The sequence below is a fragment of the Hyperolius riggenbachi genome, chromosome 6, assembly GCF_040937935.1.
Source record: "Hyperolius riggenbachi isolate aHypRig1 chromosome 6, aHypRig1.pri, whole genome shotgun sequence".
Lineage (NCBI taxonomy): Eukaryota > Metazoa > Chordata > Amphibia > Anura > Hyperoliidae > Hyperolius > Hyperolius riggenbachi.
The window spans coordinates 380,049,086-380,193,264 of NC_090651.1; the positions used below are offsets into that span (position 1 = coordinate 380,049,086).

Genomic DNA, 144,179 nt, shown 5'->3' on the forward strand with positions numbered 1-144,179 from the left:
CTCTCTGAGGGACAGTTAAAGTGAACCCTAATTGTCCTAAAAAAACAAAAAATTTCACTTACCTGGGGCCCTCGCCGGTTCTCTACGATTTCTGTTCCCCCACTGCGGGTTAGTTACATTTTAGGCTAACTGAGTCGGCCCCTGTCCACCCGTCTCCTTGTTTGTATTCCCGTCAAGCGGTTTCCCTTACTGCGCAGGAAGCGCTTGACGACGGGAACTCTCAGTTGCCCAAAAACGAAACTAACCCGCGGCGGGGGAACGGAGGATCGCGGAGGACTGGCGAGGGCACAGGACGGCTGCAGGGGAAGCTTTAGGTAAGAGAAACTTTTTTTTTAGGACAGTTAAGGTTCACTTTAAGTGACAAGACAATATACTCCATGCAGTGCTGCGGAAATATGTACTTACCTCAGTGGAGGGAAAATCCAGAGGCTCTCCATCCCCTCCCACCTGGCCGTTCCAGTGCTGGGCTTGTTCAAGAGGTGTGTGCGGCCATTCTACCATCTGTGAATGGGCAAGGCTGCTCTGGGGACATGCAGGACACCTCCCGCCTGTGCAGTAACGTGGAGCGGCTCTTGCCCTGCCTTTTCTGCCAAGCACGAGTGGCTCTGTGTCACTGCGCAGGTATCAGGCACCCGGTGCCTGCGCAGTGCGGCCGCTGTCGTTCTTGTATGGGAGCATGGCTGTGAACTCTTAGAGGGTCCTAGAGAGAAGTGGTTGTCAGAAGGAGAACATCGGAAGCCTGTGGCGGATTCAGAGGCAGCCCCATACTTAGGTAAGTATCTGATTTTTTTAAGATCATAGATGAAATTTGAGTTATCACACTTTAAAGACGATCATCTCTTTTCGGCACTGTTAGGAACTATGCCCTTGTTCACCTGCTGGTGGCAGCAAATTTATGATTTTCTCGGTTGTTTCACCAACCACCAGCAGGTGTCTCTGCTGTTTTTTGATGTTCCTGGCCTCGCCTTTGGGTGGCACATATAGCCACTTGCCACCACCCTTCTGCCATTTGTGCAATCAGTTGCAGGTGGCCATAGGATGTATAATGACTGCTCTGGCTTTCAGCAGTGCCCTTGCCCCGCCCCTGAGGAGCTACCTGGCCTCTCCTATCTCTTGCCTTATGTGACCTTTCCATGAATTCCTGCTGGTTACCATATCTGTAATATCTGGACTTGGCTTGTGTGACTATGATTCTTCTCTGCAGATTTGGTCCTGCTTTACTTGTGTATATATACCGTGTATATCACTGTATATAATTTCATTAGATAACTAGGTTGGGGTGTTTGAGGGTTTATGATTAGGGTGTTTTGGGATATTGGTCTGCATTGCTGTGGTTACATCACTGGTGCACTTATAATAAATGTGTGTGAAAAGTTTGTGCAGATCTGTCTTGTGTTCCTTTGCCACTCGGTTGTTCACTAACCAAATAGTTTCATAACAGTCACTCATCAGATGCCTGCTTATTGCATTCTTATAGTAGTGATTCCAGCTTCAAATTTTTGGAGGTCAGTAAGCGGGAATGATGGCTGGCTGGTGGGGCCCATTTGTGTGATCAGAATCGATGTTTGTACTCAGCTCATAGAATTAAAGGATACCCAAACTGAAATGTGACATAATGAGATAGACATGTGTATGTACAGTGCCTGGCACACATATACCTATGCTGTGTTCCTTTTTTTATTTTCTCTGCCTGAAAGAGTTAAATATCAGGTATGTAAGTGGCTAACTCAGTCCTGACTCAGACAGGAAGTGACTACAGTGTGACCCTCACTGATAAGAAATTCCAACTATAAAACACTTTCCTGGCAGAAAATGGCTTCTGATAGCAAGAAAGAGGTAAAAAAGGGAATTTCTTATCAGTGAGGGTCACACTGTAGTCACTTCCTGTCTGAGTGAGGACTGAGTCAGCCACTTACATACCTGATATTTAACTCTTTCAGGCAGAGAAATAAAAAAGGAACACAGCATAGTTATTTGTGTGCCAGGCACTGCACATACACATGTCTATCTCATTATGTCACATGGCACTTTGGGAATCCTTTAAGGCTAACTAGTTCACTAGTGTAGACTAGAGTTTGTACTTTGGAGACAGGAAGTTTTATTTTTTCGATTCAAAACTTTCTGGCTGTAAAATACAAGCTCTAGTTTATTGACTAATTTAAAAGGGAAACAGTAAGCTTTCAGCTTGTAAGCCTTCTGGAGACTCTATTTCTGTTGACTGACAATGTTAGAACATACAGTCAGAAGGAGGTAGAGAGATTTTTTTTTCGAAATATAAGTGTCATCCAGATACATTTATTACCAGGGATCTTGCAAGGATTGTGAGGTATTTATGACAAATAGATAAGACCCTTCGCTTACTTAATGCCAACATAAACTCAGACTGACATGGAGAGTTTTTTCAGACCCTATCCTGTTCACTGTACACTAATGGAGCCTGGAAACAGTTAACTGTATGTTACTGAGTCCCCCAACCCTCGTGCCCCCCCCCCCCCCTGAGTCCCCCCACTCAGGGGGGCACAGTGCTTTTGGGGGAGGGGGGGCAGTGCCCCAGTGTAGCCCCACCCATGCATTCTCAAGAATTCCCTTTGTACCCCAGTTTTCTGCTACCATTGAATCCAAATTCCCATTATACTACGTAGTGTTATGGTTTCTAAGTGTAGTTGGCGTTGCTTTGTAGCTCCAGGGTGCTGAGTTTGGTTCCCACCAAGGACTCTGTAGGCATATTGTTATGATGGGCTCACTCACATTTCCTCCAGGTGTGCCGGTATTGTTCTCACGCCATACAACATACTTGTAGGTTAGCTGGCATTGGACCAAATTGCCCCTAGTGTGTCTCCAAAAAGTGACACAACAGATCAGAGAGGTGCTGTAGAATTAAATAAGGTGGAGATGAAAAAGGAGAACAGGTGTAAAATTATTTTGTAGGAACTTCAAGATCTGAATGTATTGAAATGTATTGAATATGATACCAAGGTGTCAGAGTAACTAGCTGAGCCATGAAGAGACATAATCAAGAGTACTGTTGAAAAGGGCATAGGTAATAGCTGATACAGTGGTACAATATCAGTAAAAAAAATTACTTATATTCTACTACTTAATTCATATAGTAAAATAACGGTTATATTTACAGATAATATTTTACTATGACTTATCCTAAGCCTACTCTCACACAGAGGCCTTCCTACTGCTGCCTAACCCTAGACCCCCCCTGGTGGTGCCTAACCCTAACCACCCCCCTGGTGGTGCCTAACCCTAGACCCCCCTGGTGGTGCCTAACCCTAGACCTCCCCTGGTGGTGCCTAACCCTAGACCTCCCCTGGTGGTGCCTAACCCTAGACCTCCCCTGGTGGTGCCTAACCCTAGACCTCCCCTGGTGGTGCCTAACCCTAGACCTCCCCTGGTGGTGCCTAACCCTAGACCTCCCCTGGTGGTGCCTAACCCTAGACCCCCCTGGTGGTGCCTAACCCTAGACCCCCCTGGTGGTGCCTAACCCTAGACCTCCCCTGGTGGTGTCTAAATCTAAATCTCCCCAGTAGTGCCTAACTCTAAGATTACCCCTGGTGGTGCCTAACCCTAGACCTCCCCTGGTGGTGTCTAAATCTAAGACCTCCCCAGTAGTGCCTAGCCCTAAGACCTCCCCTAGTGGCAGTTGGTACTGTCTATTTTTCATTTTCATGTCTGCCAGAAGTAAAGATGCTGACCTGCAGAGTCACTGAGGATCAAACAAAATCAACAAATGACATGGTGATCAATCATTTCTTCATCTATCTTTTATTGTTTAACTTCTCACTTTACAATATCTTAATTTATTTTTTGTCCCCTACTAGTACCTCCTCTCTAAAGAAACTCTGAAACCTCCCAAAAATGAGGTTTTTACTTTAAAAACCTCTTTAACCTCCTTGCCGGTCTAAAAAATCCGGCAAGGAGGCAGCGCCGCACTTTTTTTTTTTTTTTTTTAAATCATGTAGCGAGCCAAGGGCTCGCTACATGATAGCCGCTGAGCGGCGGCATCCCCCTACCTACTCCGATCGCCTTCGGCGATCAGAGTATGCAAGAAATCCCGTTGAGAACGGGATTTCTTGCAGGGCTTCCCCGGTCGCCATGGCGACCGGGCGGGATGACGTCACCGACGTCATGGACGTCGTGACACCAGAGGGAACCCCGATCCGCCCCTTAGCGCTGCCTGGCACTGATTGGCCAGGCTGCGCAGGGGTCTGGGGCGGGGGGGGGGCGGCTCGGCGCGGCGGGTAGCGGCGAATCGGCGGCGAGCGGTGGCGATCGCAAGTTACAAGCAGCTAGCAAAGTGCTAGCTGCTTGTAACAAAAAAAAAATTATGCAAATCGGCCCAGCGGGGCCTGAGAAATCCTCCTGCGCAGGTTACCCCGAACTGTGTTCGGGATAACCGGCAAGGAGGTTAACATAATTGCCCCACCTAAATTTGCTGTGATGACTTCCTGGTTTAGCACATAATCATGACCAGCAAATCAGAGCCTTAAAAAATCTGTCAGCTGAACAGACTGATCACATGCTTCTCCGTGAGTTCTCCTAGGCAGGGACACCCCTAGCTGGTAGAGTACGTTACCATCAACTCCACCACCACTTTACCACCAACGCTAGTTCTCCTAGGGAGGGCCATCTCCACTCGGTTCCAATCACATGCTTGGTACTATGTGTGATTGGGATCCAAGTGACTTTGGCCTCAATTCACTAAACTTATCTCCTGTCTTTAATAACTCTTCTAGAGTTGTTACCATGGTGATAAGGCATGTAGTATTCAGGAAACATTTTACCTCAGGCAAGCCTAAAGTTAACTCTTCTGTCTTTAAATTAACTCTCCAATCCTTAAAATAACTCCAGAGTTAAAGACAAGCTGTTAATTAGCTGCATGTGGAAATAACTACAGAGGAGGTAAATTAACTACAGGAGAGGTAACTTAAGGAATGAAGAGGTAAGATAACTCTCTCACGTGTGGAGGTAAGTTTTCTCTTGCCTTATTATCTCTAGCATGATCTTAGTGAATTGAGGCCTATGTCAGCATTACAGCGAACCCCCCCCCCCCTCCCCGGTGGTGGAAGAGGGGTAATGGAAGAGTCTCTTTTATCATCCCTTTTCCACCACCGGGTGGCGCTGCAATGCTGACATGGTCTCCTGGATCCCAATCACATGTCATATCATGTGATCAGATGCAATCCCAAAAGACCTGCTGGAAGTTCAGAGGTACCGGTGGAGGAAGAGAAAAAGCTGTCCCAGAGGTAAGGTAACTATAACTGCTCCCTCCCATGCACTTGTTTGGCTGCACTAGGCAGACAGAGGATGTCAGTGCACAAGCATCTTCACACAAAGCATCTCATTTAAAGCTGCCATTGGGTTAAAAGCATTAATATCAAGGAGTGTTTGAAAACAGGGGTGTAACAACAAGGGCTGCAGCCCCTGCACCCGCGGGAAGGGGGGCGCTCAAAGGCCCTTTTGGGGGGCAGGAGGGGTTGCAGTATGAGGGGAAAGCGTGGCCACACATCGGCGGGGAGGGGGACAGTCCCCCCTCTCCCTCACCTTAGGCTCTCCCCTCCAGCATCAATCAGTGGCAGCAGACGTCGGGCAGGAAGGAACACATATCTTCCTGCGCTCCACCACCGGACCTTCCTCTAGCTGACACCACTTCCTGTCTATACAGGAAGACACTTAAAGATCGGACCTCCGCGGTGAATGGAGGTACGTGTTCCTGCCGCCACCTGCTGTCACTAATTGATGATGGAAGAGAGTGCTGAGGGGAGAGCCCAAGGTGAGGGAGGGGCATTGTCCCCCCTCCCCGCCGATGCTGAGGGGAGAGCCCAAGGTGAGGGCTCCCCCCTCCCAGCCGATGTGTGGCCAAGCTCTCCCCTCATGCTGCAATCCCTCCTGCCCCCTAAAATGGCCCTGTGCCGGGTGTGGGGTTGGCTCATCCAAATTTCTGAGGGGGGGGGGGGGCATAATTTCTAGTTACGCCCGTTTGAAAAGCATTAATACACAATTATAGAGTACTCTTTTTTTAAATATGTGTGCTTCATGGGGTACTTGAGACAGAATTCCCCACACTGGCTGGTTGTTGGCCAATGTATTAAAGTGGAATATAACCCAGAATTTCTTCTTTGCTCTAAAAGATTATTTACAGCATATAATATACTAACACAATGTTTTGTTTTTTTTTAGTAAAACCGCATTTAAAGGGAACCAGAGAGGAAGCATAGCATAAAAATTGACAAAGATGTTATACATACCTGGGGCTTCCTCCAGCTCCATAAGCCTGGATCGCTCCCACGCCGCTGTCCTCCGCTGCCTCTATCGCCGGTACCGGGCCCCTTCACTTCCTCCGGACGCGACCAGTTGTACGCATGCGCAGGGTCTCCCTCCGGCTTTGTACGTATGCGCCTGTGCAATACGGAGGGAGCGCACTGCGCTTGCGTCGACTGGCTCGACTGGCTGAAAGTACGGGACCCGATACCGGCGGACAGAGGCAGCGGAGAAAGGCGGCGTGGGAGCAATCCAGGCTTATGGAGCTGGAGGAAACCCCATGTATGTATAAATCTATTTCTTTTTCAGCTCTGGTTCTCTTTAAAGGGTTACATCACAGGACTGACTTTTTCTTCTGCAGGGGCTGCTGCATCCGAACTGGTGATTAGCTTATCTTTTGCATACATTCTTTACTTGATACAATTAAGTAAACATTCTCTGGCTGTGCAGAAACTTATGCTAATGAGTCCTGGAGTGAAACACAGGTCAGAAATCATTACTGGGCGCATTTACAACAGAATTACAACAGTTATGAATAAAATGCACCAGCAGCTTTCAAAGTAAATAAACTGAACTTTGGGAAGTTATAATTTATAAATGAATAATAATACTTGTGCACAAAAGCAAATATGATAATTGTATGGGTTATAAAAAGTAGAAAAACAAATTTTTGTTGAATATTTTGTCAGAGTTTTAAACCGCTTTAATGAAACATTTTTACTACTATAAACCGCTTTAATGAAATAGGTATGCTATAATCCATATCACCTACTAATTTTACAAAGCCATATACTCCATCAATAGTTTATAGTTTTGTAACGATTGGTGTCAGCTAAACAGATTTTCTGATTATTGGTGATCTGCAGTATCACCAATAATACAGATGTTATACCTGATTATGTGGTGATCTGCAGAATCACCAATAATACAAGTATAGCAAGACACACAGGAAGCTGGTATGAAGGTAGGTGTTTGGTGCAACAGTAATGGCGTAATGAAAGTCTCCCGAGGAGCGGGTGACTTTTAAGACAATACTGCAACCAAGGATCACCTGAGAAGCAGGTGACCCTGGCTGAGCTATGTCTGAAGCACAATCGATGAATAGATACTACACAGAAGTAACAGGGTTAATCTCCTGAGGAGTAGGTGATTAACACAGTACTGCAGCCGATGGACACCTGAGGTGCAGGTGTAACAAACTATGCTGCTCAAGAGCTTCAACTGAGGAGCAGGTGTAAGCTACAGATCCCTCACCAGTGGCTATGCCCACTGGTGAGGATAGAGAGGTCAGACAAGCCGAGTAGGTAACAACCGGACAGATAAAGTACAAAGACAGGAGACTGATTCAGTGTCAATATCAGGCAGGGTCGGCAACTTGAATCAGATAGGCAGAAGTACAATAACGTAGAGCAAAGGATAGTCATGAATAGCCAAAGTCATACACAGATAATAAATACAATGATAATAATATCCTAATCTTAGGTGTGAAGTCCTTGGTTTCAACACCTGGGATCTAGTCTAAGGTCTGAGCGCTAACACGTAAGTATTCACGACAGCAGACAACTTGCAACTAACCAGCAAGTCTTATATATAGTCAGAGCGCTGCACAGCGCCGTCCCAAACACTCAGCCAATCCGGAGTCCAGCTGGAGTCAGCTTATCTGCCTGATCAGCTGACTCCCCTTCTACTCGCATAAAGGTCCTGTCTCCTGACGCGCGCGCGTAGCCCTCCACCTGTGTGCAAACGAAGGACCAGGCATATCACCATCATGAAGCCGCCGGCTGATACGCGGATACCGCCGCCATGCCGCCTGTCTTAGCGGCGGCGTCTCCGCTATCTATTACAAGTTTATAGTTATTCATCAAGGGCACCTCCACCAGTGCCTCCAAGACTAGCTGATACCCTTCGGGGCATTGATTATTAAAGACTAAAGATGGCAGCCTCCATATTCTTCTCCCTTCTCTCAGACTGAAACAAGCATCATGTTCAGAACCTGTTTATACACATATCACATGGAATGGGCAATCGAGATTGAGTGTGTGTACTTGGCTTCAGACATGACCAGATTTGCTTGCTAATCTTGAACCACTTCCATATTTTATAAAATTTGAGGTATTACTGAATTTATCCACTCTTGTGGTCCCACAAGAATGACTAATGACTAAGAATGACTAATCCATACGATATAGGACTCTTCCCAGGATTTTAACAGCTAGATGATGTCACAGCTTCTTAGGGGCGTGGCCGATGGGATTCTGGTTGGAATTGGCAAACCTACAAAATAGCAGTTTATTCTTCATCAACACATTCATTCATTTATTTGATGCATAGGGATGATTTAAACAGTCTCTCGAGTGGCAGATTGTAATAGAACCGCATAAAACAGAAATCTTTGGTTAAACTGAACCATCGAGCTGAAGCACTCATTTTCACTTCAAAGACCACCATTGCGAAAAATTGTACAATTTGTAATGCATGTGTTCGCATACATATGAGATGTATATTTGTCCCAGAGTAAAAGGAACTATAAATTACTTTTTCCCTATGTCCCTGTGACTTACAATAGGTATCAAACATTTTCGACAGATCTGACAGGTTATTTACTAGTCCATGTCCTCATGGGGGAGTCCTAAGAGTTCCTTTATCTTTAAAATGACAGTGACTCATTCCAACTGACAGAATAGTGTGCGCGCGATAATAAGACAGCTTGCCAGCATCTTTTCTTCTTACCTTACGCAGTAGTTCCTTTCCATTGAGTACTTTTATAAAGAATGAAACGAAAAGCTTTGAATACCACATGAGGCGATGGACTAGTCCAATACCTGTCAGAGTTTAAATTTTAGCAACTTATGATAAGTGACAACCACATAACACCCCCCCCCCCCCCCCCCCCGAAATATTAATTTTACTCAGACAGACGTACATTTTATTCGTATGCATACACATGATTTTAAGTTTTACCCTTTTTAGCGACAATGGTCCTTTAATAGCCGAAAATAAGCTGGTGGGGATCACATAGTTGGTACGGATAAGCATAGGAAGGCAATAGGAAGAAAAAGAAATGAGGAATATCGACGTAGAATGTCACTGCCATCTGTACAGGTGTAATCAGAGACCACTTTGTATGTTAGGAAATCACTCTTGAAACTTCGGTCTTCACACATTTCTGCACTGGCACATCCTCGGACGGCTACGGTGTACCCGGGTCCTCCTGCAGAGACAATTAAGAAGGCAAAATCAGTTCTAATACTTAGTATGTCCTCACTAGTAGAGAAGGTCAATGAGATACAAAGACCTATATGCAATTAACTTTTTCTCTTGAGATTTCTCCTAGGTAATACTTTCAAACTTGTCAATAAAATAATGCCCTTTAAGCCCTAACCAGCAAAAAAAAAAAAAACCCTCCAAATAATTTTGAAGTCCTTTTAACCAGCTTTTTGGTACATTTTCCATTTATTCTTAATCAAGGATGAAAAGATATCCACTACGGGAAAGCTCAAGAGAAAAGGTTATTCACCAAAGAATTCCGTCTTGCACGTAAAATTTGTGCAACCTGTACGCAGTTTTTCCTGTTGTTTTCTATGTGGAGAAATAAAAACATCTCAAAGAGAACAAAAGTTTTCATTTTTACTACTAATGTGAAAGTAGACCTTTTTTTTATACAAGGTCACACAACCCATTACCATAAAAATACAGATGTTTGTAAACAGATGGCTATGGAGGCTTATGAATAGAAAATGGTCGGCGAAAGTAAAAAATTAGGAACTGTGGGAAACCACTAACCAAGAACCAATAGATATTCAGTTAAAGGACAAATGTAATGTCCTAAACCAAAAAGTTAGATACTCAGCTAAGAGGAGGGAAATTGGGGTGGATAAGGGAAACCTTGAAGAAAAAAACTCAGAGACACAAGGAGCCCAGAATGTGTAGTATGTTCCAAGGGGATGGAGATCAAGTCATGTATTTTGTGGACTATAAGTGGAAAAATAAGTTACTGTATTTTATAGTCCAAATGCAGGGAGTTCCACAAACACCTGCCAATACGAACCTCCAACCCGCCGCAATGTCGGGGACTCCCTGTACTATGCTAATGCAGAGGAGGACACAGGGGGACAAACAGAGGACACAGGGGGACATAAAGGGGCGTAGAGGAGGACACAAGGGGTACACAAATGAGGACAGAGGAGGACACATGGAGGATACAAGGCGGAAAGAGGAGGACACAGGGAGACACAAGAGGTACAGAGGGGGCATGAGGTACAGAGGGGGCATAATCCACAAGATGCCCCTTCACCATGGATGCACCAGGTTTGTGTATAATTTTTTCCCATGGTTTTTGTCCTCTATACTTAGGTGCGTATGGTCAGGAGCGTCTTATAGTCCGAAAAATACGGTAAGTAGGAAATGTGGTACTCACAAGATTGGGTTGCATGGCAAGCAACCACTAATTGCGCTTGTGAAAGATAACCGCCTCCAAATGGGAACAGGTTATAGGGAACTCTCTGCAGAAAAAGGCCTGGAGCCCCAGGGGGTGGTGTCCCCTTCTGGAGGGTGGTGGAAAGACATACGGTGGAGAGGTTCCCAAGTTTATAAAATAATTACAAAATTAAAAACAAAAATGAGGTGGCTTACCTCATACACGACACCACTTACAGTACAGTAAGAAAATAGTTTATTTAGCACAAGGTAACACGTTTTGTGAGATCCAACTAACTTCATCAGGCCAATAACTGTGTCGGGTGAATATAATCATCTAGCATCGGGTGCCTCTGAGAGAAGGCTCTGGAGCCCTTAGGACCTTTCCATTCCTCATTCCACCGGCGGGCCAGTTCAGATCTCCCGCTGGCTGTATCTTTGAGTCTCCTCAGACGTACTTGGGTCTTCAAGTACTAACAAAGACGATTGGCTCCGTACCGTGCAGTCACAACTGAGCCAATCGTCTTCGGAAGTACTCCAAGGAGATTCTTCAACATTAAAGACGTAGGGTGGAATGGGGGGGGCAGGCAGTGGAATACGGGGATGCAGAGAGGAACTGGAAGGTTCCAAGGGATCCACAGAATTTCCTCCTCTTAAAGGGACTCTGAGCACTGCAGAAACTATGGAAAGATGCATATCATTTTAAAGATCTCTTTCTCCTCTTTGTAATGATATATAAACCGCCGCCCTACGCCTTTTACTTTTCGCTATTTTCACGATTGAAATTGCCTCGGCAGCAATTTCAATCGCGAAAATAGAGAAAACTAAAAGGTGTAGGGTGACGATTTAGGTGTCGCCAGAAAGAGGAGAAAGAGAGCTTTAAAATGATATCCATATTTCCATAGTTACTTTGTATTACACAGGGCGACTTTTTCCTAAAGTCAGCAGCTGCATTCTGCTGAATGGAGCTGCTGACACTGGGGAAAGTGTCGTCCTGTGTAATACAATATAACTATGGAATGATGGATATCATTTTAAAGCTCTCTTTCTCCTCTTTCTGGCGACACCTAAATCGTCACCCTACACCTTTTAGTTTTCTCTATTTTCGCGATTGAAACCGCGGCCGCGGCAATTTCAATCGCAAAAATAGTGAAAACTAAAAGGCGTAGGGCGGCGGTTTATATATAATTGGAAAGAGGAGAAAGAGAGATTTAAAATGATATGCATCTTTCCATAGTTTCTGCACTGCTCAGAGTCCCTTTAAGTATCTAACTTTTTTTTTTAGGGTATTACAGTTGTTAAGGAAGTAGGGATGGATTGGCCACACACTCCGAACAGAATGAAATAAGATCCCAAGAATGGAATCCACAGGGATCAAGAATAAGGGAATGGCCTGGAAAAACATAGAGAAGATCAGAGGAAGAGGCAATTAGAAAGATGGGAAAAACCTTGAATGAGTTCAAGAGAATAGGCAAAAATTGATCTGAATGGAGAGTCTTCGCTGTATGCAGTTTGGATTTGGACCAATCAAATCCTGTCAATTTGGATTGGACATATTCCATGCTGCATACAACGTGCATAAGATAGAGAGTAGAAACGTTTTAAAGGGTAACACGCACCATGCTGCAACCGAGCAGCACAGGGCCTAGTGGTTAGCGGTCTTGCCTTGCAGTGCTGGCTCCTCAGTTTGAATCCCAGCCTGGGCACTATCTGCACAGAGTTTGTATGTTCTCCCCATGTCTGCGTGGGTTTTCTTCGGGCACAATGGTTTCCTCCCACATCCCAAAAATGTACAAATAAGTTGATTGGCTTCCCCCTAAATAGGCCCTAGAGTAGGATACATACACTACATAATATGTACATACACATATGATTATGGTATGACTCTGAGGAACAGTTAACTGACAAAACAATATAGTCTGTATAGAGTTGCGGCAGATTGCGGTGCTATATAAATAATAAAATGTGGAAAACTAGATGTAGAAAACAGAAAAAGAAGAAGCAGAAAAAAATAGATAAACAAGACCCAGAGAAAGGATGGTAAAGAAAGGTAAGTAAAGCAGCTAATGATCTCGGAACTAGGCTTGCTGTTTGGCTTCAGGTAACTCTTAATTTTGATCAAACATCGACCATTTGGACCAGAGCAAACAAAGCTTCCAGACTTGTCAGTTTGCTGTCTGAGAACCTCATTGCATTGTGGGAAATAACAGCTTTTTCCAACTGCCAAGCAAGCAACATCTCCCTGTGTGCATATACTTCGGACAGCGGTGGGGGACGGGTGAGCGGGAAGCGTCGGATTGCGATTTGCCAGGGTTTAGCGGCCGCGGCCTAGCGCCCGTTTATTAACTGGCGGGCCTTTTTACCAGTTGCCATATAAAAGGGGATTGTGGGTTGGGCCAGCATCTGTTTTCGAGGCAGATCATGTTAGTGTAGATAGTGTACTGCTGTTGGCAATTGTATTAGACATACATTTGGCTTTTAGGTGATAGGAAGCAGTCTAAGTTGAGATTAGATATTACATTTCTCAGAGCAGTGTAGTGCTGGTTAGGGATTAGATTGGCTCACAGTGATCACGTGTACCGGCTCCTAACCGTCTCACAGGGCTCTGTTGTCATAGTAACGGCAGAGCGAGGGGCCTGGAGAGTGGCGGGATCGGCAGTAGCGCCACTACCGCGCGGCACGGTAATTACAATCAATACCCTGTCAGGAATATGCAGCCATAGATGGCGTAGATTTCAATTACCGTGGTCTAGAAGCGGTTAAGACAAGGCAGCATGAGATTCCCCCTTCTCATGCATTTTTTACACCTTATTCCCAATCAGTATTCCCTAGGGAATTGGAGCCCAAGAACATGGAACACTGTGACATGAGCGATACCAACCGACAGGTTCTATAAGAAGGGTGGACTCTACAAACAGGGGGTGGTGAAGCTTTCCCTCCTTTCACAGAACACCCTTGTATGGACAAGGGACTCCTCCCCACTCTCAGTGCTCTGGAAGAGGTGGGGTTAGGTTGGTAGGCCCAGGAGGTAAAAGGTAAATGTTAAATATATATATTTTTCACCATGTGTGCCTTTTATCTCCTTTTAATGCTTCTACCCAGTGGACCCACATCTGGAGGTCCCCTTGTCATATGAGTGGGCTTCAGGATTCACCTATAAGGCACTCCTGAGCCTCCCCACCGCATGTAGGGGGTAGCTACCCACACCTCCTCCAGGATATAAGGATAAGTATCATAGTGTCCATAACCTTAACCAAGGGAGTTCTGCAAACAGCTTGTTTGCGTCCCCTGCGTAGAGTACACCTCCAGTTATATGGACCAGGTTTGTTTATATTACTCAAGAGGTCAAACCCCACGTTTATGACCCTTGAATTCCCTTGGGAATACCATTCTGTCTGCGGAACATGGGGCCAAACATGTTAGGGAAAGGGGACCCCCTGCTGTTGTTTTCATCTCGATATTAAAGATTAAAGCCACCGTCCACATAAAAAAAAATGAAGTGTAACGCCCCCATAAGGACTTTTAACCCCTTTTCCCCCATGCAGGATGGTATTCCCTAGGGAATTGAAAACCCACGTGGGTCTGGCTCCTACCCTGAGCAATACTAACCCCCATAGTAAATCAGACTCGGAGATACTCTGCGGGGAGGGGGGGCAGCAAAGACTTCTGCCTCAGATAACCCTTGTCCAAGGTTATGAACAAGCTGCTCAACCCCATCTGTGGTGTCCAGGAAGAAGAAATCGTCTTATGGTGGAATCTGGAAGCCCCTTTTAATATCGACCACGGGTAACATGAGTATAGGGATAGCAGCATCATTACCCTCTACCTATTCTCACCAAAGGATAAAAGCACATACGCGTACTGGCACCATTAGCAAATAACATTTCATATCAAGTGTACTTTATAAAAGTTGAGGAGAGCACCGAGTTCTTCGTAGGTGACGTCATATGATGTCAGAAGGGGCCGTATCTTGCTAGTGGCTGGAGGTCAGAGACTGCGCACACAATTAAAAAAAGCACCCCCTACACTGAGCGCCCACTCGTACAATCTCACGTCACACATTCCCAGCATTCACAAAGCCACATAGAACTGCTCTGTCCCTCAGTGCCCTGTACCTGGCTGCTGGCACTACAGGGTTCCCCACCCTCCACTGCCCTGCTCTATCGCTAAGTTCACCATAACTGGGTGCGCGCAGTCAGATGAACCTGACGACAGTACAGGATGGTGGCCGAGAGAATGCAAGCATGCTTCCATATTAATAGATTGTAAGAGTGGGCGTGTCTGTTTCGCCATTGTTGGGGAGGCGGATCCTGTAGGATTTGGAGCAAACCATGAACATGTCTGTAAAAGATCTTAAATAGCTTGGAGCCCATGATCCTTTACTCCTTCTCTGCAGCCAATCAGAGTGCACAGCGTTCTGCCATACCCCCATCGTCGTTATCCTTGATGACATCCATCCATATCTTGCGCCCCTCTTCTCCAGGGCTACACCCATTGGTGTCTCCTTATGCCTCTTTCTCTCCCCATCACCGTGTTAAAAGAGAGGTTACTGCAAATAACTCCTCCCATTTGCAACATATGTAAAGTATCTTCCCCACACCTCCTGTTCCCTTATCCCATTAGCAGCTTCAATAGAGTTATCTCGTTGGAGTTCAGTGTGCTGCTTTTGACCTCCTTCGGCAGAATGCGTTGTGCTGTAAATTCTTGGAATGCTTTGATCTCTCTCTACTAGCAGAAAATACAGAAACTGAAAGCAGAAGTCCTCTGTTATTGTCTCAAACTGCCCCCTAGTGACACGTGGCCATAAATACACATTACAGCAGTACTAATCAGAAGCAAAGGAAATGTAACAAATATGGAATTAAAAAATGTTCTAAAATAAATTGGCCTGGAGCATTTGCAAGCCTCTAAATAAATTGGCTGCCAAATGTTTGGTGTCTAATCTTATCAGTTCTATGTAATATGAGGGACTACCTAAAGTCTATTCACTCAGTTTATCCTTCTACTACACAGATTTGGTAAGATTGGACAAAAAAGATCGTAACATTAGTTGGCACCATTAGAAGTATTTTGCAGAGCACCTAATTAGGTCACAGTGAACCAAAACGACTAGGGTTTTGTAGGGGGCCAAAAAGGAACCTAAAAGCCCATTTACTAAAAGAAAGCATAACTAGAGGGCAGATCCCCTACGATCGCAGAGGGACCCAGAGCTGTAGGGGGCCCCATTCCCCAACTACTAACCTCCCCTTAAACCAGAACAGGGACTATACTTGATGTGATTCTGATGGCCACACTTGTTTGACGATCCTTGCGATTTGACTTCTACTGCTCCTACTGCATTTGACTTCTGTGCAAGTTTTCCGGAGATTAGAACACAAACAAGAATTTTGTCCCCATTGTCCACTTCTGTCAAAGTGAATTAAGGCAGTTTTGACTGTTTCCTAACAGCTGGATCCAAAGACTATAACTTCATACACATACACTGGACATTATCTTGGTGGAGATCTAGCACATCTGGCCAAGGCTGTTCTTATTTCTGAGTCAAAAAAAAAAATAAGTACCTGGCACTAAAATATTAAATTATACTTCTGTTTAAGTTACTTCTTATCTTCTTAGTAATGTTATTTGACATTAATATATGTTTTTAACAGACAATGTCAGGACCGTTTTTTGGTATAGGCTAAACAGGCAGATGCCTGGGGTGATAACTGCAGAAGGGGGCACCAATTAGATAGTCATAGCAAACTGGCACACTGTACTTGTATGGGATTCTTACAACCAACTGCCAGTTCATTATGAAAGGGATGAATGGTAATTCTAACATCTAAATGGGCACTGCTTTCAATTGATTTCTAGGACAATATTTGAACCTGTAAAGACCCAGGCCTTACATTAACAGTGTAATGTTTATAAAGTGGATACACATCCTTCATAACCATTATGTGAAGGGGTTTTATATGAGTTAATTGAGATGTATGTAGCCTGGTAATATCTGCATATCTTTTACAAATATACTGTATTTTGAGAAACAACATTATTTCTATGTAAACTATCGATTTCTTATTGGTGGTCAAAAAAAACCTCCACCAATTGAGAAACTAAAGCTGCCTTGCCTGGGGCACCAAAATGGCCTGAAATAGCCCTGGGTGATGTCCAAAACTGCTTTGGTACAACAACAAAAGAAGCTATGAATCAGGATGATACCATTTATTGTCTAACTTCGAAGCAAAGGAGTAAGCTTTCGGCTATGAAGCTTTCTTCAGACATTATTCCTGTATACTGACATAATTTAGAACACACAGCTTATATCGTCACACTCAGTCTGTGGTATGTGATGTTTAAGTAAACAAGCGGTCTTATCTATTTGTCCTAAGTTAGTTAGCATCCCTGTGAGACCCTCCTAAAGTTGTAATTAAGGCATCTAATGACATGTATTTATGTTTACAGAACAATGTATCTCCTTTTAATGTCCAGTTTTTATATAAGCTGTGTGTTCTAAAAAAAATTGTCAGTATACAGGAATCAGTCTGATAAAGGCTTCATAGCCAAAAGCTTACTGCTTTTCTTCTAAGTTAGCCAATAAATGGTTTCATCCTGATTCAAAACGTCCTTCTTTTACTGATGGCTAAAACGGTACAATACTACATTGGTACAAGAGAGACCGCTCCTTAAAGAGGAACTCCAGTGAAAATAATGTAATAAAAAAGTGCTTCATTTTTACAATAATTATGTATAAATGATTTAGTCAGTGTTTGCTCATTGTAAGATCTTTCCTCTCCCAGATTCACATTCTGACCTTTATTACATGGTGACGTTTTTACTGTGGGCAGGTTATGTAGCTGCTCCTAGCTGTTTTGGCTGTTAGAGACAGCTGTAAACAGCTAATTCCTGTCTGTGAGTCTTGTTACATTGTAACAAACTGCCAAAAGTACCGCGGTCCCAGAACTTCTTGTGGGAGGGGTTTCAGCACAAAATCAGTCATACAGCGCCCCCTGATGGTCTGTTTGTGAAAAGCAATATATTTCTCATGTAAAAGGGGTATCAGCTACTGATTGGGATAAAGTTCAATTCTAGGTTGGAGTTTCTCTTTAAAAGTTAGGGTTACTCACAGGATTTCCTAGCTAGATGATTTTGCAGCTTCTGATGAAAATGTCTGCTGGCATTCTGGAAGGCATTGGCAAACCTACAAACCGGCAGTCTATTTCTTCATTGGTTCATTCATTTATTTGAGTCTCTTGAGTGACAGATTGGCGTCATTGTGAGAGTATTAATGCATGAAACAGAAATCCCTCTGAAAATTGAACCGCTGAGTATTCATGTTCATTGAACAGCCAATAGGTAGTCTTTACAGCTCAACTAGCAGGTGTGAATAAGCAAAAGAAGGAGACCTGAAGTAGCAGAACTGAGGAACCCCGGTGCCAAACATCACTACCATCAGTACATGTGAAATTTGAGAGCAGTCTGTATGACAGAAAGTTTCTTTTGAAATCGCGAGCTTTACACATTTCTTTAGTGGCACAACCGCGAACAGCCACCATGTAGTTGTATCTTCCTGCAGAGAAAATTTAAAAGGCAACATCAGTTCAAATTACTTAGCAAGATACAAGCTGTCCTCATAGTACTGTAGACATATAGGTGAGGAAGGAACCAGTGGCGTAACAATGGGGGCGGCAGCCCCTTCACCTGCCGGGGTGGCGGGACGCCTCTAGGTGAGGGCAGGAGGGGTCGCAGCATGAGGAGAGAGCATGGCCACACATCGGCGGGCCCCACCTTGGGCTCTCTCCACAGCGCACCCCATTAGCATCTATCAGCAGCAGCAGGAACACATACCCTCATGCGTTCCACACGCTGGAGCTTCCTCTCTCTAAGTGTCTCATGCTACTTCCTGTTTAAACAGGAAGTAGCTTGAGGCACTTAGAGATCGGACATCCGCGGTGGATGGAGGTATGTGTTCCTGCTGCCGCCTGCTGCCACTGTTTGATGCTGGAGGGGGAGCGTTGAGGGGAGAGCCCGAGGTGAGGGAGGGGGTGTCCCCCTTCCCCGCCGATGTGTGGCCATGCTCTCCCCTCATGCTGTGACCCCTCCTGCCCCCCAAAATGGCCCTTAGCAGGTCCTGGGGGGGTGTCATCCAAATTTTTGCAGAGGTGATTTCTAGTTACGTCCCTGGAAGGAGCTATGTTCTTAGTGAAGACCAGGCCAGAGGTGAAGAACTATCTTCATTGACCTTTGGCCAGGAAAAATAAAATACACTTAAGGGGAACCAAGCACCACTTTTGTCTCCTGATTTCTAAAAGCTATAGGAGCTGCCATGTTCCCCCCCCTCCCCTTCTAGCTTCTAGTTGCCCACTATTTATCCAGGGGAGGTGTGAAGATAGCACCTTTGACCTCTCTAAACTCTAAACTCTTTGAAGCACAGTGTCCAACCTACCCCCTCCCCCCCGAAGATCAAAAGCTTTTTGTTTGTGCTCTACTAATGGGTGCAATAAAATTATTACTATAGTACTTACTAGCTGGACGCCCGGCGTTGCCCGGGTATGTATTTGGCTAGTGTTGGCTCTGCCCACTTTTCCTAACCCTAACACACAATTACTTAATGACCAAGTATGTGAGCTTTGCGGTCTTTGGCATCAATATCTTGCATTGAGATTAAACAAATCTGATTGGCTGTTTGTGGCTCCACCCCTTTGTCTGAATTTGAACCCCAGTCACCCAATGACCAACTGTACCAGGTTTAAGGCTTGTGCCATTAACAGTGCAAGAATGGTAGCAATTACATATTCCCCTTGAAAATCAATAGATGAATTTTGATTGGCTTTTGTAGGCTCCACCCACTTCTCTGAATATTAATCCCAGTCACGCAGTGACCAATTGTGCAAAGTTTGAGAACCCTGCTATTAACAGTGTAAGAATGGCTGCAGTTTACATTTGCGCAATGAAATTTGTATTTTTCTCCACCCACTTATTTCCTAACATTGTTCAGGTATGTATTTGGCTGGTGTTGGCTCCGCCTACTATTTCTAACCCTAACACACACTTACTCAATAACCAAGTTTGTGAGCTTTGTGGTCTTTGGCATCAATAATGTGCATTGAGATTAATCTGATTGGATGTGGCTCCACCCCTTTTCTGAATTTGAACCCCAATCACCCAATGGCCAACTGTACCAGGTACAGGTGATTAACAGTGCAAGAATGGCAACAATTAAATATTCCCCTTAAAAATCAATAGGTGGATTTTGATTGGCTTTTATAGGCTCCACCCACTTTTCTGAATATTAATCTCAGTCACCCAGTGACCAACTGTGCAAAGTTTGAGAACCCTACCATTAACAGTGTAAGAATGGCTGCAGTTTACATTTGCGCAATGAAATTTGTATTTTTCTCCACCCACTTATTTCCTAACATTGTTCAGGTATGTATTTGGCTGGTGTTGGCTCCGCCTACTATTTCTAACCCTAACACACAATTACTCAATAACCAAGTGTGTGAGCTTTGCGGTCTTTGGCATCAATATTTTGCATTGAGATTAAACAAATCTGATTGGCTGTTTGTGGCTCCACCCCTTTGTCTGAATTTGAACCCCAGTCACCCAATGACCAACTGTACCAGGTTTAAGGCTTGTGCCATTAACAGTGCAAGAATGGTAGCAATTACATATTCCCCTTGAAAATCAATAGGTGCATTTTGATTGGCTTTTGTAGGCTCCACCCACTTCTCTGAATATTAATCCCAGTCACCCAGTGACCAATTGTGCAAAGTTTGAGAACCCTACCATTAAAAGTGTAAGAATTGCTGCAGTTTACATTTTCTCAGTGAAATTTGCATTTGTCTCTGCCTACTGATGACCCGGCTTTGCCCAATTATGTATTTTGCAGGTGCTGGCTGCGCCCACTTTTCCTAACCCTAACACACAATTAATCAATTACTCAATGACCAAGTTTGTGAGCTTTGCGGTCTTTGGCATCAATAACCTGCATTAAAATAAAACAAATCATATTGGCTGTTTGTGGCTCCACCCCCTTTTATAAATTTAAACCCCAGTCACCCAATGATCAACTGTACCAGGTTTGAGGCTTGTGGCATTAACAGTGCAAGAATGGCAGCAATGAAATATTCCCCTGAAAAATCAAAAGGTAATTTTTGATTTCCTTTTGTAGGCTCCACCCAATTTTCTTAATATTAACCCCAGTCACCCAGTAACCAACTGTGCAAAGTTTGAGAACCTTGCCATTAACAGTGTAAGAATGGCTGCTGTTTACATTTTCCCAGTAAAATTTGTATTTGTCTCCGCCCACTTATGACCCGGCATTGCCCGCTTATGTATTTGGCTGGTGTTGGCTGTGCCCACTTTTCTAACCCTAACGCACAATTAATCAAATACTCAATTACCAAGTTTGTGAGCTTTGCGGTGTTTGGCATCAATAATTTGCATTGGAATGAAACAAATCTAATTGGCTGTTTGTGGCTCCACCCCCTTTCTGAAATTGAACTCCAGTCACCCAATGATCAACTGTACCAGGTTTGAGGCTTGTGCCATTAACAGTGCAAGAATGGCAGCAATGTAAATATTCCCTTTAAAATCAATAGGTTAATTTTGATTGGATTTTATAGACTCCACCCACTTTTCTGAATATTAACCCCAGTCACCCAGTAACCAACTGTGCAAAGTTTGAGAACCCTACCATTAACAGTGTAAGAATGGCTGCTGTTTACATTTTCCCAGTAAAATTTGTATTTGTCTCCGCCCACTTATGACCCGACGTTGCCCGCTTATGTATTTGGCTGGTGTTGGCTGTGCCTACTTTTCTAACCCTAACACCCGATTAATAAATCACCAAGTTTGTGATCTTTGCGGTGTTTGGCCTCAATAATTTGCATTGGAATGAAACAAATTGAATTGGCTGTTTGTGGCTCCACCCCTTTCTGAAATTGAACCCTAGTCACCCAGTGATCAACTGTACCAGGTTTGAGGCTTGTGCCATTAACAGTGCAAGAATGGCAGCAATGTAAATATTCCCCTTGAAAATCAATAGGTTTATTTTGATAGGCTTTTGTAGGCTCCACCCACTTCCCTGAATATTAATCTCAGTCACCCAGTGACCAACTGTGCAAAGTTTGAGAACCCTGCCATTAACAGTGTAAGAATGGCTGCAGTTTACATTTTCCAGTAAAATTTGTATTTGTCTCCGCCCACTTATGACCCGACGTTGCCCGCTTATGTATTTGGCTGGTGTTGGCTGTGCCTACTTTTCTAACCCTAACACCCGATTACTAAATCACCAAGTTTGTGATCTTTGCGGTGTTTGGCATCAATAATTTGCATTGGAATGAAACAAATTGAATTGGCTGTTTGTGGCTCCACCCCTTTCTGAAATTGAACCCTAGTCACCCAGTGATCAACTGTACCAGGTTTGAGGCTTGTGCCATTAACAGTGCAAGAATGGCAGCAATGTAAATATTCCCCTTGAAAATCAATAGGTTTATTTTAATAGGCTTTTGTAGGCTCCACCCACTTCCCTGAATATTAATCTCAGTCACCCAGTGACCAACTGTGCAAAGTTTGAGAACCCTGCCATTAACAGTGTAAGAATGGCTGCAGTTTACATTTTCCAGTAAAATTTGTATTTGTCTCCGCCCCCTTTTTGGTTATGGGAATAAAAAGTATCCTATACTTTATTCCAGGTAATGTACTATGTGTGTGCCAAATTTCATTCAAATCTGTTCAGCCATTTTTGCGTGATCGAGTAACAAACATCCAAACATCCAAACATCAGAACTTTCCCATGTATTATATTAGTAGGATTTGCCTGAATCTTCTGCGGTCCGGCACACCTTTAAAGTAGGAGAACGTAGGCTAATAAATCCCTATGCTAAACTTTTAAATGTAAAAAGAATGGTATTTTTTTTAATTAATGAGCCACATTGTTGGCATGCATGTGTAATGTGCTATTGAGATGCCTTGCCCCTGGGTGCTAAAAAGGGTGCTTGGTTCACTTTAAATCAGTATAAAAGTGGGAGGTACTGGTGGACTTGCCTCCCAATGGATGATACGAGTTGTCAAATTCAAGCAAACAAAAACTTTATTGGAAAATCCACGTTGTGCAATACGTTTCACAGCTAAAACCTGCTTCCTCAGTCCCTTTCTCACGGTCCCTTTGTGTAGGCTACAGAGAGGCCTTATGCCAGGCATGTCCAAACGTTTTAGGCCAAGGACCAGATCACCATTAATAATTTATTTATTTATTGTATTTATAAAGCGCCAACATATTACGCCATTACACCATTCTTAAAAGTACTAGGGAGCCAAACTAGCGAAATTGAACATAATCTTTGCTGATTGCTGATAGGTACCCTATGCCTGTGACATTTTGTCAGATAAACCCATACACCATGTGCAGTTAGCACAGTCACTACTGCTAACGGGTAGCTGTTACTGGTGCTGATCCCTGCATACGCACTGCAGCTACGGCCTGCAGACCGCATGGAATTAACAACTGTAGAGACTTTCAGGGGGCCACCAGAAATTCCTCGGTGGGCCGCATGTGGCCCCCGAGCCGGACTTTAGACATGCCCGCCTTATGCAAAGGGACCACAAGACAGTGACTCCAATATTGCCTGAGGAAGCGGATTTTACTTGTGGAATGCGTTGCACCAAGTGGAGTTTTACGGCAATAAAGTTTTTGTTTGCTTGAATATGAGGACTTGCATCATCATCAGGGAAGTAAGTCCACCACTACCTCCCACTTTTAAACTGATTTTAGTGTATTTTATTCTTCCAGGAAACCCTGTTTCATAAAGTCCTGCAATTTTTGTCCACCCTTGGTTGGGGAAGGGGGGGGGGGGGGGGGGGAGGGTGTTACTCCCTATTTCTATATTTTACAGAGAGAAACTTCTCAATACGAGAGGGGTTGGGTTTATTCTCCCCATTTATTTATTGAAGCTCATCGGCCAATATATCATTACACACTATACTATAGTTGGCTGTCGGGTTTTCCCTTTTACCTCAGGGAACTCAGGTGTAAGTTTAGATGCAATACTGAAGTAGAACAACGTGATCTCAGCATTCATAACTCCTTTTGTCCAAATAAACTTTTAACCTAAAGCAATTATTAGAGTGAGAGTAGAAACTGCAAATACAATCGAACATACAGAAGAAAATTAACAAAAAGAAAGAGAAAAGGCAAATATAGAAAAAAAAGGGAAGATAATGGGAAAGAAAAGAAAGCACATGAAGAAGGAAGGAAAATAAGACACAAACACAGGATGGAAAAGATAGAAAGGAAACTTCTCACGAGCTGCACCTCTGCTTTGGAACACAGCTTGTCTCCATACTGCATAGAGCCTGGAAATCTTCAAGTGCACCCTTAAAAGACACTTCTTCAGATAAGTTTATAATTTCTCATAGCCAAATGTTAGGGCTACTGACTTATCTGGTAGTCCCTTCATCCCCACGCCACTATGGACAGGGTCTTCCCCCTAGTGTTTTCTGTCTTAAAATAAACATGTATTGGTGATGTTTCAAACCACACATTCAATATGTATGTATTTTGTACTCGTATTGCTGGATAGGGATGGCCAAACATTGCGAACGCATTTGCAAATTTTACTGTGATCCCACAGTTTTCCTTAAAGGGACACTATCGATTAACACATTTTTCCAATTGAGATAGGAAATGTTTGGGAAGTGCTGCTAAGTACTGGTGAATACATTTGAATCCTTATCTCTTTGTTTACTGTTACCTAATTCCTTTCACACTTTTTTGATGGCAGTCTGCTCTAATCTGACGGCAGACTCAGCCATGAGGGGTAATTCCCTCAGGGTGCATCTGTTAACCTTGTGTGTGCAGAGAGCTCAGTCAGAGACAGGCAGAGTTTTCTCTCACAGAGAGCAGAGGAAATGTATCTCTTGTGCAACATAAACATTTGCAATTGTGTGTGTGAAACCTGATACCTGACAGGCTTTTGTTTTCATATAACTCTGCTTCAATATTACACTGTTCTTATCATGACAGACTGCAGAGAGTCACCTCTGCAAATGAGACATTCCAAATGTAGCTAAAATCTACACACAATGAATTACAGCTTTTGCCTCTGATATTTAACATGAAAATTAGGAAAATGTTTACACAGCTACTTGCACATTATTTGTACATTGTCATTTTAGAACACTTGAGGCTTGATTCACAAAGCGGTGCTAACAGTTAGCACCCTGGTGAAAAGCCCCTTATCACGCCTAAACTCAGTTCAGGCGTGATAAGTTTAGGCATGATAAGTTTAGGCGTGATAAGTTTAAACACCAACTGGGTTAGCACCGCAGTGCACAGCTGATCAAAAGTTGTGCGCTAGCAAAGAGTTTAATGGCGCTGCTGTGCGCGCGGGAATTTGCACGCAATCTACACTTATCTAAACTTATCACACCTAAACTTATCACACCTAAACTTATCACGCCTAAACTGGCTTTTCACCAGCATGGTGCAATGGTTATCACGCCTAAAGTCTCTAACTGGGTTAGCACCGCTTTGTGAATCGAGCCCTTGGGGCTTGATTCAGAAAAGGGTGCTAAGTGTTAGCACACCAGTGAAAAGCCACTTTGCGTGTGCTAACATGCTTTGCACGTGCTAAGTAGTTAGCACATGCAAACTACTTAGCACCGTAGTTAGCACATGTAAACTACTTAGCACATGTCAACTACTTAGCACCCTAGTTTAGAAAAAAAAAATTGGTGTTTATTCAACAAAGAAAAGGAACATATGACAGAATATTCAGTGTAGCAGTGCGCCTAATAACTTTTCCAACAGTAGCTTCAGCATCTATTATCACTGTGGAAGATGAGAGGTATTGTTAACAATAATATAATGATCGTCACATAATATATAGAGCTCAGATTGAATTTAAATTTCCAAATATTCTATCTTTTACAATATCATAATTAGCAAGACCAGGGGTATCTAACCATGGAGCTTAGCACCCTAGTTAGCACGGTGCTAAGTAGTAGTTTGCATGTCCTAACTACGGTGCTAAGTAGTTTGCATGTGCTAACTACGGTGCTAAGTAGTTTGCATGTGCTAACTACGGTGCTAAGTTTGCATGTGCTAACTATGGTGCTAAGTAGTTTGTATGTGCTAACTACAAGTCTTTAGGTGTGCTAACTGGGTTAGCACCGTTTACTGAATCGAGCCCTTAGTTTGATAGTGTTCCTTTAAAGGGACCCTGAGCGCAACATAAAAATAAATTTGGACTCACCTGGGGCTTCCTCCAGCCACCCATAGGTCCCCCTGCGTCCTCCTGGTCCCATCCGTGGTTCTGGTCCCAGCTCAATGAATTTGGCGACTTTGGCTGAAGTCGCCTGTATGTGCCCCTGCCGTGTCATCACGCCGCCTGGCATAAGAGTCTTAGTCTTATAGAAGTGCGCATGTGCAGGACTCTTAGGCCGGCTGGCACGGTGGCGCTCTGCGTGCACAGCAGAGGCTTGCATGGGTGACATCAGCCGAAGTCGCCAGCTTACTGGAGCCGGGATAAGGACCACAGAAGGGACCAGGAGGGTGCCGGGGGACCACGCAGGCTATGGGGGCTGGAGGAAGCCCCGGGTAAGTCCAAATTTCATTTTTGATGTTGACCCTTTAACATAGCCTCTAAATTTGGTGATTCTAACATGTATGGGGGCTTTGTAATTAACCGCTAAAGCTGGCGGCCGTATAATTTGCGGTAAGGAAGATAAAGAAATGATGGAAGGGATAGAGGAAATAAGAAAAATGAGAAGAGAGTGTCACGGAAGAGCAGTGAGAAAAGAGAACGCAATCGCAATCGGTTTGCTGCACCAATTGTTGTTGCATTGCCAAATCTAGATTGTATGTCTGTGGATACCAGGCAGTCAAGCCTGGGGGTCTCTGGTGCAAATATAGGTGTTAGAGTTCTTTTCATGAAAGCCAAGTGTGCTGTCTGATAAAGCCTGTGTGGTTAATTAATTTGATCAAAGGAGTCCCTTTCCTGCCAGTGACACCAGGTGTAAAAGCTCTCCCAGCAGCAAGCAAATGGCAAGTGTTACTGCCTTTTGAAGAGACAGGATAAACTCAGCATGAGATAAGACTGTGTGACTATGTTAGAAGCACAGAGTAGATGAATGCTGTTTATGATTTTTTGCCTCTTTACGGAATCTAGTACCTTGGATAATTATGAGAGTTGTATCATTGGGTTTGTAGTGTCTTGCTGAATCTTTTGATACCAGTTTTGAGGGGTAAGGGGTACTCTACAACCAAGTTATTAAACTTCTCAGGAACTGGACCCTCTACACTAATCAAGTCTGATGTCATAGGAATTGTCATCATCTGAGGAATATTAATCTGTTATCAGCACAAATGTGGCATTTATCAGTTTTGAATTTACAGCATTTTACAAATTTAAACCTAAATCTCTCTCCGAGGGAATGAACTGTGATTGGTTTGTAATTCAGAGGGGGCAGGCGTTGCCACACCCCAAACCAGCTTCATCAAAAGCACATTGCCAGCAGGTGGACCTCAGTCCTCCCCTGTGTACCATCACCTGATCAAGTCAGCCAGAGGACCATGTGGCTGGTGGCCATTTTCCTGAACTGAAACAAAGGACATTTTCCATGTGCTCAGATTTTCCCAGGAAGGACATATTTCCACAAACTTAAGTATTTTATTCCCTTTTCATTTTTTCATACTGCGTTATTATTTGTCTCTATAATTGTTGTTCTAATGATTTTCTGTATATATTAATTATTTATGTTGCATTTTTAATAAACAATGCTAACGTCATTTATTTGTTTGGCTACACCTATTATTCAGCAACACAAAACTGAACCCTGGCTTCTGAAGAGTCGCTACGATTGTTGATAGCTAGATAAAATAGAGTGTGTTTAACCGTTTTCTATTTGCAGGTCTAGACTCAGCCAGTCAGTGGGCTCCTCTGTCCCATGGTAACTGAGGTGGTGGCAGTTATACCCTGAAAAAGTGTGTAATTTGTATTACCGTAACTCACAGGCTCCCTTCTAGTCTGTCTGCTGGCAAAATTCCAGCGGTTTCTGCGCACCGATTGCGACCACAGATTGCATGGTCTGTGTGCTGAAACCGATTGGAAGGCATTGTGTGGTCCGGCCACTAGGAGGCTTGTGACAGAGAGGAGCATCGAGTGGCTCCAGGCAAACTCGCATTGCATGTCTGAAATCCGCTAAATATATAGGCTAGGAACAACCCCACCTCCCCCTCAAAATAGATAAATAAATACAAATCACATTCATCAATCCTGTAGAGGAATTTAGATCTATTAGACCTCATATCATATGTATCCCATAAGAGCAACATCCTTGGTCTCAGATGTAGGAGATGAGATCTCTGTTTCCATCTATGGCGGTGGGCGAAGCAGCAGACGGTTCCCATATTGATATCATGTTTATGGACAGTGTTGCTTGCGAATTTTCGCCAAAGTCATTTTCTCATAGAAAATTTTTGCAAAAAATACATTGGGCTCTATTCACAAAACTTCTCATAAATTAGTTATTTGTTTGATAAAAATAACCTTTCAGCACATTTACAAGCAAAATAATCACTCAAAGCAAGTTGTTCCTGATTAACTTCATTTCAATATTACTTTTTTTGCTTAAAGGGAACCAGAGAGGAACTTTAATAAAAAAAATAGAACAAGCTTTTATACATACCTGGGGCTTCCTCCAGCCCCATACGCACAGATCGCTCCCACGCCATCGTCCTCCGCTTCCTGTATCAGCGGTACCGGGTCCCGTCACTACGGGTGGACGTTACCAATAGTCCGCATCACAGGGGTTCCCTCAATACCCTTACGCATGCGGCTGCGCAGTAGGCAGCCTCATGCGTACGTATATGGAGGGAGCCCCGTGTGATGCGGACAATTGGCCGCGTCTGCCGGCCGACTGGCCAACTCACGGCAATGACGGGACCCGGTACCGGTGGATCCAGGCAGCAGAGGACGGTGGCGTGGGAGCGATCCGCGCGTATGGGGCTGGAGGAAGCCCCAGGTATGTATAAAAGCTTCCCCCCAACGTCTATGGTTCCCTTTAACGGACTACTGTAGGAGGGGTCAGGTGAAAATGAGTTGAACTTACCCAGGGCTTCTAATGGTCCCCTGCAGACATCCTGTGCCCGCGCAACCACTCACCGATGCTCCGGTCCACGCCTCCGGTTCACTTCCAGAATTTCCGACTTAAAAGTCTGAAAACCACTGTGCAGCTGCGCACTCCCTCCCGCTGACGTCACCAGGAGTGTATTGCGCAGGCACAGTGCGCTCCTGGTGACGTCAGCGGGAGCGAGGACATGGCCGTGCGGGAATAGTGGTTTTCTGACTTTAAAGTCAGAAATTCCAGAAGTGAACCGGAGGCGGGGCCGGAGCATCGGTGAGTGGCTGCGCCAACACAGGATGTCTGCGGGGGACCATTAGAAGCCCCGGGTAAGTTCAACTCATTTTCCCCCGACCCCCCTACAGTATCCCTTTAATTATAGATTTTTGCTCTTTGGGAGCTTAAAGTGTACCACAGATGACATTTGACATGATGGAATAGACTTGTGTATATACAGTGGCAAGCATACAGACACTTATGTTGTGCTCCTTTTCTTTTTTCCCTGCCTGAAAGAGTTTATAATTAGCTATGGAACTGATAGTTTTCTCCAGTCAGGACTCAGTCGGCTCACTGATAACAAATTACAGCTATAAAACACTTTCCTAAGCAGATACCTGGGCTTTGTACTGTGAGAGGAATAGATAAAAAGGTCAATAGTTCATGTATTTTCACTTTGGGAGTCTTGAGACACTGCAATTGAGCAGAGACTATAAAATATTATTGTGGCTTTGTAAATGTTTATACATGAAATAAAACCTTGTTATATCTAAAAGAGTCATTTTTAGGAGTAGGACAGATCCAGTTGTTTATCTTATCAGTTTATTTTCATCTCTGGTTCACTTTAAAAATGGTACCATAGATAAGGTGAAAGCAGAGAAAAACAGATGGAAAAGCTTTGGGAATCATGCCCACACTGTGTGTTCGCAATATGGCAAAAATTTGTGAATACGGAAAAAACCCTTTATTTTTACAGCCAAATGGGTAAAAATCATTATTTACAGCGAAAATGTTTATTTAGCACAAAAATTCACGAAAAATGTGGAAAATAAAATCACAAACTTTGTAAAAAAAATAATTTACAATGTAATTTTCTCTCAAAAGTTGAATTTAACATTATTTTCACGAAAATGAATGCAAAAAGAATATTGACATTTTCGCTGATTACTGGTGATAGATACAAAGGTTCAGTCTAGATCAGGGGTATGGCTATGGAGCCAGATGTGGCTCTTTTGATGTAATATTTGTCTCACAGACAAATCAGTAGCGGTTTATTCACATAGCTACACTGCTCAAGCAGCACAGCTTAGGGTGGCAGCGCAAGAAAACATTTCAATGTAAACACACTACTGCTGTAGCGTTCACTACTAGCTTATTTACACTCCCCCCCAAAACGAACAGTTGCTCCAATGGTCCCACTCTGGACCCTATCAGGTCCAGTGACTTTGTAGAACGAGATCCTACGGCAGCCTATTGGGCCACAGTGCGGTGATCTCGTCCTACAAAGTGAATTAACCCCCAATCAGCTAGCTAATTGTACAAACTGTTAGTCGGTATTTCTCTTGTCTGGCAGGGACATGAGTCCACATGCGCACTGTCCCAGTTTGAAGCATAGTGTATGGCTCTCATGGAATTACATTTTAAAATACAGTGGTGTGAAAAACTATTTGCCCCCTTCCTGATTTCTTATTCTTTTGCATGTTTGTCACACTTAAATGTTTCTGCTCATCATAAACCGTTAACCATTAGTTAAAGATAACATAACTGAACACAAAATGCAGTTTTAAATGATGGTTTTTATTATTTAGTGAGGAAAAAAACTCAAAACCTACATGGCCCTGTGTGAAAAAGAAATTGCCCCCTGAACCTAATAACTGGTTGGGCCACCCTTAGCAGCAATAACTGCAATCAAGCGTTTGCGATAACTTGCAACAAGTCTTTTACAGCGCTCTGGAGAAATTTTGGCCCACTCATCTTTGCAGAATTGTTGTAATTCAGCTTTATTTGAGGGTTTTCTAGCATGAACTGCCTTTTTAAGGTCATGCCACAACATCTCAATAGGATTCAGGTCAGGGCTTTGACTAGGCCACTCCAAAGTCTTCATTTTGTTTTTCTTCAGCCATTCAGAGGTGGATTTGCTGGTGTCTTTTGGGTCATTGTCCTGCTGCAGCACCCAAGATCGCTTCAGCTTGAGTTGACGAAGAGATGGCCGGACATTCTCCTTCAGGATTTTTTGGTAGACAGTAGAATTCATGGTTCCATCTATCACAGCAAGCCTTCCAGGTCCTGAAGCAGCAAAACAACCCCAGACCATCACACTACCACCACCAGATTTTACTGTTGGTATGATGTTCTTTTGCTGAAATGCTGTGTTACTTCTACGCCAGACGTAACGGGACACGCACCATCCAAAAAGTTTAACTTTTGTCTCGTCGGTCCACAAGGTATTTTCCCACAAGTCTTGGCAATCATTGAGATGTTTTTTTAGCAAAATTGAGACGAGCCTTAATGTTCTTTTTGCTTAAAAGTGGTTTGCGCCTTGGATATCTGCCATGCAGGCCGTTTTTGCCCAGTCTCTTTCTTATGGTGGAGTTGTGAACACTGACCTTAATTGAGGCAAGTGAGGCCTGCAGTTCTTTAGATGTTGTCCTGGGGTCTTTTGTGGCCTCTCGGATGAGTTTTCTCTGCGCTCTTGGGGTAATTTTGGTCGGCCGGCCACTCCTGGGAAGGTTCATCACTGTTCCGTGTTTTTGCCATTTGTGGATAATTGCTCTCACTGTGGTTCGCTGGAGTCCCAAAGCTTTAGAAATGGCTTTATAACCTTTACCAGACTGATAGATCTCAATTACAGTACTTTTGTTCTCATTTGGTACTGAATTTCTTTGGATCTTGGCACGATGTCTAGCTTTTGAGGTGCTTTTGGTCTACTTCTCTGTGTCAGATATCTCCTATTTAAGTGATTTCTTGATTGAAACAGGTGTGGCAGTAATCAGGCCTGGGGGTGACTACAGAAATTGAACTCAGGTGTGATAAACCACAGTTAAGTTATTTTTTAACAAGGGGTGCAATCACTTTTTCACACAGGGCCATGTAGGTTTGGAGGTTTTTTTCTCACTAAATAATAAAAATCATCATTTAAAACTGCATTTTGTGTTCAATTATGTTATCTTTGACTAATAGTTAACGGTTTTTGATGAGCAGAAACATTTAAGTGTGACAAACATGCAAAAGAATAAGAAATCAGGAAGGGGGCAAATAGTTTTTCACACCACTATATGTGGCGTTTTTTGGCTCTCTCAGCCAAAAAGGTTCCTGACCTCTGCTCTAGATGGTACAAACCTGAGGGAAAAAAAAAGAGTTCCCAGCTTCCCATTGGCTGCCTCCTCTGCTCCTACAATCATAAGAGATGGAGGGGCGGCCCAGTAGCTTTTCTAAATAAAGAGTACCTGTTAGTGTTGTAAAGCGATGTATGCATTTCCTCTCCTCTCCCGTGCACTCCACGAAGAGGTTGCAGTCGCAGGATTTGGTGGTGGCGTAACAAGATTTACACGTCACGTTGTTTCCTTTAAACTTCACATCCTTAGCGGCAGGCTTGTCTGGCGCAACTACGACAAACGAGAGACAAAAATGAGGGTTAAACTCTGAGAATCGCTGAATCAGAATGTTAAAATCAGGGGTACAACTTCAAATCATGCTCCCCCCCCCCCCCCAGTAAAACTTTCATGATGCCCACCAACTGTCCTTCTGCTGCCTACCAGTGCCCATCGTGCCAGGCCTCCCCATGTGCCCATTCCTCTTCATTTGCTTACCTTGCTAAAGAAGAGTAGTGGTGCTCAGATACCCACCCAATCACGAATTCGAGTAAATTCGGCAAGGCAGAATCGAAATCCGGATAGGCCGTGATCGTGATCCGGGTTTGAATCGGATCTACTTGGATTTTAGCCGTGATTACATGTAGAATCCGTGATTACGGCCGTAATCACGGATTTGACTTTAATGTTAATAGCAAAGCCAGGGCCGGATTTAGGCCAAGGCCACCTAGGCCATGGCCTAGGGCACCACAGGAGCAAGGGCACCAACGCAGCAGGCTAATGCTAATGCAAATGCTGCGATGCAGGGAGATCAGGTGAGCGCCTGACCGCGGTACTCTGCTGCTAGCCCCCTGTGCAGCAGCCATCTTGCTCTCTGTGCACGTTTGCATTGTGGCCGGTGACTATGGACTTTTGCAGCTCTTTGGAGATGGAAAGTAAGAGGAAGCTTCTGCACTGGACATGAGTGTAGAAATGAGTGACACTGATGGCTGCTGCGGTGTGAAGGCGAGCTGGCTACCTATACTGAAAGGGGGGATGGAAAAGGAGGGATTAAGGGAGTCATCTGGCTACCTGTACTAGAGGGAAGGGGGAGGGGTCATCAGGCTACCTATACTGGAGAGATGGGGGAGGGGTTATTAGGCTACCTATAGCGTAGGGGGGCAGCTGGTGACAGTGGTCTTGGGCAGTAAAGAGTACAAATCTGGCCCTAAACAAAGCCTCCATACATGCTACAATCACCAAAACTGCATGGATTATAAAGGAGGCCAGTGGCTACAACTTACATTTTTGGCCACCCATGTCAGCTGATCTCTCTCTCTCAACTGATCCTTAAACAAGATTAATGCCTGCGTGTGATTGGCTGTTGTGTGCATGTGGCTGGCCACTGATTGGATGCTGTCAGTATTTAAACCTTGCTGTGACAGTTGCATGTTGCCCGTGATAGCTCTAGCTTGCTGGTTGCTGGGTGCTCTGTACTGCGCTGTCTTGTTGTATTGGATTACCTGGATTTTGACTTCTGCCTGTTGTTCTTTCTTGCCTGCTGCCTGAACCGACCTCTTGCCTGGATTATCGTTACGACTGTTTGCTGCCTGGTTTGACCTCGGAAACGTTTTTGACCTCTCTTTGCCTAGCCCTCCTGTACTGCAATATCTCTGATCACCCGTGTATGACCCTGGACTGTTACTGGACTTTGCTACTCTGAATCCTTGTTTGGTCTGGAAGTTTATTCGCTCACCCTGCATTCAGCTCCAATACCTTGCAAACTAAAGGCCTGGGTGTAACCGAAGTCGGGTAGGTGTTGCCCCCTCGCCGCCCGTTCAAGCAGGGACATAGGGTGAAGCGTGTGGAGGTAGATTGGGGCATTGGAGGTGATTTATGGGTGGATATTCCTACAGGCCTGACAGTACAAGTCCTGTGCAGCCAGCCAATCACTATGCAGCTTCCGCCTCATGTCATACGGCAGTGACAGAAGCTTCATGGGGGCCCACAAGCTGCTGCCCCCCAATGGCGGGGATCATGGTGGCAATTGTTGCACCTGTGGTGTGTACTCACCATTAGGGCTGGTTCACATTGGGCGCGTAACCATGTTTGCATCTGCAATCGCGATTTGGCAGCCCAAATCTTGCAATTTGCCGCGCTTCAGCGTGATTTGCGCTTGTGATTCCCGTTCAATAGAGTGAGAATAACAGAGCACTCGTCCCCGAAACGCTGCATGCAGTGCATTTGCGATTAATCAAAATCGCAACCGCTGTGGTGTGAGTGTATCCATAGGGATGCATTGTAGCAGCGCTTTGCTGATTGCTGGCGATCAGCAAAGTGCAGAAGAATCACCCCGGTGTGAACCAGACCTTAGACATCTCCCACAGAGCCGGGACAAGGTCCACCAGCAACCAAGGCTGGGACACCAAAGTGCGCCCCTCCATCCCTCCCACCCCAGCCGTCACAAACTGATTGCTATGAGACTAAGAGGTGCCCCCCAGGACCCCCAACCCCCTTAATCTCTAGTTATCTGGCTTGCAATCACTGCAGTGTATCCCCTTTTCTTATTTCTCTCTGCTTCAAACACAATAGGGTAATGAAAGCTGAGTGAGTTGTGCGCCCCCTCCTACACTGCGCCCTGAGGCTGGAGCCTCTCTTGCCTCTGCCTCGGCCCGGCCCTGATCTCCCATATCCCGCCCTGTGCATACTCAAAGGATTACTTACTGGTAGGAATGGGCGGAGTGCAGTTAGTGCTGTTACAGCATGTTGAATTGCTCTTGACTGTACCCTTATGAAAGCGGACAGCGCTGGGTTTGTATTTGTCACAGGTTCCGCACAGTCTCATAAACACTGTTGTTTCCTTCACACCTACCAAAAACAAAAGTCAATTTACAGTAAATAATTATGATCAGGAATCAGGAATAGAGCAGTGGGTATCATCCAAATAGTGAAATTGGCATTGTCTACTGCAAGATAAAAAAAGTAGGTCGTGTGTAACCTCCAAACAACATAATTAGGCATTGTATATTATTATTATTGATTTACTAGTAAAAAAAAGCCCGCCCATTAACTACTCTAAGTCCGCTCCACGCCAGTGGGCATGGCCACGGCGGCAGCCCTAGGACCGCTTAACGCCAATTGGCGTCAAGTCCTGGGGCTGCAGTTTGCAGGAGATCGCGCGCAGGCTGCGCGCGCATCTCCTGCTCGGGGGGCAGAGCTCCACCCCGCCTTCAGTCTCTGAGCGGCGATCGCCACTCGGGAGACTGTTAGACAGCAAAACCGTCGTCTAATTACATATACAACGCTGCGATGAGCAGCAGCGCTGCACTGGGGACAGCCGTATGACACGGTTGTCCCCCTGGGGGACAAGAGAGCGATCGGCTCTCATAGGGTGATCAGACCCCACCAACAGAGAGCTCTGTTGGTGGGGGGAAAGGGTGGGGGAATCAGTTGTGTGCTGTGTTGTGCGGCCCTGCAGCTTGGTCTTAAAGCTGCAGTGGCCATATTAGTAAACATTGGCCTGGTCTTTAGGGGGGTTTACCACTGTGGTCCTCAAGTGGTTAAGAAATGGGCGCTAGGCTAGGCTGACCAAGAATTGAACTTCATCCCAATCATTAGCTGATACCCCCTTTTACATGAGAAATATTTACCTTTTCTCAAACGGATCATCAGGGGGCGCTGTATGGCTGATATTGTGGTGAAATCCCTCCCACAAGAAACTCTGAGGACCATGGTACTCCTGGCAGTTTCCTGTCTGTGAACATTGTTGCATTGTGGGAAATAGCTGTTTACAGCTGTTTCCAACTGCCAAAAAAGCATGCAGCAGCTACATCACCTGCCAGCAGTAAAAAGTGGAGGGATTTAAAAGATTTTACAATGGGCAAACACTGACTAAATCATTTATACATAATTATTGTAAAAATGAAGCACTTTTTTTATTACATTATTTTCACTGGAGTTCCTCTTTAAAGAGATACTCCAACCAAGAATTGAACTTTATCCCAATCAGTAGCTGATACCCACTTTTACATGAGAAATATATTCCTTTTCACAAACAGACCATCAGGGGGCGCTCTATGACTGATTTTGTGCTGAAACCCCTCCCACAAGAAGCTCTGGGACCGCGGTACTTTTGGCAGTTTGTTACAATGTAACAAGGCTCACAGACAGGAAATAGCTGTTTCCAGCTGTCTCTAACAGCCAAAACAGCTAGGAGCAGCTACATAACCTGCCCACAGTAACAATGTCACCATGTAACAAATGTCAGAATGTAAATCAGGGATGTAAAAGATTTTACAATGGGCAAACACTGACTAAATCATTTATACATAATTATTGTAAAAATGAAGCACTTTCTTTATTACATTATTTTCACTGGAGTTCCTCTTTAAAGAGAAACTCCGACCAAGAATTGAACTTTATCCCAATCAGTAGCTGATATCCCCTTTTACATGACAAATCTATTGCATTTCACAAACAGACCACCAGGGGGCGCTGTATGACTGATTTTGTGATGAAACCCCTCCCACAAGAGGCTCTGGTACCGCGGTACTCTGGGCAAACTGCCACAATGTAACAATGTTCACAGACAGGAAATGGCTGTTTACAGCTGTCTCTAACAGCCAAAACAGCTAGGAGCAGCTTACATAACCTGCCCACAGTAAAAATGTCACCATGTGATAAATGTCAGAATGTAAATCTGGAAGAGGAAAGATTTTACAATGAGCAAACACTGACTAAATCATTTATACATAATTATTGTAAAAATGAAGCACTTTTTTTTATTACATTATTTTCACTGGAGTTCCTCTTTAAAGTATATGCACACATGGAGATTGCTTGGCTTGACTTGGCTTGCTTGGATTGGCTTGCTAGGCAGTTGGAAAAAGCTGTTATTTCCCACAATGCAACGAGGTGCACAGACAGCAAACTGTCAGGTCTGGAAGCACGGACACACACACACACAGGGACAGGATGCAGAGACACAGGGGTTTTATGATATAGGATAAAGCACCAACATTTGCCGTGGCGCTGCACAGAGAAAGAAACAAACATGGGGTAAATAATAATACAGACAATGGTATACACAAAATAGAGACATTAGTACCAGGGGCGTAGCTAGAAATGACTGGGCCCCATAGCAAAAAAAAATTATGGCTCCCCTCCCCCCCCCCGACCTTCCAACCCCACGGACCTCGGACCTCCCACCCAAACATTTTGTGGGGAAATCTGATTTCCCCACAAAACGCAACCAGATTGTCGGCAGATTTCCCCACAAAATGCAACCAGATTGTCGGCAGATTTCCCCACAAAATGCAACCAGATTGTCGGCAGATTTCCCCACAAAATGCAACCAGATTGTCTACAGATTTCCACACAATATGCAACCAGATTGTCGGCAGATTTCCACACAATATGCAACCAGATTGTCGGCAGATTTCCCCACAAAATGCAACCAGATTGTTGGCAGATTTCCACACAATATGCAACCAGATTGTCGGCAGATTTCCCCACAAAATGCAACCAGCTTGTTGGCAGATTTCCCCACAAATTGCAACCAGATTGTGGGCAGATTTCCCAACAAAATGCAACCAGATTGGCGGCAGATTTCCCCACAAATTGCAACCAAATTAGCAGCAGATTTCCCCCCCCCCCCCAAAAAATGCAACCAAATTGGCAGCAGATTTTCCAAAATAATGCAACCAGATTGTCTGCAGATTTTCCCACAAATTGCAACCAAATTGTCGGCAGATTTCCCCACAAATTGCAACCAGATTGGCGGCAGATTTCCCAAAAAAATGCAACCAGATTGGCAGCAGATTTTCCAAAAAATGCAACCAGATTGGTGGCAGATTTCCCCACAAATTGCAACCAGATTGTCGGCAGATTTTCCCACAAAATGCAACCAGATTGTCTGCAGATTTCCCCATAAAATGCAATCAGATTAACACCAGCCTCTGTTGCCCCATGGTGTACCTCCAGGACCCCCCTGCGCGCCGCTATACCCTCCGCAGTGCTGGCGACACGCAGCGTGTCACCAGCACAATGTTTACCTAAGCGCTGTCTGTCAGCGCCGCTCCCCGGCCTCCTCCGTATCGGCGCTACCCGCCCGTGTCCCTTCCCTCCCGCTGATTGGAGTGAAGTGACGCGGGCGGGTAGCGCCGATACAGAGGAGTCGGGGGAGCGCTGCTAACAGACAGGCAGAGGTAAAAATTGAGCTGGCGACACGCTGCGTGTCGCCAGCACTGCGGAGGGTATAGCGGCGCGCAGGGAGGTCCTGGAGGCACACCATGGGGCAACAGAGGCTGGTGTTAGTGTGCACAACCAGCCTCTGTGCCTCACTAACATAATTAAATCCCACCTCGGGTTCTCTTGAACTATGGAAAAGATTTATGAGCTATTTTTGTGACTTGCTGTACTGCCATTTGTGGAGGTCTATTATTTGAGTTTTCAAATGGTTTTCTGATTGATTATTGAGTATTCAATAAACATTTTTGTAACTATACAGCAGTGTATTGTATCATTCTTTTCTTTAACCACTTGAGCTCCAGAGGTTTACCCCCCCCCCCCCCCCCCCAGTGACCAGGCCATTTTTTACAATTCCGCACTCCTCAACTTTAACAGTTTATTGCTCGGTCATACAACTTAGCACTCCATTGAATTTGACCCCCTTTTCTTCTCACTAATAGACAAAAAATTTTTAAAAACTGTAATTTTCTATTTTTTTACATTTTGGCTAGAGGGGCCTGACGCCTGCTATTTATCATATTCCCAAATTTCTGATTTGGGCGCCCAATAGCCGATAATTGCATTAGCGCCTCTCGGGTGCCCAAATCGTCCGTTAGCTGCTGGTGCCCCAATTCCCTGCTTCCCAACAGACTTCCCTAGTAGTTTACAATGATTGTATGTATGAATTAATCCAGAAACATTTTTGGTAGCTCCATTATTTCAGTACTAAGAGGTACAGATTAGGACGGCTTATTTGCTGCATAAAAAACAACAAATGATTAAATCCATGTAAATGTATTGCTGCTTGCAGAACTTCCTCCCCCTGCACAGATGATCCGGGCAGGAAAGGTTTATTATAATTAGAAGTAATTACAGCACAGGAAGCTCAGCAGAAACATTAGCAGGTTGGTGTTAATTGCTCAGAAGAAGGGAAGATTAGGAGGTCTGGCTGCTTCAAGGTGATTAGAACAAAAAAAAACTACTTCCTGCTGAGAATAAGCTGGTTAAAATATCACAAATCAAAGGCAGTTAAAAGCATACCTAGAGGTAAATAGTTCTCTATATTATTTTTCCTACTAAAAATCTATAAAGGAAGTATAAATATTTATTTAATTTGTGAATAAATGTAAGCATTTTTTTATTTATTTTATATAACCGCTCTCCCGCCCTCCCCCCCGCCAGCCAATCAGCGTCATAGGCCTTAGCCTGCGTAATTTTCATGTAATTTTGTGCCGACTTTGGCAGTGAATAGCACAGCCCCCATACAAGGTAGTGACACCAAATTGCTACATGTGTTAAGGAGAATAGTGGGTACAAGTCAAAAAAAGAATTTTCCAAAAAGACCTTGTAGTTTTTGAGAAAATTGATTTTAAAAATGCAAAGAAAAAGTGTTTTTTAAACTAAAAATAACATTCCCCAGTTTCCCTGTCTTTTATGTAGTACAATTCCCGCACAAAGGAAGTTGCAGGGCATGCTGGGTTTTCTTGTTTTCTTCCTTACTTTCCTCCCCTTTCCACTCATACATAGCTAATGCAGCCTGACTGGCTGAAGCCTGTTTTCCCCTCCACACCTCCGCTCCTCTCTGATTGGCCAATATTTCTCATGCTGAGACAATGCACTATCTATTGCAGAGCTGGGTGGGAGTGTCTGAAGACTGGGAGGAGGGTGGGCAATGCATATACAATCAGGCAGAGGAGAGTAAGAGAGGAAATGACATCAGGATTAGCTTCAAGATAGACACAGTTAACATGGAGAAACCATTTTTTACTATAGAAAAATCACTAAAATCGAAATGTGGACAGTGCAATGCATATGTTATGTAAGTAGAGCAAGTATTTATCTACTTATAAATGTGTTTTTTTCTGAGATAGTATGACTGACAGATCCTCTTTAAAGGACAACTGAAGTGAGAAGAATATGGAGGCTGCCATATTCAGAGGCGGTGCTAGTTTTTTCCTTGCCTGAGGCAAACTTGGGAGGATGGAGGTGGGATGACTCTACTTGGAAGACACCGCCTAATGCAAGTCATTCAGGCGGCGTCATGGATGCCATATTTATTTTCTTTTAAACAATACCAGTTGCCTGGCAGCACTGCTGGTCTCTTTGGCTGCAGTAGTTTCTGAATCACACCAGAAACAAGCATGCAGCTAATCTTGTCAGATCTGACAATATTGTCAGAAACACCTGATCTGCTGCATGCTTGTTCAGGGGATATGGCTAAAAGTATTAGAGGCAGAGGATCAGCAGGGCTGCCAGGCAACTGGTATTGCTTAGGAAATTAATATGACAGACTCCATATCCCTCTCACTTCAGTTGTCCTTTAAGGCCAGAAACCCACTGGGAGCGCTTTGTAAGCGTGAGTGATTTGAAAAAGCTCTTGGTAATGCAATGCTATGGGGGATTTTTATAAAATCACATCACTCAAGTGGGATCACACCCATAGCATTACATTAGCTAGAGCTTTTCAAATCACAAAGCGCTCAGAAAAGCTCTCCTAGTGGGTTTCTAGCCTAAGGCCAAGTACAGGTGACACAAGGAGTTAGGGCTAGTTCACACTTAATTTAAAAACGTATCCGTAGCTACGTTTTTTGTCCCGGACGAAAAACGTAGCCACGGATACCAATGTTAAAAATAGGAACAGCACACACTCAAGTTAAAAACGTATCCGCGTGCGATCCGCGGAATACGTTTTTAAACCCGGAACGCTGAGTCCGGACTTGCAGCATTTTTCACGGACCCGTATACACGTACGGGTAGTGAAAATCAATGGGGAAACGGGCCTCCCTCTTCACTGACATTTTGGGACACTGGAAACGGATCAGTTTCCAGTGTCCCATGGTGAAGGAGGGGGCCGCCATGCTGAAGGGGGTAGCAGCCAGGACGGGGGGCTGCGGGCAAAGCGGCGGCCAGGGGGGGTCACATCCACCCCCCCCTTGCTCACCTGGGTGCCCCCCTCCCCGCTCCCCCTCCAGCTCGCATATAATGTAATAATTTGTACCTAATGAAGTTCGGCGAGCCGGGCACTTCCGCCCACACCGCTCGCCGTCACTTCCTGCGATGCCGCCCACTGAAATACAGAGGGCGACATTGCAGGAAGTGACGGCGAGCGGTGTGGGCGGAAGTGCCCGGCTCGCCGAACTTCATTAGGTACAAATTATTACATTATATGCGAGCTGGAGGGGGAGCGGGGACGGGGGGCACCCAGGTGAGCAAGGGGGGGGGGATGTGGCCCCCCTGGCCGCCGCTTTGCCCGCAGCCCCCCGTCCTGGCTGCTACCCCCTCTAGCAAAAAAAAAAAACAAAAAACGCAAGCGGATCCAAAACGTGTGCTGCAAAAAAGGCAGCACGGATCCGTTTGCGTTCCGGGTTTTGAAAATCGGAGCCCGGACCGCGGATGCGTCCCGCACCCGGAGCTAGTGTGGCCCAGGCCTTAATCAGGTAGGGGTTAAAAGTTAAAGAGGATCTGCATCCTGAAATACAAAATCCTGAAATGAAAAAAGTGTGTTTTCCCCCCCTGTGGTTAAAGAGGATCTCCATCTTGAAATACAAAATCCTGCATGGCTGGTGAAATGAAAAGTTATATTTACCTGCGGAGTCTTGTCCCACAAAGCTGCCCCGAAGACCCCCGCATCACTCCACTTCTGGTGCCAGGCCCCGCCTCCCCTCTCTCCTTTGAGAAAAAACCGCAAGCCATTTACTGCATTACATTTCCGGGCTTTTTTTCTCGGAGCAGAGAGGGGAGGCGGGGCCTGGCACCAGAAGTGGAGTGATGCGGGGTCTTCGGGCGGCTTCGTGGGACAAGACTCAGCAGGTAAATATAACTATTATGTAATGTGACATTGTCACTCTAACATTTTTAAACTTTTGAGCAACCAGTAGGCATATTATTTACCCGGCATCAGCCAATCCCCATCAGACCTGGAACCCACTAGAGCGATTTGTTGAGCGTTTAAGGAACGATTCAAAACACTAGCGATTTCCCTAAACGCTCCGCTAATGTTAATGGATGGGCCAAATTCCACTGGAGCGATTGCGATGAGCTAAATTTCTATTGCAGGACATGCAGCATTTTGGTGGCGTTAGCGTTTCTGCAAAGTAAAGTATATAAACGCTGGTGTAATCGCTCATGATACCGGACGATTTTGCTAGTGTTTTTAAATTACGACACACTATAAAAAAAATTAATTGAAAGGACCAATCAGAATTAAAAACGCTAATAGCTACACAATCGCTGGCAAAACGCTTACACTTTTTAAAATCGCCAGAAAACTCTCATGAAATCGCTCCTTAAAAAACGATTGCGATAGCGAGTTGCGCTTTGTAGTGGGTTCCAGGCCTCAGTGCTGTATAATCAAGACTCTGCTTGTTCTAGGCATAAACATATCAGCCCAGCAGCCAAGAATGTATGTTTGTTTTTCTTTATATAGTTGGTGGCCTCCACATGCCTCTCTACAGGGTTCAAGTGCTGATCCAGGGAGTGCTATAAATCATGTGTGGGAATAAGTATGCCCAGAGCAAACACAAAGCAAAGCAGCGCATCATATGCAGTAATAGACAGTGAGGCTGGAGCAGAGGGAAAGCAGACAGATGCAGAACAGAACAAGGCAGGGTTTATGTAAACAGCACATCACACAACAGGGAAAGTGCAACAGCTGGCTGAATACAAGGCAATGTGGGATGGGTGTAGCTATGTGCAGCCCAATGAGGAACAGGTGCTGCCTCAACACACAAACATAACCACAGGCCAGGAATCAGGAAATCAAGTGAGCCACCTGCTGGTAGCCAGCGGAACTTCATGTAACACAATAATTGCAGTAAATTATTATTATTATTTAGTACTTATATAGCACCAACATCTTCCGCAGCGCTTTACAGAGTATATATAGGCTTGTCACTAACTGTCCCTCAGAGGGACTCACAATCTAGTCCCAACCATAGTCTTATGTCTATATTGGCGTAGTGGTGGCGTAGTGGGCAGCACGGCGGCGTAGTGGTTAGCTCTCTCGCCTTGCAGCGCTGGGTCCCTGGTTCGGATCCCAGCCAGGGCACTATCTGCAAAGAGTTTGTATGTTCTCTCCGTGTCTGCGTGGGTTTCCTCCGGGCACTCCGGTTTCCTCCCACATACCAAAAACACACAGATAAGTTAATTGGCTACCTCTAAAAATTGGCCCTAGACTACAGTACTTACACTACATAATATAGACATATGGCAATGGTTGGGATTAGATTGTGAGCTCCTTTGAGGGACAGTTAGTGACAAGATATATATATATATATATATATATATATATATATATATATACACTGTACAGCGCTGCGTAATATGTCAGCGCTATATAAATACTAAATAATAATATATTATGTAGTGTATGTATCATAGTCTAGGGCCAATTTTTGGGGAAGCCAAATCATTTATCTGTATGTTTTTGGGATGTGGGAGGAAACCAGAGTGCCCGGAGGAAACCCACACAGACACGGGGAGAACATACAAACTCCTTGCAGATGTTGACCTGGCTGGGAATCAAACCAGGGATCCAGCGCTGCAAGGCGAGAGCGCCAACCACTATGCCACCGTGCTGTCAGCTATAGTATGTATATTATTATTATTATTTAGTATTTATATTATTATTATTATTTAGTATTTATATAGCACCAACATCTTCCGCAGTGCTGTACAAAGTATATATTGTCTTGTCACATAACTGTACCTCAGAGGAGCTCACAATCTAATCCCTACCATAGTCCTATGTCTATGTATATATCATGTAGTGTATGTATCGTCTTTTTTGGGGGAAGCCAATTAACTTATCTGTATGTTTTTGGGATGTGGGAGGAAACCGGAGTGCCCGGGGGAAACCCACACAGACACAGGGAGATCATACAAACTCCTTGCAGATGTTGACCTGGCTGGGAATCAAACCAGGGACCCAGCGCTGCAAGGCGAGAGCGCTAACCACTACACCACCTTGCTGTCAGCTATAGTATTTATATTATTGTTATTTAGTATTTGTATTATTATTATTTAGTATTTATATTTCTATTGATATTTAGTATTTATATTATTATTATTATTTTGTATTTATATAGCACCAACATCTTCCGCAGTGCTGTACAGAGTATATATTGTCACAATCTAGTCCCTTACCATAGTCCTATGTCTATGTATGTATCGTGTAGTGAATGTATCATAGTCTAGGGCCAATTTGGGAGAAAGCCAATTAACGTATCCATATGTTTTTGGGATGTGGGAGGAAACTGGAGTGCCCGGAGTAAACCCACACAGACATAGCACCAACATCTTCTGCAGGGCTGTACAGAGTATATTGTCTTGATACTTAAAGAGGAACTGTAGTGAAAATAACATAATGAATACAATTTCTTATTGTTTACAATATTAATTTATAGATTTATTGAGTCAGGGTTTGCCCATTGTAAAGTCTTTCCTCTCCCTGATTTACATTCTGAAATGTATCACTGGTGGTGACATCTTTACTCCTGTCAGGACAGGTGATCTGTTCTGAATGTTCATTACCGAGATTTCTATGCACAGAGGGAGATGCTGCTCGCTTGGCAGTGGGAAAAAGTTGTTATTTCCCATAATGCAATGAGGTTCACAGCCAGGAAACTGTCAGGATCCCTCCCACCCCAGCCGTCACACACTGATTGCTATTACACTAAGAGGCCCCTCCTCCATCCCTCCCACCCCAGCCGTCACACACGGATTGCTATTACACTAAGAGGCCCCTCCCCATCCCTCCCACCCCAGCCGTCACACACTAATTGCTATTACACTAAGAGGCCCCTCCCATCCCTCCCACCCCAGCCGTCACACACGGATTGCTATTACACTAAGAGGCCCCTCCCCATCCCTCCCACCCCAGCCGTCACACACTGATTGCTATTACACTAAGAGGCCCCTCCTCCATCCCTCCCACCCCAGCCGTCACACACTGATTGCTATTACACTAAGAGGCCCCTCCCCATCCCTCCCACCCCAGCCTTCACACACTGATTGATATTAGACTAAGAGGTTCCCCAGGGCCCTCAACACCTTAATCTCCAGTTATCTGGCTTGCAGTCACTGCCATGTATCCTCTTTTCTGATTTCTCTCTGCTTTACACACAATAGGGGAATGATAGCTGAGCGAGTTGTGCGCTCCCTCCTACACTGCGCCCTGAGGCTGGACCCTCTCTCACCTAGGCCTCGGCCCGGTCCTGTGTGTGCCCCTCCAACACTGTGCCCTGAGGCTGGAGCCTCTCTCTCTTCTGCCTCGGCCCCGCCCTGCACCCCCTCCTACACTGTGCCCTGAGGCTGGAGCCTCTCTTGCCTCTGCCTCGCCCCCTCTTAACCTGCGCCCTGAGGCTGGAGCTTCTCTCGCCTCGGCCTCAAAATTTCGTGTTTCCTTAATTACGGACGCGAATTTTGCCGCTACGACACAAATTCGTAATTTCATAATTGCCATACAAAACGTAATTCGCAATTCCGTAAGCAAAATTTCGGTTTTGTAATTTTGCGTTTCATCGCAAATTCGTGTTTAATGCGAAATTTAGTCATTTAATGTTTTCTATAGAAACAAAGTTATTTTAGTTACGAAAATGGACGTAATTTTGTTTCTAATAGTAATTATGCACATTTAGGTAATGTCTAAACTCAGGAAAGTCACTCACTGATTGCAATCACTGATTGCAATTACTGATAATGCAAAGGCCCCTGCACATGCCGTCGCTTTAAATCTATCAGGAAGCTTCCTTTGAAGCCACTTCTAAGACAGGTACTCTTTGCCAAGATGCACTTAGCGGTCATGCTGAGACACTTGGCTGTTGGCCTTGCAATATCTGATGATGCAAAGATACCTGCAAGTGCTGTTGCTTTAAATATATCAGGAGCCTCAGGACTAGAACACAATTTTGAGAAAGGTCGAATTTGCGTGTTAAACATGAAATTCTGATTTGTTTGTGTTACGTAAACGATCGTAATTACGAAATTCCCCATAAACACGAAATTTTGCGTAATTTTGTGAAATGCGTGAAATTTCGATTACGGCCATAATCGTAATTTCCAAATTATAGAAAATTTCGCAAATTTTTGCATAATTGTAATTGGGTCATTACGCTCATCACTAGGATTAAACAACATGAACAAATTAATTCTCACTTTGCAATGTATTTTTTCCCCTCTACCAGAGCCGACTCTAGACTTTTTGCTGCCTGAGGCCAACTTGTGAGGGTGCCCCCCTCCCCCATTTGGAATGATCACTCAGCACCCAACTATTTACCCTGCTTCATTTAATGTTCTCACATGACATGCTGCAGCTCAACACAATATCACACTGGCTGGCTGTGAGTCTGTGACAAATACACTGCTCCCCCTCAGCCACTCCATTCCTCCTCACCCTCAGCCACTCCATTCCTCCTCACCCTCAGCCACTCCGTTCCTCCTCACCCTCAGCCACTCCGTTCCTCCTCACCCTCAGCCACTCCGTTCCTCCTCACCCTCAGCCACTCCGTTCCTCCTCACCCTCAGCCACTCCGTTCCTCCTCACCCTCAGCCACTCCGTTCCTCCTCACCCTCAGCCACTCCGTTCCTCCTCACCCTCAGCCACTCCGTTCCTCCTCACCCTCAGCCACTCCATTCCTCCTCACCCTCAGCCACTCCATTCCTCCTCACCCTCAGCCACTCAATTCCTCCTCACCCTCAGCCACTCCATTCCTCCTCACCCTCAGCCACTCCATTCCTCCTCACCCTCAGCCACTCCATTCCTCCTCACCCTCAGCCACTCCATTCCTCCTCACCCTCAGCCACTCCATTCCTCCACACCCTCAGCCACTCCATTCCTCCACACCCTCAGCCACTCCATTCCTCCTCACCCTCAGCCACTCCATTCCTCCACACCCTCAGCCACTCCATTCCTCCACACCCTCAGCCACTCCATTCCTCCTCAGGAAGGTACACAAAGTACAAACATGCTGCCCCTGTAATCTCTGCGCCTGATGCAAATGTTTCACCTTGCTTCATGAGAGAACCGGCCCTGCCCTCTACTATCTTACGATAAAGTTCCACTTTAAGGCTCAGAACAAAACACTAACATACAGTGGGGTAAGTAGATAGGCCCACATCCCACCTTCTCTCAGTGCCCAGTCACCTCAAGCAATACTACAGGACACAGCAGTTGGGGAGTGGTAGAGCAGGCTGTACACAAGACCCTGCTGAACACTGAATAGGGACTGTCTACAAATTTTGTGTCTGCAAAACATTGTATTATTCCTTATCAGTGTCTGAGCAGATGCAGTCATTAGAACAACTGTGCAAAGAGCAAAACATTTTTTCTCTCCGTGCCCTTAGTTGTCAGTCTCTCAGAACTGGGTTCCCTGTGGCTTCTTGGCCCCTGGCGGCTGCATCCCTTGCAGGGCCTATTGTTACGCCCCTGCTAACATATGACATGCAAAGACTTTGCCCTATGGGTACATAAAACATCTATAACTTTTATTATCAAAACCAAATGGTAAAAATGAGTAGTTCATGTGAATGAACAGACTCACTGGGAAGGTCTAACAAATAAGACTGCCAACACACACCTGCAGGGATCTTAGCTTATCCCCCTCCACTCAAAGTGACATATAAAGTGGGGTGTAGCTATCCCGCAGTTGTAATTGGTATACTTCACAGTATAAAAATGTATGTGGAGCTTGAAGAGTTACCCCGCCTACGTACAAAAAGGGTGCCCGGACAAAAAGGGCGCGGGGTGTAAACTCTAAATAATAATTAATCATTAATAGGGTTTATAAAAATATTGTGCTATATTTCGTTTACAAATAATGTTTAACAAAATTATAAATCATTAAATAATGTTTATGAAATCGGCAATTGTGAAAACGTTAATCTTCCCTGTTTCTAAAGTTAAACTTATAATTACGTTTATTAAAAAAACAATAATATATATGTTTAATTGCTATAATTCTATATTATTGTGAATAACCTTCATTTACGGTTTGTTCTTATAATAAAATCTGAAAATATTCTTTATAACGATGATATAAATATAACTACGTTCGTAATAAGTGTTGTAAAACATTAGTAATTATTACTAAAATTTTACTAAAACTATACCTAAGCCTACTCTTACACAGAACCCTCCCTGTACCTATCCCTAACCCCTAGACCCCCTGGTGGTGCCTAAACCTAAGACCCCCCTGTTGGTGCCTAAACCTAAGACCCCCCTGTTGGTGCCTAAACCTAAGACCCCCCTGTTGGTGCCTAAACCTAAGACCCCCACCTAAGACCCCCCTGTTGGTGCCTAAACCTAAGACCCCCCTGTTGGTGCCTAAACCTAAGACCCCCCTGTTGGTGCCTAAACCTAAGACCCCCCTCTTGGTGCCTAAACCTAAGCCCCCCCTGGGGGTGCCTAAACCTAAGACCCCCATGGTGGTGCCTAAACCTAAGACCCCCCTTTATTATGTGGATAATAATGTTTTACTAATTGTGGATGCAAAAAATATTTTGCAATTTACGTTACATACTGATCGCTTTATTTTGTGAATAATAATGTTTTACAAACAGTAAGGGATAAAACTTTAAATAATGTTTTAATTAGTTAAATAAGATAAATATGTTTAGTATTTTTATAAACGTTATTCGGCACGGGTGCATTTTAGAAACGTAAATCACCACAAGCACACTTATAAATCATTAAAAATCTCCTGGCGCCGTTTGTAAACGTTATTTATGTCCTGCGCCCTTTTTTCCTGCTCGGCGCCCATTAAACGCTATTTATTATGAGAGTGAATGGCGGCGCCCTTTTTGTCCACTAGCGGCTTGCGCCCTTTTTTCCCGCTTCCAGTCACCCCAGCTGATATATCTGTCGCTGTAGCTGTACTCAAGGTCACACAAGATCACCCCATACAAGTATTGCTTAATGGGAGGAATAACATAGTGACACAGAAGGTGCACGGTGCTGTACATGAACTTTGACATGGTCATGTTTCACCATAATGCTTCATCAGAAAGTGCTATACAAATATTGACAAGTGTGTTTGATACTATTTCCCTGGTACCTTTCATTCGGTAGTGTTTGTAACATGTGACATGCAAAGCCCTTCCATAAGACACAGGCTATACCAGGCATGGCAAACTTGGTCCTCCAGCTGTTAAGGAACTACAAATCCCACGATGCATTTGCCTTGATGAGTCATGACTGTGGCTGTCAGACTCCTGCAATGCATTCTGGGATTTGTAGTTTCTTAACAGCTGGAGGGCCACGTTTGCCCATGGCTGGGCTAGAGTCTTATTGTAGAGTTTCATTGTAGAGTCCCCCTTCATAGTCCTTCCTGTCATGGTCTGTCCCATTATGTAGTTCGGCCTGCTTATAGTCCAGTCCATTATAGCCTTATACCGTCCTCTTTGCTGTGTACTGTATAATATAAGGCACCTCCAGTATAATGCTCCCATTTATTTCACCCTCCATTATAGTTCCCCCTGCTGTAATGTACTGTCCTCTATTACACTGCCCTATGTTATAGTTCTCTATTGTATATGCACACAATATTATTGCCAGTTACCATATTTTTCGGCATGTAAGACACACCTTTTCTCCCCCCCAAAAAATGGGGAGAAAAAGTCCCTGCATCTTATATGGCAAATACAGGGAGTCCTCGACATACGAATGCCCGCTGATACAAACTGCCGTGACATCGGGAACTCCCTGCAGTGCCCCTGTGTGTCTCCCGCTCCTCCATGTTCCTCCTGCACCCCCTCCGTGTGTCCTCCTTTGCCTCTGTGTATAATTAGCAGAATCGGCAGCGTGGCTCACCTGATCCAGCAGAACTAGCGGTGATCGCAGACCTCTCCTCTCCTTAAAGGATACCCGAACTGACATGTGACATGATGAGATAGACATGTGTATGTACAGTACCTAGCACACAAATAACTATGCTGTGTTCCTTTTTTTCTTTCTCTGCCTGAAAGAGTTAAATATCAGGTATGTAAGTGGCTGACTCAGTCCTGACTCAGACAGGAAGTGACTACAGTGTGACCCTCACTGATAAGAAATTCCCCTTTTTATCTCTTTCTTGCTCTCAAAAGACATTTTCTGCTAGGAAAGTGTTTTATAGTTGGAATTTCTTATCAGTGAGGTGCACCGCCACTTGAACACTGGGTGAGAATATTTGTCCAGTTTGCCTTTAGCAGCGCCTATATGGATGAGAATACTCGTCCAGATAGGCTTAAAGAGACACTGAAGCAAAAAAAAAAAATATGATATAATGAATTGGTTGTGTACTATGAATAATTACTAGAAGATTAGCAGCAAAGAAAATATTCTCATACTTTTATTTTCAGGTATATAGTGTTTTTTCTAACATTGCACCATTCTATAATATGTGCAGATTACACAACACTCAGCATTCAAAATGATTCTTTCAGAGCAGTCTGTGAAGTAATGACCTCTTCTCTAGCTGAGGAAAAGTAAACAGTCCAGGAACAGTTGAGATAATAAGTCAGATAACAGCCCTCCCCACGACTAACTTAGTCGGAGAGCTTAATGGCTTGTTTGCATAAAGATAACAACTGGGGTTTCTCAACTCTTCCTGTACTGGAAACAATTAGACTGATGTATCTGATCTTAACCACTTTACCCCCGCGCGTACGGATTTCTCCGCCCCTTTTTCCATCCTTTCACCCCCAGGGACGGAGAAATCCGTACTCTGCGCACTCCCGCCGCTGTCCGCGCTCCCGCTCGTAAACACGCCGCCCGCCGCTAGTAAACACGCCGCCGCCCGCTCGCCCAGAGATCAACGAACGGGAAAATCCATTCCCGTTCGTTGATCTCAGCCCCGCAATGATCTGCTGCCGCTCGGCTGAGCAGCGCGATCATTGTGAAAAAATAACAAAGTCCCAGCCTCTTTCTACTTCCTGCAAGCGTCCGGAAGGACGCTTGCAGGTCGCATGAAACAAATTTGTAATGTTGCCATCATGTGGCCAAATAGTAAAACTACACCCTAACCATTTTTTACACACAAATAAACTTGTTTTACACAAAAAATTAACTCCTTACCTCCCACACTCCCCAATTTTTTTTTTTGTAATTAAAAAAAAATAAATTACAATTTAAAAAAAATATACATAAATAGTTAACTTAGGGACTGCACTTTTTAAATATTTATGTCAAGAGGGTATAACACTGTTACTTTATAAACTATGGGCTTGTAATTAGGGATGGACGCAAAACTGAAAAAAATGCACCTTTATTTCCAACTAAAATATTGGCGGCAAACACTGTGATAGGGACATAATTTAAACGGTTTTATAACCGGGATAAATAGGCATATACATTTAATGGGTTTTAATTACAGTAGCATGCATTATTTAAAAACTATAAAGGCCGAAAACTGAAAAATAATAAATTTTTTCCCACATTTTTTCCTATTTTCCCATTAAAACACATTTAGAATAAAATAATTCTTGGCATAATGTCCCACCTAAAGAAAGCCTAATTGGTGGCGAAAAAAACAAGATATAGTTCATTTCATTGCGATAAGTAATGATAAAGTTATAGACCAATGAATGGAAGGAGCGCTGAAAGGTGAAAATTGCTCTGGTGGTCAGGGGGTAAAACCCCTCAGTTGGGAAGTGGTTAATGTTTTATTTCTTAGCTGTGCTACACATACAAATCATAATATCATCATTTTTTTTTTCGCTTCAGTGTCTCTTTAAGGGGTTAGTATTTATAGTATATGTTTCCCCTGGTTTTTGCCCTCGAAACCTAGGTGAATCTTATATTCTGAAGCATCAATTATGCCGAAAAATATGGTATACCGTCCTCCATGCTAGTGCCCTCCATTACTGAGTCCTATGATAGTGCTCTCCCTGTTATAGTGTCCTCTATTACAGTGTCCTCTGGTATGGTTCTCTTCATTATATTACCAACATTATATTGCAAGACATTGAGATGCCCCTGCAAACCACTGAATTCAGATATTCCAAACCACTTCCATAGCCAGAGGTGTATTATTGTTAGGAATCAGAATGTATCCGGCCTGCAGAGGCGCTCACATGCTGTCCGTTCCCGCTGTCCTCTGTTACACGGAGAGCAGGCAGCAGTATTGCTGTCCCCTAGTGACAGCTCTAGGTATTGCAGTAAGAATCCCGGTTCTCACTAGGCTAATTATGATCCCGGTGAGCTTGTTGGCATGCAGCCAATTTCCCTTGGTGAGTTTATTCCTAAAGATTAATTCCCCATCAGTCAGTGTTGACAGTAAAGCTGAGTGGAGGGGAGATTGTGGTGGAGAGGTTTGTTTTTCGGTTGTTGGGTTTGGCCCTTCAGTTGCAGTGAAAAAAACTCTGCATGCTTCAGAATACTAAGACATTTTGGCCAATTTCATGCTCCCAGCTTTCCGGGAACCATTTGGGGATTTTCTGTTGCAAAAAGCAAAGTCCGTAAAGACATAGTGTAATGATCTGCACACCAAACAAAAGAGACGGCACACCACTGGCTGCAATAAACTTTGCTGTATTGGAACAAGTGTACACTACATGTTACGGATATTATATCCTTCCTCAGGTGTAGATTGAGGTCCAATGGACCCTTTAACAGTGTTCTCTAGGCATCCAGCGTGTTTGGTCAGTGTAATGATCTGCTCTGCTGTCTGCACATGCAGACAGCTTTTTGACCATTTTTTAGGTCTGAGTGCTGCAGGTCCCTGGAAAAGAGACCTGTCTTCACTCTGCAAGTTGCAGAGTTGCTGTTCTGGTGAGGAATTTGCATCCACTTGTCATGCAAATTGCTTAGCTGCTTCCTTTGATGGCTCGCAGTATAAATACCATTTCCTCCCAGAATTCCCTGCTGGTCATGAAGGTTTGTTCCTGCTACTTACCTGGAGTCTCAGCCCTTTGCTTATTGTTTGCTAATATTGCTATCTTAGAGTAGTTCCTTGGGAGTGCACTAGCATTCCTTCTAGCTTAGTGAGGTCCTATTATCTGTATGCCTTGTTCTGTCTTTCTATCGCGATTGTTTGTCTGTTTGGATCGCATTCACCCTAGCGTTAGAGGCGGTGGATCTTTCTGTATTCTTTTGTTAGTCAGGGTTTGCGCGTTTTGTCTCTGTTGTGCTTTTCGTGCGGAGACCGCGCCATTAAGGTGTTTTGTCGCTGTTGCGCTTCTCGTGCGGCGACTGCGTTTAGCGAGTGCATTTGTTATTTTTCTTGGCGTTCTGATTGTTGGTTTGCTGTGTCTTTCTTACTACACCTATGCTCTGTCTTTACTCAGTCTTGTGTCGCTATTAGCAATCGCCATTCCTGCGATTGTTTTCCCACTTGGTCTTCGCTGGTGTGTGTTCACCGTCCCCGGGTGGCGACTAGATTGGTGGACATACATACATTCTGTCTCTGTGTTCACTCTCTCTCACTAGGGGCTATCTTGCCCTGTATTGCTTCCCCTCGTACAATTCCTATCTGGCATCTGTGGCAGTGCAGAGGGTTTAATCCTCTGCACTCCACAGCTCCATCTGCCGGTGGGAATTCCCCTCTACAGGTGCATTTGCACCAAAGCTGGGTTCTGTTATTCAGACGCTTGTGGAGGATTTCCGCAGTGTCAGCGCACATCTTGTGCGCTGACCACGATGATGATTCCGCAATCGTTACACATAGACATGTGAATTTGGTGTGGAGGAACTTTAATGGCTTCAACAGGTAAACTGGAAGGAGGAAGTAACGGAGTCCTGTGAAATGGAACGTGACTGGCAAGCCAATGAACTCCTCCTGACCCTGTCCACTTGTTCGGTGCTGAACAGGGGCAGTCCTGAGTATTTGGGTGTTTCGAATTGGCTCTGCCAAAATGGAACACAACACTAATTATAAGCTCTCCAGTGATAGTGCTGTCAGTTAGTGATGAGCACATATTTCACATAATCATAATTTAACCTCATAATTCACAAATGCGAAATTTTGGGTAAAATTGTAATTAATTTAATTTGTAAATGTAACCGGGGATCGTAATTTCACAATTTTGCGCCATTTTCATGTAATTCGTGCAGACTTTAGTGGTTAATGCTGTCATTGCCAAAATTGCTATGTATGTTAAGGGGAATAGTGGGAACAAGGCAAAGATAATAATTTTGTAAAAAATGCAAAAGAAAAATGTTTTTTAAACCAAAATGTTTCTGAGTTTAAAAAACATTTTTCCTTTGCATTTTTACAATCGATCTTCTCAAAAAATACAAGGTCTTTTAAAAAAAAAAAAAATCTGCCTTATTTACACCCTTCTTAACAATTTTGGTGAAGATAGCATGTATGTGGGCTTTGCTACTAACCTCTAAAGTCGACACTAAATTACGCAAAAAATACACAATATTACAAATGGATTACATGAAAAGTGTCCAAATCGAAATTACATATGGCCGTAATTGTGAAAACGTATGCTAAATTTTGCATAATCGCAATTAGCAGATTAAGATCATAGCTACTGTGCATTCATTGTAGTGCATTCATTGATCTCCGGTACAGAACTGTTCTCTGTCCAGCCATCGCTATTTACTGTAAGGTCAGAAGTAGGAAGAGAGGAGCTTAATCACTTACCTATTGTGGTCTTCTCAAAGTAAGAAATACAGGCATCTTCCTTAGAGTTGCACTTACTTAGCGTTGGCTTACAGTTCTTGTGGGTGGTGTTCGCACATTGCGCACACTCCAAGGGTTCTTCTGTAAAAAAGAACAAATTACTTTTTATAAAAAATTTAACACAAACAAACAAAAAAACCTGTGAAATTTATAGCAAACTTTATTGTGAAACCTTTAACAAGTGACATTTTATGTTGTTGCTAAAAATATCAATTACCATATATACTCGCATATAAGCCGACCCACGTATAAGCCGAGGTACCCACTTTATCCTCAGTAACCAAGAAAAAGTGATTGACTCGCGTATAAGCCCCCTCCCCAGTATAGCTTTTTCCACAGTAGCCATATGTGCCCCCAGTACAAGTCAGCCCCCTCCCCATAGACAGATGGGCCCCAAGGATGGTATAGCTGTGTCTCAAGATGTCACTAGATGGTGTCATAGATAGACAGTGATTGCTACACAGTAAGAACACTCGGATCATTGCACCCCTGACACGTTGCTTGCACGCTCCGCTCCACAAGCCAGGGCACACAGGTAGTCCTGAGCAGTGCACTCTGCACACCATGTTGCAGGGGATAAGAGGCACGGACACAGCTGGAAAGAGCAGGTTCACTAGTGCACAATCCTTATGGTCCTCTGCCAGTAACAAAACCTGCTCCACCATCCATTCTTCTCCACTGACTCACATATAAGCTATATAAGCTAAGGCGGTAACTTTTCAGCACATTTTTGTACTGAAAAATTAGGCTTATACGCAAGTATATACAGTACTCAAAGAAAGATATTTTGAAGACATCTATTAGTTTCCAAAACTGAAAAAGCTGTATTTGCAACATTGGCAACAGTAGTGCATGGAGTGCAGACTTCCCACAGATCACCATCTTCCTGAATCAGGAGTTAGCTCACAGAACGGAAAGTCTTGTTACTAGGGATGGTTGAAAATGCTGATTTTGGATTCTGCGGAAATTCCAAATTCCGCAATTGTCGATTCTCGTTACCACAGTACAACAATGGTAATGTGATTTCCAATTTTCAGAATTTTCACGGTAAAACGGAAATATTATAGTATTGGACCAATCAGAGAATGCAATTGATTTTCCGTTTTCTGTTTTACCGCGAACATTCATAAAATCGAAAAACACTTGGTAGTATTGAACCAATCAGAGAATGTGGTAATTTACCGTAAAAATTGAACATTTCAATTTTTCGTTTTACCTAGAAAATTCAGAAAATCGGAAATACTGGGTAGTATTGGACCAGTCAGATAATGCGGTAATTTACCACAAAAATGTGAAAAACTCAAAAATTTCTCCTGATTGGTTGAATGCTTCCAAGGGCTGTAATTGGTCTAACATTACTGAGTTATGGTTAATCAGATCTCTGTGGAAATCCAATTTCCAATTCCATTTTTTGGTAGGAAAGCAGATTTTCGATCAGAAAATTTGAAATTTCTGTTCCGGCGGAAATTTCCAGCCCATCCCGACTTATTACGTATTTTGTACACTGGCACAAAGCCAGGTAGGTAAGGTGATATAATTTAAGAGAGAAGCTAGTGCACAGGTGTCAAATAGAGTTGGGCCGAACCTCCGATTTTAGGTTCGCGAACCGGGTTTGCAAAATTCCGCGGAACGTTCGGTTCGCGGAAAAGTTCGCGAACCGCAATAGACTTCAATGGGGAGGCGAACTTTGGAAAAAAAAAATTCTGCTGGCCACAAAAGTGATGGAAAAGATGTTTCAAGGCGTCTAACACCTGGAGGGGGGCATGGCGGAGTGGGATACACGCCAAAAGTCCCCGGGAAAAATCTGGATTTGACGCAAAGCAGCGTTTTAAGGGCAGAAATCACATTGAATGCTAAATGACAGGCCTAAAGTGCTTTCAAACATCTTGCATGTGTATACATCAATCAGGTAGTGTAATTAAGGTACTGCTTCACACTGACACACCAAACTCACCGTGTAACGCACCGCAAACAGCTGTTTGTGTAGTGACGGCCGTGCTGGACTGGTGCGCACCATGGCGAGAGTGCAGTGGCGGGTTTACAGAACAGGTATGCAGTGGCAGGTTCACTGAACACAACAGGTATGCAGTGGCAGGTTCACTGAACAGGTATACAGTGGCGGGTCCACTGAACAGAACAGGTATGCAGTGGTGGGTTCACAGAACAGGTATGCAGTGGCGGGTTCACAGAACAGGTATGCAGTGGCAGGTTCACTGAACACAACAGGTATGCAGTGGCGGGTTCACTGAACAGGTATACAGTGACGGGTCCACTGAACAGAACAGGTATGCAGTGGCGGGTTCACTGAACACAACAGGTATGCAGTGGTGGGTTCACTGAACAGGTATGCAGTGGTGGGTTCACAGAACAGGTATGCAGTGGTGGGTTCACAGAACAGGTATGCAGTGGCAGCCTGGCAGGTTCACTGAACAGGTATTCAGTGGTGGGTTCACTGAACAGGTATGCAGTGGTGGGTTCAATGAACAGGTATGCAGTGGCAGGTTCACTGAACACAACAGGTATGCAGTGGCGGGTTCACTGAACAGGTATACAGTGGCGGGTCCACTGAACAGAACAGGTATGCAGTGGCGGGTTCACTGAACACAACAGGTATGCAGTGGTGGGTTCACTGAACAGGTATGCAGTGGTGGGTTCACTGAACAGGTATGCAGTGGTGGGTTCACAGAACAGGTATGCAGTGGTGGGTTCACAGAACAGGTATGCAGTGGCAGCCTGGCAGGTTCACTGAACAGGTATGCAGTGGTGGGTTCACTGAACAGGTATGCAGTGGTTGGTTCAATGAACAGGTATGCAGTGGTGGGTTCACAGTACAGGTATGCAGTGGTGGGTTCACAGAACAGGTATGCAGTGGCGGGTTCACTGAACACAACAGGTATGCAGTGGTGGGTTCACTGAACAGGTATGCAGTGGTGGGTTCACAGAACAGGTATGCTGTGGTGGGTTCACAGAACAGGTATGCAGTGGCAGGTTCACTGAACACAACAGGTATGCAGTGGCGGGTTCACTGAACAGGTATATAGTGGCGGGTCCACTGAACAGAACAGGTATGCAGTGGCGGGTTCACTGAACACAACAGGTATGCAGTGGTGGGTTCACTGAACAGGTATGCAGTGGTGGGTTCACTGAACAGGTATGCAGTGGTGGGTTCACAGAACAGGTATGCAGTGGTGGGTTCACAGAACAGGTATGCAGTGGCAGCCTGGCAGGTTCACTGAACAGGTATGCAGTGGTGGGTTCACTGAACAGGTATGCAGTGGTTGGTTCAATGAACAGGTATGCAGTGGTGGGTTCACAGTACAGGTATGCAGTGGTGGGTTCACAGAACAGGTATGCAGCCAGGAACAAGCTAAGCCTAACTAATCTCTCCCTATGAGAAACAGTCTGCAGCAGCTCGCCCTACTCTCACTAATGCAGGCACACGAGTGACCGTAATGGCCGCCGCTGCCTGCCTTATATAAGGGGGGTGGGGCTCCTAATTGGCTACACTGGGCCTGCTGACTGTGATGTAGAGGGTCAAAGTTGACCCTCCATGGTGCATTATGGGGCAAACCGAACTTTCGCAAACGTTCGCCTGCGGGACGCGAACGCGAACCACGGAAGTTCGCATTGGAACCGTTCGCAGGCGAACCATTCGGCCCAACTCTAGTGTCAAACTCCAGTTCTCGAGAGCTATCCATGCCGGGGTTTAGGATGGGCCAAGCATAAACTTAATGAACCGCACCTTTCCAGATTCAGTCCCATCAATTAATTTGAGTTGTGCCAGAAGTGTGGCCCTTGAGGACTGGAGGTCACCATTCTTCTCCAACATTCCTCTCCTAGTTGTTCAGTTCTTTAAAGTCAATGGAAATCGGGAATGGTAAGAAAACCCAGATACTTATCTAAGGAGAGGGAGAGATCTGGGTCCCATAGCGCCTTCCCGCTCCTCTCTCGGTTCCCGTTCCAGCGCTGCTTCCCCCGTAGCAGTATTATACCAATTCGGAGAAATACTACTCTAATCTCCCGCCGAAGGAGGCTTTGGAAGTCTTCGGGAGCCCGAGTGCTCCAAAAGATGGGCCGCTCCAGACTGTGCACGTGCAGGCGCCCTCTCTCGCTCTCTCCTGCGTGCGTAGTATGGAGCTGCCTGTCTTCAGGAGGACTTGGCTCCCGAAGATGTCCGAAGTCCCCCGGGGCAGAGGATTCAAATGCAGGAGCTGCTGCCTTAACAAGGGAACTGGAAGAGGGAAGGCTCTCATATCGCTCCTTAGAGATGGCTTGACCCTCCGATTTTCAGTTCACGAATCGCAAACGCAAACTTCCGCAAAAGTTTGCGAACTTCGTGACCCACAACAGACGTTAATGGGCAGGCACACCGGGTGTGCCCAAAACTTCGTGACCCGCAATAGACGTTAATGGGCAGGCACACCGGGTGTGCCCAAAACTTCGTGACCCGCAATAGACGTTAATGGGCAGGCACACCGGGTGCGCCCAAAACTTAAGGCACACCGGTGCAACATTTTAGGCTCACTTGGTGCAATGGTTTAGTCACACCCGGTGCAACGTTTTGTACGCACCGCGCATCGCTAAACTTTGTGTGCGATCAATAAAAGCTTTGGGCATTCTAACTGAGTTAGCACCCTTTTGTGAATCAACTCCATTGGCTTCTTCCGCTCAAAGATTTAATTAACGGACACCAGGCTGCTGTGGGCAGAAGAGCAGGAACCGCTGGTATAATACAGTGTGCAGTCACACAGATGCAGTGAAAGGTATGGGAATCAGGGTTCGATTCCGGTCTGGAGTGGGAGCCTGAGAAACGGCTACCACCACCACATATCCAAGGAAGGCAGCAGGCACGGCACGCAAGTCCTGACTCAGGGAGGTAGTGACAAAAAATAACAATACAGGAGGACTCTTTCGAGGCCCTGCTGTATAATGATGAGACAAATTGTGATGATTTGCTCAGCTGCCTGTGCAGGCAGCCAGCCTTTTGACCATTGTGTAGGTTTGCATGCTGCAGGACTCTGGAAAGAAGAGCTTCTGTCAGTTTTGCAGCTTGTGCTTGCAGAGGAATTTGCATACGTTGTCATGCAAATTGCCTGGCCACATTCATTGGAGGCGTGTACTATAAGTACTATGTCTTTCCCACAATGCTTCGCTGTTCATAAGGATTTTGTCCTGTGTAACACTCCTGCCGGGAGTGTCAGCCATGCTCTTTGTTTGAAGATCAGCTTAGAGTAATTCCTGAATCTGCGCTAGGCAGGTTTTCCCTAGTGCAGTTAGGATTGTTTATCTGTTTGTTTGTTCTTTTGCCATTGTCCTGTCCCAACGGTGGTCGACAGGAAATGGTTCTGATCTTTGTTCTTTGAGTATAGCTGGTGCAGCGGTTGCTACCAGCTATCTCTTCTGTTCTGTCTCCTGGGATCGCGCTTGCCACTTTTCGCTAGCGCTGGGGATCCTTCTGTTCTGTCTCCTGGGATCGCGCTAGCCACTTTTCGCTAGCGCTGGGGATCCTTCTGTTCTGTCTCCTGGGATCGCGCTAGCCACTTTTCGCTAGCGCTGGGGATCCTTCTGTTCTGTGTCCTGGGATCGCGCTAGCCACTTTTCGCTAGCGCTGGGGATCCTTCTGTTCTGTCTCCTGGGATCGCGCTAGCCACTTTTCGCTAGCGCTGGGGATCCTATCTCTCGCTTGTCCCTGTTTTCGTGTGTCTGTCTTGTCTGCTACGCTTGCTGGAGGCTCGGTGAGGTAACCGTTAAGCAAGCGTACGCGTCCTCTGTTTCATGTTTGTCTGTCAATGGTTAGTTAGGCGTGCTTGTCTCTATTGTGCTTATCACGTGGAGACCGCGCATAACCACGTGCACTGTTGCGAATGAGTGCGGTGTCCGCGGTTAGCTAGCGTTTGTTATTTTCCTTGTTATTCTCATTGTATTATTTGCTGTGCCTTTGCTAACCTCGTATTCTGTTCTGATCTGCCTTGTGTCACGTCTGGCGATCGCACCTCTCGCGATCGCGTTCCTATTTCATATCTGCTGTTTTGTGTGCGCGGTCGCAGGGTGGCGACTAGATTGGCGCACACACATACAATCTGTCCCTTTGCTCGTTCTCATTCGCAATTGCCTCTCTTGCGATTGCGTTCTGCGTTTCGTACAAATTCCTGTCTGGCATTTGTGGAGGTGCAGAGGATTGGTTCCTCTGCACTCCCCAGCGCCATCTGCCGACAGGAATTTTCCCTCTACGGGTGCGTAGCACCTTTTGCTGGGTGCCTGCAAATATACGCTTGTGGAGGATTTCCGCCGTATCAGCGCACGCGTTGTGCGCTGATCACGGAGAAAGTTCCACAATCGTTACAGTATGAACAGCCCAACCCAAAACCCCAGTGTAGACGGAAATTCCGATTTGTACGATTTTGTCGAGTTTGGGTCCTGTGTCTTTAAGAGCTTTAAAAGGCTTAATTCAGAGACCAAGGCAGAATTTCTTTCTGAATGTGTGAGGTTTTGCCTGAATCCCACCTTTCAGATTTCTGATCCGTCCACGTCGGCTCTTCTGTTTGCCTATGTGCTCTTAAAAGACGATTTGTTCACCTGGGCGTATAATCTGTTAAAAATCAATTCTTGGAATGGTAATCTGTATCAGTTGCTTGCAGTGATATTCTCTCACTGGTTTAAACTGCCTGGCTTACCACCTGCTCTGATTGAGTGTGTAGCTGCTGATAAGTCAGCTGATCTTTCCCTTCCATGCAAAACTTTTCAGTATGACAATCAGTTCAATGTGTCTGTTGCCACTTCAGGTTTTAAACAGCAGACATGCAAAGTGGCTAAAAAGAGAAAAACTAAAAAACGCAAGCATCGGAATAAAACACTCCCCATTGATGTTTGTAATGATGTTGTTCCGTCTCCGGCTTTTTTGCCCCAATCCAAAGCTCATGTGGATCCTGCTATAGGTAGGATCGCACACTATATTAAAGCAGTTAAGAAATCTGTTCTTGTTCCTGAACTCCACCCCTATGGAGATTATTTGGATACTGGCCTGTTTGAACCCCCATTTGCTTCCTGGGATATTGGGGCCTTGCTGGAAGAATTCAGTTTTGATTGGAAAGCCTTTTGCGATTTTTACATCGCAAAAAGCGAAGATGTCTCGAATGCTTGTCTCGATTCTATGTACCTTCTGTTGATTCAGATGAATGTGACAAGGATGATGTGGATTTGGTGATCTATGTATGGCAAACGATTTTGGATGAGTTGCACACACGCCAACCAATTGATTCCAATAAAGAGACATCGTTGTCGGATGATTGTTCCTGCCTTTCTGGGGTAAAGCATGTGAGTCTTGACTTTGTGCAATCTGAAATGAATGAGTGTGCCGCTGTGGTTGATTCCTGTGCGAATCCTGAAGGATTCGCTCCTGACAGTGTGCAGTTTGAATCTGTGCGATCTGATGCCTGTTTCTCGGATGTTCCTGCAGATTGTGATCGGCATGAGTCTGCCGGTTTCCTCAAGGATGTGTGGGATCCTTTGTCATTTAGAAACAGATCTTTGAGATCTTCCGTCTGTGACCCTGCTATGGGGAAAATTTCTCGACTATGCAGCGTCAAAAGTAAAATTATTATGCCTAATAAAGTTTATCCTGTTGATGTCGCCATTTCTTCTGCAAATGAGTCTCTGTCTCACCCTGTTCTCACCTGTGAGGGCCCGTTGCCTGGGGACAGTTGCTCCAGCGTTTCGGTCCTGGATGCCTTACAGTCTGCTCCGCAGATCGCGGAGGTTTGCGCTATAGAAGCGTCAGTTTCACAACCTAAAGTGATTTTTGATTCGCAAGTTTTGCGTCCTGGCTCCTCGGATTTGACATTGTTAGCTGAATCTAAGAGTGAGACAGCGCTTCGGTTTTGCGAATCTGATGCTGAACCTTCTTTGCCTTATTCAGAGACGCTTTCTCTGAACCTGCCCTGTACCATGAATAACAAGATGATGTCCAATCACACTGACATTTGTGAGTCCCTTTCTTGCTCTGAGGGAAGTGCTGATTCTGCACCCTGTACTCTGGATGAGTCAATGTGGCCTTGCTTAGAATCCCATGCAGTGTCCCTAGAGGCTCGTCTAGGTATTGCCACTATACTCACCTGTTTTTCTGCAGTTTTGGAGTTACAAGCTAGTTTGACTGCTACGCAGAATTCTGGGTGCAACGAGAATAAAGTTAGGGAGTCAGCGTGTGTTCCAGTAAATATACCTGTACATTCCCCTCATGATGATGAGATCCAGTCTCAGGTTATGGTGGAACCATTCCTGGGACATCTGCCCTGTCCACAAAATAAAGTTCCAGTTTTGCCCTGTAACATGGATAGTACAGAATCCTTCTTAGAAAACTTGAAAAATGATGTTCCTGAGGTCTTGTTTGATGTTCTGGAGGTCTCCGAGTTCCTCCCAAAGGGTGCAGAACTTGTAGGAGACGTCTCCTGCCCCCCAAGTCCTTCTGAGGTGTTACCCTCTTCCGTAGGCATTGCTGCCTTGCTGGCTACCTTTTCAGCTCTGGTGGAGCTTCAGTCATGTGTAGTCAATGATGATATTGCAGTCACAAAAATTTCCGAATTTGAATCCAAGTCTTCTTTTGAAAGTCCAGTGCTTGAGACCATTGCTCGTGATGATTCTCTGCCCAGTCCTGGTTTTGGTTTCCTCGTGTCGGACTCTGAGGTTGGCAGTTCCCCAGCATGTCCTGAGGTTTCTCCTGTGCTGGTGTACCCCAATGTGCTCTGTGACCCAGAAAGCCAAAGTGTGCCTCGGTTACCAGCATACTCAGATGCTTCCTCGGTGGAGACATGTTCTGATTTAGCCTGCCTGCTTGCATGCCCAGAAGTGGTCCCTGAAAGTCTTGATCTTGATGGGGGTCCTCGTTATTCTGAATCCGGAATTGTCATTGGTTCCATGGGGGTTCTTGGTAATTCTCCATGTGAGCCTGGTGATTGTTCTGCCCTCTTGGGATCTCTGTGGAGCTTCAAAAGGTTCTGGGAGATTCCGGGAGAAATTTTGCTTGGTCCCCTGGATAAGATCAACGGTGGCTTTTGTGTTGTAAGGGACACTTCGAACAGGTATTGTGGCAGGTTTGGTATTTTCGGACGCTCCTTGGAAGGTGGTGGGTATTGTCTGGAGGGTGTCGATGGCTTCTTCTCTGGCGTTCACAGTCCTGATGGGTGTTATACTGAGACTGGTAGTACTGATGGGCATGTTTCGGTGGCTTCTGTTTCCGATGAGGTCGGTTTCGGGTGGACTGACTCTGGAATTGGACCTTGTCGGGCTGCCCCGACCTTCATGAGTCTTCAGTTTGAGTCTGTTGCTAATAGCAGTTTTGAGGGTCGTCTGGAATTCGACCCTGGAGGGGGGGGGGTACTGTGATGATTTGCTCAGCTGCCTGTGCAGGCAGGTAGCCTTTTGACCATTGTGTAGGTTTGCATGCTGCAGGACTCTGGAAAGAAGAGCTTCTGTCAGTTTTGCAGCTTGTGCTTGCTGAGGAATTTGCATACGTTGTCATGCAAATTGCCTGGCCACATTCATTGGAGGCCTGTACTATAAGTACTATGTCTTTCCCACAATGTGGTAACAAGAGAAAAATAGAGAACCGGGCACCAGCCAGCCAGGAAATTGTATTTAACCATGTGTTTTGCCAATTTGTGTGCTATTGTTGCCTCTGAAGAAGCAGTTCTATCAGTGAAACGGCTGTCAGGCTTTTGCAATAATCTGTCAGGAACCTTGGGGATGTAATAAAGGTGTTGTGTGCAGCAATTCCTGCTGGCTGGTGCCCGGTTCTCTATTTTTCTCTTGTTACCACATTATATGCTGAGTGATCCGGAGGCACAGCTTCTAACTCCTGCTACCCCCTTGGATCTGCCCACCAGGGTATCTAGTGCCACTCTACGTATCTACTCTCTATTGTGTCATTGCTGAAACTTCTGGGCTGAGCACAGATGCAGGATCCAGGCGGAAGCGGTGAGTCTGTACAAGGACCGTCTGGAAGTGTGACTGGACCTGTGGCTACCGCAGTACAAGCCGGACACTGTGATTGGCAGACCTTCCTGACAGATACTGCCAAGGGCTCAGAATCAAGTAAAGCCCTTGGGGTAAGAGTGGCGGAACAAAGACTTAACCGTCTATCTGAAAAGGAATTGCAACTATTCTGGACTGTTGCGACATTAAAAAGATACGAGGATAAACAGATTGCTGCAAGAGGTTTCCGTAAATATAGCGAAGCGATCGAGTATGGGGATGATCCTGAATTTATGAAGACATGGAGGGCACAGCAGGTGGATAATGCTCTTAAGTTGCAGAAAATTGTCTTGGAACGAAGTGAGGTGGAATACAATAAGATCTCACAGGAATTGGATGATTGTAAGAGGGAACTAACTCAGTTGACATCAGGAACTGTGTATAACGAAATCATTGCAAAGGTGGATAAACGTTTGGGACCACTTCAGGACAACATTAAGGAACGGAAACTCCGTAAATTCCGACGTGACGAGGAGGATTTTAAAAGGGGACGAATCTTTGAGTGGGGACAATCGGGAGGCCCAACAGGTAGAAATCAACCAGGATCTAGACCCAAGCGACAAAGAAGGAAGTCCGGTGGGTACTGGACCACAGATTCCGGATCGGATTCCAGTCCTGAGAAACCAAGGGAGACACCAACTAAGCCGATTATACAACAAGCATGTGCAGGAGTCCCTTTAGACACAAGACCAGGCGGGGAAGGAGGAAACCCTGCAGGACCCCCGCAAAAGAGGGTGAGATGGCGTCAGGGGACTTCTGGTCGAAAATTCTGGAGGAAGAAGTAACTACTTCTTCCATGGGTGAGAATGACCTTCAGATTATTAATATCTCAGGGGTTAATCTCCCCGATGGCTGTGACTCTCTTTTAAAGAAGGGTCTTAACTTCTCTGTGAGCTGTGAGTTTGACAAATTCCAATTTGAAGTGGATTAGTATAAAGCAATTAGAAGGCTTAACATTTCTACCTTCCATTTCAAAGGAAGCCCCAAGGTGACCCTACCATTAGGGAGTCCTAATGATTTGGGTGTTTTTTTTACCCAGTACTGGGATAGACCTACAGGTATTTACAGACCTGTTGTCACTCCTACAGGAAAATGAGAAAACATTGATGGAGAGTGAAATGGATTCTGCCGCTGAAGAAGCGAGATTACCTTTCATTCCCTGTAGGTCCACCAGGGATTTCCCCCCTACCCCTGGGTCAGATATAGACATGTTTGATAAAGTTGCCCAGGTTGACCTTAAAGCCTTGATTTATCCTAAGCAGGGATGCTCGGATGTGCCTCATCCACGAATTCGGAAATCCGCGTGGTTGCAAAAAAAAATCCGCATTCGGCCCCGCCGCATGCGGATTTTCGTCCGCGTCCACGCAACCACGCGGATTTTCTGCCGTGAATGGTGGATTCCCGCCCGGAGGCGGATTTTCTTTTAACGTTAATAACAAAGCCCCCATACATGCTACAATCCCCCAAATTGCATGGATTATCGAGGTGATAAGGGGCAACATAACTTCAACATAAACAATTCCCAAAAACTTTTTTTTCTAGAGAAAATGGATTTTAAAGTGAAATCAACACTTTAAATGGGGCTATTAATTGGTAATAAGTGGTTTTAAAAAGGGATATACGCTTAAGCAGTCAAAGAGGTGAAGGCGAGTTCCAATGGCACTTGGCGGCGAAGGTACCGCTGGAGGAGGATGAGTGGCTGACGCCAAAAAGGCCCCAGAGAGGTTTTTGTAAATTTTTTTTTTTTTGCAGCAATTAGCAATGACATCGCAGCAGAGTTGTCAGTGGACACGGGCAGTGTGAACGCAGAGTGCAGTGGTGGTAGCGACTGAGTCAGGAGAAGGACTATGCGGGCGGTCAGTTCAGCAGCACAGAAGGACCATGGCAACATACTGGTAGTAGTAGTAGCAGCACAGCGTCATAGTGCTGGCCAAAAAAATGAAATGCACCCGGTGACCCGGGCAGTGTGAACGCAGACAGAGTACATTGGTGGAAGCGACTGAGTCAGGAGGAGGAGGACAATGCGGGCGGTCAGATCAGCAGCAGCAGCAGCACAGAGGGACCATGGCAACATACTGGTGGTAGTAGTAGCAGCACAGTGTCATAGTGCTGGCCAAAAAATTAAATGCACCCGGTGACCCGGGCCGTGATAACGCAGACAGAGTGCATTGGTGGTACCGTGGTAGCGACTGAGTCAGGAGGAGGAGGAGGACAAAGCGGGCGTTCAGTTCAGCAGCAGCAGCAGCAGCAGCAGCACAGAAGGACCATGGCAACATACTGGTGCAGGGGAGGACTGGGACCTTTTGGCCTGGGGGGAAAACACAAACTAGAGGCCCGTTTTCACGGCAGCCCAGCCCAAATGACATCACACACGTGTCCCACGAGCTATATGCCGGTAGTCACGTGGGAAATACAGCAAGGACACTCGAGGGACAGTGTGACAGCTAAAGTATAAATGCACTGGCATCGGGGGCACATAATACATTTTGAGTTACAATGGTTGAGGTTTCTATCTCTTACACAAACCCTGCAAGCAGCCCTTCTGGAGTCTAGGGACTGTCTGCAAGCAGCCCTTCTGAAGTCTAGGGACTGTCAAACTTTTCAACCTAGACAATATCTTATGTAGCTGTGCACATGCAGTTATCAATGGTGAGAGACCAGACAGATTTTTTCCCACGGACCCTGCAGGCAAACCTCTGCTCTGTATCATGCTGTGTATATTTACTAGCTTGCCCGCCCTGCAATTGCTCTGTAATTGGGCGTTTATTTCCCTCATTCAGCCTAGTGTTTCACATTGCCTTGTACAAAAACCTGAATTTACCAGGCACAGTGCCAGCCCTAAATCATTAAATGAGAGGCAGCCTGGGGGGAAATCTCCCTCCTTCCCCCCTGGCCAGTCCTCCCCTGTACTGGTGGTAGTAGTAGCAGCACAGCGTCATAGTGCTGGCCAAAAAATTTAATGCACCCGGTGACCCGGGCAGTGTGAACGCAGAGTGCAGCAGCAGGAAGCGACTGAGTCAGGAGGAGGAGGACAATGCGGGCGGTCAGTTCAGCAGCAGCAGCACAGAAGGACCATGCCAACATACTGGTGGTAGTAGTAGCAGTAGCAGCACAGCGTCATAGTGCTGGCCAAAAAATTAAATGCACCCGGTGACCCGGGCAGTGATAACGCAGACAGAGTACATTGGTGGTACCGTGGTAGCGACTGAGTCAGGAGGAGGAGGAGGACAAAGCGGGCGTTCAGTTCAGCAGCAGCAGCAGCAGCAGCAGCACAGAAGGACCATGGCAACATACTGGTGCTAGTAGTAGCAGCACAGCGTCATAGTGCTGGCCAAAAAATTAAATGCACCCGGTGACCCGGGCAGTGATAACGCAGACAGAGTACATTGGTGGTACCGTGGTAGCGACTGAGTCAGGAGGAGGAGGAGGACAAAGCGGGCGTTCAGTTCGGCAGCACAGAAGGACCATGGCAACGTACTGGTGGTAGTAGTAGTAGCACAGCGTCATAGTGCTGGCCAAAAAATTAAATGCACCCGGTGACCCGGGCAGTGATAACGCAGACAGAGTACATTGGTGGTACCGTGGTAGCGACTGAGTCAGGAGGAGGACAAAGCGGGCGTTCAGTTCAGCAGCAGCAGCACAGAAGGACCATGGCAACATACTGGTGGTAGTAGTAGTAGCACAGCGTCATAGTGCTGGCCAAAAAATTAAATGCACCCAGTGACCCGGGCAGTGTGAACGCAGAGTGTAGTAGCGACTGAGTCAGGAGGACAAAGCGGGCGGTCAGTTCAGCAGCTCAGAAGGAGGACCATGGCAACTTACTGGTAGTAGTACCATAACACCAAAAAATTAACCAAGGTAGGCACTAGGCAGGTAGTAACTGTCTTTATTAAGGCAGGCATAGTTAACAACAGCACATGCAGCAGCCACTTCATGTCCCCCTGTGTCCGACAATAGGGGCCAGGAACTCACCTTCCACCCAAGCCTGGTTGATTTTCAGGAAGGTGAGTTTGTTCACAGAGGCGTGGGAGAGCCGAGAGCGCTTCTCTGTGACCACGCCACCGGCCGCACTAAAGCATCTCTCTGAGAGGACACTGGAAGGAGGGCAGGATAGGAGTTCCAGGGCGTACTGGGAAAGCTCGCTCCAGATGTCCAGTCTCTTGACCCAGTACTCCAAGGGGTCCACGGGGCTGTCGGTGTCATTGAGCCCGCTGGATGACCCCATATAGTCAGACACCATGGTGGTCAGTCGTTGCTTGTGCTGGTTGGTGGTGGATGCTGTGGCGGGCACCTCTGTTCTGGGCTGCTGCACTGCATACAGGCTCTTGCTTAGGCTCTTCAGGTCTCCGGGGCGCCAGTTGCTGCTGCTGCTGCTGGTGGTTGTTGTTGTGCTGCTAGTGGCAATGGCAGGCACCTCTTGCTGGCTTGGCAGAGCAGTTACAGTTGGGGTGGAAGGCTGGGGGAATGCTTCCAGTAGTCTGCGCACAAGGGCCTCCTTCAACTCCCTTGTGCGTTGCTCGGTGGTGGATGGCGTCATTAAGTCTCCCAGCTTCCCCTTCAGACGGGGATCAAGCATCAAGGTAATCCAGATGTCCTCCCTTGAACGCATCTGGATCACCCGGGGGTCCCTGCGAAGGCAGCGCAACATGTGCACAGCCATGGGAAACAAGTGGGCCCTGCCAGCAAGATCTTCCTCATCCTCGCCATTGTCCCATAATGCATGCCTGTCCTCTTCCTGTGCCATGTCGTTGTCCTCCTCAAACCGCCATCCACGTACAACGCCTGCTGCACTCTGCTCCTCCTCCTCCTCCTCATTCAGGTTAGGGACCTCCAACTCTTCCACTACCTGCTGTGAGCCCTCCTCTGAGCTGGACTGTGCTGCCATCTGCTCCTGTTCTTCCAACTGCCTCAGGGCTTCATCCCCACGCTCAATTAAATTGTCCATTGCCTGCTCCAGTAGACAAACCAAGGGCACCCACTGGCACACAGAGGCCCGGTCCTCACTGACCATCTTGGTTGCCTCCAGGAAGGGACTCAGCACCAGGCATACTTGCTGCATCAGTGTCCACTGAGTGGCAGTAATCATGGGGACTTGCTGGTTGCTGGGGACACTTGGGTCTAGCATGTAGGCCCTAAGAGCCAGCCTGTGCTGACACAGCCGCTCCAACATGGCCAGAGTCGAATTCCAGCGAACTGGCATGTCGATGATCATCCGGTGTTGTGGCCTTCCATACTGCTGCTGTAAGGTGGACAAGAGTGCAGAGGCAGTGGCTGACAGGCGGAAAAAGCGTACCACCGCCCGGGCATCCTGCAGCAGCTCGCTCATCCCCTGGTAGGTGCGCAAGAAGCGCTGCACCACAAGATTGAGCACGTGGGCCAAGCAGGGGATGTGCTGGAGGTTTCCCTGCTGCACTGCTGCCACCAGGTTGGCCCCGTTATCGGCTGCCACATACCCCACTTCCAGGCCTCTAGGGGTCAGCCACCTCCGCTCCTGCTTCCTGAGGGCGGCCAGGACGTTGGTGGCCGTAAGCCTCTCCTTCCCCAGGGTCACCAATTTTAAAAGGGCTTGGCAGTGCCGAGGCTTGGCGCTGCTGCTGCCGAGGTGGGCTTGCTTTCCGGGTGCAGAGGGAGTGTCGTGACAGGACCCTTCTGCATCCCCCCTGATCCCGCGTGGTGGCACCACTAGCTGGGCTGATGCGCTCTTGTCCTCCCTCCCTTCCATCAGTGTCACCCAGTGGGCCGTAAAGGACAGGTAGCGACCTGTCCCAAATCTGCTACTCCACGAGTCCATGGTCACATGGACCCGCTTGCCCACAGAGTAGTCCAGGGAACGGGCCACGTTTTCCACCGCAAACTTGTGGAGTGCTGGGATCGCGCTCCTGCTGAAATAGTGGCGACTGGGGACTTGCCACTCGGGGATGCCAAATTGGAGCAGCGTCCGCATGGCGCTCCCCTCCTGCACCAGGGAGTAGGGAAGCAGCTGTGATGCCATGGCCCGGGCCAGCAAGCCATTTAGTTTGCGCATCCGCCTGTGGCTTAGAGGCAGAGGCTTGGTCAGACCCTGAAAGGTGTCGCTCAGCAGGGTCTGACGACGCTGGGATGCAGGGGAGACAGAGGAGAGAGACGAACACTGGCTGCCAGCCTCAATGTCTGTGTCCTGAGTAGCCGAGGTGGAAGAGCGCTTGCGTGCTACTACTGCTGCTGCTGTGGGGGATTCACGACCCTGAGGGAGGGATGATGCTGCTGCGCTGGTGGGCCTTCTGCTCTCAGGAACCCCTGCCAGCAGTGCCTGCTTCCTCTTAAAGTCCGCATACTCGCGGCAGTGGCGGCTTCTCAGGTGGCCCTGGAGGGATGAGGTACCCATCTTGCTCAGACTTTTCCCACGGCTCAATCTTTTGCTGCATAACCTGCACACAGCATACCTTTTGTCATCAGTACATTCCTCAAAGCAATCCCACACTGGTGACTTTAATTTACTGCGGCCCCCACTAGCAGAGGGTGCAGCGGAACAATGTGTGGTAGTAGTTGCCGGGGGTTGCATGGTGGTGGTGCCGGCTGAAGCAGTGTCCTGTCTACTTCCTCCACGCCCACTGCTGCCGATGCCCCTGCCCCTGCCTGACATATGGCGATATCCTTGCCTAGGCCGAGGTGACTCGTCATCCTGCTCTGCCTCTGACCATTCTTCCACGGACTCAGCAGGCTGCACATAGTTAGGGTCCACAACGTCGTCATCATCAGCAGCATCTTCATAATCCAGCTCTTCCTCTGACTCCCCTGCCTCCTCTTCTGTCCCTACATCCCCAGACACAGACCTCTCTTCTTCATCACCAGAACTCAACAACGCTTGTGATTGTGGCCCGATCTCAATCTCTGCCACATCAGTCCCCAGTAAGTCCTGAGCTTCTTGCATCAGCAGGTTCCCAGAAGCCGGACTGAGGGACAGAACGCTGTCATCCTGGGAGGGCTGCTGACCAGTGGGTGCTGGGGTGGATGTCACAACAAGCGTGGGACGTTGGCTGCTGCTGCTGCTGCTGCTTGGAGTGGTGCTCACAGTAGAGGTCTGGGAGGAAGTCATGATGTCCATGAGTACGTCAGGTTCCATTTGCTCAACCACCACACGGGGACCAGAAACTTTAAAATATTTGGACAATGGCGTCCGCTGACTCGGCCCAGGCTTTGCTGCCCCCCTTTCTGCTGCATCACGACCACGTACAGCTGGGCGTCCTCTCCCTGGACGTGGAGCAGTCCCAGAAGTGGCTGAGGCAAACCCTGCCAGACATGTTGCTAGTAATGAATCACTGGATGCAGTGGGCACAGTACAAGGTCACTGAAGGATGCACCAGGCACAGTACAACGGCACTGAATGATGCAGTGGGCACAGTACAAGGTCACTGAAGGATGCAGTGGGCACAGCAGTGGGCACTGGAATTACCCCTAGGTCACTGAAGGATGCAGTGGGCACAGTACAAGGTCACTGAAGGATGCAGTGGGCACAGCAGTGGGCACTGGATATACAACTAGGTCACTGAAGGATGCAGTGGGCACAGTACAAGGTCACTGAAGGATGCAGTGGGCACAGCAGTGGGCACTGGATATACAACTAGGTCACTGAAGGATGCAGTGGGCACAGTACAAGGTCACTGAAGGATGCAGTGGGCACAGTACAAGGTCACTGAAGGATGCAGTGGGCACAGTACAAGGTCACTGAAGGATGCAGTGGGCACAGTACAAGGTCACTGAAGGATGCAGTGGGCACAACAGTGGGCACTGGATATACAACTAGGTCACTGAAGGATGCAGTGGGCACAGTACAAGGTCACTGAAGGATGCAGTGGGCACAGTACAAGGTCACTGAAGGATGCAGTGGGCACAGCAGTGGGCACTGGATATACAACTAGGTCACTGAAGGATGCAGTGGGCACAGTACAAGGTCACTGAAGGATGCAGTGGGCACAGCAGTGGGCACTGGATATACAACTAGGTCACTGAAGGATGCAGTGGGCACAGTACAAGGTCACTGAAGGATGCAGTGGGCACAGTACAAGGTCACTGAAGGATGCAGTGGGCACAGTACAAGGTCACTGAAGGATGCAGTGGGCACAGCAGTGGGCACTGGATATACAACTAGGTCACTGAAGGATGCAGTAAGCACAGTACAAGGTCACTGAAGGATGCAGTGGGCACAGCAGTGGGCACTGGATATACACCTAGGTCACTGAAGGATGCAGTGGGCACAGTACAAGGTCACTGAAGGATGCAGTGGGCACAGCAGTGGGCACTGGATATACACCTAGGTCACTGAAGGATGCAGTGGGCACAGTACAAGGTCACTGAAGGATGCAGTGGGCACAGCAGTGGGCACTGGATATACAACTAGGTCACTGAAGGATGCAGTGGGCACAGTACAAGGTCACTTAAGGATGCAGTGGGCACAGCAGTGGGCACTGGATATACAACTAGGTCACTGAAGGATGCAGTGGGCACACAAGGATGTCACACTGTGTAATGAGATGCTCATATGCCAGCGAGCGAGCAGTGGGCACTGGGCACGGCACAAGGTCACTGACAGAATGAATGAACAGCGCTGGCAGAGAGTGGCGGCGCCAGCGGTGTGACTGGCTGCCTGCAAATAGTACAAGTGTATAACTGTCACTGGAATATGCAAGTGAACACTGCAGCTGCACTAACCTGCCTGCCTGCACTACACACAGATAATCCCCACTCCCACTACACTGACTACACTGCAGCACTGAACCTGCCTGCACTACACACAGTTAAATAATCACTAGACTCCCACACTCCCACTACACTACACTGACTACAACTAACTACAGCAATCACTCACTGACTAGCTAACTGTGTACAGTATAAGAGCAGTGTTAGCAAAAAAAAACGCTTTGTTTTTAACACAATAAATGCACTTGCTCAAACAACAATGGCCTGGAGATAATCCTCTCAGCACCACAGTCTAGCAAGGACAGAGCTTTTCCATCATGGCCGCCGCTTTATATTCAGGAGGGGAGGGCATAGCTCCCCTCCTGTGAATGGTTGCTAGGGCCTGGCTGGTGCACTCTGATTGGCCTGCAATGTGTCACTTCCGCATAGTTTGACGCATTTCCGCAAACCACGACTTCAGCGCCGGGTTTCACGAGCGTAAATGCGGATTTCTGTCTGCATTCACGCGTAGCCGAAGCAGATTTTCGTGGTTGAAAATCTATTCACGGATTTTCGTGTCCGAGGCGGAATGCGTCAAAATGGTCGTGAATCCACGCGTAAGCGTGATCACGACCTGGCGGTGAGCACCACTGATCCTAAGGTGACACAGAATCTGACCAACAAAGAGATGGCAGCCTTGAAATGGCTGAGCCAGAATAATGAAATTGTTCTGAAAAAAGCAGATAAAGGTGGCAACTTGGTGGTAATGTCAAGGGAGGGGTACCTACGGGAGGCTTTGAGACAACTTGAGGGAGTGGAGGGGTTCTATGAAAAGTTACGGGGAGACCCTACGCAGCAATACAAAAAGCAATTGACCACCCTCTTGAGAAAGGGGGTGGAAGCTGGCTGGTTAACCCGTAAACTGGGTGAGGGCCTCCACCCTGACTTCCCTAAGAAGCCCGTTTGGTACTTCCTCCCTAAAGTCCACAAGAATTTGGAAAACCCTCCAGGTCGGCCAATTGTGTCAGCCAGGGGCTCGATCACGGAGCCCCTGTCCAAGTATCTGGACTATTTATTAAGACCATTTTTGGAGAGGGTCCCCTCTCACTTGGCTAACACCTTGGCCGCCTTGAGACTATTACCAACCATCCGCTGGGAAGATCACTATAGTCTGGTCTCAATCGATGTCGAAAGCCTGTATACCAGAATCCCCCAGGAAAAGGGGGTGAAGGTCATTGAAACCTTCCTCATTGAACAGGGGAGGGATGAACGGTGGGTAACGTTTGTGGGTGAGTGCCTAATGTTTGTGCTCGCCCATAACTCCTTCCTGTTCAACAACCAATGGTACAGGCAGTCCTCTGGCGTGGCGATGGGGACTTCGGTGGCCCCGACTTTTGCCAATCTATTCTTGGCCCACTGGGAGGCTGAGTATGTTTACTCGGCCGTGAATCCCTACCGCCACGCCATTGGACTATGGCACCGATATATGGATGATGTGGTCATGGTATGGACCGGAGGAGAGGGACTTTTCTATAAATTTGTGGAATGGCTGAACATCAATGAGCTAAACATGAAATTTACAGGGGTATGGGGAGGTCAGAAACTGGAGTTTCTGGACTTGACCTTATATGTGGAGGGAGATAGGGTATTGTCGAGAGGATATCGTAAGTCCACAGCGACGAATTCCCTACTCTCCTATTCCAGTTATCACCCAAAACATGTGTTAGATGGGATACCCTACAGCCAATTCCTACGTTTAAAACTTAACAATAGTAAGCAAGAAGATTTCCTGGAACAGAGTAAGGAATTGGCAAGGAGATTTTTAAATCGGGGATATCCCCTCTCGCTATTGGTAGAGGCCTTCAATAAGGCTAATGTGAAAAGAAGGAGGGACCTTCTAAAGATGAAAAAGATTAAAAACAATCGATCTGGTATGGACCAATCCAGAGAAGCGAAAAATAGGGTCCCCTTTATTTTCAACTATTCACCTATGGCACCAAAGATCAAAGAGGTGGTCACTAAACACTGGCCCGACCTAAGGTCTAACCCCACCTGGGGGGGGGGGGGGGGGGACCCTGAGTGAACGACCACTAGTCACCTTCTGACGGGCACGTACAATCGGTGACTGGGTGGTCAACAGTGAATTTCAGACCAAAAAGGAACCAGACGGGCTTACTGCTATGAGGCCTGTGGGCAACTACCGCTGTCTGAATTGTACTCACTGTCATCAGTTTATTCCAGGAAAATCAATCTTGTTGGCAGGACATACAGTGCCAATCAAAGATTTTATACATTGTGGCTCTAGGTTTGCTGTATATGTGGTGATCTGGCCCTGCGGAAGATTTTATGTAGGAGAAACGACTAGACCCATTAAACAGCGATTTCAGGAACACTATAAATCGATTGAAACTGGGAAGGGGGCAGGCAGACTAATATCTCATGCGAGAGAAGTCCACGAGGGCAATGCTGACTGCCTACATTTCTGTGGTTTGAAAATTGTGGATACTCCACATAGAGGGGGAAACCGGGAGTTGTGTCTACGCAGAGAGGAAGCTAGACTTATCTCGCAGACCGGGGCATGTGGGAGACTGGGACTAAATGAACGTAATGAGCTATGGTGTTTTCTTGATAAACATTAACTTTGTAATGCTGGTTACAGCTTATGTCGCTCTACTGTTCTCCTATTTCTCTTCCCCCCTCCCCCCCTTCTCTCTCCCCTCCTCCCCAACTCCCCCTACACTCGTTGTCTTCCTTTCTATTCCTCCCTATTCCCTGTAGGTCCCTGTTCCTCCTCTTCTCTCTTAAACCTTTTTCTCCTTGTTCTCCTCCAGACCTGGTCCCTAAGAACAGAGCATCGGGGTATGGGCTTTGCCCTACTTAAGGGATGGGACCCTGGTTGGGACGTATGCTCAGAGTTTCCTGAGTTGGTTAATAGTGGGGGTTCCCCTTATTTACCCTGTACCTGACACTGGGATGTCCTTTGTTCTCTTTGGGATAGAAGGTCTGGAGGGGTTCTTTAATGCTGATGATTTAAAATTTAAAATTTAAAACTCAACATCCAGGTATTTTGATGTAACTGTGGTGGGTCGTCCACATATCTGGTTTTCTCTATGCAAAAAGTTTTGTTCTCCCCTTAGGTGTTTTTATATCTAAATGTTTTATATCTGCTTCGCTATAATGTTTTTAACCGGTGCTTCTGTTTTGTTTTGTTTTGTTTATCTTTTGCAGGCACGCCGCGCTTCAGGACTGGTCGCCTAGACAACTAGACGCCAGCCCATACTCCCCATCGATACCGCTGCGCAAGATGATAATGGGGAAATAGAGGCGGAGTCACCTGACCCTTTGAGGACCAATGAGGCTCCGTCTACTACACGCTCCCGAAAGGGAGATGTCAGGAATCACCGCAGACCAATCAGGCATGTCCTGTTAGATGTTCCCGAAAGGGTGACGTCACTGTCTGCCTGCGAATCAGCGGCTCGGGGCGGCGCTCGTCATTGGGCGCGCGCTCGGCGGTGGGGCGTTCAGGAAGTGCGGTAAGCCTACTATTCCTTATCTGAAATTGTATTTAACCATGTGTTTTGCCAATTTTGTGTGCTATTGTTGCCTCTGAAGAAGCAGTTCTATCAGTGAAACGGCTGTCAGGCTTTTGCAATAATCTGTCAGGAACCTTGGGGATGTAATAAAGGTGTTGTGTGCAGCAATTCCTGCTGGCTAGTGCCCGGTTCTCTATTTTTCTCTTGTTACCACATTATATGCTGAGTGATCCAGAGGCACAGCTTCTAACTCCTGCTACCCCCTTGGATCTGCCCACCAGGGTATCTAGTGCCACTCTACGTATCTACTCTCTATTGTGTCTTTCCCACAATGCTTTGCTGTTCATAAAGATTTGTCCTGTGTAACACTCCTGCCGGGAGTGTCAGCCATGCTCTTTGTTTGAAGATCAGCTTAGAGTAATTCCTGAATCTGCGCTAGGCAGGTTTTTCCTAGTGCAGTTAGGATTGTTTATCTGTTTGTTTGTTTGTTCTTTTGCCATTGTCCTGTCCCAACGGTGGTCGACAGGAAATGGTTCTGATTTCTGATCTCTGTTCTTGGAGTATAGCTGGTGCAGCAGTAGCTACTAGTGATGGGCGAACAGTGTTCGCCACTGTTCGGGTTCTGCAGAACATCACCCTGTTCGGGTGATGTTCGAGTTCGGCCGAACACCTGACGGTGCTCGGCCAAACCGTTCGGCCACATGGCCGAACTAAGAGCGCATGGCCGAACGTTCCCCGAACGTTCGGCTAGCGCTGTGATTGGCCGAACGGGTCACGTGGTTCGGGCCCGAACGCGCTCTGATTGGCCGAACGGTCACGTGGTTCGGGTAAATAAATACCCGAACCACGTCATATCTCCGCCATTTCTCTGTGGGTTTAGCTTTGGGTAGGCAGGCAGGGTAGTTCGCTCTCCAGCCACGCTAGCCAGGGTCCCCCCCAGTCATTGTGTGTCGCTGCTGGGAACAGTAGTACACCGCTCGCTCAGCCACACTATATAGCATTCTGTTTACTGCCACTCTGTGTACCTCGCTCAGCCACACTATATAGCATTCTGTTTACTGTTCTGTGTCTGCTGGGAATAGTAGTACACCGCTCGCTCAGCCACACTATATAGCATTCTGTTCACTGTTCTGTGTCTGCTGGGAATAGTGGTACACCGCTCGCTCAGCCACACTATATAGCATTCTGTTTACTGTTCTGTGTCTGCTGGGAATAGTGGTACACCGCTCGTTCAGCCACACTATATAGCATTCTGTTTACTGTTCTGTGTCTGCTGGGAATAGTGGTACACCGCTCGCTCACCCACACTATATAGCATTGTGTTTACTGTTCTGTGTCTGCTGGGAATAGTAGTACACCGCTCGCTCAGCCACACTATATAGCATTGTGTGTACTGCCACTCTGTGTACACGGCTCAGCCTGACTATATAGCATTGTGTGTACTGCCACTGTGCACCTCGCTCAGCCACGCTATATATAGCATTGTGTTTACTGCCACTCTGTGTACACCGCTCAGCCAGACTACATAGCATTGTGTGTACTGCCACTCTGTGTACACCGCTCAGCCAGACTCTATAGCATTGTGTGTACTGCCACTCTGTGTACACCGCTCAGCCAGACTATATAGCATTGTGTGTACTGCCACTCTGTGTACACCGCTCAGCCAGACTATATACCATTGTTTACTGACACTCTGTGTACACCGCTCAGCCAGACTATATACCATTGTTTACTGACACTCTGTGTACACCGCTCAGCCAGACTATATACCATTGTTTACTGACACTCTGTGTACACCGCTCAGCCAGACTATATACCATTGTTTACTGACACTCTGTGTACACCGCTCAGCCAGACTATATACCATTGTTTACTGACACTCTGTGTACACCGCTCAGCCAGACTATATACCATTGTTTACTGACACTCGGTGTACACCGCTCAGCCAGACTATATACCATTGTTTACTGACACTCTGTGTACACCGCTCAGCCAGACTATATACCATTGTTTACTGACACTCTGTGTACACCGCTCAGCCAGACTATATACCATTGTTTACTGACACTCTGTGTACACCGCTCAGCCAGACTATATACCATTGTTTACTGACACTCTGTGTACACCGCTCAGCCAGACTATATACCATTGTTTACTGACACTCTGTGTACACCGCTCAGCCAGACTATATACCATTGTTTACTGACACTCGGTGTACACCGCTCAGCCAGACTATATACCATTGTTTACTGACACTCTGTGTACACCGCTCAGCCAGACTATATACCATTGTTTACTGACACTCTGTGTACACCGCTCAGCCAGACTATATACCATTGTTTACTGACACTCTGTGTACACCGCTCAGCCAGACTATATACCATTGTTTACTGACACTCTGTGTACATGGCTCAGCCAGACTATATAGCATTGTGTGTACTGCCACTCTGTGTACACCGCTCAGCCAGACTATATAGCATTGTTCACTGCCACTCTGTGTACACGGCTCAGCCAGACTATATAGCATTGCGTACTCTGCCAGTCAGTGTGTATATTGCTGGGATCAGTAATACTCCACTCACCGTCAACCACTATATGAGCTCACCATGAGTTCCTCAGAGACCTCCGCTGTGAGCAGCACTCCCAACAACAGCAACAGCCAACGCCCCACGCAAGCTATAACATCCACCCCAGCAGCCAGTGGTCAGCAGCAGCCCTCCCCGGAGGAGAACGTTGTGTCCATCGGTCCGGCGCCAGAGCGATTAATGAGGGCTGCCATTGAGGGGATGATGGGGCCTGATGTGGAGGAGGAGGTCGGGCTCAGGCCAGCATCCCAAGTTAATGTTGAGGACGATGAGGGGTCTGTGACTGTGTCTGGGGATGTTGGGGTGGCAGAGGTGGTGGGTGGGTCAGACTCAGGAGAAGAGTTGTATGATGAGGATGATGATCGGGACCATCTGTATGTGCCTCAGAGTCCGACCCCGGAAAACATGTTGTATCGTGTGTTTAGGTACTAAAATCTGCGTTCCCAGTAGTGTTGGGCGAACAGTGTTCGCCACTGTTCGGGTGCTGCAGAACATCACCCCGTTCGGGGTGACTATATAGCAGACTATATAGCATTGTGTTTACTGCCACTCTGTGTACACGGCTCAGCCACACTATATAGCATTGTGTTTACTGCCACTCTTTGTCTGCTGGGAACAGTAGTACACCGCTCACCCGCCACTGTATAGCATTGTGCTCTGTGTCGCTGCTGGCAATAGTGGTACACCGCTCACCCACCACTGTATAGCATTTCTGTACTGCCACTGTACTGCTGCCAGTCAGCGTGTACTGTAAGGATAAGTGAAATGAGGAAGAAATCCGGTGAAAGAGGGAGGGGCAAGGGAAGAGGTGTTTCCCCTGACGGTTGTGCTGGGGAGCTGTACTCCACGGCGGCGGCCCCCCACAATGACATATGACGAGTTTGAGGAGATGGAAGAGGAGGGTATGGACAATGTGGACATAGACCCAGATTTTGTTTGTGAACGAGAACATCGCCGTCGTAGCAGCAGCACAGATGAGTCTGTTGAAGAACCCACTGCTGCACGAGTTCGCCTTGTGCCACAAGGTAGGCGGCGCGCAATTTCAGGCACCACAAGCGTGGAAGTTCAAGTGAGAGGCAAAAGAGGCGCAAACAGAAATCGCCAGCAAGGCAGGTGCTCCAAATTCTGGGCTTTCTTTGAAGACTGCACTGAGGATGTTACCATGGCGATTTGCAAGGTGTGCAAGACCCGCCTGAGCAGGGGGAAAAGTATTAACAACCTCTCCACCACCAGCATGAGCCGCCACATGCTATCCAAACATCCCACTCTGTGGGCAAACGCGGCAGGACAGGGTACCACCAGCAACACTGCCTCCCTTGGGTTCACCAGACTCACCACCAGACCCGCCTCAGCAGCAGCAGTAGCCCAGCCATTGCGTGGTTCAAAACATTCCAAAAAATCAGATGACGCTGACACTGTCACTTTCCGGAGTAGTGCTCTTGAGGTCTCCCAGTGTTCATCAAACACAACAACCAACAGCCCTTCGTTGTGCAGCCCTACGGTTCAGTTGTCTGTCTCGGAGATGTTTGAGCGCAAGAGGAAATTGCCAGCAAATGACCCCCGGGCCGTGGCAGTAAGAGCCAGCATAGCCAAGCTTCTGGCCTGCGAAATGCTGCCATATCGAGTGGTGGAGACAAACAGCTTCAAGGGCATGATGTCAGTGGCCATCCCACGTTACGTGGTTCCCAGCCGCTACCACTTTGCGCGCTCTGCAGTGCCTGAGTTGCATGAGCACGTGGTCAGCAAAATAACCCGAAGCTTGAAGAATGCCGTTGCCTGCAAGGTTCACGTATCCGCCTCTCCACAGAAAATGCAGACCGTCTGACTCAAATTAAAATGAATCAATCCTGGATTGGAAATGACTACGCAACACTCCAGGACCCCAACCAAGTAACATGACCAATGAACATCTGGGATGGTTTAGCGTTTCCGGTCCCTGTTTATTGAACCTCTCATCTGTATTACATTTATGACTGCATGGCGGCAAAAAGCATTGCTGCTATATCCGCACGCTTTTTGTCCTCATGCAAGGCCTGGGTTGTTGTGTCTCAAAAAGCATGGCCTTCTCCTCCTGCGCCTGCTCCTGTTCCATCACGTGTGCTGCTGCTGCTGGGTTAGCGTTTCCGGTCCCTGTTTATGGAACCTCTCATCTGTATTACATTTATGACTGCATGGCGGCAAAAAGCATTGCTATATCCGCACGCTTTTTGTCCTCATGCAAGGCCTGGGTTGCGTCTCAAAAAGCGTGGCCTTCTCCTCCTGCGCCTCCTCCTGTTCCATCACGTGTGCTCTGTGCTGCTGCTGCTGCTGGGTTAGCGTTACCGGTCCCTGTTTATTGAACCTCTCATCTGTATTACATTTATGACTGCATGGCGGCAAAAAGCATTGCTATATCCGCACGCTTTTTGTCCTCATGCAAGGCCTGGGTTGCGTCTCAAAAAGCGTGGCCTTCTCCTCCTGCGCCTCCTCCTGTTCCATCACGTGTGCTCTGTGCTGCTGCTGCTGCTGGGTTAGCGTTACCGGTCCCTGTTTATTGAACCTCTCATCTGTATTACATTTATGACTGCATGGCGGCAAAAAGCATTGCTATATCCGCACGCTTCTTGTCCTCATGCAAGGCCTGGGTTGTTGTGTCTCAAAGCGTAGCCTTCTCCTCCTGCGCCTCCTCCTGTTCCATCATGTGTGCTCTGTGCTGCTGCTGCTGCTGGGTTAGCGTTACCGGTCCCTGTTTATTGAACCTCTTATCTTTATTACATTTATGACTGCATGGCGGTAAAAAGCATGCTATCTGCACGCTTCTTGTCCTCATGCAAGGCCTGGGTTGTTGTGTCTCAAAGCGTGGCCTTCTCCTCCTGCGCCTCCTCCTGTTCCGTCACGTGTGCTCTGTGCTGCTGCTGCTGCTGGGTTAGCGTTACCGGTCCCTGTTTATTGAGCCTCTTCTCTTTATTACATTTATGACTGCATGGCGGCAAAAAGCATTGCTGCTATATCCGCACGCTTCTTGTCCTCATGCAAGGCCTGGGTTGTTGTGTCTCAAAAAGCGTGGCCTTCTCCTCCTGCGCCTCCTCCTGTTCCATCACGTGTGCTGCTGCTGCTGCTGGGTTAGCGTTACCGGTCCCTGTTTATTGAACCTCTTATCTTTATTACATTTATGACTGCATGGCGGTAAAAAGCATGCTATCCGCACGCTTCTTGTCCTCATGCAAGGCCTGGGTTGTTGTGTCTCAAAAAGCGTGGCCTTCTCCTCCTGCGCCTCCTCCTGTTCCATCACGTGTGCTGCTGCTGCTGCTGGGTTAGCGTTACCGGTCCCTGTTTATGGAACCTCTTCTCTTTATTACATTTATGACTGCCTGGCGGTAAAAACCATGTTACCTGTGCAAAGAAACATGACATTTTCAGCATTTAAAAGACAATTTTTCCTTTGAAACTTTACAATCAATTTTCTCAAAAACTATAAGCTCTTTTTGCTAAATTTTTTTCCCTCTTGTACCCACTCCCAAGGTGCACATACCCTGTAAATTTGGGGTATGTAGCATGTAAGGAGGCTTTACAAAGCACAAAAGTTCGGGTCCCCATTGACTTCCATTATGTTCGGAGTTCGGGTCGAACACCCGAACATCGCGGCCATGTTCGGCCTGTTCGGCCCGAACCCGAACATCTAGATGTTCGCCCAACACTAGTAGCTACCAGCTATCTCTTCTGTTCTGTCTCCGGGGATCGCGCTTGCCACTTTTCGCTAGCGCTGGGGATCCTTCTGTTCTTTCTCCTGGGATCGCGCTAGCCACTTTTCGCTAGCGCTGGGGATCCTTCTGTTCTGTCTCCTGGGATCGCGCTAGCCACTGTTCGCTAGCGCTGGGGATCCCATCTCTCGCTTGTCCCTGTTTTCGTGTGTCTGTCTTGTCTGCTACGCTTGCTGGAGGCTCGGTGAGGTAACCGTTAAGCAAGCGTACGTGTCCTCTGTTTCATGTTTGTCTGTCAATGGTTAGTTAGGCGTGCTTGTCTCTATTGTGCTTATCACGTGGAGACCGCGGATAACCACGTGCACTGTTGCGAATGAGTGCGGTGTCCGCGGTTAGCTAGCGTTTGTTATTTTCCTTGTTATTATCATTGTATTATTTGCTGTGCCTTTGCTAACCTCGTATTCTGTTCTGATCTGCCTTGTGTCACGTCTGGCGATCGCACCTCTCGCGATCGCGTTCCTATTTCATATCTGCTGTTGTGTGTGCGCGGTCGCGGGGTGGCAACTAGATTGGCGCACACACATACAATCTGTCCCTTTGCTCGTTCTCATTCGCAATCGCCTCTCTTGCGATTGGGTTCTGCGCTTCGTACAAATTCCTGTCTGGCATTTGTGGAGGTGCAGAGGATTGGTTCCTCTGCACTCCCCAGCGCCATCTGCCGACAGGAATTTTCCCTCTACGAGTGCGTAGCACCTTTTGCTGGGTGCCTGCAAATATACGCTTGTTGTAACAGGAGGACAGAACACTGAAGAAACCGGCACTGCTGAAAAGCTGTGTTTTAATGAAGCGTTTGGTCGTAGTACAAAAACATGCAGTGAGGCAATCGCAATGCTGCAGTGATACAGTTATAAAAACAATCAGGAGGGATACCTTGTGGTGCGGTGGGTGCCGGGTGGTTCTACCCACCGCACCCACCGCACCACAAGGTATCCCTCCTGATTGTTTTTATAACTGTATCACTGCAGCATTGCGATTGCCTCACTGCATGTTTTTGTACTACGACCAAACGCTTCATTAAAACACAGCTTTTCAGCAGTGCCGGTTTCTTCAGTGTTCTGTCCTCCTGTTACAACATATATTCTATCACCAGAGCACGCTCAGCTGGAAGAGGGACCAATGACCACTGCAGAGTACCCGCTCCCATAGTAGTGCCAACCCGCTTTGTTCTTGACACTTGTATTAAATATACGCTTGTGGAGGATTTCCGCCGTATCAGCGCACGCGTTGTGCGCTGATCACGGAGAAAGTTCCACAATCGTTACACAAATACACTTGAAATCCTTTAACGAGAATCTGTTGTGGAGGGCAAGTCTGCCATCCATTCAAGTAAAAGGTATGCAGTGGCTGCCAGGTATAATACAATGTGCAGTCACACAGGTGCAGTGAAAGGTATGCACTAACTGGACTAATACAGTGTGTACTGCAGTCACACAGATGCAGTGAAAGGTATGCATTGACTGATGCTATATTACAATGTGCAGTCACACAGGTGCAGTGAAAAGGTATGCACAGCCTGCTGGTATATAATACAATGTGCAGTCACACAGGTGCAGTGAAAAGGTATGCAGTGACTGCTGATGGTATGATACAATGTGCAGTCACACAGTTGCAGTGAAAGGTATACACTGACTGCTGCTATAATACAATGTGCAGTCACACAGGTGCAGTGAAAAGGTATGCACAGCCTGCTGGTATATAATACAATGTGCAGTCACACAGGTGCAGTGAAAAGGTATGCAGTGACTGCTGGTAAATAATACAATGTGCAGTCACACAGGTGCAGTGAAAAGGTATGCACTGACTGCTGGTATAATACAATGTGCAGTCACACAGGTGCAGTGAAAGGTATGCATTGACTGATGCTATAATACAACGTGCAGTCACACAGGTGCAGTGAAAAGGTATGCAGTGACTGCTGATGGTATGATACAATGTGCAGTCACACAGGTGCAGTGAAAGGTATGCACTGACTGCTGCTATAATACAGTGTGCAGTCACACAGGTGCAGTGAAAAGGTATGCAGTGACTGAAGGCACCTTGACACCATCAAGCCCGTCGTCAGGTCAACCAAAAGGTGGACAGAGGAGTCAAAGCTGGAGCTCCAGGCATGCTTCGACTGTACAGACTGGTCAGCCTTGGTAGCTCCCTCCCTGGAGGAATGGGCAGAGAATGTCACCTCCTACATCAGTTTCTGTGAGGACACCTGCATACCAACCAAAACCTTCAAGGTGTACCCCAACAACAAGCCTTGGTTCAACAGCAAGTTGAGACGGCTCAGGAAACTGAAGGAGGCGGCGCACAAGTCTGGTTCCTTGGAGGAGTTCAGAGCTGCCAGAAATGCCTTAAATCGGGAACTAAAAAACCCAGATGGTGTGACGTCAATCTGTCTGAGGGTGTGTGCAGACCAGCTGGCCCCTGTCCTCAACTCCATATACAACAGATCTCTTACGGAGAGCAAGGTCCCCTCCTGCTTCAAGAGGTCCACGATGATCCCAATCCCCAAAAAGACGGGTAACACTGATCTCAACAATTACAGACCAGTGGCCCTAACTCCCACCATCATGAAGGTTTTTGAACGGCTGGTCCTTGCCTCCCTGAAGCACTCCACCAACGCCCTCCTTGACCCACATCAATTCGCATACAGGGCAAACCGGTCGGTGGAGGACACCATCAACATCAGTCTGGCGTACATCACGGAGCACCTCGACAGGCCCAACTCCTACGCCAGGCTCCTGTTCTTGGACTTCAGTTCCGCCTTCAATACCATCTGCCCGGACATCCTGCTTGCCAACCTTGCACAGCTGGGAGTAGCACCCTCCCTCTGCAGGTGGGTCGGCGACTTCCTTTCCAATCGAACGCAGAGGGTCAAGCTGGGCAACTGCTACTCCAAGGTGAGAACTACTAACACAGGTGCTCCGCAAGGGTGTGTCTTGTCCCCGCTCCTGTTCTCCCTGTACACCAACAGCTGTACCTCAACTGACGACTCTATCAAGGTCATCAAGTTTGCGGATGACACCACAATCATTGGACTCATCAGCAGTAACAATGAGGATGCCTACCGCAGCGGGATAGACAGGATCTGCAACTGGTGCACAGATAACAATTTAGTCCTCAACGCGGCAAAGACAGTGGAACTGGTAGTGGACTTCAGGAGACGCCCACCCCCTCTCCATCCAATTTTCATAGGGGACAACGAAGTCTCCAGGGTCCCCTGTGTCTGATTCCTCGGCACTACCATCACTAAAGACCTAAAATGGGGGCAGAACACCACAATAACGCAGAAAAAGGCACAGCAGAGGTTAATTCTTCTTGCGCCAACTGAAAAAATTTGGCATCCCACGCGAGCTGCTCAGGAGTTTCTACACTGCCACTGTGGAGTCCATTCTCTGCTCATCCCTCATCGTCTGGTACGCAGGGGCATCTGCTAGCGATAAGTACAAACTCCACAGAGTAATCAGCACTGCAGAAAAGATCATCGGACTGCCACTGCCACCCCTCGATCTCCTCCACGCGGCCAGAATGAGGACGAGGGCCACCAGAATATCGACTGACCCCTCCCACCCAGGCAGTCGGTTCTTCAAGCTCCTCCCACTGGGCCGCCGCTACAGGGCCGTCCCCACCAGAACCACCAGACGCTGGAGTACCTTCTTCCCCCAAGCGGTACTCCAACTGAACTCCAACTGACCCCTACAGGCCAGCTTGTTGCTTGTGAAATGCATATTTCCCTTGATTGATTGAATGCCTCTTACCATGTTTTTCTTTTTTCATGTTTATGTAGCCCACCCTACGCCGTATGTATGTAAGTTTTATGTATGTATGTACAAACGCCTTGCCATGTGCTCCAAAAACAATTCCGGGTATGCCTCTGGCATACTTGGCGAATAAAGCTGATTCTGATTCTGATTCTGAATACAATGTGCAGATGCAGTGAAAGGTACTGACTGCTGGTATAATACAATGTTCAGTAACACAGGTGCAGCGAAAGGTATGCACTGACTGCTGCTATAATACAATGTGCAGTCACACAGGTGCAGTGAAAAGGTATGCAGTGACTGCTGGCGGTATAATACAATGTGCAGTCACACAGGTGCAGTGAAAAGATATGCACTGCCTGCTGGTATATAATACAATGTGCAGTCACACAGGTGCAGTGAAAGGTATGCATTGACTGATGCTATAATACAACGTGCAGTCACACAGGTGCAGTGAAAAGGTATGCAGTGACTGCTGATGGTATGATACAATGTGCAGTCACACAGGTGCAGTGAAAGGTATGCACTGACTGCTGCTATAATACAATGTGCAGTCACACAGGTGCAGTGAAAAGGTATGCAGTGACTGCTGGCGGTATAATACAATGTGCAGTCACACAGGTGCAGTGAAAATATATGCACTGCCTGCTGGTATATAATACAATATGCAGTCACACAGGTGCAGTGAGAAGGTATGCAGTGACTGCTGGTAAATAATACGATGTGCAGTCACACAGGTGCAGTGAAAAGGTATGCTAAATACGGGTAGCACAGTGAATTGCAAGAGCCGTATTTATTGAAGTTGGCCTGCACCATGTAGTCCGAAAAAGAAATTGGTCCTCCATGCCCGTGAAATTGGACAGCACTGAGTTAGATTATAATAAATATTTTGAATTAGCTCTGGATCCGTGGTCTATCTTTTTGTATGATTACATTACATAAATATTTAGCTCATGCAAAAGTGGCCATTATGCCGCACCACAGTGCACCACAATGAACACAGCCTTATCGATCACAGGATACTTTAAAACCATTTTAACCACATGTAAAATATAACTCTACAATAGTACAAACATATTAGTAACATATATCATCAATAACTGAACTGTAGCTGAATTTTTTTAACTTCCATGTGCAGCTTCTGAAACTACCTTTTTTTTTCAGGAAGCTTACTAGAAACCAACCAAGTCCAAGGTTTGGTGTCCAAAATACCCATAATTACAGTGCATGCCTTTAGAGATGGGAGTACCTGGATGTTTTCTATTTTGTTTTAAAATTAAATAAAAAAGATATTAGAATTTAAAAAAAATTAGAGATGACCATAATAATTCTCAAATTTATCTAACAAAACAAACCAAGAAGAAAGTAAACATTTGTTGCCTCCCTTTTCACCCCACCTAGGTGGTTGAGCAAGCTGGCTGCAATGACATCTTTTGTCCACAGGGAGGGGTTATCCCACACATCTGGAGTGGTGCTGGCAATGCACACGTATAAAAGTAAAGCCAATCTAAAACCACCTTGAAAATAAACTTTAGATATTCATCCATGCAGAGAGAATGCTCAGGATCCCATAGAGCCTTCCTGGTCTTCTCGCCGTGCCCTCGGTCCCACCGTGAAAGCAGTGGTGGGCCGAAATGTCGCATCGAAATTCGCATTTACGCATCGTAATTGTAATGCTAAATTTCAGGGAAAATCGTAATTAATTTTGCATGTATTAGTAATATTTCAAAATTTCATGTAATTTTTGCGCAAATTTGTGAAATTTTGTGCCGACTTTAGCGGTTAATAGTAAAACCCGCATATATGCTATTGCTACCAAAATTGGTACATATGTTAAGGAGAATCGTAGGTACAAGTCAAAAAAACATAGTTTTTGAGAAAATCGATTTTAAATATGCAAAGAAATATGGTTTTTAAACTATCATTTTTAAGTTTAAAAAACATTCCCCTTTTTACCTCTGTCTTGCTCTCAGAAGCCATTTTCTGCTAGGAAAGTGTTTTATAGTTGGAATTTCTCATCAGTGAGGGTCACACTGTAGTCACTTCCTGTCTGAGTCAGGACTGAGTCAGCCACTTACATACCTGATATTTAACTCTTTCAGGCAGAGAAAGAAAAAAAGGAACACAGCCTAGTTATGTGTGTGCTTAGCACTGTACATACCCATGTCTATCTCATCATGTCACATGTCACTTCGGGTATCCTTTAGCATATGTAGCAATTTTAGTGTCACTACCTTGTATGGGAGCTTTGCTATTCGCTGCCAAAGTCGTCACAAAATGACGTGAAAATTACTCGAAATTTTAGGCAAAATTACGAATCACTATAGGAAATCAGTTGAATTTACAAATCGTAATTACGTATAAGCGTAAATGTGAACATTTACGAGAAATTTTGTGTAATCGTAATTAGCTGATTCATCACTGCATGAAAGTCCGCACCTTCAGGACTCCTGGAAAGCAGGGCCGGATTTGTACATGTTACTGCTCAAGGACCACTGTCACCAACTTCACTGCCCACCCGCCCCTTGTTTCCCATGTCCTGTGCTGTTCTCCTTGTCCTGCAATATCCTTCACTGCCGCTGACTGGGTCTGTGACCGCTGCCATTTACATCTTTGACAATTTAACTACTTCAGTTTGCCAGTGGCTGCCTGCCCCTTGCTTCCTGGTGCCCTATGTCACGGATTCGCCTGCGCCACCTGTGCAATCGCATAAAATTGAGCATTCAGTTCTGGGCACCACATTACAGGAAAGATATTGCAGTTTTAGAGCAGGTGCAGAGACGAGCAACAAAATTGATACGTGGGATGGAAGGTCTCACTTACCAAGAAAGGTTAGATAAACTGGGTTTATTTAGTCTAGAGAAAAGACGCCTTAGAGGGGATCTAATTAACATGTATAAATACATCAGAGGGCAATATAATAGCTTGGCGGATGAGCTTTTTGTCCCTAGGCCTTCTCAAAGGACTAGAGGACATGATCTGCGCATGGAGGAAAAACGTTTTAGCCATTTATTTAGGAAAGGGTTCTTTACAGTAAGAGTGATTAAGATGTGGAATGCATTGCCACAGGAAGTCGTTATGGCAAACTCTATACCTGCATTTAAAGGGGGCTTAGATGCTTTCCTTGCGTTGAAAGACATCCATGGCTACAATTACTAGGTAATGCCTAATGATGTTGATCCAGGGATTTTATCTGATTGCCATCTGGAGTCGGGAAGGAATTTTTCCCTTTAGGGGCTAATTGGACCATGCCTTGTAAGGGTTTTTTGCCTTCCTCTGGATCAACAGGGATATGTGGGGGACGGGCTGGAGTTGTACTTTGTACTGGTTGAACTCGATGGACGTATGTCTTTTTTCAACCAAAATAACTACCGTATGTAACTATGTAACAAAGCATGAGTTGGAGTATTTGCTTAAAGAGGAACTCCAGTGATATGGCATAATGAAAAACGTGCTTAATTTGTACAATAATTATTTTGCCAGCATTTGCCGATTGTAAAATCTTTCCTCTCCCTGATTTACAATCTGACATTTATCACATGGCGACATCTTTACTGCTGACAGGTGATGTCTGTGGAAAGAGATGATGCAATTTTAGCAGTTGTGAATAGCTGTTATTTCCCACAATGCAGCAAGGCTCCCACAGTGTGATGTCAGGACCACTGATCTCTCTGGCTGCAGTGGTGTCTGACTCACAAACCTGAGACAAGCATGCAGCTAATCCAGTCTGACTTCAGTCAGAGCACCTGATCTGCTGCATGCTTGTTCAGGGGCTATGGCTACAAGTATGAGAGGCAGAGGATCAGCACGACTGCCAGGCAATGTGTATTGTTTAAAGTGGACCTGAACTCTTGCATAGGACAGAAGGAAAACATAGAAAAATGCACCCAATGGGCTTGATTCACTAAGACAAATAGCATGCCTTATCAGAGATAACACGCCCTATCAGAGTTGACACACCTTATCAGAGTAGCATAGTGAACTTATGCCGACTAATTGGCAATGACGAGAGCTCCACTCGTCCTGCCCTGAGCCCCTGCAGGTTCATAATCGTAACGCTCGCTATGCTACTCTGATAAGGCGTGTTATTTGTCTTGGTGAATCAAGCCCTGTGTGTCTTTGGGGAGTTTAGCCTGTCTAATCCCCCCTCATCTGCGACTAATCACAACTGTAATTTTCTCTCCCAGCTGTGTCAGCTGGCTGCCTCGGCAGAGCAGCTGATTTGTAAAACACGGGATGTTAACCCCATGTCTGCTTCCCTGAAAGCAGGAATAAGACACACTGCAGACTTATTGCAGGAGTTATATCAGCTATAACAAATAAATATTTTTCTTTAAAGGTTAATATGCTGCTGCTTATTTTTTAGAGCAGAGAGAAAGTTCTGAGTTCCACTTTAAAATTAAATAAATGTCAGCCTTCATATCATTTCAGGTACTCTTTAAACAGCTTTACATTATGAAAAATATATATATATTTGTATATATTTTTTTTTTGGACTTTTGCATGTTCTTAGCATCTTGAATCACTATTGCATTTCAATAATATCAGCATTTAAAAAAAAAAATCTTATTTAGTTTGTAAATAAGATTTTAAAGGACCATTATTGCGAAAAAAAAGTAGGCAGTTAAAATCTGACAGCACCAACAGGTTGTGGGCCAGTCCATCTCCTCATGGGGGATTTTCAGGGTTTTGTTTGTTTTCCACAGCAGTTTCTGAACATCAGTTTAACTGCCAAAATAGTAAGATACCAGTCAGCCTCCCTACTCACTTGCACACTACATTGTCAGTTAGATTTTGCAACTGCTGTTTAGGAAATGCTTTTAAAAACAAAGAAAACCCTGAGAATCCCCCATGAGGAGATGGACTGGCCCAAAACCTGTCAGTTCTGTCAGATTTTAACTGCCTATTTTTTTTTTTTGCAATAGTGGTCCTTTAAACAGAAAATAATCAGCATGAAATGATGAAAACACAGTTATGATAGCAGCGTTTTTGTTTCCTCGCCAGTGGAGAATGCGCTGAGCACATGGCAGAGGCGAGGCGAGGACACACCTGCTCAGGTACTTACTTGCAGTGAAGTGAGATGGGAAGACCAGTATGGAGAGGAGGAGAGACAGAAACATGATGCTGCTGGCTGAGGATGCTGCAGGGACCACGCTGTGTGCTCTGAGCAGTCTGTGTTGTGATTCTGATTTATTTTATAACAGGGCGTTGGCTTCATGAGATTACGCCGGAGAGCCACTCAGACGGGAGGAGGGGGGGGGGGATGAAATGGAAGTTGCTAAGAGCTACTTACTGGGCTGGATTGCATCAGGCATGGCCAAGCTGTCAGAGATGGCCTGAAATATGTGTTATGTTATTGTGGTCAGAGAGAGAGAGAGAGAGAGAGAAACACACAGAGTGCAGAGATGGGAAGAATCAGCTACAGGAAAGCAACAGTTGGATCTCCATTCTCATCTGGATTAAATCGCAGAAGAAAAAAGAAAGTTATTAGAAATGTTAGTCATTATGTCAGGACATTATGGGGCCCCATGGCGGGAGACGTCCGTCCCCCCCCCCCTCCGGAATCACTGTGCTCCCCCCGAGTGCCCCCCGCTCAGTAACTTACAGCTAAGGGCCTGTTCAGACTATGCGCGTTCCTAGACGTTTTCAGGGAACGTGTCCGGGTACCAAATACGCATAGAAACGGCTCCTAATGCTTTTGAATGGGCTAGTTCACATGTATGCGTATAAGACGCATACATTTCTTATCCGCATTGCTGCACGCAGTTCTGTGCGTCACGCATAGAAACAGACGCAATGAAAGTCTATGGACGCGTATCAAGAACGCGTACTATTGCGTTTTTAGCGTACGTTTCTCTCTGCGGTTCCCATAATTCTTTTTTTTCCCCCGGGTCACGTGTGTGTGCAAAACGCAATAGAAACCGCATTAGAATGCAAGAAAAACGCATGCATTTTTGAACTTGCGTTTCTTTGATTTTATACGCATTCTTCATACGCGGACAGTCTGAACAGGCTGTTTCCAGGCTCCAGCAGTGTACAGTAAACAGGATATGATCGGCAAAAAAACTCTCCATGTCAGGCTGAGTCTGTGTCGAAGTTAACCCATTCGCGTTCCGTCGTTTTCACTTGAGAAATGTTCACCTCCCATTCATTAGTCTATAATTTTATCACTACTTATCACAATGAACTGATCTATATCTTGTTTTTTCCGCCACCAATTAAGCTTTCTTTGGGGGGTACATTTTGCTAAGAGCCACTTTACTGTAAATGTATTTTAACAGGAAGAATAAGAAAGAAACGGAAAAAAAATCATTATTTCTCAGTTTTCAGCCATTATAGTTTTAAAATAATACATGCCTCCATAATTAAAACTCATGTATTGTATTTGCCCATATGTCCCGGTTATTACACCGTTAAAATTATGTCCCTATCACAATGTATGGCAACAATATTTTATTTGGAAATAAAGGTGCATTTTTTCCGTTTTGCATCTATCACTATTTACAAGTTTAAAATAAAAAAAAATATAGAAGTATTTCATCTTTACATTGATATTTAAAAAGTTTAGACCCTTAGGTAAATATTTACATTTTTTTTTATTGTAAAGTTTTTTGTTTTTTTTTATATTAAACATTTTATTTGGGTATTTTTGGGAGGGTGAGATGTAAACCTGTCATTTATAATGTAAATGTGTGTTTGAATTTTATTTTTTTTACTTTTAGTTGTAGTTTTACTTTTTGGCCACAAGATGGCGGCCATGAGTTTGTTTACATGACGTCACTCTAAGCGTAACACACGCTTAGAGCGACGTATGGGGTACGATACAGCCAGAAAAAGCGAAGCTTCCGAGCACGCACGCGATCGACCGCGGGAACGCACGTTAGTGCGCATGGTTCCTGGACGTAGTTTCTACGTCCAGGAACCAAAATAGGTTAAAGGACACCCGAGATGAAAATAAACTCATGAAATAAACGATTGTATCTATCTTCCTGCTCCTAAAAATGACTTTTTAAGATATTCCACAGTTTCATTTTATATTTAAATCTACGTTTTAAGTTTTAACTGTTTTATTGTTTTTGCTCAATGACACATTCATTGAAGTATGCCAGAGCTAAAATCTATGAACGATTTAACCTTTTTATCTGTTTCCTGCTCTCAGAAGCCATTTTCTGCTAGGAAAGTGTGTTATAGTTGTAATTTCTTATCAGTGAGGGCCACACTGTAGTCACTTCCTGTCTGAGTCAGGACTGAGTCAGCCACTTATATACCTGATATTTAACTCTTTCAGGCAGAGAAAGAAAAAAAGGAACACAGAATAGTTACTTGTGTGCTTGGCACTGTACATACACATGTCTTTCTCTACCTCCTGCCTCTTCCCGCTCCCCTTGATTGTAGAATCGTCAGACACAGGCAGGTGACTGGAATGATTTGTCTGTGATCTGTCCGCAAAGGAACAGCTTGCTAGCAAGTAAAGATGTCAGCCAACAAGCCAAGTACATCTGTTGGTAACTTTTCTCCAATAATAGCACCATCATTTGGACAATCTGCTCTGCTCTCCTCTGAGTTCTGTTTGTCATGTTAAAGGGAACCCAATGTGAGAGGTATATGGAGGCTGCCATATTTACTTCCTTTTAAGCAATACCAGTTGCCCGGCTGTCCTGTTGAGCCTCTGCCTCTAATACCTTCAGCCATAGACCCTGAACAAGCATGCAGCAGATCAGGTTCGTTTTACTGAATTAGCCATATGCTTGTTCCAGGGTTTTGACTCAGACACTACGCACGACAGAAGATCAACAGTACTGCCATGCAACTGGCATTGTTTACAAGGAAATAAATATGGCAGCCTCCATATCACTTCAAACTCGGGTTCCCTTTAACATTTGGTTCCTATCATGACATTGCTCAACAAGTTAGCCTTAAAGTTTACTAGAGCTCAGATAAATAAAAAGATTTATACATACCTGGGGCTTCCTCCTGCCCCATCTGCTCGGATCGCTCCCACGCCGCCGTCCTCCTCTGCCCGCAGCTATGACAACCGGGTCCCGTCAGTCGGCTCCAGTCTACGCAGGAGAAGTGCGCCCTCTATGTATCCCTCCAGCGGCTGCAGGAGAGATACGCAAATAGCGCACTTCTTACGTCAGACTGGCTCCTACTGACGGAACTTTTGGGACCCGGTACCGGAGCTGCAGACAGCGGAGGATGGCGGCGTGGGAGCGATCCGAGCAGATGGGGCTGGAGGAAGCCCCAGGTATGTATAAATCTTTTTATTTATCTCAGCTCTGAGTCCCTTTAATTTTATCACCCGAGTTAGGAAAAAAAAATCAGCTTGCCATGGAAACATCGATTTTGATCACCCAAATGGGCCCCAAAACCCAGCCATTGTGCTGGAGCTTTGAATTTGAGCTGGAGCCATTAATTCATTAATTCCCCCTGCCCCTACCCTATTCGTGTGAGTTAAGTGGGCAATTTACATTCTCATGAAATCTACATTGTGTATAGTCTATGGACACTGAACCAAAGTCAGAGGGTGAAGGAACTCAAGAAATTGTGAATACATCAAGTACCACCTGGTCCCCTCTGCTACAGTGCCCAATAGCAGCTGTTATAGCTATTGCTACGCCCCTGAGAACTTTTCTGGATCTACCTGCAAAGGTACAGAGACACCAGGCTCTCTCTCCAGCATACACACCGCGTTCCAAATTATTATGTAAATGATAGATAGACGATGGTCTTCATCCATTGAAAAGTATCATTCGAATGTTACTGAACAAACCTCCTAATGACGTAGTGGGATGTGGGTGTCAAAAGCACCCTCTAGGAAAAAGGTACAGCACAGGAGACAAAAGTCGGAGCCCAGTGGCGTGGTACGTCAAAACAATTGGAAATAGCCACACCCCTAATCATGCCCCCGCCACGCCCCTAGTCATGCATACAATAAAGATTTCATATGAAAAATATGTTGTTTTATAATTCAAACCACACTGGTCCTTTCTATCCTGGTCCATTTTCCTTTATTTTAACATTTTAAAATGAAGTAATATATCAATTTAAACAATGGAAATAAAGTTTAGAGTCAATCAAACACATTTTTAGTAGAGAAATACTGTATATATATTTACATAGAAAGAGGGACAAAGTCCTGAAAGAGGGACAAATGAGGAGGAAAGAGGGACAGAGGGACAGGACTCCCAAAGAGGGACTGTTGGGAACTATGGTAAAAAGTAAGATACTACTCACAAAGGCGGGTTGCAAGGGGGCAACCGACCACAGGAAGCAGTTGGAGACAGTAAACCCGACTCCCCTCGGGGTGGTCACTGGGGACCTGGATGCGGTCGCTCTCCTAGGTGAGAGAAAGGGGACAGATGTCCACGCGTTGCCTGTGCTACTAATAAAATCCTTAGTTAAAACAAAGATTTTTCGTCATTGAGGTAAGCTACCTCAAATTTATTTTTTCTTCTTTAAACTGTTTTAGATGCTTTTATACCACACCAGGCGCCTCTTACACCCTTATTGTGCAAACCTCCTGCAACACAGCACAACAGGATTTCAAAACATAGGTTGTAAAGAACTGTAAATGGTCATCTGTTGAATTTAATTAATTGGGAGGTCACATTTACTGGAGTCAAAAGATATTTCAATCAAAAACATCTAAACAGGTAAAGTTAAAGAGGAACTGTAACGACAAAACGTCCCCTGGGGGGTACTCACCTCGGGTGGGGGAAGCCTCAGGATCCTAATGAGGCTTCCCACGCCGTCCTCCATCCCTCAGGGGTCTCGCTGCAGCCCTCCGTGCAGCGGTGACGTCAATATTTACCTTCCTGGCTCCTGCGCAGGCGCTCTGACGGCTTCCGGCTCCAAAGTAGGCGAAAATACCCGATCGCCGTCGGGTCTGCTCTACTGCGCAGGCGCAAGTTTCCGGCGCCTGCGCAGTACAGCGGACCCGACGGAGATCGGGTATTTCCGCCTACTTCAGAGCCGAAAGCAGCCACAGCGCCCCCGCTGGAGCCAGCAAAGGTAAATATTGAAGCTACAGTCGGCTCTGTCGCCGGCTGTTCAGAGGGCTGCAGCAAGACTCCCGTGGGACAGAGGACGGCGTGGGAAGCCTCATTAGGATCCAGAGGCTTCCCCCACCCGAGGTGAGTACCCCCCAGGGGAGGTTTTTGTTGTTACAGAGTCATATTAATATAGGATAGCAGCTTTACAATTCTTAAACTTGTGAGTTTTTGGAGAGTTTCTTCTTGCATTTCTTTATCAGATGTCAGCATTGCCTCCCAGAGCTGCCGTTTGGATGTAAAATGACTCTCACCCTCATAGTTTGATCCAAACGTTCTCAAAGGTATTGAGGTCAGAGGAGGATGGGGACCACACCACAAGTTTCTCTCCTTTTCTGCTGATAGCAGCCAATGATGCAGAGGCATTCCTTGCAGCATGAGATGGTACATTGTCATGCGTAGAGATGATTTTGTCACGGAAAGTACGGTTCTTCTTTTTGTATTATGGAAGAAAGTGGTCAGTCATAAACTCCACATACTTTTCAGAGGTAATTTTCACACCTTCAGGGACCGTAAAGGGGCTGGCCAACTCTCTCCACATGATTCCGGACCAAAACATGACTCTGCCACCTCCTTGCTGACATCACAGCCTTGTTGGGACATGGTGACCATCAACCAATCATCCACCACTCCATCCATCGGGACCATCCAGGGTTGCCCGGCACTTATCAGTAAACAAAGGAAGACGAGGTGGGTGGCTGTACATCTTGAAAAGGGAAGCACAGAGACAACAGGAGTCCAAATACCGCAATATGTCACCCACAGGAAAATTGTAAAGAGAAGAAAAATTGTAGTACTCACAAAGGTGGGTTGCACTGGGGGGCAACTAACCACGTAAGGCAGATGGAGATTCACAACCAGGGGCGTAACAATAGACCCTGCAAGGGATGCAGCCTCAGGGGGGCCCAGAGGCCCCGTCCTGAGAGACTGACAACTCAGGGCAAGGAGTGAAAAATCTTTCTGTTCTCTGCACAACTGTTCTAATGACTGCAGCTGCTCAGCCACTGATAATGAATAATGCAGCCAAAGTTTTGCAGGGGGTTCAGTGATTTCTAGTTACACCCCTGTTCACAACCTCAACTCCATTTGGGTGTCCAGAAGGTGCTGGACACGGTAGCTCTCTTATGGAAAAAATATGTGGTACCAGCTGTGGCAGCACCACGTGGGACTAAAAACATCCCTCCAATAGAGGGTGAGATGCACGGGGGGATAAAGAAGTGCCCAAGGGTGTATAAAATTAGGTTAAAGCAACTAAAAATACAAAAAAAAGAGGTGGCTCACCTCGATAAAGACAACTTCATATAGAAATTAAATGTATTATGCACTGGCATAATATCCTCAGTGTTTGGCACTACTATTTGCTCTGAAGAAGCGGGCTTAGATCCACGAAATGCATTGCCAGTGCATAATAACTTTAATTTCTATACGAAGTTGCCTTTATTGTGGTAAGCCACCTGTGTTTTTTTCTATATTTAAGTTGCTTTTAACCTAATTTTATAAACACTTGGGCACTTTATACTTTGTGTTATCAGTAAACGAGACTAAAAAGTATTCTTCACGTAGTTATGGGCCCACTGCAGCTGTTTCTGCTTGTTAGCATTGGTTAAAGGGACTCAGAGCTGTAAATTTAAAAAGATTTTATACATACCTGGGGCTTCCTCCAGCCCCATCCGCTCCTATGCTCCCACGCTGCCGTCCTCTGCTGCCCGCAGCTTCGGGAACCGGGTCCTGTCACTGACGTCATTCGCAGCCAGCCTACACCGGAGAAGTGCGCTCCTTGCTTATCTCTCCAGCAGCTGCTGGAGAGATACATAGAGGGCGCACTTCTCTTACGCCAGACTGGCTCCGACTGACGGAAGTACGAGACCCGGTTCCCGAAGCTGCGGGCAGCGGAGGACGGCGGCGTGGGAGCATAGGAGCGGATGGGGCTGGAGGAAGCCCCAGGTATGTATAAAACCTTATTAAATTTACAGCTCTGGTACACTTTAAGGGTGGCCAAATAGAAGGTTTATGCGTAACTGCAATCCTCTGGAGGATCCTGCAACTTGATGTTTGCAGGATTCCAGAAGCACCGGCAGCTTCAGATGCCTGTTTGCTGCTTTGTTATACCATTTTAGCAGCTGTTCTCTTAATCCAATGTTTTTGTCTGGCAGAGACCTTCCTGTGTGTGCTCTGAGTCAGCCACAATTCTTTTAACAGTACGATGACCATGCTTGTGTTTTTGTGAAATAGCTAAGGTTTTTATACCTCGTTCTTTGGCAGCAGAGAGATCCTTTTTCTTCCCCATATTGCTTGAAAATGCTGATGTGCTTAATAATGTGGAAACAATCTTCTTTAGTAGTTTTTCCTTTAATTGGGCTCACCTGGCAAACTAGTTATCAGAGGTGTCCGAAACGGACTTCAGTGATCAAAAGAGCTCTGAAACACAGTACCATTTAAAGCCAATGGGTACCGTTTCAAAAAAGAAAAAGTCATATACTCACCTAAGGAGAGGGAAGGCTCAGTCCTAATGAGCCTTCCCTCTCCTCTCCCGGTGCCCTCGGTGCTGCGCTGGCTCCCTCGTTCGCGTCCGCCGTCCGCCGGGACTTTGGAGGTCTTCGGGAGCACTCGGGCTTCCGAAGATGGGCCGCTCCATACTACGTACGCGCGAGCGCGTCATAGAGGGCGCTCGCGCATGCGTAGTATGGAGCAGCCTGTCTTCGGGAGCCCGAGTGCTCCTGAAGGCTTCCGAAAGCTCCCTTCGGCATGCGGAAGTGGCAGTATTTGACCGAACTGGTCAAATACTGCCACGGGGGATCCTGCGCGGGACCGGTCACCGGGAGAGGAGAGGGAAGGCTCATTAGGACCGAGCCTTCCCTCTCCTTAGGGGAGTATCTGACTTTTTATTTTTTCAATCGGTAAACATTCACTTTAAGAGTTTAAATATTTAATCTTTATGAAGCTGTTATAAAATTTGCATAATAATTTGGAACATGGTGTAATAAAAATGCGCATGATGAAATATAGGATATTATTATTGTTATTATGCATTTAGGTCTATAGTTAACCTGAATATGTTTTGTTTTGTCCCCCTCTGTTCCCTCTGTGCCTCTTTTATCCCCTTCTGTGTCACCTCAGTCCCCCTGTACAGGTGTCCCCAGTATAGATAGTCAGGTATAGGTGCCCCAGTATAGGAAACCTGGTATAGGTGTCCCCAGTAAAGGTAGCCAGGTATAGGTGCCCCCAGTATAGATAGCCACCTATAGGTGCCCCAGTATAGGAAACCTGGTATAGGTGTCCCCAGTATAGGTAACCTGGTATAGGTGCCCTCAATATAGGTAGCCAGGCATAGGTGCCCTCACTATAGGCATCCAGGTATAGGTGCCCCCAGTAAAGGCATCCAGGTATAGGTGCCCCCAGTATAGGTATCCAGGTACTGGTACCCCCAGTATATGTATGAAGGTATAGCCCCCACCTAGACCACAGCGTACATGCCGACTCCAGTGCTGAATCTTGCCACTCTCTCCTGTCGCCAGCTTTGCGTCCTCTTACTTCTGGACGGCACCTCTGAGAGGCACCAGCCGGTTCGGAGGTAACCATGGTGACAGAGCATGAGAAGCCGGTGAAGAGTTAGAGCTGGATTGGGGCATGTAAGTTACGCTAGGGGGGCATGCTATAATTAACAAAATCATTAGTAGTTAAGTTAGGGACTCAGCTTTTTAAATATGTATGGCATATGTATGTCACTATTATTTTTGCAAATTAGGACTTCTAATAATAAATAAAAAAAAAAACACGAAATGGAAACAATACAGCTTTATTTCTGAATAAAATATTGTCGCCATACATATTGTAATAACTAGAACAAATAGGCAAATAAAACGTGTGGGTTTTATCTGTCATAGCGCATTTTATTTTAAAACTATAATGGCTGAAAACTGAGAAATGATGATTTTTTGTGTGTTTTTTTTTTCCTCTTAGTACCTTAAAAATGTATATACAATAAAATACCCTAATTTGTGGTGAAAAAAGCTATGTAGAGATAATTTCAGTGTAATAAGTAACAATAAAGTTATTGGCAAATGAATGGGATGTATAGATCATTTCAGTGTGATAAGTAACAATAAAGTTATTGGCAAATGACTGGGATGTATAGATCCTTTCAGTGTGATAAGCAACAATAAAGTAATTGGCGAATGAATGGGTGGAGCATGATGTGTGAAAATTACTCTGTTTTTAAGGGGAAATTACCCGTGATGGGGAAGTGGCTAATAATAACAATTTATGTCGTTGGGCAGCGACAAATGTTATATACCTATTTGAACAATAGTGGAATTTCCCTATAAAGCACAATTCTTTTACATGTTCTTATTTTGTCTTAAAGGGGAACTGAAGAGAGAGGTATTCGGAGGCTGCCATATTTATTTCCTTTTAATTAATACCAGTTGCCTGGCAGCCCTGCTGATCCTCTGCCTCTAATACTATTAGCCATAGCCCGTGAACAAGCATGCAACAGATCAGGTGTTTCTGACATTATTGTCAGATCTGACAAGACTAGCTGCATGCTTGTTTCTGGTGTTATTCAGATACTACTGCAGAGAAATAGACCAGCAGGGCTGCCAGGCAACTGGTATTGATTAAAAGGAAATAAATATGGCAGCCTCCGTATACCTCTTACTTCAGTTCCCCTTTCAATCAAGGTTTTGTTGGACGAAAATTCAAGGTCGTTCCTTCTACAGAGACACATATTCCGGTTTCACGAGAGAAAAACTTGCAAAATGTATTCCAAGCCAGCCTGATGGAAACTCCGTCACTTAATGAATTATTCAGCCTATTATAAACCTCTGGCCAAATACATTATTATCAATTAACTTTAAGCGAGAAGAAACTCACAATACACAGAAGTAAATTAGGAGATGGCCGTGATTACCGCTTAATAACAAAAACGATTCACTTTACTGAAAAATAAATCTCTCGGCGATGCGCTGTAAGTTTTTAATGGTGAAATGGAAACAGAAGCCAAACAAGTACCTGACGATCGCTAAAAACGTCTAATAGTACAGATGGAGGAGGACAGATAAAGTCCACATGTAATGTGAGCAGATCACAGCTGACACCCAGCGCAGCTCACAGAACTACTTGCTGCAGTTCTGCATGGTCTGCGATGTGGGAGAATGTACCACTTGGGAGTGTGACCCATAGGACACGAGGCAGCCAAGCAAAATGGTTTGTTCTGCTGCTTTACGAAGAGAGCGTTTAGGCTGGTTGCCTGAGAACTTTTACCCTTGGCAGTCTATAAGGTTACTGCAGGGACTAGAGGGATCGATAAACGAGGTGATAGAGTTGAAAAATTATTTAAAATCAGGGCCGCCTTCAGGACATCACAGGGGGGACTGCTGTATGGGGCCCGAGTTAATCTGGGGCCCAGAAAACAGTGCCACCAGTGGTGTAGCAATAGGGGGTGCAGAGGTTGCGACTGCAACGGGGCCCTTGGACCAGAGGGGCCCTCTTTCTTACACAGTATTAGCTCTTTATTGGTCTTTGGCAGTTGGCTGATGGTGTAATGGTTAAGGGCTCTGCCTCTGACACAGGAGACCAGGGTTCGAATCTCGGCTCTGCCTGTTCAGTAAGCCAGCACCTATTCAGTAGGAGACCTTTGGCAAGTCTCCCTTACACTGCTACTGCCAATAGAGCGCGCCCTAGTGGCTGCAGCTCTGGCGCTTTGAGTCCGCAAGGAGAAAAGCGCAATATAAATGTTATTTGTCTTGTCTTGTCTTGTCTTGTGCTGGTAATGATCACTTCTATAGATGCTTTGAATAGTAGTAAACATTAAAGAGTAACTGTTAGCCCCCAAATTGAAATTTAAATCTGTATTGCAATGTTTTATTTAGTATTTCAGTGAACCAAAAAGCCAATGCAGAACTTTAAAATCAATCTAATTTTTTTACAATGTAACCTTTTTCCCCGCTCCGGACGCAAAGCCGCATATCTGATACTGCTTAGCATGCAGAGCATGCCTATGTCTGCCCGACCCCCCTCTCCCCACCAGGACCAGGTGCCAATATATTCTCCCCACCAAACAGCTGACCGCTCTGACACGGAGAGAGAGCGGCAGCACTTCCAACGCCGTCACCGCAGAGCAGCCGCCGCCGTGCATCTCTCACATGTGATTCTCTCACATGTGACTCGGCGGCGGCTGCTCTGCGGTGACGTTGCGACTACCCCCCGGAGTGTACCAATAAATTTAATTTGTTTGAAATACACAGCTTGTTGTGTCTGCTTGTAGGAGGTAAGTCCACCACTGCCTCCTAAGCAATTTTTTAAACCTTTTAAGTACTGGTTTTATCCTTTTGGCGCCTCTGTCCTCGTCATATTTCGTAAATTTCGGCCTTTTTGTACGGAAATGCTGGTTTTTTTTATATGCGCACTGTTTGGGGGTGTATATGTATATGCTGCGATGACTCGGAAACGGCTTGACTGATTTGAATGAAAGTTGGTATACAGATTCCTCACTACCTAGGATGATATACACCTGGGCGGAGCCACAAACAGCCAATCAGATTTCCTTGCTAGATAAACAGCTTCCATTCAACACATTTCTGATCATGATTGGTCAACTCATTCCGCATCTCCTGATTGGTCAATTCATTCCTATTCCGATTTTTCCGGAATTCCGCATTATTCCGCATTCCAGTTTGAAATTTCCGGAATCCACGGAACAATGCGGAAACCCCAATTCCGGCGGAATTTCGGTGGTTTAGCTTCCGCGGAATTCGGAAGCTCATGCCTGGTGAGGAGGAGAGGTGACGGAGGCTCATCCAGGAGTTCCCTTAGTTAGTGAACAAAGTAAACCTGATGCAAATGGGAGAAATTGATTTGTACTTACCTGGGGCTCCTTCCAGCCCCATGTAGTCCATCAGCTCCCTCAATACCCTTCCTGTCCCATCAGTTGTGCTCCTGTGAAGTTCACACAATCCACCTGGGTTGCAGGGCACTGGGCATACACGGTTCAGGGCCACACAACTCTTCCATTATGCTCCCAAAGCTGGGATAAGTGCAGTTACAGTCTTAACGAACTGAGCATGAGCAGAACCCTCCCCCAGTCATGTGAGTACATGAAAAGCAGATGCACTGACGTTAGTCTGTGTTCAGGCCTTCAAAGACTTTGATTTGCCATGTGGGGGGCTGAGGGGAGTGAGGGGGACCCAGTAGGCTTGCCCAGTATGGGGCACAAACATTTCTGATGGTGGCCCTGTTTAAAGTGGCCATGAAGTAAAAAATGTGCCCGTAGGTGGTACTTACCAGGGAGGGGGAAGCCTATTGATCATAAAGAGTCACCCCCACCGTCCTCACCTTCAGCTTTTTCCAGTGGTGCGACCCCCAAAAGTCTGCCATCAATGGCTTGTCGGCAATGCATGTTGGTGCACTAGAAGCTCTGGCTCCGGTGGAAGTTTTCCAGAGCTTTCCCTTTTCTTAGGCAAGTATCTAACCAGAAACCACTTTCCCTAAAGTAAACCTGTGACTTGTAGAAATGAGAAAAAAAAGATACTCACCTTGGGAGGGGGAAGCCTCTGGATCCTAATGAGGCTCCTCCCCGTCCTCTTCGGCCAGCTCAATCCAGTACTGGCAGCCCCCGAACAGACCACAACAATTGTAACAACAGTGTCCTGCCTGAGCAGTAGAGTGGACCCTATAAACTAAACACGCCTCGCCCACAGCTTCTGCAGAGAGCCTTGGCACTCTGAGCCGTAGTAGCAAGGGCTTATGGGAGCTCAGTCTGGGCAGGAGGAGGAGGTGTTACTAGCCAGAGATTTCAGAGGTAGAGGGGAGGAGGGAGGAGGAGATGGGAGTGACGTTTTCACAGGCAGAGGGCTGGAGATACAGAGCAGCTTGCCTGTGTATAATGTGACAAACAGAACATGGCCGCTGTCGTATCACAGGAATAAATAATCAGAAACTGCTGAAGCTGTTTGCAGCTAGATTTGCTGTGTAAACTATCTAAACTTTAGATAAGATATATAGACAAGTTACTTGTTGTTATAGTTAGTTTTTTATCTCAGATCCGCTTTAAGCATCTTCTACTGCGTCTAGTATCTGACAGGTTTTGCTTTTTCTAATACACACAAATGAGACATATAAAATGTGCTATGCAGGCGGAGGACAAGATGAGAAATGCCGGCACTGCTGTAAACTGCTTGTTTATTAATAACACATGGTGCAGCATCATGGATTCAAATTTCATGCATATTGAGAACTAACATACTTTGCTGGTGAAGCTGGGCGGTGGGTGCTGGGGGATGGGAGCCTTACGGCCGTTTCGCGCAGATGCTATGCAGAAACTTTTCAGTTTCAAGCTATGTGTAAACGTGACGTGTGGTGTGGTACTGCTTTAATTCCACTAACCATAACATACAGATCGCCTAGTCAGAGTTATCTTAAATCCTTTTTTTATTATTTTAATTGCGGTGGTAAATGTTAAACATTAATTCGAATTTATGGGGCAGAGAACTTACTACTTACTTTTGACAACTGCTAGTTCATTCAGCGCAATAAACAAGGTTAATCTCTCTGCAGTTGCACATATTGGCTTTGTGAGCAATAACAAAAAACAGAAAAACTTTACAGTTACATATGTAAAAACTTTATTTCTTTACACCACGTGAAAACCATAAATTCTTTGCAGAAACGTATTTTGCAAAACTGCCACTCACATTATTTGTACTCTGTTTACGTGCTGGAACGAAACTACAAATCAAATGACCTTGTAGGAAAATTTTTATGGGAACCAGTGGCAGGCAAATACAACAGGAGGCCCCTGTGCAGCATAAATGAAGGGACCCATGCAGGGCCGGCCCGCTCATGAGGCGGGGTGAAACTTTTGAATCAGGGCACATTTCCAGGGGCGGCACCCGCCCATCCGTGGGTGCGGGGAGCCGGCCGCCGAGCTGGAGGGGTAGCTGGCAGGACGGGGGTATTGGGCCTAGCGGCGGGGAGGGGGGTCGGACCCCCCCCCTCCCTCGCCTGGGTCCCCCGATCTGCGCTTCCCTCCAGCCTTAAATAGAAGCAGCCTCTACTCGTAAGAGGCACGGGCGGGGAGGACTCACCTCTTCCTCGTTCCAGCGTGCGCTCCACTGACGTCACTTCCTGCAATGCTGTAGGAAGTGACGTCAGTGGAGCGCACGCTGGGAAGAGGTGAGTCCTCCCCGCCCGTGCCTCTTACAAATAGCGGCTGCTTCTATTTAAGGCTGGAGGGGAGCGCAGATCAGGGGACCCAGGCGAGGGAGGGGGGGTCTGACCCCCCTCCCCGCCGCTAGGCCCAATACCCCCGTCCTGCCAGCTACCCCTCCAGCTCGGCGGCCCCCCAAAGCGCCCCCCCCACACTTTTTGCCTCAGGCGGCAAAAAGTCTAGGGCCGGCCCTGGACCCATGTGATTGGCCATAATCATAACAGATTATGGTTGGCTCCAAATAATGTCGATAAGAGAAAAGTACACTAATTTAGGTTACTAGACACTGTGTTAATGTAGCACACATTTCATACTTGTATAGACTGGGCCACAAGCAAATATCACTGTTCCTCATGGGTTTCAGAGAGAAATATGCAGAGAAGAGCCTACAGAATAATCATGCCCTGACTGTGGTGCAGCTGCATGGGCCCTAGAGGGCACGCGGGCCCCTGTGTGGCTGCATGGGCTGCACAGTCCTATGTCCGCCTCTGATAGGAACATTTCAGATTGTGGCAATAATTTTTTATTTTGGGCACATAATATTACAGATAATTATTTGGGCAATTTCTCTAACCACTTTCCTCTGCCATTCTAACACTACAGGTGGATACACACAATACAATACAAAATAGTTGGAGAAAAATCTTAAAGAGGAACTCGAGCCTAAACAAACATACAGTCATTAAGTTACATTAGTTATGTTAACTAAAATAGATAGGTAATATAATCTCTTACCCACCCTGTTTTAAAAGAACAGGCAAATGTTTGATTACATGAGGGCAGCCATCTTTTTGGTTGAAAGGAGGTGACAGGGAGCATTAGACACAGTTCCAACTGTCCTGTGTCCTGATAACCCCTCCCAGTTGCTAGGCAACGTGAATAACAACATCAGAAATCCCATCATGCTTTGCACAGCATTAGGGAAAACAAGCCCGGGCAGTTTTCTTTGATGGGTGGAGCTTAGCTAAAAATGCAGATAAAAATGATGTTTTGGTAAGAAAAACAAAGTTCTGATGCTGTGAAACTGTTAAAGAAACACCAATCCTTTTCAGTTCTGCTTAGTAGAGTTTTAGCCTGGAGGTTCACTTTAAGTTTAATTTTTCATTTGAGTGAAAAATGTGATTGAATTTGCTGTTTTTATCGATATAAGTCGATCGGGAGTGGCTGATTTTTCTGATCAACTTCTTATGAAAATTGAATGGTGTAGAGAGGGAAAGGGTAGGGATCGTTTAAAGAGACACTGAAGCGAAAAAGAAATGATGATATAATGAATTGGCTGTGTAGTACGGATAATTACTAGAACATTAGTAGCAAAAAAAAAAAAAATATTCTCATATTTTTATTTTAAGTTGCACAGCTTTTTTTTTTTTTTTTTATAATATTGCATGATCCTCTAATATTTGCAGTTTACACACTACTCAGCATTCTAAATGATTTTACAGAGCAGGCAGTGAACTTTTAACCTGTCCTGAACTGTTCTCTGCAAAAGAAAAAACAATACAGTTAAGATAACAACCTTCAGAAGACAGAGCTCTCTGCAACTTTGAAAGTCGTGGAGCTCAATGGCAATTTGCATAGATAATAACTGGAGTTTCTTAACTCTTCCTGTACTGGAAACGACATTAGACTTATATCTCTGCTACTAATGTTTTATTTCTTAGTTGTACTACACATACAAATCAGTATATCATATTTTTTTTTTCGCTTCAGTGTCTCTTTAAGAAGACTGGCATTATCAAGGGAACCTACCATGCAAAAATGGGAATGGTGAAAGAAAAAAATGGTAGGGATCTGACAGAGGCAGAAGATGGGAATAATGGTGGCAAGAACATACAGAGCAGCTATACACAAGATAGACATAGACAGTGCGTATACTTGGGATACATACTGTATGCTGAACAAGAACCAAGCATCCTGATGAGTGAAGTCAAATGGGTATTAGAAGTTCTTGCAAATAATAAGGCTCCTTAATGTGATGGAATCCCAGTAGAACTTGTGAAAAGCTTGCATGACGATGCTGTTGGAGTGCTGTTGGCAATTTACCATCAAATCTGGAAAACACACAAGTGGCTAGTAATGGTCCGAACATCAAATTTTTGGTTCTCGAACTTCGAATGCAAATTTCTGCAAAAGTTTGCGAACAGGTGAATCTGGCAAACCACTGGCAAATTTTAAAACCTATAGGGCCTGTTTCTGGCCACAAAAGTCATGGAAAAGTTGTTTCAAGGGGACTAACACCTGGACTGTGGCATGCTGGAGGGGGATCCATGCCAAAAGTACCACCAAAAATTACAGAGTTGGTGCAGAGTTGTGTTGTAATCACTAAAGGGCAGACATCACAGTACATTCCTACATTTGTGTAATTAAGTGCTTTAAATCGTTCAGCGTGCGTAAATGGCGATAAGGTAGTATAAGGGTTAGGCCCGGTTCACACTCACAGAGGAAACGCTGCGTTAAATGCACCACAAACAACCGCAAAGAGCTTTAGTGATAACGTCAGGTGAGCAAATCATTGTTTTTGCTAGTTGACATCTCCAGGACATAAATGTTAGTCCTCTCAGCGACAATCTTTGTGTAGTGGACCTTGTTCTTGTGCCCACATTCATGGGAGTGCAGGCGATAATGGTTTTCCAACCACTATGGTCATGTTTAGGTAGTTCATTGACAGTTAAGTGCCCCTCAAAAAACTGATTCTGCATTGAGGCCTTATACAGGGGGCAGTAGTGGATACTAGATGCCAGTAGTGTTGGTGAAGGATTATTGGGTTATGGCTGGTGCACTACTAGGACCAGCAGACCTGTCTCCAACAGCTAACTTGTGCACTGGATGCAGAGCAGCAATACAATAGCAAGACAACCAATGTACCAGGGCTTAGCTGTTCAGGACACTGTGGTAGCAGCAGGAATCTGCACTGAGGACACAGAACACAGGTCTACCTAACTCTATCTCTGTCAGCAACACACTCTCTCTGATCTGCCTAGCACACAGATTGCAAAATGGCTGCTGTGCTGGCTTTCTTATAGGTGAAGGCGGAGGAGGCGGTCCAGGTGGGAGGGATAGCTGATTGGCTGCCATGTGTCTGCTGACTCTGGGGTGAGGGGTCAAAGTTTTGCTACATTATAATGTAAAGGGGGTGGGTCAAACACACCACGTATTCGCCTGAGGGGGCAAACACAAACACCTCTTGTTTGCTGCGAACTATTTGCCGGTGAACAGTCTGGGCCATCTCTACAAGTGGCCTCTGGACTGGACAGTTTAAATTTCAATCCCAAAAAAAGGCCAATGCCAGAGAGTGCTCAAATTATCGAACAATTGCACTTTTCTCGCCTTCTACCAAAGTAATGCTGAAAACTCTACAGGCCAGACTGCAGAAATATATGGAATGAGACCTGCTAGATGTGCAAGTTGGTTTTATAAGCGGGAGAGGCACAAGGGACTAGAGATGGTCGCTGGATTCCGCGGAATTGTGAATTCCGCGGTTCCGGACGGAATTTGGTGATTCCGGTTCCGATGTGACGGAACGGAATTGCTATAGGGCTAAAACAGAATTCCGCTGAAAATTTTAAAATTCCGCAAAATTTTACGGAATTCAAATCTGTTTCCCCACCAAACTGATTTCTGCCTGATAACAGGTATTTCTACTCCCTCCTCCTGGAGGGAGGAGGTTCTCATCTTCCAGGAAATTGTAGTATTTCAAAAGCCAGCTTACATACCTTGGCCGGGAATTGAACCCAGGTCTAGTGCGTGGTATGTTTGGTAGGTAGCTCTCTTCACCACTATACCACCACCAACACTACATGCTGAAGCCAGCCTAGCATGTACCATTATGATATATCCAAGAGAAAAATGAGCTTGCTTAAGGATTTGTAGCATGTCAAAAGCCAACTCACATTAGCCGGGAATCGAACCCATGTCTAGTGCTCGGTAGGCTGCTATCCTAACCATTATACCACCAACACATAGCTCAAGATTTTTCTCTACCCAACTGATTTCACTACTCACTTTGTCAAAGGATTGGAGAGGCAGAGACTCTGCAGAGCGTGTATAACTTACAACATGGCTAATAGTAGGAAGTATTGAGTAATGCAAGGAAATCTCCATATTTGACTGCTGGCTGTGGATTGCTAGTAATGCTGTGACCCCCCCCCCCCCCCCCGACATTAGGCAGCACTTAGAATGATGGACTTCTGCACATTTAGGTTGGTTTTGGAGATGGAGGAAGTAGGCAGTGGCCATCTTTGATGAGGGCATAATCATCCTCAGATACTGTAGGGCCATCCAGTATTAACCCTTTCCAATATTTTTACTCATCACAACCCCTGACTCTACTTTTTACATGCGCTGTGCGGGATGGGGGTGGAAATGGATATTGCCCTCCTGCTTTTCCTGGGGGAGCTGATGGGGTCTCTACCGCCACATAATTGAGGAAGTGACCCATTACTTAGGGGGTGGGGCTAGCACAGTCAATCTCAATGTGCCGCACATGTGCCAGCACAATGCGTCATTACACTGTGCAGCCAAACTTAATCCGACACTTTGATCGGAGGGGTCTGCTGCCGCGTCTGACTAGTTCCAGCCACAGTAGCCATATTGCTCCTTGTTGGACTTAACTGAAATAATAATTGCAATCACGGTCTACTGTCGGAAAGGTTAAATGAAGAAGAATGACCACTAACCCTAAACAGGCGAAACCAACATGCCTAAAAACCTCTTATCACTTACAAGGCCAGTTCCAAACTAGCTTCCCTTCCATTATCAGCAGAACACCCCCCCCCCCCATTCCAAATGCAGCCTCCTTTTTCATGTGCATCATCCATGTACAGCAGCCCATCTCTTTCACGTACAGAATTGCCTCTCCCGCCTCTTCTTTCATACACAGCAACCCCTCCTCCATGTCCAGCTGCCCAAGGCCGGGGCCTTTGCAGTCTTTCTGGAAGTCTGTCTGTTTACTAGTGGTGATGAATGAATTGACCACTAAGATTTTACAATATACAGTAGAATCTCATTAAAGTAAACTTTGATATAGTAAACTTCTGGCTATATTGTTATCATTATTGATTTATAAAGCACCAACATATTGCGTGGCACTGTACAAAGTAGGAAAACAAACAAGGGGTACATACAGACAATAATATACATCAAATATAGACTCTGGTAGAAAATAAAGAAATGATGATTACAGTGACCAAAATGTAACATGATGAATGAAATGTATAACAGATTGCAAGCCATGAAATGAATAAAAAAATTCCAAGACACAAAAGGGTGAGATACAGTATAGTAAACTCTCTCCTCAGGACCCAGCAAATGCATTTGTATAAATCTACAATGTATGGCCAATTCTGATATAGTAAACTACTTTTCCTGGTACCTTGGAGCTTAAAGAGAAACTCCAACCTAGAATTGAACTTTATCCCAATCAGTAGCTGATACCCCCTTTTACATGAGAAATATAATGATTTTCACAAACAGACCATCAGGGGGCGCTGTATGACTGATCTGAGTAGGAGCTCGTACCGCGGTACTCTGGGCAAACTGCCACAATGTAACAATGTCCACAGACAGGAATTAGCTGTTTACAGCTGTCTCTAACAGCCAAAACAGCTAGGAGCAGCTACATAACCTGCCCACAGTAACAATGTCACCATGTAATAAATGTCAGAATGTAAATCTGGGAGAGGAAAGATTTTACAATGAGCAAACACTGACTAAATCATTTATACATAATTATTGTAAAAAATGAAGCACTTTTTTTATTACATTATTTTCACTGGAGTTCCTCTTTAATATAAAGGGATTCTACTGTATATCGACAAAACGTTATCAATCACTATACAGATACTATACATATACAGTACTATATAATAAATATTTTGCAATATATAATATCATTTCTACAATTGCATGTATAAGGTGTCAGAATGTCTCACAATGTGGCCCGTATGCAATCAACTTTTTCTCCGGAGTTTTCTTCTAGGAGATAATTTTTCATGTTCTATTTAGAATAACTTTTCAACAGTTTGCAAATGAAAAAAGTACCAAAAAGTATGTGGAAAAGTACCATTAATACTATTTTAGGTATTTTTTTGCTTACTGGTGATTGAAAACTCATTATATTGACAATATTGCCTTAGAAGAAAAAGTTAAATTGCAAATGGTTATGTTATCTCATATGAACTATCAGCTGCCATCTTGTGGTCATTGGATATAATAACATAATATCAACATATTAGCCCAGATTCATATCACCTCGAGAGATTATAAGCATGTGCTGTACATGCTGCTGACTTGAGGACTACCTTTAAGAACCCTGCCTGTTGCTTTATTGTCTTTTGGGAAACTACTCCAAGGACCCTTGTGCTCCACTCTGAAGTGAAAAGTGCCTCTTTTTTTTTTTTTATAAGACCGCTGTCAGATGCATGCAGTACGGATTCCTTTAGAATAAGCATACGGAGCTCAGCCCCTTCTTGTGCTGTGAGGTGCATGGTTGAGCTATGCTGCCTAACTGGTAAACTGGGTAATTACCTAGGACCCCAGAGACAGCAAACAGCCCTCCGCAGGTCTCTCCCTAAGTGTATAGTGGTCCCCTGTGGTACCTGCAAAATATTGGCAACGGAGCAAGCTCACCTCCTGTATCATGCTCCCTGCACACTGCAAATCTGATTTCCGATTCCGCTTTTCAAAATCCGATTCCAATTTTTCCTGAATACTATCAACAACAAAAAAACGCAGAAAAAAACACAGCACGCAGTAACAATTAAAAATCGGAAATTGGAATTGCACTACTTAAAAAACCATCTCTAGATCCTACCACACTCCCCAACTACTGCCCAGTGTCACTTCTCCCATTTGCATCCCAGTTACTTGAACGCTATATACACACTGAATTAAGCCATTATTTATCTGTTAACTCCTTACTTGATCAGTTCCAGTCTGGCTTTCGCTCCAACCACTCCACGGAAATAGCTCTTACTAAAGTGGCCAATGATCTTCTTACAGCTAAATCCTGACTTCTTGTCTGCTATATCCTCCTTCATGTCCTCTCGCTTCTTAAAACTTGAGTAAAACAAAACTACCGTACCCAAAAAATGGGGAGAGAAAGTCCCTGCGTCTTATACGGCAAAGGCAGGGAATCCCCAACTTCCATACGCCCGCTGATGCGAACCGCCGACCCGCCGCCATCGGGGATTCCCTGCCTGTGTCCCCCCAGCGTCCTCATGTGTCCCAGCTGGCCTGGCCTGCCCCCCGCTTATGTCTTCGGCCCCCCGCATACTCCGGGTCCCCGTGCAGCTTAGCGGCAGCAGCTTACTTCTTCCATCTTCTCCGCGGCGATTGAAGACATCCGGCTTCAGTGTGCGGCTTCCTCTAGTGCTGGCTTCTAATGACGCGTCATCAATGATGGAGGAGATAAGCTACTGCCGCTGACTGCAGGGGACCCGGAGACATAAGCAGGGGGGGGACGGGGGGGACGCCGGAGACATAGCGGGGGGCAAGCCAGGCCAGGCCAGCGGAGACACATGAGGACGCTGGGGGGGGGGGGGGGGGACAAGAGGACACAGGAGGGTGACCACATGGTAGACCAGAGGACACAGGGGGACCACAGGGTACAGGGGGGGGGACAAGAGGACACAGGAGGGCGACCACATGGGGGACCAGAGGACACCGCAGGGTACAGGGGGGGACTAGAGGTCACAGGAGGGCGACCACATGGGGGACCAGAGGACACAGGGGGACCACAGGGTACAGGGGGGACAAGAGGACACAGGAGGGCGACCACATGGGGGACCAGAGGACACAGGGGGGACCACAGGGTACAGGGGGGACAAGAGGACACAGGAGGGCGACCACATGGGGGACCAGAGGACACAGGGTGGACCACAGGGTACGGGGGGGGGGGACAAGAGGACACAGGAGGGCGACCACATGGGGGACCAGAGGACACAGGGGGGACCACAGGGTACAGGGTGGGGACAAGAGGACACAGGAGGGCGACCACATGGGGGACCAGAGGACACAGGGGGGGAACACAGGGCACAGGGGGGGGGGCAAGAGGACACAGGAGGGTGACCACAGGGGGGACCACAGGGTACAGGGTGGGGACAAGAGGACACAGGAGGGTGACCACAGGAGGGACCAGAGGACTAGAGTTGGGCCGAACGGTTCGCCTGCGAACGGTTCCATGCGAACTTCAGTGGTTCGCGTTCGCGTCCCGCAGGCGAACCTTTGCGGAAGTTCAGTTCGCCCCATAATGCACATGGAGGGTCAACTTTGACCCTCTACATCACAGTCAGCAGGCCCAGTGTAGCCAATTAGGCTACACTAGCCCCTGGAGCCCCACCCCCCCTTATATAAGGCAGGCAGCGGCGGCCATTACGGCCACTCGTGTGCCTGCATTAGTCAGAGTAGGGCGAGCTGCTGCAGACTGTCTCTCAGGGAAAGATTAGTTAGGCTTAGCTTGTTCCTGTCTGGCTGCATACCTGTTCTGTGAACCCACCACTGCATACCTGTGCTGTGAACCCACCACTGCATACCTGTGCTGTGAACCCACCACTGCATACCTGTTCTGTTCAGTGGACCCGCCACTGTATACCTGTTCATTGAACCCACCACTGCATACCTGTGCTGTGAACCCACCACTGCATACCTGTGCTGTGAACCCACCACTGCATACCTGTGCTGTGAACCCACCACTGCATACCTGTTCTGTTCAGTGGACCCGCCACTGCATACCTGTTCTGTTTAGTGAACCGCCACTGTATACCTGTTCTGTTTAGTGAACCCGCCACTGCATACCTGTTCTGTTCAGTGGACCCACCGCATCAGTGCGCATACCTGTGCAGTTAAGTGAACCCGCCACTGCATACCTGTTCTGTTCAGTGGACCCGCCACTGCATACCTGTTCTGTTTAGTGAACCCGCCACTGCATACCTGTTCTGTTCAGTGAACCCACCGCATCAGTGCGCATACCTGTGCAGTTAAGTGAACCCGCCACTGCATACCTGTTCTGTTCAGTGAACCGCCACTGTATACCTGTTCTGTTTAGTGAACCCGCCACTGCATACCTGTTCTGTTCAGTGGACCCGCCACTGCATACCTGTTCTGTTCAGTGAACCCACCGCATCAGTGCGCATACCTGTGCAGTTAAGTGAACCCGCCACTGCATACCTGTTCTGTTCAGTGGACCCGCCACTGCATACCTGTTCCCTGTTCTGTTTAGTGAACTGCCACTGTATACCTGTTCTGTTCAGTGAACCCACCGCATCAGTGCGCATACCTGTGCAGTTAAGTGAACCCGCCACTGCATACCTGTTCTGTTCAGTGGACCCGCCACTGCATACCTGTTCTGTTTAGTGAACCGCCACTGTATACCTGTTCTGTTTAGTGAACCCGCCACTGCATACCTGTTCTGTTCAGTGGACCCGCCACTGCATACCTGTTCTGTTTAGTGAACCCGCCACTGCATACCTGTTCTGTTCAGTGGACCCGCCACTGCATACCTGTTCTGTTTAGTGAACCCACCACTGCATACCTGTTCTGTTCAGTGGACCCGCCACTGTATACCTGTTCATTGAACCCACCACTGCATACCTGTGCTGTGAACCCACCACTGCATACCTGTGCTGTGAACCCACCACTGCATACCTGTGCTGTGAACCCACCACTGCATACCTGTGCTGTGAACCCACCACTGCATACCTGTTCTGTTTAGTGAACCGCCACTGTATACCTGTTCTGTTTAGTGAACCCGCCACTGCATACCTGTTCTGTTCAGTGGACCCACCGCATCAGTGCGCATACCTGTGCAGTTAAGTGAACCCGCCACTGCATACCTGTTCTGTTCAGTGAACCGCCACTGTATACCTGTTCTGTTTAGTGAACCCGCCACTGCATACCTGTTCTGTTCAGTGAACCCACCGCATCAGTGCGCATACCTGTGCAGTTAAGTGAACCCGCCACTGCATACCTGTTCTGTTCAGTGGACCCGCCACTGCATACCTGTTCTGTTTAGTGAACCCGCCACTGCATACCTGTTCTGTTCAGTGGACCCGCCACTGCATACCTGTTCTGTTTAGTGAACCCACCACTGCATACCTGTTCTGTTCAGTGGACCCGCCACTGTATACCTGTTCATTGAACCCACCACTGCATACCTGTGCTGTGAACTCACCACTGCATACCTGTGCTGTGAACCCACCACTGCATACCTGTGCTGTGAACCCACCACTGCATACCTGTTCTGTTCAGTGGACCCGCCACTGCATACCTGTTCTGTTTAGTGAACCGCCACTGTATACCTGTTCTGTTTAGTGAACCCGCCACTGCATACCTGTTCTGTTCAGTGGACCCACCGCATCAGTGCGCATACCTGTGCAGTTAAGTGAACCCGCCACTGCATACCTGTTCTGTTCAGTGAACCGCCACTGTATACCTGTTCTGTTTAGTGAACCCGCCACTGCATACCTGTTCTGTTCAGTGGACCCGCCACTGCATACCTGTTCTGTGAACCCGCCACTGTATACCTGTTCTGTTCAGTGAACCCACCGCATCAGTGCGCATTCCTGTGCAGTTAAGTGCACGCAGTGTGATATACCACTCCGTGCATACCCGATATGGACAAAACAGGTAGAGGAAGAGGTAGTGGCAGAGCCAGAGGAAGGCCACCCGGCAGGTCTGCGCGAGGTCGTGTAAATGTAATTTCGTGTGGACCTGGCCCACAGTACAGTGCTCGGAAGAAGGCACGTCCCATCACCTCCCAAGATTGTCAGGACGTGGTTGAGTATTTAGCGACACAGAACACCTCATCTTGCTCAGCCACCAGTGCTACTACTAGCACCACTTCCGCTGCATTTGACACTTCGCAAGAATTATTTAGTGGTGAAATCACTGATGCACAGCCATTGTTGTTACAGCCAGATGAATTTTCACCAGCTCATATGTCTGAGTTACGCGGCAACATTATGGATGTAACGTGTAAGGAGGATGAAGGACCTACTGATGTTGGTGCATGTTTGGATTTGTCTGAGGCAAGCGAAGCTGGGCAGGATGATTACAATGATGACGATGATAGGGATCCTCTGTATGTACCCAATAGAGGAGATGAAGAGGGGGACAGTTCAGAGGGGGAGTCAGAGAGTAGGAGGAGGAGAGAAGTTGCTGAAAGAAGCTGGGGCAGCTCTTCGTCAGAAACAGCTGGTGGCAGTGTCCGGCACCATGTATTGCCACCTATGTACAGCCAGCCAACTTGCCCTTCAGCATCAGCTGCTGAGGTCCCCATAGTGCCCACATCCCAGGGTGGCTCAGCGGTGTGGAAATTTTTTAATGTGTGTGCCTCAGATCGGACCAAAGCCATCTGTTCGCTCTGCCAACAAAAATTGAGCCGTGGAAAGGCCAACACTCACGTAGGGACAAGTGCCTTACGAAGGCACCTGGAGAAAAGGCACAAACAGCAATGGGATGGCCACCTGAGCAAAAGCAGCAGCAGCACACAAAAGCAAAGCCACCCTCCTTCTCCTCTTCCTCCTCCATCAGGTGCATTATCTGCTTCTGCCGCTTTCTCCCTTCCACCTTCACAGGCACCCTCCTCCACTCCGCCTCTGCCCTTGAGCGGTTCCTGCTCCTCTGCCCACAGCAGCAGTCAGGTGTCCGTGAAGGAAATGTTTGAGCGGAAGAAGCCAATTTCGGCCAGTCACCCCCTTGCCCGGCGTCTGACAGCTGGCGTGGCGGAACTGTTAGCTCGGCAGCTGTTACCATACCGGCTGGTGGACTCTGAGGCCTTCCGTAAATTTGTGGCCATCGGAACACCGCAGTGGAAGATGCCAGGCCGCACTTATTTTTCGAGAAAGGCCATACCCCAACTGCACCGTGAAGTTGAGAGGCAAGTGGTGTCATCTCTTGCGAAGAGCGTTGGGTCAAGGGTACACCTGACCACGGATGCCTGGTCTGCCAAGCACGGGCAGGGCCGCTACATTACCTACACAGCCCATTGGGTGAACCTGGTGGTGAACGATGGCAAGCAGGGCGCAGCGGACCAAATTGTGACACCTCCACGGCTTGCAGGCAGGCCTCCTGCCACCTCCTCTCCTCCTGCTACATGCTCTTCGCTGTCCTCCTCCTCCTTGGCTGAGTGGCAGTTCTCCTCTCCAGCTACACAGCCCCAGCTCCGCAGGGCCTATGCTGCATGCCAGGTACGACGGTGTCACGCCATCTTAGACATGGCTTGTCTCAAAGCGGAGAGTCACACTGGAGCAGCTCTCCTGGCTGTTCTTAAGAAACAGGTGGATGAGTGGCTGACCCCGCACCACCTGGAGATAGGCAACGTGGTGTGCGACAACGGCAGCAATCTGCTTGCCGCTTTGCATATGGGGAAGCTGACACACATACCCTGCATGGCACATGTCATGAATCTAGTGGTTCAAAGATTTGTGGCAAAGTACCCTGGCTTAGCGAATGTCCTGAAGCAGGCCAGGAAGTTCTGTGTGCATTTGAGGCGGTCTTACACAGCCATGGCACGCTTTGCGGAAATTCAGCGCAAAAACAACATGCCGGTGAGACGCCTCATTTGCGATAGCCCGACTCGCTGGAACTCGACCCTGCTCATGTTCTCCCGCCTGCTAGAACAGAAGAAAGCCGTGACCCACTACCTCTACAACTACAGTAGAATGAAACAGTCTGGGAAGATGGGGAGGATGTTCTGGCCCGACAACTGGACACTGATGGAGAATGCATGCAGGCTCATGCGGCCGTTTGAGGAGGTGACCAACCTGGTGAGCCGCAGTGAGGGCACCATCAGCGACTTAATTCCCTACGCTTACTTCTTGGAGCGTGCTGTGCGTAGAGTGGCGGATGAAGCTGTGAATGAGCGTGACCAGGAACCGTTACGGCAGGAACAGGCATGGGACCAATTTTCATCAGACCCAGCTGTTTCCTCAACACCTGCGGCAGCACAGAGGGGGGAGGAGGAGGAAGAAGAGAAGTCGTGTGCAGAAGACGAATCAGACTCAGAGGATGATGAGCAAGGTGTTTCTTTGGGGGAGGAGGAGGAGGAGGGGACAGCGGCAGGAGAACAACCTCAGCAGGCATCGCAAGGGGCTTGTGCTGCTCAACCTTCCCGTGGTATTGTTCGCGGCTGGGGGGAGGAGGTTGACTTACCTGACGTCACTGAGGAAGAGCAAGAGGAGATGGAGGGTACTGGATCCGACTTTGTGCAGATGTCGTCTTTTATGCTGTCCTGCCTGTTGAGGGACCCCCGTATAAAAAACCTCAAGGGGAATGAGCTGTACTGGGTGGCCACACTACTAGACCCTCGGTACAGGCACAAAGTGGCGGACCTGTTACCAACTCACCGGAAGGTGGAAAGGATGCAGCACATGCAGAACCAGCTGTCAACTATGCTTTACAATGCCTTTAAGGGTGATGTGACGGCACAACGCCAGCAAGGTACCACTGCCACTAATCCTCCTCCCGTGTCCACGCAGTCAAAGACAGGACGCTCCAGCGATCTCATGGTGATGTCGGACATGCGGACGTTCTTTAGTCCAACGCCTCGCCGTAGCCCTTCCGGATCCACCCTCCACCAACGCCTGGAACGGCAGGTAGCCGACTACCTGGCCTTAAGTGTGGATGTAGACACTGCTGTGAACAGCGATGAGGAACCCTTGAACTACTGGGTGCGCAGGCTTGACCTGTGGCCAGAGCTTTCCCAATTTGCCATCCAACTTCTCTCCTGCCCTGCCGCAAGCGTCCTCTCAGAAAGGACCTTCAGCGCAGCAGGAGGCATTGTCACAGAGAAGAGAAGTCGCCTAAGTCACAAAAGTGTTAAGTACCTCACCTTTATCAAAATGAATGAGGCATGGATCCCGGAGGGCTGCTGCCCGCCCCAAGACTAAGTCAGTCCCCGCACATACAGCATCTCTGCCTGCACGCCGTGTGACTGGCTGCCTGGCCTGCCCCAAGAAGACTAAGTCGCTCCCAGTCCCTCCACACAGCATGTCTGCCTGCAGGCCGCTTGACTACCTTCTCCGCCACCACCAACAGGGTCCGGGACTCCAGGCGGATTGCTGAATTTTTTAGGCCGCTGCTAGCAGCGGCCGCTGTAATAATTTTTCGGGTGCGTGTACATGACTGCCTAATTTTTCTGGCTGCACTGCGGGCAGCTGCAACAACAAAAGAAAAGGCATGTACATGCGCCCATTCCCCTTCGTGATCATTACCTTGCCGTGGTGAAGGGGCTTGCGTATCACAATGGAGCAATGACCGGCGCCTAGATGAGTGTCTCGGGGGGCACACCCACGATAATAAGGTCGTTGCCTCATTGTGGTCAGACCAAATTTGATCAGCTGGACAGTCACTGTTCTGTCATTCAGCTACATCAGCCAGGTGACCATATGGGCTGTAAAGCCACCAAAACCTGCACTCTCGCCATGGTGCGCACCAGTAAAGCACGGCCGTCACTACACAAACAGCTGTTTGCGGTGCGTTACTCGATGAGTTTGGTGTGTCAGTGTGAAGCAGTACCTTAATTACACTACCTGATTGATTGTATACACATGCAAGATGTTTGAAAGCACTTTAGGCCTGTCATTTAGCATTCAATGTGATTTCTGCCCTTAAAACGCTGCTTTGCGTCAAATCCAGATTTTTCCCGGGGACTTTTGGCATGCATCCCACTCCGCCATCTCCCCCTCCAGGTGTTAGACCCCTTGAAACATCTTTTCCATTACTTTTGTGGCCAGCATAATTATTTTTTTTTTCAAAGTTCGCATCCCCATTGAAGTCTATTGCGGTTCGCGAACTTTAACGCGAACCGAACCTTTCGCGAAAGTTCGCGAACCCGGTTCGCGAACCGAAAATCGGAGGTTCGGCCCAACTCTACAGAGGACACAGGGGGAACCACAGGGTACAGGGGGGACAAGAGGACACAGGGAGGCAACCACAGGGCACAAGGGGAGACCACAGGGCACAGGGGGGCAACCACAGATCACAGGGGGGGGGACCAGAGGACACAGGGAGGAGACCACAGGACACTTTAGGTAGAAAGGGTGAGATAAGAGGGCACATGAGGTACACAGGAGAACAGCATTTGAGGGAGGGCATGTACAAGACACTCCTGAAATATGGACGCACAAGGTTTAGTTTATTTTTTTTCCCCTGTTTTTTTGCCCTCTAAACCTGGCTGCGCCTTATATTCCGGAGCGTCTTATACGGTGCGAAATATGGTAATCATTTTTCCACCGTCTATGTCCACCTTTCTGCCTGAAGTAACAATAAATGTTAAAAACACTCCCATAACTTCAGTTCCCAAAGCTCGGTGCTTGTGGGTAATATTCGACTCACCTCTCTCTTTTATTCCTCATGTTCACTCCCTAACCAGCTCCTGTCATCTCCAACTCAAAAACATATCTTGCACCCGCCATTTTCTCACTCAAGACACAACTCAAATGTTAATAAATGATCTTATAATATCCCATCTATACTACTGCAACATACTACTCTGTGGACTACCTTCTAACAGACTGGCACTGCTGCAATCTGTACTGAACTCAGCTGCTCGTCTCATTCATCTTTCTTCTCGCTCTTCCTCTGCTGCCCCTCTTTTTTGTACTTCCAATTGTATGCGTGTTTCTCACCCAGAACCTGATGCACGCTGCTTGCTGAACCATTGTCTATATTATGTACTTCATGTTCGTTTCTTACTTTGTACAGCGCCACTGAATATGTTGGCGCTTTATAAATAAATAATAATAATAATAATAATAATAATGTAAACACTGCAGTGTGTTTAAAATGCTGCCAGAAATCTCTCTTTGCAGTACAAGCTCTCCAATCTATTCAGGAATCTCTCTGCTGCTGTTATTATTATTATTATTATTATTATTATTATTATTATAATTATTATAATATTATTTTCTCAGTCCCCCAGGCTCTTTTTTGTGCCTTTGCCAATGACCCTCCCTGCTTCTCACTGATTGGCAGAGCAGACTGCTGCCTAGCTGAAACATGATCCTCTGCTCACTCATGGTTACAGGCAAGACTGAGGTGACTCAGCGATTGGAGGAGAAAAGAAAAAAAAGTTAAGGGAAGAAATGACATCAGGATTTAGCCTCAAAATGTGGGCAAAAGACATGGAACAGAATTCTATACTATAAATAATACTATTCTATACTATATACAATTTACTGAAATCAAAACGTGGACAGTATAATACATGTGTTATGTAAGTAGAGCAAGTATTTATCTACTTATATATATGTGTTTTTTCCCCTGGCATAGTCTGGCTGATCCTCCTGCTTTAGCACAAACTGGACCGTAGCAGCTTAGCACCCACTGCACCTCGGCACTTACTGCAACAGTGGGCACATATAACTGCTGATTCAGGGTGTTGGAGCAAAACAGATGACTTTACTGTTATATAGGTGAAACTCGGAAAAATTTGAATATTATGCAAAAGTCCATTTATTTCAGTAATTCAGCTTACAAGGTGACACTAATCTATGAAATAGACACATTGCATGAAAAGTGAGATATTTCAAGCCTTTGTTTGTTATAATGTTGATGAGGCTTATAGCTTATGAGAACCCCAAAATCACAATCTCAGCCCATTAGATTATTGTGAAAAGGTTCAATATTCCAGGCTGAAAGTGTCCGACTCTAATCAGCTAATTCATCCAAAACACCTGCAAAGCGTTCCTATTTCATATATCAGTTTCACTTTTAAGTTGAATCACTGAAATAAATGGACTTTTGCACAATCTTCAAATTTTTTCGAGTTTCACCTGTATAGGGAGTAGTGTTGGGCGAACAGTGTTCGCCACTGTTCGGGTTCTGCAGAACATCACCCTGTTCGGGTGATGTTCGAGTTCGGCCGAACACCGAACTAAGAGCGCATGGCCGAACGTTCCCCGAACGTTCGGCTAGCGCTGTGATTGGCCGAACGGGTCACGTGGTTCGGACCCGAACGCGCTCTGATTGGCCGAATTGTCACGTGGTTCTGGTAAATAAACACCCGAACCACGTCATATCTCCGCCATTTGTCTGTGTGTTTAGCTTTGGGTAGGCAGGCAGGGTAGTTCGCGCTCCAGCCAGGCTAGCCAGGGTCCCCCAAGTCATTGTGTGTCGCTGCTGGGAACAGTAGTACACCGCTCACCCACACTATATAGCATTGTGTTTACTGCCACTCTGTGTACCTCGCTCAGCCACACTATATAGCATTCTGTTTACTGCCACTCTGTGTCTGCTGGGAATAGTAGTACACCGCTCACCCGCCACTGTATAGCATTGTGCTCTGTGTCGCTGCTGGGAATAGTGGTACACCGCTCACCCGCCACTGTATAGCATTGTGCTCTGTGTCGCTGCTGGGAATAGTGGTACACCGCTCAGCCACATTATATAGCATTCTGTTTACTGTTCTGTGTCTGCTGGGAATAGTAGTACACCGCTCGCTCAGCCACACTATATAGCATTCTGTTTACTGCCACTATGTGTACCTCGCTCTGCCACACTATATAGCATTCTGTTTACTGCCACTCTGTGTCTGCTGGGAATAGTAGTACACTGCTCGCTCAGCCACACTATATAGCATTTTGTTTACTGCCACTCTGTGTCTGCTGGGAATAGTAGTACACTGCTCGCTCAGCCACACTATATAGCATTGTGTTTACTACCACTCTGTGTACCTCGCTCAGCCACACTATATAGCATTCTGTTTACTGCCACTCTGTGTACCTCGCTCAGCCACACTATATAGCATTCTGTTTACTGCCACTCTGTGTCTGCTGGGAACAGTAGTACACCGCTCGCTCAGCCACACTATATAGCATTGTGTTTACTGCCACTCTGTGTACCTCGCTCAGCCACACTATATAGCATTCTGTTTACTGCCACTCTGTGTACCTCGCTCAGCCACACTATATAGCATTCTGTTTACTGCCACTCTGTGTCTGCTGGGAACAGTAGTACACTGCTCGCTCAGCCACACTATATAGCATTCTGTTTACTGCCACTCTGTGTACCTCGCTCAGCCACAGTATATAGCATTGTGTTTACTGCCACTTTGTGTCTGCTGGGAATAGTAGTACACCGCTCGCTCAGCCACACTATATAGCATTGTGTTTACTGCCACTCTGTGTACCTCGCTCAGCCACACTATATAGCATTGTGTTTACTGCCACTCTGTGTCTGCTGGGAATAGTAGTACACCGCTCGCTCAACAACACTATATAGCATTGTGTTTACTGCCACTCTGTGTACCTTGCTCAGCCACACTATATAGCATTGTGTTTACTGCCACTCTGTGTCTGCTGGGAACAGTAGTACACCGCTCACCCGCCACTGTATAGCATTGTGCTCTGTGTCGCTGCTGGGAATAGTGGTACACCGCTCACCCACCACTGTATAGCATTTCTGTACTGCCACTGTACTGCTGCCAGTCAGCGTGTACTTTAAGGATAAGTGAAATCAGGAAGAAATCCGGTGAAAGAGGGAGGGGCAAGGGAAGAGGTGTTTCCCCTGATGGTTCACGTACAGGCCACAGGGGAGCACCGAAGAAAACCCACTCAATACCGCCCATGTTGTCCAGGACAACAACCCTCACAAATCCAAAAGAACAGGACCAGATAATTACTTGGATGACCTCTCAAGCGTCCAGCAGTGGGTTAAGCAGCACCAGCACATCACGCACGAGGTCCGAGTCCTCAGCCAGTTACAAGGAGCCAGTGGGCACAAAGCTGACACAACCGGCAGCGACACCACGCACACAACTGCCAGATAACCAGTCCGATGAATTACCTCAGGACACAATGGGGTATTCGCAGGAGCTATTCCCAGCCCAACAAACTTCCACCTTTCAAAGGTCAATGGAGGAACAGCCAGAAATGTTGTGCCCAGATTCACAACCATTAACTGTGGGAAATGCACCGCGCACTGTAATACAAGGCGAGTCCGAGGAGGACTCGGAAACCCAAATCCCAGAGCAAGTTGGGCAGGAGGGGTTGCAATTGCAGGAGGTCGGCCGACAAGATCTGGAAGACGACGTTGGAGTGAGCTGCGCAGAGGTTGTTCTGGGGAGCTCTACTCCACGGCGGCGGCCCCCCACAATGACATATGACGAGTTTCAGGAGATGGAAGAGGAGGGTATGGACAATGTGGACAGAGACCCAGATTTTGTTTGTGAACGAGAACATCGCCGTCGTAGCAGCAGCACAGATGAGTCTGTTGAAGAACCCACTGCTGCACGAGTTCGCCTTGTGCCACAAGGTAGGCGGCGCGCAATTTCTGGCACCACAAGCGTGGAAGTTGAAGTGAGAGGCAAAAGAGGCGCAAACAGAAATCGCCAGCAAGGCAGGTGCTCCAAAGTCTGGGCTTTCTTTGAAGACTGCACTGAGGATGGTACTATGGCGATTTGCAAGGTGTGCAAGACCCGCCTGAGCAGGGGGAAAAGTATTAACAACCTCTCCACCACCAGCATGAGCCGCCACATGCTATCCAAACATCCCACTCTGTGGGCAAACACGGCAGGACAGGGTACCAGCAACACTGCCTCCCTTGGGGTCACCAGACTCACCCCCAGACCCGCCTCAGCACCAGCAGTAGCCCAGCCATTGCGTGGTTCACAACATTCACAAACATCAGACGCTGACACTGTCACTTTCCGGAGTAGTGCTCTTGAGGTCTCCCAGTGTTCATCAAACACAACAACCAACAGCCCTTCAGTGTGCAGCCCTACGATTCAGTTGTCTGTCTCGGAGATGTTTGATCGCAAGAGGAAATTGCCAGCAAATGACCCCCGGGCCATGGCAGTAACAGCCAGCATAGCCAAGCTTCTGGCCTGCGAAATCCTGCCATATCGAGTGGTGGAGACAAACAGCTTCAAGGGCATGATGTCAGTGGCCATCCCACGTTACGTGGTTCCCAGCCGCTACCACTTTGCGCGCTCTGCAGTGCCTGAGTTGCTTGAGCACGTGGTCAGCAAAATAACCCGAAGCTTGAAGAATGCCGTTGCCTGCAAGGTTCACCTCACCACTGACACCTGGACGAGTGCGTTCGGCCAGGGTCGATACATCTCCCTTACCGCGCACTGGGTGAACCTTGTGGAGCCTGGCAGCGATTCCTCACCTGCTACGGCGCGGGTGTTGCCCACGCCGCAAACAGCTGCACCGCCGTCCCTCCCACTGGATAACAACAGCAGCACCTACCTCTCTGACTCCTTCTCCTCCAACGCATCTCAAAGCTGTACCTCATCCGGAAACGCTAACCCAGCAGCAGTAGGATCGTGGAAGCAGTGCAGCACAGCTGTTGGCATGCGTCAGCAAGCGTTGCTGAAGCTGATCTGCCTTGGGGATAAGCAGCACACAGGGGAAGAAATTTGGAGGGGAATAAAGGAACAGACGGATTTGTGGCTGGCACCGCTGGACCTGAAACCGGGCATGGTTGTGTGTGAAAATGGGAGTAATCTCATTCGCGCTTTAAGGTTGGCTAAGCTGACACACATCCCTTGCCTGGCGCACGTGATGAACCTAGTAGTTCAGCGGTTCCTGAGGACATACCCAGGCGTGGCCGATCTTCTGTTGAAGGTGTGACGAGTGGCCAAACATTGCAGAAATTCCAGTACTGCTTCGGGGGCACTCGCCAAGATGCAGGAGCGCTTCAATCTCCCCCACCATCGCTTGCTGTGTGATGTCCCTACGCGCTGGAATTCTACGCTGCACATGCTAGCCCGCTTTTGTGAGCAGAAGAGTGCAGTGGTCCAGTACATGACGGCGCAGTAATGAGGCGCATCCGGACAGCTGCCAAGCTTCTGTGGATCCGATTGGGCCAACATGTTGGACCTCTGCCAAGTCCTCCAAAATTTTGAGCAATCCACATTGCTTGTGAGCAGTGACAACTCTTCAGTCAGCATTACCATACCACTGCTGTGTTTACTAAAGAGGTCAATGTTGAAAATCAAGGAAACAGCTGTCATGATGCAACTGGGGGAATCTGAAGGAGAAAACGATCAGCGTGATGGTACCAACATCAGGCCATCCGCATCAGGAAACGCTGGCCCCAGCAGCTATGACGAAGAAGAGGAGGAGGAACAGCTGGAGTTGGAGCAGGAATTTCCTGCCACCACTGACGAGGGCCAGAGCGGTGCACGTTGGACTTCCACAATTCAGCGCAAATGGTCAGCAGAAGCAGACCAGGAAGAAGGTGACGACTATGATGCATCACAACAACTATCACAACGCTCACAAGAGGATGATGAGGATTCTGGCAGGACTCTGGCACACATGGCTCAATTCATGCTAGACTGCATTGAACGCGACCCACGCATTGTGCGCATTCTGGACAACACCAATTACTGGGTTTATATACTTCTGGATCCACGGTACAAACACAATGTTCCAAAACTGCTTGAAGAAAGAGTCAGACAGGTCAAAATGGAAAAATACCAGCAGGCCCTTGTGGAGACTTTAGAGAGGAGATTGACATCCTCCCCCTCCTCTAGCCAGTTGTACGCCGACAGACTGACTTCCGCAAACCCAGGACGACCAGGAGGGCAGCAAACAACACAAGCCGCAGCTAGTGCCCAAAAGGGAATGGTATCGGCAGTGTCCTTGGAGTGGGAAAATTTTATGACACCCATGCAGCAGCAGCCCACAGAACAGCAAGCGTGCAGATCCACCTCCAACACCGATCGCCTGGAGAAGATGGTCAAGGACTACATGTCAGATGGCGTAGCTGTGTTGAACAATCCATCTGCACCCTTCAACTATTGGGTATCGAAGCTAGACACCTGGCACGAACTGGCAATGTACGCAATAGAGGTGCTGGCTTGCCTGGCAGCCAGCGTTATGTCGGAATGCTGTTTCAGTGCTGCCGGAGGCATCGTCACAGATCGGCGTATCCGCCTCTCCACAGAAAATGCAGACCGTCTGACTCAAATTAAAATGAATCAATCCTGGATTGGAAACGACTACGCAACACTCCTGGACCCCAACCAAGTAACATGAACAATGACCATCTGTGATGGGTTAGCGTTTCCGGTCCCTGTTTATTGAACCTCTCATCTTTATTACATTTATGACTGCATGGCGGAAAAAAGCATTGCTATATCCGCACGCTATTTGTCCTCATGCAAGGCCTGGGATGTTGTGTCTCAAAAAGCGTGGCCTTCTCCTCCTGCGGCTCCTCCTGTTCCCTCACGTGTGCTGCTGCTGCTGCTGCTGGGTTAGCGTTTCCGGTCCCTGTTTATTGAACCTCTCATCTTTATTACATTTATGACTGCATGGCGGCAAAAAGCATTGCTATATCCGCACGCTATTTGTCCTCATGCAAGGCCTGGGATGCTGTGTCTCAAAAAGCGTGGCCTTCTCCTCCTGCGCCTCCTCCTGTTCCATCACGTGTGCTGCTGCTGCTGCTGGGTTAGCGTTTCCGGTCCCTGTTTATTGAACCTCTCATCTTTATTACATTTATGACTGCATGGCGGCAAAAAGCATTGCTATCCGCACGCTTCTTGTCCTCATGCAAGGCCTGGGTTGTGTCTCAAAGCGTGGTCTTCTCCTCCTGCGCCGCCCTCCTCCTGTTCCATCACGTGTGCTGCTGCTGGGTTAGCGTTACCGGTCCCTTTTCCTGGAACCTCTTCTCTGTATTACATTTATGACTGCATGGCGACAAAAAGCATGTTACCTGTGCAAAGAAACATGACATTTTCCGCATTTAAAAGACAGTTTTTCCTTTGAAACTTTACAATCAATTTTCTCAAAAACTATAAGCTCTTTTTCAAATATTTTTTTTCCTCTTGTACCCACTCCCAAGGTGCACATACCCTGCAAATTTGGGGTATGTAGCATGTAAGGAAGCTTTACAAAGCACGAAAGTTCGGGTCCCCATTGACTTCCATTATGTTCGGAGTTCGGCGCGAACACCCGAACATCGCGGCGATGTTCGGCGAACGTACGCGAACCCGAACATCTAGGTGTTCGCCCAACACTAATAGGGAGTTGAAAGGTGACACAAAATCTGCCTGACAATGCTATCAAGGAAAGGGGGAAGGTGGGGAGGAGTGTGTGTGTGAGTGTGTATGGGGGGGGGGGGGGGGGGGGAGGGGGCTGCCTAATACTGCTCTCTGGAGGTAGAGAAAGACATAGATAATTGTTCACGATTGAGTAGTACCCCTTTTTGAAATTTGTGCACCTTTAGGATCCTCCAGTTTTTTTATCATTTAAAGTGAACCCAAGTTAAAAATACAAGATTTCAGAAATAAAATCTATTTTCTAAATTATAATAATAAATAGCAGTCTTTTTCAGCTGCATGATGACAAATATAAAATATTTTACATTTATTGGAGGAACCCCTCCCTTCCTTTCATATTGCCGAGACAGAATCCGGCAGACTGGTGGAGTAGGAGGTGTCCGGCAATGGAGGAATTGCTAATGGCTGCCACCTGTATAACCCTAGTTATGAAAAGAGAAGTGAAAAGCATACACTGAAATGCTCATAGGCTTGAAGGAGTGTTTATTTATCTTTGTATGTGTCAGAGTGGTGCAACTAAATATTTTTAATTAAAAAAATGTTTGGTTTGGGTCCGCTTTAATGACTCAGCTGATATAGGTTAGTGCGTAAATATGAGCAACATCTCTCTGGCTAGCGATTAACATGCACCCATCTCACTCGCCCACAAATTCACATCACCATGCTTTGCAATAATTATATACCCTTATACACCATGTGCAGGCAACTCGCTTTTATTAGCTTCTAGCTGCCATCCGAGCCATACCCTGAGGGCAATTCCCTATGGAGAAATGGTGAGAGTGGCACGTAATTGTTCTGACCCTGGCATGCTGAACCAAGAGCTGGACTTGGTGGAGAGCGGGGTTACAATAACCAGTTGATTAACCACTTGCCGACCAGGGCTGTATTGGCTGATCTGTGCTGCGTGGGCTCTCCAGCCCGCAGCACAGATCAGTATTATGCCAGGGCGAACAGACTTCCCCCCTTTTTTCCCCACTAGGGGGATGTCCTGCCGGGGGGGTCTGATCGCCGCCGGCCATTTGCGTTTTGCGCGGGGGGGGGGGCTCCTCAAAGCCCCCCTCCGCAGCCATTTCCGCCCTCTGCCGCCTTACCTCCCTCCCTCCCTCTCTCCGTAATGCGCAGGACGGAGTTCCGTCCTGCGCATTGAAGGATAGGCTTCCGCCTATCAGATGCCGGCGATCCCTGGCCAATCAGAGGCCGGGGATCGCCGATCTGCCTTACGGCGCTGCTGCGCAGCAGCGCCGTATGATGTAAACAGCGGGCATTTTTTCCCCGCGTGTTTACATTTTGCCGGCGAGCCGCAATCGGCGGCTCTCCGGCTGTTCACGGAGACACCCTCCGTGAACTGACATGGAAAGGCCGCTCGAGCGGCCGTTTCCATGGTAACCCGCAGACGACCAGTTTACGCCGATCGGCGTTAGCTGGTCGTCAAGAGGTTAAAGAAGCGAGACAGCGGGTATTACGAAAAAATCGGCAGGACCTGCTGGGCGCGGGTGGGGGGTGTGGGACTAGGCAAAAGAGAAATTGAACCTTTTGGACTCCATATAGTTTGGAGTACAATAAGGTTGTTAATATCATAAAAAAGTATTTGCCTGTCCTACACTCGGGCCCCAAGCTCCGCAGGATACTGAATAAGGGATGTGCTTTTTCAGCACGCCGTGCCCCCACTTTGGGGACCTGTCTTTCCCCGAGTCTTTTCTCCAGCTCTTCCAGGCCAGTACCCACTTGGTTGTCCTGTAAGGGTTCCTACAAATGCGGGTACAGCACTTGCAGGTACTGCCGAGTCCACAGTCAAACGCGGGAGATCCTTTTCCATCTCAAAAGGAGAGAGATTTGAAATGAAACAATATATCAATTGTAATTCCAATAATGTTGTATACCTTATTACCTGCGTTGCCTGTGGTCTGCAGTACGTGGGGTGCACTACTCGTCCCCTGAGACAACGTATCTCGGAGCACTATAATGGAGCTGGAAGATGTTTGAGGAATGAAACATATGTTACCCAGATCTCTAGTGTATCCAAGCACCAGGGTGATATGACAGGGTTTGCTTTCCAGGGTATAGAAAGAGGTAACAGTAAAAAAGGGCGCAGGAGGCTAGTGGCCGCCATTCACTCCCATAATAATTATCGTTTACTGGGCGCCGAACAGGAAAAAAGGGCGCCCGAGAATAATAACGTTTTCCAAGGGCGCCCGAAGATTTTTCATGTTTTATAACTGCTTGTGATGATTTACGTTTCTTATTTCAATAAAACATTATTTTAAATGTTATCCCTTACTGTTTGTAAAACATTATTATTCACAAAACAAAGCGATCAGTACGTAACGTAAACTGTAATATATTTTATCCCTTACTGTTTTTAAAACATTATTCTACACACGATACAGTGATCACTAAGGAGGGTCTTAGGTTTAGGCACCAACAGGGGGGTCTTAGGTTTAGGCACCAACAGGGGGGGTCTTAGGTTTAGGCACCAACAGGGGGGTCTTAGGTTTAGGCACCAACAGGGGGGGTCTTAGGTTTAGGCACCAACAGGGGGGTCTTAGGTTTAGGCACCAACAGGGGGGTCTTAGGTTTAGGCACCAACAGGGGGGTCTTAGGTTTAGGCACCAACAGGGGGGTCTTAGGTTTAGGCACCAACAGGGGGGGTCTTAGGTTTAGGCACCAACAGGGGGGTCTTAGGTTTAGGCACCAACAGGGGGGTCTTAGGTTTAGGCACCAACAGGGGGGTCTTAGGTTTAGGCACCAACAGGGGGGTCTAGGGGTTAGGGGTAGGTACAGGGAGGGTTACTTAGTATTTATTACGTTATTATACGTTTCACTATTTAAACGGAAGATTAACGTTTTTACAATTGCCGATTTAATGCACATTATTTAATGATTTATAACTTTATAAAACATTAATTTTAAACGAAATACAGTACATTATATTTTTAAATGTTATCCATGCTTATCGTTTAAAACCCTGCGCCCTTTTTTCCCAGCGCCCCTTTTTAACGTACGCATAGACAGACTGGTACTTTCACCTAGAGGGGGTGATTTACGTAGGCTTTTGCTTAAACGCGAGGCCTTTTGGATATGGAGATTGGGCACACGTTTGCCTACAGGGTTGAATTCCAAAATGGATATTAGCCTAACCTATGATATAAGGATATAACCATTTTTTGTCCTTCCCCCCCTCCTTCCTTTTCCTCTTCCCCCTTTCCTTCCCCTTTCTTTACCAGCGTCCTTATTTCTGTTTACCTCTCTGTCATATAGTATATACTGTGTACAATACAGTTTGAGGAATTCATTTTTACTGTATATTCATTTCTGATGCTCAACCATGTCATCCCTGGTTTTTTTATGCACTGGATTTTATATATTGGCTTTGCCTACTTTTATATGTAAAATTTGTCTATGTCTCTTTAAGAGGGGTAGCCATGCCCCTTGTGGGCGGGCACCTGACTACTTAAACTTGTGGTGATTTTGTGTATGCTAGCTATGATTAAAGGGATACTGTAGGGGGGTCGGGGGAAAATGAGCTGAACTTACCCGGGGCTTCTAATGGTCCCCCGCAGACATCCTGTGTTGGCGCAGCCACTCACCGATGCTCCGGCCCCGCCTCCCGTTCACTTCTGGAATTTCTGACTTTAAAGTCAGAAAACCACTGCGCCTGCACGCCCATGTCCTCGCTCCCGCTGATGTCACCAGGAGTGTACTGCGCAGACACAGACCATACTGGGCCTGCGCTGTGTGCTCTTGATGACATCAGCGGGATCGAGGACACGGCAACGCAGGCGCAGTGGTTTTCAGACTTTAAAGTCAGAAATTCCAGAAGTGAACGGGAGGCGGGGCCGGAGCATTGGGGAGTGGCTGCGCCAACACAGGATGTCTGCGGGGGACCATTAGAAGCCCCGGGTAAGTTCAACTCATTTTCCCCTGACCCCCCTACAGTATCCCTTTAAGGAGCCTTCCAGAGCTCCGATACACGACAGCCTTATATGTGCTTACTGATGTGTCAATAAAGTTGAAGAAAAAGCTTTTACCCAACCATAGTGTAGCGGAATACTTCCTTTCTTTGCCAATAATTATATAGTTGGGGGGGCCCCCTGTAAGGTATCCCAGTAACCCAGTACTCACACCCACATGGCACAGTACCTGCACTAACTAAGCCCCAACATGGCACCCAGTACTCACACTTGCACACAGCCTCCACATGGCACCTACATAACCAGTACCCGCACCCGAAGTACCTGCACTCAGAACCCACATGACACACAACGCTCACCCATAGCCAGTACCCAGTGCAGGCATGGCACCAAGTATTTGCATCCATGTGATACTCAGCACCTGCACCCAGCACCCACATATTTCATCTGCAGTAGTTTCAGCTGCACCAAGACTCCACTTGGTGCCCAGTACCCACAGCAAGCACTCACATGACATCCAGTGCATGCACCCAGAATGCACAAAGCACTGACTACCTGCAATTAACACCTACATGAGACCTGATACTCACCCACAGCCAGAATCCACATGACACCCTTTGTTGTCACCCAGAACCCATATGGTACCTAGCAGCAGCATTTAGCACACACATGACAACCAATACCCCACTAGCCAGCACCTGCCATCACCCACATGGCATCATGTACTTACTCCCAGTACCCACTTGGCACTAATTATTTGTACCTACTGTAGGACCCACATGACACCCTATACCCCCCATAATCAACACCCACATAACACAGTACTCACACAGCACCAAGATCCTAAGCCATTATATGCACCTAGTACCCTTCCATGGCCAGCACCCAAATAGCACCCATGGTCTGAACCCTTTTAACCAGTTCGGCCTATCTGGACAAGCTTCCTCGTCCAGATAGGCACTGCTGCTGCCGCCGCCTCATGCACGCGATCGGGCGCGCTCCCGCACACGCTCCCACTGCCCGCCGCTAGCCCCCCGATCAGTGAATGGGTATATAATTCCCATTCACCGATCTATCTTCCCCGCAGAAATACCGACGCTTTCTCTCCAGAGAGCGCGGTATTTCTGCCCCCAGGAAACATCTCCCCTGCTTTTAAGTTCCTGGATGCGAGATCGTTCGCATCCAGGACTTTTTTCACTGTGGCCATCTTGTGGCCAAATAGTAAACTGCACCACAATACATTTTTAATAAAAAAAAATATTATTTTACATTTAAAATTAACAGTTTCCCTCCCACACCAAAAATTACCCACATACACTTTTTTTTATTAAAAATAAAAATAAAAAATACAATAAAAAAACAAACAAAAACAACATAAATAGTTACCCAAGGGTCTGAACTTTTTAAATATGCATGTCAAGAGAATATGTTATTATATTATTTAAAATTATAAGCTTATAAATAGTGATGGACGCAAATTGAAAAAATGCACCTTTATTTCTAAATAAAATATCAGCACCATAAGTTGTGATAGGGACATCGTTTAAATGGTGTAATAACCGGGACAGATGGGCAAATAAAATACATGAGTTTTAATTACGGTAGCGTATATTAATTTCAAACTATAATGGCCAAAAACTGAGAAATAATGAATTTTTTTCATTTCTTTCTTAATCTTCCTGTTAAAATAGATTTAGAAAAAAATAATTCTTAGCAAAATGTATCACCCAAAGAAAGCGTAATTAGTGGTGGAAAAAACAAGATATAGATCAATTCATTGTGATAAGTAGCAATAAAGTTATAGGCGAATGAATGGGAGGTGAACGTTGCTCGGATGCATACGATTTTTGGACTGCGGTGCTGAACCGGATAAGACCCAATACTCTGCCATGGCACACATCCAGACCACACATGGCTCTCCCTTCTCACTCATGTCCTGCCTACTGCACCTACCTGCACCCAGTTCCACTCTTGGCCTATACCCGGCCCACACATGGCTCCCTGTACCAACTAGCAGTCACATGGCACCCACTATTGTTTATCACCATCTGCTACTCATTCAGCACCTAAAATACTGCTTAGCACTTTCTGCAGATAAACATCCAATACAAACCGGACCTTGATACCCACTGCAGCTTGACACAGACTGTACTTTGGCACCCAATGCAACTTAGCACAAACTGGACCCTTGCATCTTACCGCACTACATCTGGGCACCCACTGCACCTTGGCACTTACTGCAATTTTACATCTACTAAAAAAACTTAACAACCACTGCATGTTGGCAAGCACTGCTTTGCCTGAAAATAGGCGTGGGTGCTTATCAAGAGGGACAGAGGTCCCAATAATTGTTGGTGAGTCTAATAGTGGGCACCTATCACTGCTGATTTGAGAGTGGTAGAGCCAAAAGACTTGCTTGGAAGGAGACACAAAGTTTGCCTGATACTGCTATAAAAGGGGGTGAAAAGGGGGGGGGGGGGGGTTACTAAGACTGCTTAAAGGGGCCCATACACCTAACAATTTTCCCACCGATATACAGCAGATTCGATCACTGTGATCGAATCTGCTGTGAAATCCTTGCGCAAACGCTGACAGAACGATCGATTTCCGTCGAAAATCAATCGTTCTCGTTGATTCCCGTCAATCTGTCTGTGCGGAAGATTTTGCTGGATCGCCGGCGGGTTGGGAGTTCGTCAATAGCGGCGTTCGAATGCCCAACGACCCACGCTTGTGGCAATACATTACCTGCTCCGGCCGGCGCGACTCCCCCCGGTCCCCCGGTCTCCGCTGTCTTCTTCTCCTGCTGGTCTCCGGGTCCGGCTGGCTTCACTGAACTTCCTGTCCCGGCAGGCTGTTTAAACAGTAGAGCGCCCTCTACTGTTTAAACTTCCCCCTGTGAGAGAACGCGGAAAAGCCGCCGCGTGTACTGACAGCAAGGCGGCTGGTTCCGCGTCCAGCGCGGTGGTTTGCACGCAGCAGCGTGCATCTGGTCTGGCTGAGTCTGTTAGTTCACACAGGCTTAGGAATACTCGCGCGCGCGCTGAAAGGCAGAACTTTTATGATGGCCAAGAGGGGATCAGCTGACCAGGCCGGTCAGCTGACCTCAGAGCTGGTAACCATTGGTTGATCACTTAAGGGTGGCACCAGAGAGCACTGCTCTATATATGGTTACTGCTTGCCACTCTCAAATTGTCTGCCGTTGCGAACACTACGTGGAAGCACTCAGACCTTAGTCAGATCCCACAGTGTGTTTGAACCAGGAGGACCTGGGAATTCACACTGAGCCAGATTACTTGTGTTATCAGTCTATTATACTTCAGACTAGTTCCAGGGTGTAGAGACCACGGACCTCACACCCAAGACTAGGGAACTTGTCTTATCATTCTGTTATACTTCAGACTAGTTCCAGGGTGTAGAGACCACGGACCTCACACCCAAGACTAGGGAACTTGTGTTATGATTCTGTTATACTTCAGACTAGTTCCAGGGTGTAGAGACCACGGACCTCACACCCAAGACTAGGGAACTTGTGTTAGCATCCTGTTTTACGTCAGACTAGTTCCAGGGTGTAGAGACCACGGACCTCACACCCAAGACTAGGCATTGTTTGATATTTGTTATGACCTGTTGCTTTCCTGACTATCCCTCTGCTCTCTGATTCGGTACCACGCATATCTGATATTCTGTTGCCAAACCCTGCCTGCCTTCGGTACCGAATCAGCCTTCTGTCTTTGTACTTTGTCTGTCCGTGTGTTGCCGACCTGGCTTGCCCGACCTCTAGAGCTATCTCTCTCCACTAAAGAGATAGGCCTCAATTCACTAAGCTTATCTCCTGTCTTTAATAACTCTTCTAGAGTTGTTACCATGGTGATAAGGCATGTAGTATTCAGGAAACATTTTACTTCAGGCAAACCTAAAGTTAACTCTTCTGTCTTTAAAATAACTCTTTAATCCTTAAAATAACTCCAGAGTTAAACAGGCTGTTCATTAACTGCGTGTGAAAATAACTACAGAGGAGGTAAATTAACTACAGAGGAGGTAAATTACCTACAGAGGAGGTAAATTAACTACAGAAGAGGTAACGTAAGGAATGAAGAGATAAGATAACTCTCTTACTAGTGGAGGTAAGTTTTCTCTTGCCTTATTATCTCCATCATGATCTTAGTGAATTGAGGCCATTGTCTCCAGATCAGTCCGTGACATCCACCTTCAGGTGTCACTCACTCTCTGGTCCTTCCTACCTTCAGCCTGACTCCACCCCTTGGAGAGTCTCAGGCTGCTGGAGGGTTTCTGTACTCTCTAAAGCAGTACCTCCTCTACTGCCAAGGGCCACCTGCTCATCAGGTGGATTACTCAAAGTCATACTGTTACACCAAACACTCAATATATATATTCAGAGGTGTCCAGAGGTTAGTACTATATCTGTATTATTGGTGATTCTGCAGATCATCCATAATCAGGTATAGATCTGTATTCTTGGTGATACTGCAGATCACCAATAATCAGATTCTCTCTGTGTGTTGACACCGATCGTTACACCCCCAGACAGGAAGTTCAGTGAACCCAGCCAGACCCGGAGACCAGCAGGAGAAGAAGACAGCGGAGACCGGGGGAGTCGCGCCTGCCGGAGCAGGTAATGTATAGCTGGGGGGGGGGGGGGGGGCTTCAGCGGCAGCTTCACAGATTGCAATCGGTTTCATGCTGAAATCGATTCACAATCTGTTTGCAGTAAAGGCAGCCATACGATCCCTCTCTGATCAGATTCGATCAGAGAGGGATCTATCTGTTGGTCGATCTGATGGCAAATCGACCAGTGTATGGCTACCTTAATACTGCTTTGTGAAGAGGGGCTATTCCATATACAATTTAGCATGATTAATTGATTAGAGACCCTTTTTCAAATCTGAGCACCACCCCCTTGAAGATCCTGTGCATGGCCCTGTATAGGACTCAGAGCCTTCCCTCTCTGTAGGTAAGTATCTTATTTTTTTTTTTTTCATTTTCTTAGTACGATTCCTGTTAACTTGAAAGCTTATCTAAATAGTAAACATGTTCACTTTTCCTCTATACAATAAAGATAATGAATAATATGAATTCTGTGCTTTCTATATAAACTAATGAATTACAGCTACGCTGTAGTATGTAGGTCAATCATTTACTGTATTACCTTATAACTTTGCCCTTCTCTCTGTTACAGTAAATACCAACCGCACTTCCTCACTGTTGCCTTATAAATGTGCATTATAGTTGCTGTTTAGTTGTGTTAATAATGAACTCCTGACAATTAGTGATGAGCAGAAATTACGTCTATGCGTAATTACGCATCGTAATTCGCAATTATGCAATATAATTGTAATACGAAATTTGCAGATTACACGTAAAACATTTCACGTGGGAATGTAATCGCTAACCGTAATTATGCATGTTAGTGTAATTTAAGTGTAATTTCGGAGACAACTACTAATGCATTTTTCGCATTGAATATTCAAATAGTCCCGCATCTGAATCAGAATCAGAATCTCTTTTATTCGCCGAGTGTAACAGGTGTCACACCCGGAATTATTTCTGGCATACACGGCATGGCAAGGAACAACAGTTTACAAACGGCTGTTAGTCATACAGATACATTGATACAAAGAAAGACAAAAAGACAAAATCAGCTATGCCACGAGGCAGGAGTGGCGAGAGTGGAAGGCTAGCGGGCCTCGCATGAGAGGGAGAGAGAGTTCAGGTGCAGTACAGTTTGAGGGAAGAAGGTATTCCTGTGGCTGGTGGTTCTAGTGAGGATGGTGCGGAAGCGACGGCCTAAGGGAAGCCGATTGAAGCGGTGCCAGTCAGGGTGTGAAGGGTCATTCACTATCTTATTTGCCCTGGACCATAGTCTGGAGGTGAACAAGAGGTCCAGTGGTGGCAGGGGTGACCCTATTATCTTCTCTGCAGAGTTGATAACCCTCTGAAGTTTGAGTCTGTCCCTTGCAGTTGCTCCAGCATACCATACGATAATCGAGGAACAGAGGATCGACTCAATGGTGGCCGTGTAGAAGCAAGTCAACAGTTCCCTCGGCATTCCAAACTTCCTAAGTTGTCTCAGAAAGTACATCCTTTGTTGCGCTTTTCTTTGAGTGTTTGTGGTGTTATCCAGCCATTTCAAGTCATTTGTGATGGTGGTGCCCAGGAACCGTACGCTAGACACCCTGTTAACCTCAGTGCCCTCAATGGAGACAGGGTTGATTGTGGAAGGGCGCCTTCTAAAGTCAATAACCAGTTCAACTGTTTTCCCTGCGTTCAGTACCAGATTGTGTTCCTCACACCAATTGCAAATGCGTTCAATCTCGTTTCTGTAGTCATTCTCTCCATCACCCCCAATGAGGCCAAGGATGGTAGTGTCGTCTGCGAATTTAACGACCTTGACAGAGTTCGTGGATGAGGAACAGTGGTTCGTGTACAGTAGTACACAGTCTGCAGTATACTGGTTGATCACAAACAAGAAGGATCTGCAAGCCACATGAGGTGAGTGAAAAAGCTGGTTTTATTTATTAAAGACTCCACATGACAAAGGACAATAAAACCACAGGATCAGCTTACGCGTATCGGGCCTACAATCTGCCCTTAGTCATAGTTGATACTGGTTGATCAATGCAATTTTTTTTCACATGAACGTGAATTACACGTAATTGCGTAATTACATGCAAAATTATGATTCACAAACATAGCATGCTGTACATAACGTAATCACAATTATGCAATGCGTAATTGAGAAAAATGATGCGAAATTTCATGTCATTTCATGAGAATTTGAAGGGTAGTCAGAGGCAATTTTACATTTGTTTTTGATTTTTCCCCAATGTCAGGCAAAATCCAGGAGATCATTCACAAAATTCACAAAAATGACATTTGCTAGAACAGGACGAAAAGTTGGGCTCAAGGGTTCTACAGCCACCCATTATGTCCTTTCGTCGGGGTAACACACTGGGCTCCATGCTGATTACGACTGAGTTTGTGGGAACACGATCCCAAACCTGGTTGGATATATGGAAACCAGAGGTTGTTATCAATGTGGCCATTGTCCAACTTGTTGCCATGTGGTGAGGACAGAGAGCGTGAGGCAAGGATCAGTTCAATTCCAAACTAGGAGTTTTATTACTTGCAGGCCCGAGTTTGTGGTTTACATTCGTGTTGAGCCGAAATTTTCAAAAATTTTGTGTTTCCTTAATTACTGATGCAAATTTTGCTGCTACGACACAAATTCGTAATTTTGTAATTGCCATACAAACTATAATTCGTAATTCCGTAAGCGAAATTTCATGTTTGTAATTTTGCGTTTCGTCCCAAATTTGTGTTTAACGCAAAATTTAATAGTTTCATGTTTTCTATAGAAACAAAGTTATTTTAGTTACGAAAATGAACGCAATTTTGTTTCTAATAGTAATTATGCACATTTAGGTAATGACTAAACTCAGGAAAGTCACTCATTGATTGCAATCACTGATAATGCAAAGGCCCCTGCACATGCCGTCGCTTTAAATGTATCACAAGGCTCTATCTGCAGCCACTTCTAAGATAGGTGCTCTTTTCCATGCTGTCATGTTGAGACACTTGGTTTTGGGCCTTGCAATATTTGATAATGCAAAAGTCCCTGCATGTACTGTTGCTTTAAATGTATCAGGTGGCTTTACCTACAGCCACTTCTAAGACAGGTGCTCTTTGTAAAGAATGCACTTAGTGGTCATGCATGCTGAGACACTTGGTTTTGGGCCTTGCAATATCTGATAGTGCAAAGATACCTGCAAGTGCTGTCGCTTTAAATGTATCAGGAGCCTCTGGACTGGAACACAATTTTGAGAAAGGTCAAATTTGCTAAACTCGAAATTCTGATTTTTTCTTTTGTGTTATGTTAACGATCGTAATTACAAAAAAAGATCATAATTACGAAATTCCCCATAAACATGAATTTTTGCGTAATTTCGTGAAATTCACGAAATTCCGATTATGGCCATCTTCTTGTTCCCACTGTCCTCCTTAACAATACATACACTGCAAATTTGGTGTTTCTAGAACATACAGGGGCTTCACTATTGACTGCTAAAGTTAGTGGTCAATTATTGCATGGCTGAGTGGCTTTTCTGGGCGCTTTGCATGGCTGGGTGGCTTTTCTGGACGCTTTGCGTGGCTGGGGGCTGCCTGTGGTACGTACAGAGCTCACATCACGGCAATCAGAGAGGCGGAGAGAGACAGAGCACGCGCATGCTACCCGCCCAGACCTGCACACTTCACATGCAGAAGTGAGTAATGACCTCACTTTTGCATGGAAGTGTTCATGTCCTGCGGGTTACGTGTGCGCTCATATGCCTCTCTCCGCCTCTCTGGTCCAGTCGCCCTGATCTGAGGTCTGTATAGAGCGGCAGCAGGGAGAGGTGAGCGGGACTTCGGGACTTGGCCGGCCACATTTAGCCACAACGCGTTCCGGCCGGCCAAAGTCAGCAATATGTAACGATCGGTGTCAGCAACCAGAGAGAGAATCTGATCCTTGGCGATCCGCAGTATCCCCAAGAATACAGATATACCCGATTATTGAGGATCTGCGAAATCGTCAATAATCAGATATGTCTAACCTCTAGACACCTGAGAGAGTGTAAGTGTTTGGTGCAACAGTAACAACTCTGAGTGGGGACCACCAGAGGAGCTGGCAGCCTAAGACTCCTGAGGAATTCACCCCTGACAGAGGGTGATATTCCTGTAGCCTGTGGACCCCTGGGCGAGGGACCGAGACTGGGTGCAGGAAGCCCTGCTGCTAATATGCAAGGAATTGCCCTGAACTGGGCTAACGTAACACAGTAATAGCAATACTAGTCTGAGGTGTGAGGTCCGTATTCACAACACCCTGGAACTAGTCTGGAGCATAACATAAATGATAATACAATTCCCTAGTCTTGGGTGTGAGTTCCGTGATCATCAATACCCTGGAACTAGTCTGGAGTATAACATAAATGATAATACAATTCCCTAGTCTTGGGTGTGAGGTCCGTGATCATCAACACCCTGGAACTAGTCTGGAATATAACACAAAGACAATACAGCTCCCTAATCTTGGGTGTGAGGGCCTTGATCTCAACACCCTGGAACTATGCTAGAGAATACACAGAAAATACACAGTTTTCCTAGTCTGGGGTGTGAGGGCCTTGATCTCAACACCCTGGAACTATGCTAGAGAATACACAGAAGATATACAGTATTCCTAGTCTGGGGTGTGAGGGCCTTGATCTCAACACCCTGGAACTGGTCTAACAAATCACAACAGTACAAGGTAATCTGGCTCAGTGTGAATTCCCAGGTCCACCTGATTCAAACACACTGTAAGGATCTGACTATGGCCTGAATGCTTCCACAAAGTGTTAGCAATGACAGACAACCAGCAACTGACAAGCAAGCAGAATATATAGTAGCTGAACTCTGCTGCCCCGCCCGAGCCACTCAGCCAATCATGAGTCCTGCAGGAATCAGCTGATCTTCCTGATCAGCTGACACTTCCCCTGCTGGTATAAAGGTCCTGAGTTCAGGCCCGCGCGCGCGTAGCTCTTCCATCTGCCTATGTGCACTAACAGACCCAGCCACACCAAGCGCACGCCGCTGCATGCAAACCGCCGCGTTGGACGCGGAAACGGCCGCTTTGCTGTCAGGACATGCGGCGGCTTTTCCGCATTCCACCACACTACCAGACGCGTGTCTATGCATGCAAACCGCCGCGCTGGACGCGGAGTCAGCTGCCTTGCTCTTGACAGACGCGGCGGCTTTTCCGCGTTTTCTCACACAATAAAAGTTTATTTTGCACATTGGCCGTATCAGCTTCTAGATTTGGCCCGGCCAGAACCCAAAGTGGTCAGACTTCAGGTTCTGACTAGTGTTGGGCGAACAGTGTTCGCCACTGTTCGGGTTCTGCAGAACATCACCCTGTTCGGGTGATGTTCGAGTTCGGCCGAACACCTGACGGTGCTCGGCCAAACCGTTCGGACACATGGCCGAACTAAGAGCGCATGGCCGAACGTTCCCCGAACGTTCGGCTAGCGCTGTGATTGGCCGAACGGGTCACGTGGTTCGGACCCGAACGCGCTCTGATTGGCCGAACTGTCACGTGGTTCGGGTAAATAAATACCCGAACCACGTCATATCTCCGCCATTTGTCTGTGGGTTTAGCTTTGGGTAGGCAGGCAGGGTAGTTCGCGCTCCAGCCACGCTAGCCAGGGTCCCCCCTGTCATTGTGTCGCTGCTGGGAACAGTAGTACACCGCTCGCTCAGCCACACTATATAGCATTCTGTTTACTGCCACTCTGTGTACCTCGCTCAGCCACATTATATAGCATTCTGTTCACTGTTCTGTGTCTGCTGGGAATAGTGGTACACCGCTCGCTCAGCCACACTATATAGCATTCTGTTCACTGTTCTGTGTCTGCTGGGAATAGTGGTACACTGCTCGCTCAGCCACACTATATAGCATTCTGTTTACTGTTCTGTGTCTGCTGGGAATAGTGGTACACCGCTCGCTCAGCCACACTATATAGCATTCTGTTTACTGTTCTGTGTCTGCTGGGAATAGTGGTACACCGCTCGCTCAGCCACACTATATAGCATTCTGTTTACTGTTCTGTGTCTGCTGGGAATAGTGGTACACCGCTCGCTCAGCCACACTATATAGCATTCTGTTTACTGTTCTGTGTCTGCTGGGAATAGTGGTACACCGCTCGCTCAGCCACACTATATAGCATTCTGTTTACTGTTCTGTGTCTGCTGGGAATAGTGGT

General features: G+C 46.5%; 1 protein-coding gene across 1 annotated transcript; it reads right to left on the bottom strand.

Annotated features, from left to right (window-relative positions):
• Nucleotides 1-9,165: 9,165 nt before the first annotated feature.
• On the bottom strand, nt 9,166-92,364 carry LOC137523089 (phospholipase A2 inhibitor gamma subunit B-like). The gene is made up of 5 exons (XM_068243298.1): nt 92,273-92,364; nt 54,878-54,997; nt 34,809-34,952; nt 32,241-32,399; nt 9,166-9,481 (listed from the first exon to the last, which is right to left on the bottom strand). The coding sequence occupies exons 1-5, from the start codon at nt 92,325-92,327 to the stop codon at nt 9,282-9,284; spliced, it is 678 nt and encodes a 225-aa protein (XP_068099399.1). The 5' UTR covers nt 92,328-92,364; the 3' UTR covers nt 9,166-9,281.
• Nucleotides 92,365-144,179: the final 51,815 nt, after the last annotated feature.

What these genes read in the sequence shown, in the direction of transcription:
- LOC137523089 (XM_068243298.1), bottom strand. Translation starts at nt 92,327, where the DNA reads ATGTTTCTGTCTCTCCTCCTCTCCATACTGGTCTTCCCATCTCACTTC. An exon ending in CCCATCTCACTTCACTGCAA is followed by an intron (nt 54,998 to 92,272) that starts GTAAGTACCTGA and finishes TCTTTTTTACAG; the next exon opens with AAGAACCCTTGGAGTGTGCG. An exon ending in CTTTGAGAAGACCACAATAG is followed by an intron (nt 34,953 to 54,877) that starts GTAAGTGATTAA and finishes TGTTTTTGGTAG; the next exon opens with GTGTGAAGGAAACAACAGTG.